Raw genomic sequence first — 144,179 nt, forward strand, 5'->3', positions numbered from 1 at the left:
TTCATTGCTGATTTCTAATGATGGCCGAACATTTAAAAAACGTTTGGTTCGAGTACCAGAACAGTACCTGAATTCGAACCCGAGCACAGACCCCATTCAGATGAATGGGGGGGCCAAAACATCTGTTGTTTCCCATGCTGTCATCTGCCTGACAGAGGGAAAAACATGGGCTCTGATCGGCGGGTAGATTGTTACCGCTGGTTAGAGCGCTGCGGTTCCAAAGCTGTCAAATGACAGGATGTGAACCAGCAGCTGTGACTGGCGATAACAAGGTTACTGCTGGTCACTGGCACCAGCTGATGAGAGTACTACTCTCATCATCCTACACCTGCTCTCATTAATAGCAGCAAGAGAAGGCAAGACTGATGAGAGTATTCATCAGCTAGCATGTGTGCGGTAAATATGTGCGGAATATGGTGTTTCATTATTTTTTGTCTTCTACAGTGGGACATGGGCATCAATGGATTATCGGTGGAAAGGTGAGTACAATGTTGCTTTTTTAATTTTTTTTAATAAATGGGTAAAAGAGATTGGGAAGTTTTTATTTAAAATAAAGGAGTCTGTCTTTCAACTAAATTACTTTATTCTGACTGTGTAGGTTTTACAATCTGACTATGGGGTTGGTAATGGGGTCGCCTTAAAGACGCCTTGCCATTAATAACCTATGGGCTTGATGTCAGCTGACATTACAAAACTGACATCAGCGGAACAAATATTACCCCACTTGCCACCGCACCAGCGCAAATGTAAAGAGCCGGGCATATCGCCTCTTATGGAGCGGCTGCGGGCTGCTATTTTTAGGCTGGGGAAGGCCAATACCCATGGCCCCTCCCCAGCCTGAGAATACCAGCTCCCAGTTATCTGTTTTAGCATAGCTGGTTGTCAAAAATGAGGAGGACCCCGCTTCATTTTTATAATTATTTAGTTAAATAATTAAAAAATACAGTGTGGGGACTAGTGATGAGCGAACATGCTCAGATGTGTTATCAGAGAATTCTCCGGTGTTATCCGAGCATCTTGGGCGAGAGAGAGAGAGAGAGAGAGATTTTTTTGTCCGGCACCCAGACAGATTTTGGGGTTAATTCAGTGTCTGGAGGATCCGCCGGCCAAAAAAACGTTGCAAGCTCCGTTTGGAAATCTTTCAGGATGTTGACAGACACTAACATTGTGGTGGATCCTCAAAAAAACGGATGCAACGGACGGCAATCAGTCAGGATCCGCCAATAATGAAAGTCAATGGGGAAAAAAACAGATCCGCAAAGAAAAATGGCGGATCCGTTTTTTTTCAAAATTGGCAGATCTTGACTGATTGTCAAAAACGGAAGTGTGAAAGAGGCCTTAGCGATTGTCCTGCGAGTCGGACTTTGTCATTTATTTGATACAATGTAGCTGCAATAAACACTATATAGGGCGGACAACACAGACATTAAGAAAGAGAATCAATGCACATCGCCACAATACTAAAAAAGGCTTCATGAAGCACGGCCTGTCCAGACACTGAGCTATTACATATGGACGGGGTTTCTCGGGTTTGCGGTTTCTGCCTATTGACTGGATTACTCCTAATACTCCTAACAGATTCCAGGCTCTGTGTAGGAGAGAAATTTATTGGATTTATAGGATGAATACTATAAATCCAAATGGCCTTAATGAGGTGTGTGATATCTTCGAGTAAAACTTCCCCTCATATGCATTCATCTGGCATTTTTTTTTTCTCTCACCTGGGATCCTCTGATACTTTTTAATGATCCCAATAGCTCAGATATCTGGTGTTGAAGGGTTAGGCTGACATCGCTCCGCTTCCTTGGAAATGTCTCCCTGGCCTCTGACGTCCGTACTGACCGTGGGAACTGGAAAACCCTTTGGGTTACTCAGTCATGGTCTCTGGCGTTTACTTTCCATTTTAACATACGTCTCTCTTATCAGTCAAATATAGCAGAATACATATAGCACTACTAGTTAAAGTGGATGACCTTGGTTCATATACATACACTCAGTCCCACAACCTTATTGGTTTGATCCTGGTGTGGGGAGTCTTTAATGTTTCATTTTAAATACTCTTATTTTTTATTTCTTTTTTAATTAGTCCAACTTGTGATCTATGGGATGTAAGTTATTGTGTCTTTTAACACTTGGTTGTTTTTTTGTGAAATTTCTATGTACTTGTATTTGGTTACTGCCCCCTCCCCCTCCATTTTTTTTTTGTGAACAGCGGGGGGGCCTAACCTCGATATGATATAAACCGCCAACTTCTGATTTATCTTCATTCCTGTACATTCGACCTGAAGAAGAGGTCACTGAATGGACCTCAAAACGGGTTGTCTCTGTATGTACCATAAATAAAGTACTGATATTGGAACCAATTTCTACAATCTACTGGATTTGCTCTGTTTGATGGTTGAAATATAGCAGCGCGGGAATCTGGTGTTTTTTTCCCTCTTGGGATCTCCTCTTTGAGCATTTGATGGCCAAGCACTCTTTTTCCACAAAGGCTTTTTTTTCACAGACAGAGAGTTTTCTGCTTAGATACAGGATGAGATGTTCCTCCCCGTTTACTTCTTGGGACAACATGACTTCCAAACCGACCTCTGAGCTGCTCTTTGACTCCTCGATGACACCCAGGCTTAACATTCTTTTCACTTCCTTCTAAATCACTGCACTGCACAGTGAGCTTCAGGGATTCGATATGGCTTTTGGTTCACACACATATGCGGTTCCATCAAAATCTCATGCTTAACAACCTGCATATGTCCTGGCAACTCGGAAAACAGGTCTCAGTTCCGCTGAAGCAGTGTTGTTTCTGTGCAAGCGACAGTGTCTCTGCCACTGTGACATCTTCGACCTTGCCTTCAGGAATGGCCCCCAGGCACATAGCTTCCATCGGTTCCCTGTCTCACCACGGTTTAAGTAGGTTAACGTGGTACTTCTGGTACGACTTTCCTTTTCCTGACTGGTGGACCTTGTAGTTGACATCACTCAGCTTTTTTGACCACCTGGTATGGCCTTTACCACTTGGCCCTGGTATCCAGGGCTAAACTGTCTCAGCCTCGCCGACCGATTTTAGACTCTTGCCTGAGCCACTTGTGCTCGAACAAGGCTTTTTCTCACAATTGGTATCATCTTCTCGATCCTGTCCTGCATCTGGATCACTTGTTCGGCCTCCTCTGTGTCACAAGTCTCCTTCGTAATGTCCAGAAGTCCCCGAGGGTGCAGTCGGTATAGCAGCTTGAACAGTGAAAACCCATAGAGGCTTGTGGAACTTCTATAATAGAGAATAATAGGTATGGAATTTGATTATCGCCTCTATGCAGCAGAGCCAATCAGGTTGTGGCAGCTTCTAGTATCCCATGGACTATTGAAGCATTCCAAAAGTAAATTAAAATGTTTTTTAAAATATAAAAAAATAAAAGATCAAATCTCCCCCTTTCGCCCCATTCAAACTAAAACAATAAAAAAATCAAACATAGACATATTTGATATCGCCACGTTCAGAATTGCCCAATCTATCAATAAAAACATGATTAACCTTATCGCTAAACGACATAGCAAGAAAAAAAAAGTCAAAACGCCAGAATTACACTTTTTTGGTCGCCGTGACATTGCATTAAAATGCAATAACAGGTGATAAAAAGATTGTATCTGCACCTAAATGGTATCATTAAAAGTATCAGCTCGGCACGCAAAAAATAAGCCCTCACCCAACCCGAGATCACAAAAAAGGAGATGCTACGGGTATCATAAAAAGGCGCAATTTTATTTTTTTTAACAAAGTTTGAAATTTTTTTTCACCACTTAGATAAAAAAGAACCTAGACATGTTTGGTGTCTTTGAACTTGTAATGATCTGGAGAATCATAATGGTAGATCAGTTTTGGCATTTAGTGAATCTAGTAAAAAAGCCAAACAAAAAAACAAGTGTGGGATTGCACTTTTTTTGCAATTTCACCACACTTGGAAAATTTTTACTGTTTTCTAGTACATGACATGGTAAAACCAATGGTGTCGTTCAAAAGTGCAACTCGTCCTGCAAAAAACAAGCCCCCACATGGCTATATTGAAGGAAAAATAAAAAAGGTATGACTCTGAGAAGAAGGGGAGCAAAAAACAAAAATGCAAAACCAAAAAAGCTACGGTCATGAAGGAGCTAAGGAATGTATCTAGATGTGTGGTGAGCACCTTGAATCCCCAGGTGCTTCACAGAAGTTTATAACGTTAAAAAAAAATACATTTTACCTACAAAAATTTACTTTTAGCCCTTTTTTTTATTTTCACAAGGGTAACAGGAGATAATGGACCCCAAATTTTGTTGTGCAATGTCTCCTGAGTATGCGTATACCCCATATGTGGAGGAAAACAACTGCATGGGCATACGGCAGGGCTTGGAAAAGAAAAAGTGACATTTTGGAATGCAGACTTTGATGGAATAGTCTGTGGGCATTGCCTTTGGAGAGCTTCTAATGTGCCTAAACATTGAAAAAAACGTAACTTACCCCATTTTGGAAACTACACCACACAAGGATTTTATCCAGGGGTATAGTGAGCATTTTTAACCCACAAGTACTACAAAGAATTTCAAAACATTAGATCGTCATATTGAACATTTTCTTTTTTTTTCATGAAAATGTTGTTTTTGCAGCAAATTTGTAATGTTCATAATGAATAATAGGAGAAAACGGACCCCATAATTTGTTGTGCAATTTGTTCTGAATGCGAGGATACCCCATATGTGGTCAAAAATGTCTGCCTGGGCACATAGCAGGGCAAGGAAAGGAAAGAGCGCTATTTGCCTGGGATAGATTGTAAATGTCGCGTTTGAAGAATCCCTGACGTGTGAAAACAGCAGAAGCCCCCACAAGTGACTCCATTTTGCAAACTAGACCCCTCAAGGAATTCATCTACGGGTGTAGTGAGTATTTTGAACCCATAGGTGACTCACAGAATTTTATAAGGCTGGTTTCACATTAGTGTTTTTGCGCGCAGTGCATCGTGCGCTATTGGTCGCATGCGCCATGCGCCCCTATGTTTAACATGGCGGGAGCATGGTCTAGCGCTTGCACGTGTTCATCAGCGTTTTCGCGCGCATGCGCTTTTTCCAGGTGTGCGCCTAGACACGCTAGATGCAACATGTTACATTTTTTATTCCGCCCAACCTCGTTAAAAACACGCATGCGAGCCCGTGCGCACGGAATGTACCAAAATAACACATTACAGTCTATGGGGTCACAGGCGTGCGCATGCCTGCGCTTTTGAGCGCATTCGATTTTTGAGTAAACATGTCTAGACACTGGTTTAAACCACCTACTACACAAAGAAACATTGCTTGGGGGGTAGTGTACATAAAAGAAGGTGTTTGCACTGGCAGACCACTACTCTACAGATGGCCTGCAAGAGACCATATCTTTCTGCATTTTGGAGCGAAGCTGCAATATCAAGAATGTGAGTATTCTAAAACCTAATGTCTGACTGTCCTGTTTTAAATTTATTATGTACTAATACCTTTTTTTTAATGCAGCATGTCATCTGGAGAGGAGTACACACCGGCCCGGGGTCAACTGGCCCAAGCAGAGAGTGAAGTGAGTATCTTCCTGCCCTACATTTTGGGTAAGTATTCACTGCTGCATGTACACATGTGGCAAATTAGTTTTTGGTCTTTTTCAGACCTCATCGGCCACAGTTTCGGACGAAGAACAGCAGGAGCAGCCAAGCCAAGTGCGGGAGGTGAGACGGGCTGTAAGTATAGACTGACTGTGAATGTCCTTTTTTTTCCTTCTGCCTTTTTTTCTGTCCTGTTTTTCATCTTCAATCCTTCTTCTTTTATCTTTTTCATTTCCAAATCTTTCCAAGATTATAATGTTTATCTTTTTTTTCTAGGATCCACAACGGGACGAAATCACCCTGGACGACAGCCTGATCAACTTGCTCCAGGAGCGAGTCCCATTGTGGGACATCCGGGATCCGCAGCACGCGGAAAATGGGGTGACCCGTCGGCTCTGGAATGAGGTGGCCGCAGCGCTGATGGATGGCTGGGACAACGCCTCTCCCCGGGTCCGCAAGGATATTCGTAAGTATTTCAATGCTCTGTGATGCTGCAGTGACTCTTGGCAGTGAACACACAGGTGTGTGTGATGCTAGAGATATTCTAGCATCATAGACATTTGTGTTTTCATGGCCAACAGTGCATTGTCTATTGTATTGCTCTGTGATGCGGCAGTGACTCTTGGCCGTGATCACACAGGTGTGTTCGTGATGCTAGAGATCCTCTAGCATCACACACATTTGTGTTTTCATGGCCAAAAGTGCATTGTCTATTGTATTTTTGTGTGATGCCATGCCGCAGTGACTCTTGGCTGTGAACACACAGGTGTGTATGATGCTAGACATCTTCTAGCATCAAACACATTTGTGTTTTCATGGCCAACAGTGCATTGTCTATTGTATTGCTGTGTGATGCCATGCTGCAGTGACTCTTGGCTGTGAACACACAGGTGTGTGTGATGCTAGAGATCTTCTAGCATTATGCACATTTGTGTTTTCATGGCCAACAGTGCATTGTCTATTGTATTACTGTGTGATGCTATGCCGCAGTGACTCTTGGTTGTGAACACACAGGTGTGTGTGATGCTAGAGATCTTCTAGCATTATGCACATTTGTGTTTTCATGGCCAACAGTGCATTGTCTATTGTATTACTGTGTGATGCCATGCCGCAGTGACTCTTGGCTGTGAACACATAGGTGTGTGTGATGCTAGAGATCTTCTAGAATCATACACATTTGTATTTTCATGGCCAACAGTGCATTGTCTATTCTATTGCTTCGTGATGTGTTGGGATTCACTCTGCTAGGTAATGGCAGGGCTGCATTATCGAGGCAACACACAGGCATAAAGTCTAAGTTCAGTGGTTTAATGTCACATTGCAAACAGATTAACAGAAAGTAAGGAAAAACATAAATATATTCCAGCTTGGAGAACCACTGGTCCCAGACTGACCCATTGCACGGGACGGGCTTAACTAAGCGGCTGCCAGGTCCGCGGCATCCACCAGGTGCCATTCCCAGGGTTGTTGAGAGTCTTGCTGCTGTTGTCCTACAGCACGGGGATCCTGTATAACAAGTTCAGGCTAAGTCCAGCCAATTTCCTGTAACTTCCAGACACACTCACCATGTGCCAAACACCAACCTCCATTACATAGCCCATAACCCCTCCTACAAGTGAGGTAAACATCACATGGGCTGATCATGTGACCATGACATCATCGCAGGTCCTGTGTTTAGGGAAAAACCCAGCCAAACATTAACCTGCTGGAAGAAATGTATCTCCCTTCCAGTAAAACACCCTTTACTGTACCACAGATGCCATGCCGCAGTGACTCTTGGTTGTGAACACACAGGTGTGTGTGATGCTAGAGATCTTCTAGCATCATACACATTTGTGTTATCATGGCCAACAGTGCATTGTCTATTGTATTGCTGTGTGATGCCATGCTGCAGTGACTCTTGGCTGTGAACACACACGTGTGTGTGATGCTAGAGATCTTCTAGCATCATACACATTTGTGTTATCATGGGCAACAGTGCATTGTCTATTGTATTACTGTGTGATGCCATGCCGCAGTGACTCTTGGTTGTGAACACACAGGTGTGTATGATGCTAGAGATCTTCTAGCATCATACACATTTGTGTTTTCATGGCCAACAGTGCATTGTCTATTGTATTGCTGTGTGATGCCATGCTGCAGTGACTCTTGGCTGTGAACACACACATGTGTGTGATGCTAGAGATCTTCTAGCATCATACACATTTGTGTTATCATAGGCAACAGTGCATTGTCTATTGTATTGCTGTGTGATGCGGCAGTGACTCTTGGCCGTGATCACACAGGTGTGTGTGTGATGCTAGTGATTTGCACATCAGTGCATTGTCTAATTTTTTTTCTTTTTTCCATAGTGACCAAAGGCAGAACCCATAGGCGCTCGATGAAGGACCGCTTCAACAAGGATGTACGTCAGGAGGGCCAGGGTCGCAGTGGTGCTGCGGCAAGGACCAGAACAAAATATTGCTACCATAGGGCGCTGGCGTTCCTAAGACCGGTCCTTGCCAGCAGAGCATAAGTATTTTGTTGTATTATATTTTTTTTACTCTGTGATTTTCTATTCCACAGCATTTGGCGATTGTAAATGCATTATAGTAATGTTTTTTTTTCTTTTCACAGAACCTGGAGCAGCACCCTGCAACCTGTCCCTGGAGCGGTCCTTCATCGAACGACCTTGGACCCGTCTCAGCCATCCGACAGCCAGGAAGCAGCTTGCTGGTCGGCCACACAGACAACTGGAGTCTTCCCCTGTCCCAGGTCTCTGTCACTGGTTTTGCGGGCATTTCCCGCCAGTGGCAGAGGGCCTCGGACAGGAATGTCATGCCCGAGTTCGTTCACTTGGGCTCGGTCTTTCAGAATGGCATCAAGGCGCTGTCAGACAGAGTGGAAAGCAGCTTTAACAACATGGACCACCGCTTCCAGTCTGTCGAGAGTCGCCTTGACCATCTGGAAGGCGACCTCAAAAGACCAGCGACCATTTTTTCAGCAAAATTGAATGGGCCATGGCAGAACACCTTAGTCCAGATCTCTAGCTGACTTTGATGCAGGCCTGCAACACTGCTTTCTTGCAGGCTATGCAGCAGAGTCAGTACGTGCAGCAGTCAGTGGTGGCATTTCCACCTGTGCCACCACTGACTCGCTTCACCTCACTACTGACTTCTGCTGCATACCACTGCACGGCCACCTGCATTCCAAGCCAAGCCGGACACCACTACACCACCCCAAGGCCTAGTGCTGCTGGACACCACCGCCACCACAAGGGCAAGCACTGCTCCTGTCTGGACCACCACCACCACGCCTACTTGGAGCACCGCCACCGCCACCACTCCTCCAGCCTGGACCAGCACTGCCGCCACCACTCCTCCAGCCTGGACCAGCACTGCCGCCACCACTCCTACTGCAAGGACCAGCACTGCCGCCACCACTTCTACTGCAAGGACCATCACTGGCACCGCCACCACCGAGCAGTAGCAGCAGCAACTGCAGCATCAGCAGCAGCAGCAAATGGGGGACCCACATTCAATATTTGCTCCAACGTAAGAAAGGTCACCCAGCACCAGGCAGGCAGAAAGGTCAAGATGGTCACCCAGCTCCAGGAGGTCCAGGCAGGACACACAAGGAGGACACAGGAGACACAAAAAGAAGAAAACTTTGACTGTCCCTCCCCCCTCACCTCACACTGTGTCTCAACCTGCCTTGAGTTCCATCCCTGAGATCCTTTCCCCCCAACTTTTGTCTCCCCTTCCCCTAGAACCCCTTCCTCCCCTTCCAGCCATTCCTCATCTCTCCACACCCCCAATTTGACACCACTTTCCCCAAACGTCATTCCCAATAAAACATTTTTTTTTTAAATAAATGTAAAAACCTGGTTTCCTCTAATACTGTTTGATTAATGTTTTTTTCCGCCGCCTACACACACTGCGCCATACACTTTGTTTTTTTGCCACCACATAGCTCCATTAATGACATGTTTCTTATGTCATTCCTGGAGATATGTGTAGTCAGAAACACAAATATATGACTTGTATTTTCACCACCAGTCTCTTCAGTCTGGTAATATTGCACAGACTGAATAGAGGATGGTGTTGAGTGCAAGGCATATCTATTGTTACCTTGCCAGGTATCATAAAGAATGAATTGAGGATGGTGTGTTTTTATCATCATGAATTCACTCTTTGTGACACAAGGCCAGGGGATTCTAGATATACCTTGTAATTAACCACATCCTCTATTCAGTGTGTGGTGACTGAACTGAAGAGATGATGGAGAAAATACACGTCATATGTACAATACCCTGGCCTCGTATCATAAATATTTTTCACACCTGGGCAGGTGAAAACACATATGAGTTAACCTGCATTGTTGCTTCAATCTGCATTATCTATTGCACGCAGACTGGAGCAATGCTCGAATTTAACTCATTTGTGTATTCACCTGCCCAGATGTGATAACTTCACCATGACACCAGGCCTGGGGATTGTAGAAGTTGTATAAACTTTATCATCTCTCCAGTCTGCGTTCATACTGAAGCCACAGTGGAGATCCTATATTAATATTTATTCTCACATGGTCAGGGGTCATAAAGAGTGAAGGATGCTATTGCATCCCAAAATCACTATTTGTAACATCAGGAGATGTGATACAAATATTAGTTGTATTATCTCCACCATCGCTGCACATTGAACACAAACTGTAGAGATGATAAAGGTCATGCAACTTGTGTGTATGTAGTCACCTGGCCAGGAGTCCTAATAAATTCATGATGCACAAAACACAGCATCATGAATTCACTGGTACACCTGGGCAGGTGATTATTGTATTGGAGTGTATAAAAACAGAGTGCACTCGGTACAGGTATCAAAACAGGTTTTTTATTAACATACACACAAGAAAACAATTTTACACCATTTGATCTTGCTATTACACACGTGCTACATCAGACAGAAAGTAGGCCGCAAATTGGTCCCTCATTTGGCCAACTTCAAGTGATGCCCTGAGAGGGTGCTGCGTGAATTCAGGCAATGGGTTGGCAGCTGGTTCATTGAGTTCAAAGTTAGGGTGCTCTTTAGCCACAACAAAATTATGAAGAGCCACACACGCCTTCACCACCTCATCCACTGTTTCCATTTTAAGATTAATGGCTTTGCCGAGAATGCGCAATCTGGAGACAAGAATACCAAAAGCACACTCTACAGTTCTTCTGGCCCTGGTCAGTCTGTAATTAAAAATTTTTTTGGTGTGGTCCAAGTCCCGGCTGGAGTAGAATTTCATCAGGTTTTGGCACATTTGAAATGCCTCATCCCCAACAATTACAAATGGCTGTGGCGGACCTTCGGTGTGGGGAAGAGGCCGTGGCATGGGGAAATAGAAATGGTTGGCATACAACCTCCGGCCCATGTCTGAGTTTTTAAAAGCCTGGGAGTCATTCCCAAGGCTAAATGCCCCAATGTCCACTGCAACAAACAGACAGTCTGCATCCGCAATGCCCATGAGTACTGTAAAAAAGTACTTTTTGTAATTATAGTACTCCAATCCACTTCTTGGGGGTTTGATTATCCGGATGTTTCCCATCCACCGCTCCCAAACAGTTGGTGAAATTGCAGACTGTCCAGTATTTTTCAGCGATTTCCATCCACTTTTCCGTGGTGGGCAGGGGCATAAATTCTGGACAAAGAACGTCCCACAAAGCCCGGCAGGTGTTTGCAACAATTCCATACAAGGTGGATATTCCAATCCGGTACTGGAAGTGGAGCGAAGATAGGGTCTCTCCAGTAGCCAGGAATCTGCCAAACAGAGAAAGAACAAAAATTAATCTTTAGGTCTAGGTTTTTTAAAACAGTAACCTTAAAAATATTAGTACACGGCATAACAATAATTCTGCAGGCTTTTGTTTACTACATAGCAGAACAATAATTCTGCAGGCTTTGGAATAGTACATGGCAGAACAAAGAAAATTATGCAGGCATTGGTTTGTAAGAATTACGTACTGTAATGTGACCAGGAGCCACTCCTCAGGAGGGATTGCAGGATTGAGTTGTGTGTCCTGTCTCCGGATGGATTCTTGAACACGAGCAAACAAATCCATGAAGCTTTCTTGGGACATCCGGGTATAGTCAGTAAATTTTTCCGGGTTTCCCTGGAGCTCGCTGTAGAGGGTGTGGAACGCTCCACGGCTCTGCCGGAGTTCAATGATTGGATGTATCCACAAGCGACATCGCTGCCGTCTTCGCTGTCTCTCTCTCTCCCTTTGTTGCTGGGAAGCAAAAGCCTGAGCCAGCGCGATGTCCAGATCCAAGTTAAAGTGAAAACTCTTCCAGCGCAGATCCATGTTGACAAAGGAATAAGCAACCAAACCTGAAGAATTAAGCTGTAAACAAGGTATATATAAAGAATTCCCATGACACACGCCCACTGGTGTCCCATTGGTGGAGTCTGTTTCAAGATTTTTTCAAGGACTTTCCTCCTGTGAAATGTGACACCTAGACAACACATGCGCACAAAAACGAAAACGCATGCGAAAACGCATGAAAACGCATACAAGCGCTGCGTTTTTTTGTCATCATGCGCATGCTGATGTGTCAAAAAAATCGCTGCGTTTACAAGCATTTTTTGCGTGCGTTTTATGCGCGCATGAAACGCTGAGCAAAAAGGCGCAAATGTGAAACTAGTCTAACATTGAGATATGGAAATATGACATTTCAGTTGTAAAAATGTATGTGTTGCAAATTTTTCAATTACACAAGGGTTGATAGGTGAAACCAGACCCCATATTTACGCAATTTCTCCCAGACATGGTGCTGCCCAATATGTCATCACAAATTACTGTTAAGCCACATGTCAGGGCTGAGAATGAAGGAGCATTATTTGGCTTTTGGAGCACAGATTTTGCTAGAATAGTTTGAGGGTGACAATTCCAGAACCCCAAAGGTGCCAGAACAGCAGAAAACCCCCAAATGTGAGCCCATTGTAGAAACTGCACCTCTCAATTAATTTATCTTTGGCTGCAGTGACTGTTTTATAACATCCATACCAGTTTTTTTTTTCTGGAGAATTACAAATATGCCAGTCTAGTGCCCATACTTTGTGTCCCCATACAGTGTAGAGGCCTCATTTACTGTAGCACCCCCATACATTGGGCCCAGATTATGCTTCTGGCTATTGCACATATAAATTAAGTGCCTTCTCCATTTGCAATAATACTAAATATGGGGCCGCTTACTGTGGTTTAGGCACACTGGGGCTTAGAAGGAAGGGGCATTTGGATTTGGGAGCGCAGAATTCAATGGATTTTATTTACTGGGGTGGGAGCTCTATCATGTTTCTAGAGTGTTTGTTCTGCTAGTAACATGGGAATCCCCTATAGTTCCAGTGACAGATGATGGACCTGAGTGGGGGCTGGTTTTGTGTGGTATAAATTAGGGGTTTTATTGGAAACATTTTGGGGTACATAACATTTTTGATTGCTTCCGCTATAAAGCTGGGATCACATTCTTGTGTTCTACGCTAAGCACTTACGTCTGGGTTTCCGTATAAATCCCACAAAAATGTGATTCAGATTAAACCCCCAACAGAACCACCCACCATAACGAGGCAGATGGAGACACTTTGGAGTCCGTTTGGCGTCCGATCCAATGGTATCCATCTTTTTAGGTGTGCCCAGATCTGTGGTTGCCCACAATTGTGCATTAAAAAGACACCTAAAATGATGGGACACAAGGCTTCTGACTGGTGGGTGATGTTGATTTGTAGGACTGAGCCACATGAATTAAGCAAGCCATGGCACGAACAAGCTAGTTCCAGGTTGAAAACCTGCTGAAATGGTGGTATTTGAAGAAGTCACCGTAAGAAGAATGGATACCTGAGGGCGGATTTCTTCATCTGCATCTGGGTCTACCAGTTCAAAGGTGTCTGCTTCGTCACTGTATAGCCCCCGTTACACATAGCGATATCGCTAGCAATATCGCTGTAATGTCACCGATTTTGTGATGTAGCAGCGATATTGCTAGCGATATCGCTATGTCTGATACTTACCTCCGATCGGCTCCCCCGCTGCTCATCGCTGGTCGCGCGAGAACGTCCTGGATCATTTCTTGTCGGGCGCTTCCTGTGGCGCCGACAAGCGACGCGTGGATGCAGGCGGGAGAACGTCAGGATCGCCGCATCTGACAGGTAAGTAGCGACCTCCGACCCCTGCTATGTCGCTGGTGAGAACTGCCTGTGTGGAAGTTCACTAGCGACCACTTAGCGATGCACCTGCGATCCATATCGTTGTCGGGATCGCTGGTGCATCGCTAAGTGTAACGGTACCCTAAGGCATTGAATGGTATAAGAATTCAGGGTCCGTAAACCAGGTTGTGTCCTTAAGGTGTCTTGATTCAACAGATCTAGTAGCGTGGTCCGCAGGACTGTGGTGTGTGGACACATAGCACCACTGTTTAGGGCAAGTAGACCTCTTGATACTTAGCACCCGATTGCTGACATAAACATAAAAGCGTCGAGTTTCGTTGCAAATGTACGCAAGCACTACCTTGCTTTCTGAGTAGAATTCAACGTCCTTGATTTCCAGGTCCATTTCTGTTGAGATAAGTTCAGCTAACTCTATGACTAGCACAGCTGCACAGAGTTCCAGTCTGGGTATTGTGTGCTCCTGGACTGGCGCTAGTTTTGTCCAGCTTATAACAAGCCTTACATGGCATTGTTCTTTAATGTCAGTAGTTTTCAGATATGCTACTGTTGCAATTGCTTTGGTTGAAGCATCGCAGAAGATACAGAGCTGTTTTGAATTCCCTTGCTCGAAGTTCTGAGCCAAAGCTCCCTCTTGTGGTTACTGAGAGTAATGGAGCTGGCCAGGTGGATGGAAGTTCTCCACCTGATGGCAATAATTGGGAACCTGGGATTACTGGCTGGGAGCATATAATTGAGCTGGCTGCTCTTGGAGGTTGCTGGTGATTTCTTCTGTGTGCATTTGGAGTTCTTTTGTCCCCTGCCTGATCTGCATGGTTGAGCTAAGTGATTCTTTTGCTAATCCTTTGCATCTAATCTGGTTGTCTTTTTTTGCTTTGTTTTGCTGCTAGGGTTCAGCGTGCTCCCTGCTGGGGGCAGTGCTGGGCCCTGCTTCATATGTTGCAGCTTGTTCAGTCCCCTGTTATGTTAGTATCTTTTTGCTTGTTGCCAGTTTACACCAGAGTGCTGATCTAGAGGGGGTGAGGTTGTGTGACCTCAGGTTTTTTGTACATCAGAAGTGTTGGACTTTTTCATGGTTTTGTGCATGATTGCAGACAGTATCTTTTCTGTCCTGTGCTGTCTAGACAGCTTGGGCCCCACCGTTTGCTCAGTCTGTTCTCTGCCTGTGTTTGTGTCTCATCTTGTCTCACCGACAATATATGTTTAGGGACTGTCTATTGCTTTGGGGATCTGCTCTGGGGCAGTTTAGATTTCATCTTTCTGTCTTTAGGCTTAGTAAGTCCTCCGGCTGTGATGAAACGCCTAGGGCATCATAGGAACGCTCCACGGCTACTGCTAGTTGTGTGGATAGGATCAGGGGTCTGCAATCTGCTTAGTTACCAACTTCTCTGGTCTTCTGGTGGCTTAGCCTGTTCCTGCCATCCTCCTCGGTGACCCATTCATAACACAGAGCCTTTGCATCTTTACTTCTGTTGATGGTATGGAAGCGTATGGTCGTGCCACATAAAGATTTGACAAGGCCTCCAAAGATTTCTTCCATCTTACCCACAAATGTCTCTTCTCCATTCTGCGGTCTCCTGCTGTCTATCTACCACAGAGGAGATTGCTTTTGCAGCAGATCGCTCCAGAGACTAAGTCCCTCTGTTCTCCTACTGGGCATGCTCACGAGACGATCTCCCATTGGAAATCGGGAGTCATGTGCCCAGGTCCCGCTCCAGATCTCATTGGTCCATCTCGGAGATCTGGAAGCTTCCGGAAGGTCCCGGCTATAAAAAAGCGCGCATGACCGTTTGGCCATGCGCTAGTATAGTCTCTAGTTGCTACTGTTTGAATGATGATGGATGTATGAACCTGCGAATGACTCATTAGGATCCCCTTCCTTTGATATTACGAATGTGTACAGGGACTTAGATTAGAGTCAGCGCCAGCGTGTGGCAAGCCTCAAGCCACTACAGCATCATCCACAGTGCTAGCGTCCGATATTGCGCCTGCTTTCTTGCTTTGTCGACTAGCGGCAGTGTTCTACACCGCGCTGCAGTTGCAGCCCTCTTTGGTGTCCACAGTAGCAACGCCGCACGCACGGTAGATCTAGACGGACGCAGCTCCTCTGTCTTGGGTCCTGCTCCTGTGACAAGATACCGTGTGTGCATTTACCTGAGTCCTGTGACACTAACAGGCTCAGCCTTTTGTGTTTACTTCTGCTGATATCTCTGTGAGCAAACAGATTGCTTACCGCACTTGGGTGAAGTTCATCCCGTGCGCGATATACCGCCATATTGTGCGTCAGCCATTACCTAGCAGCGGTGTAACACCTACTGCATGGTGGACCCCAAGCGGCGAACGCACTTTATTATTTATTTTTATTTAGTGTGTTCCGCCGTTCCTAACATATCTCTTGGGTGAAATCTCTCAACATCATATTACCTTGGATAGTTATAGGGGTTACAAATCCAAGTGTTCGTTAAAGCCGTTTAACATGGACAGGACACCTCTGCGTGTGAAAGGTTTTTCTTCTTCATTGATCTAAAAGGTAAATGCATCTCTCTTCAAATCCCAGAGCAAACCAATGCTCCGTTGCATGGGAAGGGAGTCTGTGTTTAAATCCAAGTCTTTCACAAGTAATCTTGAGAGGGAAAAGCTGCCATAATTTTTTGTCTGTTGGAAGCAATTTTGTGCAGCCTCAAATTGGACAAAGCGAGCATTTTGTGTGTCCTTTCTAGGAGACTAACTGCCGATTCATCTGTGGGTGTGGATTTCAAGCAGTCGTCCACGTAGAACTCCTTCTCTACAAATGATCTAACATCCGACCCGTACTTGGCTTCGCCCTCTCTGGCTGAATGTCTAAGACCATAGATTGCGACAGCAGGGGAATGCGTTTGGCGCAGGTCGGCGCACCGTCAAAAGGACGCATGCGCCGCCAAACGCATACTGCGCACGGCATGCGCCCCCTGTGATAAAGATAGGGGATGCAGGGCGCATGCAGCGTCATGCGCCGGTGGCGGAGCTACCGGCGGGGCGCGGCAGGGGGCGGGGCTTAGCGGCGGCCGTACGCAGGCCGTCGCTGCGCTCCAAAATGCTAGTGTGAAACTAGCCTTAAGATGATACATGCCAAAAATAGGTAAATATCAACATTCTTCGGAATCTCGAACTACAGGTGCAATTTCTGCATGGCCATTCTGAAATATTTTCTCCATGAAGGCAAAGAAGTGCTCTGTCATTTCAGGTGCCTTCTGAAATTTGCATTTGAGGGAGACAAATTGACTGTAGACAGGTTTCTGTTGTTGGGTAAGCATTGCCTCTGGGGTTTAAATGGTAGAGGGGACATCCGACTCATCTCCTACCATCTCTCTATCCATGATGTCCAATAACAGTCTGTCTTCTATGGACATTGCTACCTTGTTGTCTTCTCTTGTTCTGTGGAAAACTGTGCACCCTATGTGATCTCGATCACTGTCACATGCGTGGTCTTCACAGGAAGGATCAGCTAACGGACAAGGTAGAGGAGCATTGCGTGGCAATTCTTTTATCAGGAAGCTACTCTTACATGGCTGGAAGAGAGACGGACGTCCATTTTCAAGAATATTAGTGAACATACTGCTGACTGAGGTCGCTTTGTGTGCTCCACCTAAACAGATGTCTCCTAAATTGATCCATCCCAGGTCAAGTCTCTGAGCATATGGGGCGTTCTGTAGGCCGTTAATCTGTCCTCTAGCCTTATGGACTCGTAGTATGTCTCTTCCGAGGAATAAGACAATCGGAGCTTCTTGATCCAGCTCCGGTATCAGATGGGCTATACGCTTCAGATGAGGATGGTGAACTGCTACCTCTGGCGTAGGTATCTCAGACCTATTGTCAAGAATCTGGTTGCACTCCAGTATTGATGGCAAGGCTATGCAGGTTTGACCGTCTATAGACTCTACCTTTAACCCAGTTGCTTTTCTCCCCGCCATCTCGACAGTACCCGCACATGTTTTCAAGGAGTAAGGCAAACCGGGGCCAGCAATGTTGAAGGTGTCGAAGAGAAGTTACTTGGCTAGAGACCTGTTGCTCTGATCATCCAAGATTGCATACACCTTGATTGCTTTATCTCGGTGGCTCGCTGGGTAGACTCTGACAAGGTAGATCTTTGAGCAGGATCTTCCTGTTACAAGTTCCTTACAGATCTCTGTACACTGGGAAATGATTACTGGAGTGTCTATGTTGGTGACCATCGGCTTTTCGCCGCACTCTTCTAAGTGCGATGATACTCTTGAGGGTGTTCCAGAGTGTAATGCTGTGTTGTGCTCCACGCTACCACATTCCTCGCATTTCACACTGGTTTCACAGTTCTTAGCGAAGTGCGAGGTCATCTCACAGCATCTGAAACATATCTTGTTTTCTTTGAGGAAACCTTTGCGGTCTTCTAGAGACTTTTCCCTGAAGGCTCTGCATTTTAGCAGAGGATGTGGTTTCTTGTGTAGGGGGCAGTGTTTGCTGAGATCCTGAGGTTTGTCTTCCTCCGGGGAGGTCTTGCTTGCCCTGTAAGGAAAACCTGTGGGAGTAACATTAGTTTTGTGAACTGCCACTGGTGTTTTACAGGGTTTGACACCAGGGGCAGTGCTACATGACATAGTAAAATCAAAACTGGGGTCATTTCTAACGCTTGCTTGTTGAGTAACAAAGTCTACGAACACCTTGAAAGGGGGAAATGAGACCTTATGAGTCTGTTTGTAATGGGACCCGTGACTGATCCACTTCTCTTGTAGGTTGTAAGGGAGTTTTTGAACAATTGGGTTGACACCTTTGGTGGTGTCCAGGAATGCCAACCCTGACAGGTCTCCTTCTATCTGAGCAACCTGTACCTCCATAAACAAGTCATTCAGTTTCATGAACTTTGGATAACCCTTATTCCCTATTCTGGGAAAATCCTCAAGTCTTTTATACAAAGCATTTTCAATAACTTCTACTGACCCATAACATCCAAGTCTCTCCCACACCATACGGAGGCCTATGTGTGGGTAATTTATGTTAATGGCTCTGATTTTTTTGGCGTGTCCAGCGGACTCGTTCGCAAGCCACTTTACTAGTAGATCTAACTATTCACTACTAGAAAGATCTAAGTCTCTAATGGCATTTCAGAAGGAGGCTCGCCATGCTCTATAGCTCTCAGCTCGATCAGTGAATTTTACAAGTGCCCTGGTCACCAGGTCCCGGCGAGCAAAGAACTTTGCAAAGTTCATAGTGGCTGGGTCAGGGCCAGCATTAGCTGGTGTGCTGTTGTCATGCTGTGTATGATGTATCCTCATACCTGGAAGGAGCTTCTGGCTTAGGATTGTCCGTATAAGGCTAGTTTCACACTAGCGCTTTGGAGCGCAGCGACGGCCTGCGCATGGCCGCCGCTAAGCCCCGCCCCCTGCCGCGCCTCCGCCGGTAGCTCCGCCTACCGGCGCATGACGCTGCATGCGCCCTGCGTCCCCTATCTTTATCACTGGGGGCGCAGGCCGTGCGCAGTATGCGTTTGCAGCAGGTTGCGTTTGGCGCAGGTCGGCGCACCGTCAAAAGGACGCATGCGCCGCCAAACGCATACTGCGCACGGCCTGCACCCCCAGTGATAAAGATAGGGGACGCAGGGCGCATGCAGCGTCATGCGCTGGTAGACGGAGCTACCGGCGGAGGCGCGGCAGGGGCGGGGCTTAGCGGCGGCCGTGCGCAGGCCGTCGCTGCTCTCCAAAGGGCTAGTGTGAAACTAGCCTAATACGGTTCTGATGCAAAGGGTGTCCCTTTCAGTCTGGGTGGAGGCTGTACCTTCTGTTCTGTGGAACAGTAGCAGTGGTAGACAACTCTGTGCTGGACGTATCTTTGCTTATGGTAGTGAAGTTCGGGGTTGGATCGCTGATAATCGGCATAGGCTGGTCGATGTGGTGCGTCAGGGCTGTCATCCATGCCGGAATGTTGACGGACGTACTCTGCGATGAGCTGGATCTTGCTGCTCTAGATCTGGTCCAGGAATGTTGCTGCGTCTGTCACAATCAGGGTCCTTCATAGCTTCCAAATACTCTGCCTTAGCTATTGCAGCTGCTGTCTCCTTGTCTGCCGCAAGTTTTTCTAGCTCTGCTTGCAAACGTGCAGTTTCCGCTTCTCTCTCTGCCTGGAGATGTGCGGTTTCCGCTTCTCTCTCTGTCTGCAGACGTGCGGTTTCTGCATCTTGCTCTGCCTGTCTCAGCTTTAAGTGCATCTCTCTTTCGGCGAATGAAGATCTTACTTTGGCTGCCTCGGCTTCGGCACGAGCGACAGCAGTGAGCTCTGCTAATAACGACCTGCTTGAGCTTGCTCGTGACCTCGTTTTCAGTGAGGATGTGCTGTTTCGAGACATTGTGCACTTAGCTTCGTACTGCTGAGTATATTAGAGGGATACAGTCTATGCGTGGCAGCTTTCGCGTGGTGGGAAAGATGAAGCACTTGTTGGCGGGCTGCACTCTCGGTACTTGTGACTGTATGACGGCCGCTGCAGTATCCGCGGCAGTGCGGTGTGGGTACAAGCGGCTCCTTAAGTCGTATTCACTATCGCAGGTGTCTAGTATCTGTTTTACTGTTCTGCCTAAATACACGTTGATACGGTGTGCAATTCAGCATACAGCATAAACCACTGTTCTGTGTTCCAAATAAGCAGACTGTTTTCTGTAGTCTAACTTGTTTATTGGTGAACAGTATAGAACATGCGCAGTAAAACTATAAGAAATACAAACGACATGGGTAAGTGTTGTGAATTCGCTTTCTGGCCTACCTTTGGTTACTAGTGAAGGTAGTGGAGCTGGTTATATTGACAGAGGGGTCGAGAGTTCTCTTTCTGGGCTCCCTATGGTGGTTATTGGAGGTAATGGAGCTGATCTGATTAACAGAGGCTTGCCACCTGATAATGAGGATGATTGGAGATCTGCAGTTTCTGACTGGATTTAAGACAGCCGACTCCCTCTATCCCTGCTGGTGATTTTTTCCTGCCTCCTGAGGTCTTAGTTTCCAGCTCAGTCCCTGAGTCACGTGGACCCGTCCTGTGTGACACGACCCACAGGCCAGTAACTAAAACAGCAAGACACGGCACGTGTAACTGTCCTGTGTGACACGACCCGCAGGCCGGTAACTAAAACAACAAGACACGGGGGAAGGGGAAACAGTTACAATGGTGGGCCCTGCAATAAGGAACGGGGACGTGGAGACCTCCTGCACTCCCGAGTCTGTGTCCCTCACACTCCTAACGTTCCCTATACAGGCTCCTCAACTGTCGCCGAGCCGGAACCTGTCACCCTAGCACACCCTACACCTATCCATTGCTAGGAAGCTAGGTGGTGCAGGCACTGGCCCCACCGCTGTACTAATACACACCAGGGAAAAATACAAACAGGGAAACACCACTTAGCTTTGCTCTGTTGCTATTGCTCCCAGCAACAGAGTCCACCACCAGAATGCAGCTTTCCTCCAGAATAGCTGCTACTTGTCCAAGCTTTGTCAGAGCTGCAAGGAACACCTCTCTAGCTCCTTCCACACCAGGACTCTGACTGAGCTGCCAGGAACTCTCTCTGTAGTTCCTTCTCCACCAAGGATGGTTGAAATGACCAATATCACCAACAGTGATTGCAACACCTGACTGTCATGAACTCATTTTCTGCTCCACCAGTTGAGAGTTTCCCTTCCGTTCTCCCTCTGGTGGTGACAGGAGGTAGTGCGGTTGGTTTAAGTGGTAGTGATCTGCCACCTGATGAGGAAGATAACGATTGGATCTCTGGAGTATCAAACTGGATATATGACAGCCGATGCCCTATCCGGGTGCTGATGATTCAGTCTGCTTCTCAGGTCCTGGACTTCAGCTCTCTTCCAGTCTTCTCAAGTTAAGTTTTTTTTTGCTTTTGTTCACACTTGCGCTTGTTGGTCAATTCAGTTTGTTGTGTAATCAGCCTGTCCCTGCTGGGGCTATGCTGAAATTCCACTCCTATTATTCAGTATTTGCCAATCTCCTTTTTGTCCCTTATTAGATTGGCCTCTTTTTTGCTCTGTCTCAGAATATTTCAGAGTGCTGATAAAGGTTTAGAAGTCTAGTGACCTCAGGGTTAATTTTGCTATCAGAAGTGTTGGACAATATTTTTGTAGGTTGTTTTTGGCAGATTGCAGACAGTGTCTTTTCTGTCCTTTTTAGTTAGCCGGGCCCCATCGTTTGCTCAGCCTATTTTCCTGCCTTTGTATTTTCATCTTGTTTCACCGTCAGTACATGTGACGGGCTGTCTTTCCTTTGGGGTCTGCTCTGGGGCAGTTAGTTTTCCTCTTTTCCTGCTTTAGGCTTATGTAGTTCTCCGGTTGTGACGAGGCGTCTAGGACCAACGTAGGAACGCTCCACGACTGCTGCTAGTTGTGCGGTTAAGATCAGGGATCTACAATCTGCATAGTTACCAACTTCTCTGTTTTCTGAGACTTAGCTTGTTGTCTTGTTTTTCCTCCTCGGTTTCCCATTCATAACACCTGACATTCTTTTATAGCAGAGCCAGAGCAATCACACCTGCTTTATAATCACATGCACTAAACTAAAGAAACCAGAGTGCAATGACGCTCACCACCACCGGGGGCAAACTAGAACAAAAGTCACCACTGTGTAATAATCCTAATGGGCACCGGGGGCAAAACCAAACTTAAGCACACAGCTTAAGGAAAAAAAAAGGTTACATGTGCTTTTATCTGTCATGATCCAGCATGGATCATGACACCCTGCATACTCAGCTAAGTGTTCTTTTGCTATTGTTCACATTTGATCTGGTTTTGTCTATTTCAGTTTTGTGTGGTCAGCCAGCTCCGGCTGGGGCTGTGCTGAATCTCCATCCATATGTTACTGCTTGTGCCAGTTTGTTTTTTATTAGATTGGCCTCTTTTTGCTCTGCTTTCAGAATATACCAGAGTGCTGATATAGTGGGCGAAGTCTTGCGACTTCAGTATTTTTCTATCAGACATGTTGAACATTTTTTGCAGGGTTTTTTGCGTGATTGCAGACAGTGTCTTTCCTTTCCTGTCCTGTTTAGTTGGTGTGGGCCCCATCGCTTGCTCAGTCTATTTTCCTACCTGCGCTTGTGTTTTCATCTTGTCTCACCGACAATATATGTTTGGGGGCTATCTATTCCTTTGGGGTCTGCTCCGGGGCAGTTTAGATTTCCCCTTTCTTGCTTTAGGCTTATTTAGCTCTCCGGCTGTGTCGAGGCGTCTAGGATCATCGTAGGTACGCTCCACGGCTACTGCTAGTTGTGTGGATAGGATCAGGGGTCTGCAATCCGCTTAGTTACCAACCTCTCTGGTTTTCTGTGGCTTAGCTTGATCTTGCTCTCCTCCTCGGTGACCCAATCATAATAGGTAAGAATTGGGAAAGTGTGCAGTCATGCAAACATTACATAGGAATACATAAGTCTCTGATTACATTCACTGTGAACTGGCAGCTAAACAGTTAATGGCATCTCATAACATCTGACTGCTAAAGAGTAACTAACACCTCTCCAAATCACTGCATTGCAAGAAAACACTGATTCTTACCAGATATGCTTTACCCAGATAGCGACTCAAGTAGAGAAGCTACAAGAACACAAAGGTTAACAAGAGGACAAAAATAACACGTGCTTCCTATGAGATACACAAAAAGAAAATGGCATCTCCCTCATCCCAGAATACACTGCTTCGTTCCCACAAAGCATTGCTTCAATCTTACAGTCCATTGCTTCTGTTAAAGTCACAGACTGTAAATGCTATCAAATACACTCATATAAATTCAGCCACCACTAGATGGTGCTATAACTAACCCAGCACATAATACTAACATATAGCCCTATTCAGAGCACATAACACAACAGACTGTTCCTATATCCAGAGGGCAGAACAACCCCAATCCCACTGCCACCCTCTGTTACCCTCCCTTCCTTTGAGGTGCACTCTGTGCTCATCTACTCCCCCTCCAACCTCCAACTGGCTGTCATATACCGCCCTCCAGGGCCAGCCATCACCTTATTTGACCACTTCACCACCTGGCTACTTCATTTCCTTTCCACTGATATCCCCACTATCATCTTGGGCGACTTCAACATCCCCATTGACACTTCCCTCTCAGCTGCCACTAAACTTCTATCTCTCACTTCCTCCTTCGGCCTCACTTAATGGTCTTCTGCAGCCACTCACAAAGATGGCCACACCCTAGACCTCATCTTCACCCGCTTCTGTTCCTTATCTAGCTTCTCTAACTCACCACTTCCTCTCTCTGACCACAACCTACCTACATTCTCTTCCCTCTCCTCCTCAGGTCCACAATCCCCACCTCAAAAACTTGCACACCCTCGCAGAAATCTTCAACATCTCAATCTACACTCACTGTCTGAATCCCTCCTCCCTCTTACAGACATAAGTTCCCTACACAATGCGGATGCCACTGCCGCTCTATATAACACCACAATAGCTGTAGCTTTGGAATCAGTTGCCCCTCTCAAACATACCAAAGCTCGCAAAATCAACAGACAGCCCTGGCACACCAGTCTGACCAAAGAACTGAGGGGGGCTTCCAGGGCTGCTGAGTGGAGATGGAAAGGATCCCATTTCCATGAGGTCTTTATTGAATTCACAGTCCCTCACTACTTTCAAGGTCACACTCGCTGCAGCAAAACAAACCTACTTCTCATCTCTCATATCCTCCCTGTCTCACAACCCTAAACAGTTATTCAACACCTTCAGTTCTCTCCTCCGTCCCCCAGCACCTCCTCCCTCCCCACTCATCTCAGCTGAAGACTTTGCCTCATTTTTCAAGGAGAAAATTGATAACATCAGAGACAGTCTTGGTCAACAACCCCCAGTGCCCTTCCTCCTAACTGCCCTGCCCTCCTCCTCCAAAACCAACTTCTCCACCATTACAGAAGATTGACTCTCCACTCTACTCTCAAGATCACATCCCACTACCTGTGCACTTGACCCGATCCCATCCCACTTCATCCCAAAACTCACCAGTCTTCATCCCAACCCTAACCCACCTCTTCAACCTATCACTAACAACTGGTGTTTTCCCCTCAAGCTTTAAACATGCCTCAATCACACCTATCCTCAAAAAGCCCTCTCTTGACCCATCCTCTGTATCTAGCTATCGCCCTATATCACTTCTCCCCTATGCCTCAAAACTACTGGAACAACACGTCCATCTTGAACTATCCCCCTAACTCTCTTCTTGCTCCCTCCTTGACCGATTACAATCTGGCCACACCTCTCCACTGAAACTGCCCTAAGGTCACCAATGACCTACTCGCGACCAAGGCCAAGCGACACTACTCTGTCCTCCTCCTCCTGGACCTGTCCTCTGCCTTTGACACAGTGGACCATTCCCTATTACTACAGACCCTCTCATCTCTTGGTATTACAGACTTGGCCCTATCTTGGATTGCGTCATACCTAACAGACCGGACGTCTCCTACTCGCACACCACCTCCTCACCGCTCCCCCTATCCGTCAGAGTCCCGCAAGGTTCAGTCCTAGGGCCCCTGCTCTTCTCCATTTACACCTTCGGCCTCGGACAGCTCATAGAATCTCATGGCTTTCAGTATCACCTCTATGCTGGTGACACACAGAGCTACATCTCTGGACCAGATATCACCTCCCTACTAAACAGAATCTCTCAATGTCTGTCTGCTATTTCATCCTTCTTCTCCGCTAGATTTCTAAAACTTAATATGGACAAAACAGAATTAATCATCTTTCCCCATCTCACTTGACCCCCCCCCAACGGACCTATCCATTAAACGGCTGCCCACTCTCTCCAGTCCCACAAGCTCGCTGCCTCGGGGTTATCCTTGACACTGATCTCTCTTTCAAACCACATTTCCAAGCCCTTTCCACTTCCTGCCGACTTCAACTCAAAAATATTTCACGGATCCATACATTCCTCAACCAAGAATCTGCAAAAACCCTAGTCCATCCCCCTCATCATCTCCCGCCTTGACTACTGCAAAAAAAAAACTTATTCCCAGCTGACAAATAGTCCTCTCAATACTTTTCAGAGTCAATTACATAATATCCTTGAAATGGCATACAAAGGGGAATTCTAACAAAAAAAGTACTGGTCTGTTGGTCCATACCCCAGTTATCCCTACTTTCTACCTTCTCCCCAAGGCCCATAAGGATCCTGTCTCTCCTCCTGGACGTCCAATTGTGTCTGGCATAGGGGGGGTTATGTGACCCGACCTGTAAATTCACTGAGTACTATTTACATCCACAGGTCGAGACACTGCCCTCCTATGTCAGAGACGCAAATGATATCCTAAGGAAACTGGATGGTCTGTTTGTGGATGCGGATATGATTCTGGTGACAGCAGATGTGGAATCGCTGTACACCAGCATTCGTCACGAGGTTGGATTGAGGGCATCCAGATTTTTCCTTAAAAACAAGCAATTTGGATCCGGACATGCGTGAGCTGGTGTTGGAATTGTTGGAGTTCATCCTTACCCACAATTTCTTTACTTTTAAGGATAGATATTTTTTACAGAGGCAGGGCACTGCAATGGGGGCGGCGTGTGCGCCATCTTACGCAAATTTATTTTTGGGGTACTGGGAACGTGAAATCTTCTCGGATGGCTCACACACCGCTCCCCAAATTGTAGGATGGTTCAGGTATATTGATGATATCCTGTTCATCTGGAAGGGTCCTGTCTCTGAGTTACATGATTTTGTGGGGTCTGAACTGAAATGACTCCAACATCCATCTCACGTATGTTTTTCACCATCGTCAGATTACATTTCTTGATGTTATGTTAAAAGTACAGGACGATGGTTATATTCATACTGATCTATATAGAAAGGAGACTTCTGTGAATGCCCTCTTACATGCATCCTCATCACATCCGCATTCCACAATCAGATCAATCCCAGTCGGACAATTCCTTCGCGCCAGGAGGATATGTACCACCGAGGCTTTATTTGAGGCACAAGCTGTGGTCCTTGGGGAGACATTCTCCCAGAGAGGATATAGTAGGAGGTGTATAAAGAAGGGATACTGGTGAGCTAATAAAGCATCTAGGACGGATCTTTTGGCAAACAGGTGGAGAATACCTAAAACCAAAACTGATAGAGAGGTAAGATATATATCAACTTACAACCATAAGTGGGACACGATGAGATCAATTCTGAATCGACATTGGGCTGTCTTAAAAACAGATTCTGTCTTACGTGAATGTCTTCCTGAGCGCCCTCTTATGACTCCACGGAGGTGCAATACCCTAAAGGATATGTTAGTTAAGAGTCATTACATCAGCAAGAAACCAGACCACTTTCAAGCGGGAACACCCAGAAATGGATTTTTTTCCATGTGGTGGATGTCTAGCATGTAAAAATCTAAGGAGGTCTGTATCCTTCACTTCATCGGATGGCCGTCGAGAATTTAAAATCAGAGAGTACATTACCTGCAATACCACATATGTGGTTTATTATGCAGTATGCCCATGTGGGTTAATATATGTGGGACTCACCACACGCGAACTACGTGTTCGCATACGTGAACATGTGAGGGATATTGTGGCCGCCCATGAAGTGGAGGATATAAACAGCCTCAAATCTATTCCTAGACATTTCCGCTTGAAACACAAATGTGACCCGAGTGGTCTTCGAGCTTGGGGTATTGATAGAATCCGCGCAGAAATAGGGGGGGGGGGGGTGACACTAAGCGTGCCGATGCCGATGGATCACGTTACTTGATATCGTGACACCGGCAGGTCTCAATGAGAACTTGAGTTTTAGTTCATTTTTATAAATTGTTTTGTGGGGTTTTTTTTTAATCTTTTTTGCTTGGGTTTAATATATTGTTTTTGTATTGTATTTTTATGTTAGTGTGATCTCGTGATTGGACATCTTATACTACCATGACGTTCGAGTGATAAAGATCTGGTGGGATAATTGGCGTTATATCCATGTTCTAAGGACAATAAATCAAGACAGGATGAAGCGGAGCAATTATTATATTTTTTTTTTAATGTGTCACAAATTATGAATTTTTTGTACATTATGTGCACGTTTAATATATATTTAATGATTAAACTATTATAGTATACTTATGCTTTTTGATAAGCATTGTATATATATATATATATATATATATATAATATATGTACTTTTTAATATTGTCACACTGTTCGCAATACATTTTTGTGATGGCTTTATTTATATTTATTGGTTATTATCTTATCAAATATTTATGCACTTTGATGCACAACTGTATTGTTATATAAGATATGCACTCTAAATTTGATATAATATACACAGCTGCATTATATGTCATTATTCACACTTCTCCCCCCTCATCCGGGTTTTTCTGCAGGTTGTATGCTCCAGTGCGCATGTCTGCGGTCTGTGCCCTTTGGAGCATTGCCAATGGCGCGATATTGTGGCGTTTGCATGTCAGTGACGTCATCGCGACGTCTTCTGACACACGGCGCCATGTTGGCCACCGGAAGCAATGCAACTTCCGGGGCATAGGACTGGACACATGCACCGATTAAGCGGGCACCTGCTGACAGGGTATTTAACCATGGCCCACCACACAACACATCACCGCACCTTGAAAAAGAGGTGAATCTTGCATCGGTGGCGGCGCTGCACTTGTCCTGTTCTGGCCTACGATGGGTAAGCACTATTGCGCTGGGTAATGGGGTCCTCATTCAGGATGCGCACCTGTTTGTGACCCCCTCTAATCTTTGAGTCCCTAAAAATTGGCCCATCACTATATAAAGCACTTAGCACTTTACATTTTTTTTCAGGACAAAAGCAGCTTCTATTACCTGATCCTTTCTCTATGTATTGTATATATTTGTTATGTCAGTACTATTTTGTACTATTTATGTGGTAAATAAAATTGGATATCTATTTGTAATATTGGACGTGTACTCCCCTTTTTTCTGAGGTTTAACCTCCTGCTCTGTGGTCTCCCCTCTAACACTCTCGTACCCCTCCAATCTATTCTAAACTCTGCTGCCTGACAAATCAACCTGTCCCCCCGCTATTCCCCGGTCTCTCCCCTCTGTCAATCCCTGCATTGGCTCCCCATAACTCAAAGACTCCAGTTCAAAACCCTAACCATGACCTACAAATCCATCCACAACCTGAGTCCTCCATACATCTGTGACCTCGTCTCCCGATACTTACCTGCATGAAACCTCCGATCCTCACAAGATCTCCTTCTGTACTCCCCTCTTATCTCCTCTTCCCACAATCGCATACAAGACTTCTCCCGCGCAGACCCCCCTACTCTGGAACTCTCTACCACAACATATCAGACACTCGCCTACCATGGAAACCTTCAAAAAGAATCTGAAGACCAACCTCTTCCGACAAGCCTACAACCTGCAGTAACCACCAATCCACCAAACCGCTGCACGACCAGCTCCACCCTCGCCTACTGTATCCTCACCCATTGCTTATAGATTGTGAGCCCTCGCGGGCAGGGTCCTCTCTCATCCTGTACCAGTCGTGACTTGTATTGTTTAAGATTACTGTATTTGTATGTATTATGTATACCCCTCCTCACATGTAAAGTGCCGTGGAATAAATGGCGCTATAATAATAATAAATAATAATAACTAAAGTTCAGCATATGAACCCAATTAAAAATACATACAGAGTAAGGTAAATGAAGAAGATGTACCTGAGCCTGTGTCTATATGACAAGCTGTATCCACGATGTGCACCCACCCCGACGCACGTTTCATTGTGCCTTCATCAGAGGGTGGGGTCATCTAAAGTATGATTGACAGGTGGTCTATAAATCCAGTCTGTGCCACCTCCATTGGCACAGACAGGATTTATGAGTCTGTCAATGACGGACGACCCCCCCCCCGATGAAGTCACGCCGAAATGTGCGCCAAGGTGGGAGAACACAGAGCATATTTCCTTTTCTGGAACAAGGTCAAGAGTGACAACACTTTCAGCTATGACTGTATAATCTGTAGGTGGACAGAGGGGATGGGAGGCACCAATACACATTAGATTAGAAGCCTTCATGAATGTATTGTTGACGTTACACAGGAAATTATATCACTATTGAAAAAGAAACCTGGGTGGTTGTGAAACGCGTCTAGTGGTTTATGCTACACATAGCTAGCTTTGATTAAAGACATCAAAATGCCATTTGTTACTGACACATTCCTGCAGATCAGCCGGATATTTGCAGGTTAATAGCAATATCAGACATGATTGATTTAAGGGAGCTGTCCAGGTTTGGGACAGAAAGTCTGCAAAAACTGTATGTGACTGCAGAATGGAATAGTGAAAGTGTGTAACAGAGGGCGGTACCAACACTGCACATGTGCAATCTGTCAGGGTTTTCTGTGCCAGCGGGCAATCCCAACACTGCACATGTGCGATCTGTCAGGATTCTCTGTGCCAGCGGGCGGTGCCAACACTGCACGTGTGCGATCTGTCAAGATTCTCTGTGCCAGCGGGCGGTACCAACACTGCACATGTGCGATCAGTCAGGATTCTGTGTGCCAGCGGGCCGTCCCAACACTAAACGTGTGCCATCTGTCAGGATTCTCTGTGTCAGTGGGCTGTCCCAACACTGCACATGTGCGATCTGTCAGGATTGTCTATGGCAGTGGGCCATCGCAACACTGCACGTGCGATCTGACAGGATTCTCTATGCCAGTGGGCAATCCCAGCACTGCACATGTGCGATCTGACAGGATTCTCTATGCCAGTGGACGGTGCCAACACAGCACATGTGCGATCTGGCAGGACTCTCTGTGCCAGCAGGCTGTCCCAACACTGCATATATGCGATCTGACAGGATTTTCTGTGCCAGTGGGCGGTGCGCTTTTGACGGTGCGCCGTGCGCGCCAAAATCGAACTTTTCGGATTTTGGCACGCACGGCGCACCGACAACAGTGCGCAGCGCAGGTCAAAGCGCAACTAGCGCACGGCCTGCGCACGATCTGCGCACCCTATGCTAAAGATAGGGTGCGCCGATCGCAGGCGCCGCTGTCCGCTAGGAGGCGGCGCTACAAGCAAGGGGCGGGCACGCCGGGCAGAGAGCCGGCTCGGGGGCGGAGCTACCCCCGGCCGTGCGTGCGCTTAAAAAGCGCTAATGTGAAACCAGCCTAACACAGTCCCTTAGTATATAGTGTACTCACTTACTATGCCTAACACAGTTCCTTAGTATATAGTGTACGTACTTATTATGTATAACACAGTCCCTCAGCATATAGTATATGTACATGTTATGTATAAAACAGTCCCTTAGCATATACAGTAGTGTACTCACTTATTCTGTATAACACCATCCTTAGTTACATAGTTTCCTCTTTTATTATGTATAACACCGTCCCTTATTACGTACCATCCTCTCTAGTTATATGGTGTTGTCCCTTATTATATAGCTTCCTCTGCTGTTATGTATTGTGCTTTCTCTAACATTGTGTATTCTTAATTTTGTTATTCACAACGCCCTCTTTTATTACATAGTCCCCTCTCTTCTTAGATATAAAATGACTGCTGATCGAGGAGTCGGTGACCAAACTACCAGTCCATCAGCTCCTCCATTAGAAAGGAAGCTTTCCCATGCTCCATCAGCCATCATTGCATTATGCAGCTAACAAGACAGGACGGTATATAATAAAAAAACAGGGCTCTAAATAATCCAATATGTAAGGGACTGTACTGTACATAATGAGAGGACACTGTATAAGGAACAGCAATATACATAATAAAGGAGACTATCTATAATATAACGCTGTAAGGGTCACTCTGTCCGAAGCCTTTAAAGAATGCGCAAGCGCGTTCAGTGTGGCTCCAGACAGAGTGACGCATCCCCCCCAGGAGATCGCGGTTTGCGTAAGGACTGATCGCATACCGCGATCTCCGCAACACCTTACCGATCCGGTGCTGCTGTTGCCGCAAGGTCTTGCGTCTTGATGTGATATCAGGAGAGGGCGGGCTGTGGTGCCGGAATCGGCGCCTGCGCAGTCCACGCTTACCGTCGCCATTTTGTAGAAGACACACTGCAGTGTGTCATCAAGAAAATGGTGCTGGAAAGTGAGGACTGCGTAGGCACCGAGTCCAGCAACACAATACGCCCTCTCCAGACATCACTGTCCAACAACGAAATGATCGGGTATTGACGCGGGGTCTCACCGTGATGTCAGGAGAGGGCGGGGCGCCGATTTCGGCGGCACTATCCCACCCTCTTCTGACCTCACGGCATTGGGGGGGTGAGGGGGACCATGCATTCCCAGATTGGGGGGTGAGGGGGACCATGCATTCCCGGATTGGGAGGTTAGGGGGACCATGCATTCAAGGATTTGGGGGTGAGGGGGAACCATGTATTCCTATATTGGGGGTGAGGGGGACCATGCATACCAGGATTGGGGGGTTAAGGGGACCATGCATTCCAGGATTGGGGGGTGAGGGGACTATACATACCGGGATTGGAAGGGAGGGGACCATGCATACCAGGATAGGGGGATGAGGGGACCATGCATACCAGGATTGGGGGGTGAGGGGACCATGCATTCCTGGATTGGGAGTGAGGGGGACCATGTATACCAGGATTGGGAGTGAGGGGACCATGCATACCAGGATTGGGGGGTGAGGGGCCATGCATACCAGGATAGGGGGGTGAGGGGGACCATGCATACCAGGAAAGGGGGGGTGAGAGGACAATGCATACCAGGATGGGGGGGAGAGGACCATGCATACCAGGATAGGGGGATGAGGGGACCATGCCTACCAGGATTGGGGGGTGAGGGGTAGCATGCACACCAGGATTGGGGGGGTGACAGGACCATACATACCAGGATAGGTGGGTGAGGGGCCATGCATACCAGGGTAGGGAGGTGAGGGGGACCATGCAATACCAGGATAGGGGGGTGAGGGGGACCATGCATACCAGGAAAGGGTGGTGAGAGGACCATGCATACCAGGATGGGGGGGGAGAGGACCATTCATACCAGGACAGGGGGATGAGGGGACCATGCATACCAGGATTGGGGGGTGAGGGGACCATGCATTCCTGGATTGGGAGTGACGGGACCATGCATTCCTGGATTGGAAGGTGAGGGGGACCGTGTATACCAGGATTGGGGGGGGTGAGAGGACCATACATACCAGGATAGGGGGGTGAGGGGCCATGCATACCAGGATAGGGGGGTGAGGGGGACCATGCATACCAGGAAAGGGGGGGAGAGGACCATGCATACCAGGATGGGGGGAGAGAGGACCATGCATACCAGGATAGGGGGATGAGGGGACTATGCATACCAGGACTGGGGGGTGAGGGGACCATGCATTCCTGGATTGGGAGTGAGGGGACCATGCATTCCTGGATTGGGGGGTGAGGGGGACCATGTATACCAGGATTGGGGGGCGAGAGAACCATGCATACCAGGATTGGGAGTGAGGGGACCATGCATACCAGGATTGGGGGGTAAGGGGTAGCATGCACACCCGGATTGGGGGGGTGAGAGGACCATACATACCAGGATAGGGGGGTGAGGGGCCATGCATACCAGGAAAGGGGGGTGAGAGGGACATGCATACCGGGATGGGGGGGAGAGGACCATGCATACCAGGATAGGGGGATGAGGGGACCATGCATACCAGGATTGGGGGGTGAGGGAGCCATGCATACCATGAAAGGTATGGGGGGGTACCATGCATACCAGGATTGGGGGGGTGAGGTAACCATGAATACCAGGATATGGATGAGGGGGTGCCATGCATACTAGGATTGGGGGGGAGCATACATACCAGAATAAGGATAAGGGGGCTATGCATACCAATATAGGGATAAGGGAGCCATGCATAGCAGGATACTGATGAGGGGTGCCATACATACCAGGAAAGGAGGGGGGCAGCACATACCAGGATGGGAGACCATATACCAATAAAAATGCTCACCTCCCGGGAGTAGAACCGGTTCATAGCTAGTGCAATATATACATGTATGTGTGTGTGGATATATATATATACTAGCTGAAGAGCCCGGCGCTGCCCGGGCATAGTAACTATCTGTGGTTAGTTATAACAAATTATAATTATCCTCCATCCCATAGTCCCGTGCCCATATACCCATCATACATATCCTCCATCCCATAGGTCCGTGCCCATATACCCATCATACATATCCTCCATCCCATAGTCGAGTGCCCATATACCCATCACACATCTTCCATCCCATAGTCCTATGCCCATATACCCATCATACATATTCGCCATCCCACAGTTGAGTGCCCATATACCCGTCACACATCCTTCATCTCATAGTCCCGTGCCCATATACCCATCATACATATTCGCCATCCCATAGTCGGGTGCCCATATACCCATCACACATCCTCCATCCCATAGTCCACCATTATGACATCATAATGAGCGGCGGGGCTTGCAACCTATGATGATATCAGCGTCGCCATGGCAACCATTGTGACATCATAATGAGGGGCGGGGCTTGATACGCACACAGTTTTCCCCCAATATGTAGATAGGGGCAAAATTGTTTGGTGAATTGGAACGCGCGGGGTTAAAATTTCGCCTCACAACATAGCTTAGGACTCTCTCGGGGTCCAGACGTGTGACTGTGCCAAATTTTGTGGCTGTAGCTGCGACGGTGCGGATGCCTATCCCGGACATACACACACTTGAGCTTTATATATTAGACATATATATACTGTATATATATATGTAGCTTTGTCACCATAGAAGGAAGGGGGCCCAGACACATTTCTTGCACAGGGGCCCCAAGCTGTCAGTGTCCGCCCCTGTTTCATACATATAGAGACAGGACCGCCCACTTGCACTGGTAATGTCGGCGAACCACGATAGTGTGCACATTGGGCACTCTCATGATTTGACTGACTGCTATCACCAGACTTTTTTCCTAATGTTTGGACAACCCCTTTGATATCGACCCCTCTCAGCACAGAGTCCCTATGTCAGCCCTTCTCAGAACAGCCAATATCAAATAATGCTGAGATCCCTATCCAGCATTTCTGCACCAACCATGCACACCCCCAGTTAGGCTATGTGCACACGCTGCGGTTTTGGCCGTAGCAGATCTCCAGCAGTTCTGCAGACAGTGTACAGTAGCATGTCATCCTATGGGATTAACATTCTGCTGTGCATACGCTGCGGATTTTTAACTGCGGAAAAGCTGCGGTTTTTAATCCACAGAAAGGCTATGTGCACACACTACGGGCCTGCGGTTTTGCCACCTGTACAATGGAGGAGATGATAAACCGCAGCAGAATCCGCAGAAACAATTGACATGTCAATTGTTTCTGCAGATTCAAAACCGCAGCTTTTCCGCAGTTAAAAATCCGCAACATGTGCACAGCAGAATGTAAATCCCATAGGATAACATGTTACTGTACACTGTCTGCAGAACTGCTGCAATTCTGCTGCGGCCAAAACCACAGCAGAACCGCAGCAAAAACCGCCAAAGAAATGACATGTCGATTCTTTTCTGCGGATTCTGCTGCGGTTTATCATCTCCTCCATTGTAGAGATGATAAACCGCAGGCCAATCCGCAGCGTGTGCACATAGCCTTGTAAACTCAGCAGACCCACGCCCACTTTACGCACTCCGCGGATCTCGACTATTTAGCTAGTCCTATCTACATATGTAGCGCAGACGGCGCATGCGCAGCTCCTTGCTGTCAACAGTGAGCGCGCACGTCGCTGTGCTCGGCGCTCGCGCTCTAGTCTACGCTCGGGTTCACCACACAGACCGCTTCCAGTGCGTTCGGCAGAAACCGGAAGACGTACGAAAGCGATCACGTAACGACGTCATACCCACGGACGGAGCCCGTGCACTCCCGTCTTTTCTTGCATGGGGCCGGTGCCTAACGAGGACAACACGGGCCTTCCCGCAAACCGTGTAAAGAGCTCCTCCCACACAGGAGTCTGGTCACGTGGGCATGACGTCAGCGGAGGTCCTTCAGCGTACTAGGATTTAGCATGTCTACCTCTTCCGCGGACATGATTGAAACCCCTCCAGTGCTCAACTTTGAGGAGATCGACTTCAAGGAGATCGAGGTGGAAGAGGTGAGCGGCGGGGCGCTGCTGACGGTCACTGCCTGCCCCCACTGGTGCTGTATGGGCTGATTCCTGGCAGGCAGCTGTCTGTGGTGGGGACACTGTCAGGACTCTTCCCTGTAGTGCCCACTATTGGGGTCCTGACAGTTTTACCTGTATGGAGCCGGGCTTGTCCGCAGTACGTTTCTCTCCGCCAGTCAGGTGTCCCTACAGGGAGAATAGGGATCACCATGGACCGTTCTCTTTCGCGGTTCTGCATCCGTCTGTCTCCGCAGCTGCGTTATTCTACAGGCAGCGAGTCCAAGTAGCCCATAGCCGTGATATGCGATGGACCCAGAGCGATTGTGTCAGTGATCGTTCTGTGCGCAAGAAAACGTCCGTCTACACAGGGAGCAAACCGCCGCTGCCCGACTTCTGTATGGCTCCTCGCTTACCGGCTGCGGCCAGCATGTGTAAATGCGCCTACGTTATTAATACCGGACACAAAAGCAACAAAAACGCCTAAAATATGCAGAGTACCCAAAATAATAGGCCAACCGGAGTAAGTAACCCCATTCTAGCCATATTTTCATCACAAGTGAGATGTACGGAGCTGGCTCAGGAGCTGAGACCTCCGTGTCGGGTACCCCTCTGCGTGTCGGGTACCCACCAGGAGAGGTGGGGAGTTCTTCCATTTAAGTCTTCAAACAGAGGCTGGACACACATCTGTATGGGATGATTTATTGAATCCCTCATTGAGCAAGAGGTTGAACACGATGACCCTGGAGGTCCCTTCCAACTCTTTCTATGGTATCTGCGTTGCTGTACAGCTGGCATCTGCCTGGCAGTGGAATTTAGATGGACCAGTTGATGATGCACTGGCTCCCATAGTTTCCCTGCAACAATGCTATAGTTGGAAGCCAAAGGGGTTAGCGTGAGAACTCGGGGTGTGCTGAAGGCTCCCATTGCTGCCATTTTAGTTTTTAAAGGTTGGCTTTTATCTGAGAAAATCAGTTATATATTCATTAGTATTGTAGTGTAGAGTAAAAGAAATCAAACTATTACAGGGTCAAGTTCCCTAGGGAGACTAAGGGGTTATTCCATGTCAAGTGGACCAGTTTTAAAAATCGTCCCCACTCGACCTTCTCCGATTTTGTTGAAAATTTATAAGGATGTACATGTATGTTTGAAAAGAGGCTCTGTAAATTTTTAGGCCCAGATCTCAAATACATTGGGCACTGTTGACCTTTCACTGGAGGTTCCACCAAGCCTGCGGCTTCAGCTAAGAGGATTTTGCAAACTTTGGCACATAGCCATTAGAGTTCTATACTGGCTATGATGCTGAAATTTGGCATACTAGCTCAGCTTTTGCTCCTAAACACGATAAAATTATTACCGGCTATGACAAAACAATATTTCGGCCGCAATTTTGTGTCAAAGTAGCTTGAAAAACGCGTCGCATAAAATGTATGCCTAACTTTGCCCATATATAACTCAAGACCAAAAACCAATAGTAACTGGTGCTTTTCCCTGTACACCAAACATCTACCTGACTTTGCATTGCTGCAATATCACGGTCAAAGCATATGTATTTGTGGAAATATTCACACCCACATATGATGAAAAACTTTAAAAAAAAAAAAAACGAATTTTACCTATTTTTAGGTCAAATTTCTCAAAAAGGGTACCCCTAAAATATATTAATTCTGATATCATTATAAAGAGCACATTTTTCTCTACAAGGATCATTGTTGTTTTTTTTTTTGGAGTCTCTCAGTTTAAGAAAAGAAAAATGCCACTGAACATGGTGTTATTTATTAATACACAATGAATGGTAACTGCACTATTCAAACCCTTGCGTTGGTCCATGGTGGTTATACCACAACCATTTCCCTAAGAATTGGTATTATAATCCTATTAAGAATTGTAATAATGCTGTATTTCGAGAATTGGCAGCCACATCGCCTAGGATTCATGGCCGATAGCCGTGCAAGGCCAGCCGCGGGCGGTCTCTTTAACGCAGGTTCCGAAGCATGAGGGTGGGTGTCTTTGCCTAGGATCCCAAGCCTAATATTGGGTATCTTTTGTTGGTTCCCAAGCCATAATGTTCAGTCTAAGTGGTCTGGAATTGTTGCTGAATTTGCAACATAATGGGTTCAGAGAAGCTGTATTGTCGGCCCATTGCTGTTGCAGCTGGTGCTGGAATTATTGCAATGATTGACTGCTCGGGAATCCAGCATGTATCATTTCTCACAGGCCAGTGAAAGAAGCTAGCTGGTCCATGAGGATGCATAAAATTTATTAATGCATCATGGTCGTCGACTGAAATTTCAGAAATATTTCCAATCCACCAGTTCCTATCGTAAATGCAGGCAATGTATTGCCCTGGCTGGAGGTTTGCAATTGGCACAAAATGCATTTCTGATCTGACAGATCTATCTACATGGGCAATGAAAGATGATGGGTCATTTGACACCCATGAAATGCGAATCTTTTTGTCATCAATTGGCACAAACTGGTGATTTTCTCTTGTTCCAGCAATTGTATGTCCATCTTTGAACCTTTCCTTTTGAACTACCCGTATTTCGTCAATTTTTTCTTTTGGAAAAAAAAAAACTTGATTCCATGCAGTTGCTCGTTGCAAAAGTTGAATAAATCCACCGGGGTCAGTATTTGGTTTTCAGTTGGGCGTTGAAGACTGGCACGAGCTGCCAACCTCTTTGCTGTCCCTCCAATCCCATCACAGGGTGACTTTCCATGACTGGTACCAAAAAAATTCCATTCAGCGCTGATATTGAAATCAGCATTGTGGTGGCACAAGTTGAGAAAATTTTTGAAATTTTTGTACTGGGCTGCAGATCCATCGCTGAAGTAGTGGATATGACGAATCCCATAGATGAGAGTCTCGAGATACTCCACAATTACTGTTAAGAAAGTGTGGACTGCAACTGTGTCATGTCGTGAGCAATCACTGATTATGCACAAGCTGATGTTCTGCGCAGCTTCACCATTTAACTCCTTGAAGTAAATTACAAATGGGTGTACTGTAGCTTGACTATTTTCCCAGTGGAAACCTTGAATGGCATCTTGAACAATAAATGAGTAATTTTCAGCAAAGTCCATAAGGATCACAAGCTCTCCAGGTCTCAGATTTTCCTTCAACGATTTCAGATAGCAACTTTGATGCTTGGAGATGTAGTGATGGCTACAAAGTTTAGAAATTTTCAAAACCAATTCTTCAATGAAATCTATAGTCAGTTGTTTGGTATCAAGCGTGTCTCGATCAGTGTGAATCCATTGTTTGAACTCAATAATATCTTCAGGGTCACTGTTGACAAACACATTGACTAGAAATTCTTTTAAAACTTCAGGACCCGGGCATTTATCACAACGGCCAAGCATACAGTCCTTGGATTCAATTCCACAGACCATTTTGCATATGAGCTCTTTGTAGTCATCATTGATTGGGCATGCTGCAAGCATTAATTTGACATTTGGTGAAGTGTACACTAGGGTGACCGGATCTCATATGGGGGGGAAAAAATGTCAGAATCTTGTTCGTCTGGACCCCACAAAACGATTCCCCTTTCCAGATATTGAGATAGCCAAAATTTGAGCTCGATCAAACGACGTTAACCCGTGCCGCTCGTCGCACAAAGTTTGAAAAAATCCAAATTGAGGTATTTTAAGATTTAGGTATTTTGCATAGTCTGTTAGACTATAAAGAATGTGACAACAACATTGCAGAAATAGCCCTGACCAAATTTTCGAACCATTTGTGGTATTTGAATGCAGAGTTGGTGGGATTATCGTTTTTTGATCCCACCATTACAGACAATGAAAAGTTGTTAATGGCTAATAAATTGCTCAGTAGCACAGATGAACCATCAGAGCACGCTAACCTACATGAGTTGATAATTTTACATAGTTATCTAATCTATTCTAGAGCTTTTGTTAAAGTAGTTTTTGAAACGTCAGAATATAATGCTCGGCATTTGTTTACAACTTGCAGGACATATTGCTTTTGTTCTTCATCTTTTGTCAGAAGGTCGTTAAAGTCGGTTACTTCCTACCTCTTTTAATTTTTCTTTCCTAACTTTTGGATTTACAACCCTAGCGTGCTCTGATGGTTCATCTGAGCAATTTATTAGCCATTAACAACTTTTCATTGTCTGTAATGGTGGGATCAAAAAACGATAATCCAACCAACTCTGCATTCAAATACCACAAATGGTTCGAAAATTTGGTCAGGGCTATTTCTGCAATGTTGTTGTCACATTCTTTATAGTCTAACAGACTATGCAAAATACCTAAATCTTAAAATACCTCAATTTGGATTTTTTCAAACTTTGAGCGACGAGCGGCACGGGTTAACGTCGTTTGATCGAGCTCAAATTTTGGCTTTCTCAATATCTGGAAAGGGGAATCGTTTTGTGGGGTCCAGAGGGACAAAATTCCGACATCGATTTTTTGCGGTCACCCCAGTGTACACACACACAAATGGAATGTGTTCCAGCAGATCCAACGGTTACGCACCACTTTGGCCGAAGCTCACAAAACTTGGAAAATCCAATTTCAGAGCCATTCCGATCCCGATAGGCAACAAACATTTCCCTCATATTGCTCAGTAATTGTCGCTTTTGCATCTGCATTTTTTCTCCTGCTATTCGCACTGATACATAGTCTTTTTTACCAGGGCACATTCGACTGAATTCATCATCCTCAAAAAATGCCTGCACCTTTTTCTTCACTTCCTCAGAAACTTTCTTGCCACACTTGATTCTAGGTAAGGCTAAGATCCCATGTTCACATTTAAGCTTTCGAGCTTGTTTGACCATTTGTTCAGAGACACCGAATTCGTCTGATATAGCCTTAATGGACCAACTTTTAGGTGCCAATGTCAAGATTTGGACCTTTTCTGCCCGACTGGACACCTGCAGCTTTTGCTTCAAATCTGTCAAAAGGTGATTGTAATCCAGACACATTTTGCACTGTGCTGTTTTTGTTTGCTCAATGTCTTTCGGCTCAAGACCTCCAATTGACGCAATCTTGCTAGAAAATGCATTTTGTACCTGGCTTATCTTTCTCCTTGCATATCCAAGTGAATCCCGCTGGCTTACCCGTGGATATTTCAGAGGAGAGATGCCAATGGATGTTAAGCTTGAATTTAGACTTTCAGGAGAACATTCCATTCCATCTGGATCTGATTCAGAGGAAACTGGATCAGCTGATTTTTTCCTGTTAGCAAATTCTTTTCGACATGATGCACACATCTTCTGGCCAGGCTTCACATCATTCTTTGTAAATTCGTTCAACTGGTCAGCTGCTAACAAATTGATAGCTCGCAAATTCTTTTTGGTGTTATGACCTTTCTTCCCAAAAGGATTGCAACACGATTTTTGCAAATGCTCATATTTGGTCAAGAATGAAGCTTCATGGTGTAAACAGATTTGTGAATGTTCGTCGTCAAAATTTAGTCCCACTCGTCGACGCAGCAATTTCTGTTCATCCAATCCAAAGCTTGTAAACAATTTCAACTCATCCTTGCTATGGGTGAATGTCTTAAGGTGGCACTTCGAATTGTTCTCAAGGCCGATAGAGCACTGGGCTGATTCTTCATCAATTTCATTCTCCATCGCTAAAAAATAATGTATGCATTAAAGTGTAACAATGGTCAATAACTTTTCATAAATAAAAAGGTTTATAGGTTTTTGATTATAGACATTGCTAGCAACAATACAACTCTGTAACTTGTGATAAGAATCTGAAAATCAAACACAAAATCAATGCATTACGCGCATAAATAACACCATGAAAAAACCAAAAACAAAACACAAAACAAATATCCTGGAATAAAAAAGTAAAAAAATATATTGCAAAAATTGCATGAAAGTAGTAATAATAGTAATAATAAGGGTATTTAGTTAACATAATTTTGATCAAAATAATGTAGAAGCCATCCCGCCACGTCACGGCAACCCTTGTGGGACAGTCCTAACTCTTGTATTTAAAACCTTTCCACTTGTCAAGTGACGTAAATGTGAACAAGGACAGAGGGACTGAACCACCAGTAATAGTATAGGCCAGACAGGATGGATTTTCCAACTCAGACAGGGCGGTCACACCCTTATATGCACAGAATGCACAATGAAACAAATGAGAAACTGGGTCTGAGCAGAAAAAGTAAATTAATGTGCATGCAAAATGTAATTGCATATGAACACATGACCTTTACACAGAGAAAACCAAAAACAAAACACAAAACAAATATCCTGGAATAAAAAAGTGAAAAAATATATTGCAAAAATTGCATGAAAGTAGTAATAATAAGGGAATTTAGTTAACATAATTTTGATCAAAATAATGTAGAAGCCATCCCGCCACGTCAAGGCAACCCTTGTGGGACAGTCCTAACTCTTGTATTTAAAACCTTTCCACTTGTCAAGTGACGTAAATGTGAACAAGGACATGTCTCTGTGTAAAGGTCATGTGTTCATATGCAATTACATATTGCATGCACATTAATTTACTTTTTCTGCTCAGACCCAGTTTCTCATAAATAACACCATGTTCAGTGGCATTTTTCTTTTCTTAAACTGAGAGACTCCAAAAAAAAAAAAACACTGATCCTTGAAGAGAAAAATGTGCTCTTTATAATGATATCAGAATAAATATATTTTGGGGTACCCTTTTTGAGAAATTTGACCTAAAAATAGGTAAAATTCGGATTTTTAACGTTTTTCATCATATGTGGGTGTGAATATTTCCACAAATACATATGCTTTGACCGTGATATTGCAGCAATGCAAAGTCATGTAGATGTTTGGTGCACAGGGCAAAGCACCAGTTACTATTGGTTTTTGGTCTTGAGTTATATATGGGCAAAGTTTGACATAAATTTTATGCGACGCGTTTTACAAGCTACTTTGACACAAAATTGCGGCCAAAATATTGTTTTGTCATAGCCGGTAATAATTTTATCGTGTTTAGGAGCAAAAGGTGAGCTAGTATGCCAAATTTCAGCATCATAGCCAGTATAGAACTCTAATGGCTATGTGCCAAAGTTTGCAAAATCCTCTTAGCCGAAGCTGCAGGCTTGGTGGAACCTCCAGTGAAAGGTCAACAGTGCCTAATGTATTTGAGATCTGGCCCTAAAAATTTACAGAACCTCTTTTCAAACATACATGTACATCCTTATAAATTTTCAGCAAAATCGGAGAAGGTCAAGTGGGGACCACTGGTCCACTTGACATGGAATGACCCTAAGGTCCGCTCCCACGATCAGTGATTCTTCAGGCTTTCACTCAACTGAATTTCCGCATGAATCCTGTAACTCATCTCACTTGCGTTTTTCTCTACAATTTTACCTCTTTAATATGTTGATTAGATGAGCAAAGGTATAGATATCCATGAAATCACTAGTGGACACAGACAGAAAAGGGCCCCTGTGCAAGAACAGTATGTGGACCCTTTGCAGCCCCAGATCTCCTAAAAGTGAAAATTGCATTTGCTTTAAAGGTAGAAATTGGCCCCCTAACCTCTTTGGCCACTGTGTGACTGCAACAATGATATGTTGTGCCCCCCCCGTGAGATATATAATCAGTGCTTTGTGTGTGTCGTTTACTGTACTTGTGTTTAGCTAATAAATGAAAAAATGTGGTATCCGTCCCTCCTCTGTTTGACAGCCAGCCAAGGTAAAGCAGACAGCTCTGGGCTTATAGAATCAGGCTGGGAAGGTCCCTGGTCATTTGACCCTTCCTAGCCTAAAAATACAAGCCTGCAGCCACCCCAGAATTAGTGCATAACATTAGATGCGCCAATTCTGCCACTTTACCTGGGTCTTTCCGATTGCTCTGTTGCTGGCATCAAGACCTGGGGTTAGTAATAGAGAGGTGGACCCGACCCCGCCGTCCTTCGTTCACCAGTTTCTTGGAAAAAAATGTAAAAAAAATCCCATGAAGGCACTATCCAATGGATGGATAGAAATAGATACCTGAAAAACAATTCTCACAAAGATACTATGTAGTCCATGTTCCCCGCCTCCGGCTTCTGTGAATAGCCGCATTATTTGAGGTATTCAGTGCTTTCAGACCTCAAATAATGCTATGAAAACAAGTTCATAATCATTTAGAAACAACAATACTAATGTTTTAACTCAGGAAGAGTTCACAAATCAATTTTTTGTGGAATAACCATGATTTTTAGGCTGCGTTCACACGTTGCGTTTTTTTCGCAGCGGTTTTTAACGCACGTTTTTGACGCGAAAACACAAAAAATAAGCATCCCATGCAATCTTATGGGATTCCACAATGCTGTGCTATTGCTGCGGATTTTTCCGCAGTGGAATCGCATCGCGGAAAAAAAAAGCAGCATGCTCATTAATTTAGCGGAATCGCAGCGATTCAGCCCGTATAGGAATGTATTGTTCTGCTTACTTTCCGCATGTGGCTGTGCCCACCATGCGAAAAGTAAGCAGAACATTTGCGGATGGTACCCAGGGGGTGGAGGAGAGGAGACTGTCCTCCGGGCTCTGGGTACCACATCCCTGTAAAAAATAGAATAAAAAATAAAAAAACTCGGTTTATACTCGCCTTCCAGCATCCTGCGCAGCCTTACTGATGCTCCTGCCAACTCCCGTTCCCAGTAATGCCTTGCGGCAAGGACCTGTGATGACGTAGCGGTCTCGCAAGGCATTACTGGGAACGGGAGCATCGCGATCATCAGGAATGCTGCGCGGGACGTCAGAAGGTGAGAAAAACAGCAATTTTTAAAAAAAATTTTTTTTTAACATTAGATCTTTTTACTACTGATGCTGCGTAGGCAGCCTCAATAGGAAAAGGTTGGTCACACTCGTCAAACACTATGTTTGATGAGTGTGACCAACCTGTCAATCAGTTCTCCAAGCGATGCTACAGATCGCTTGGAAAACGCTAGCATTCTGCAAGCTAATTACACTTGCAAATCTCTAGTTTTTCCTCGGGAAAATTGCGGTAATTTAAAATGTGGTTTTCCCGCGGAATGGAATTCCCACGGTAACGTCCGCGGGAATTCTGTAACGTGTGCACATAGCCTTAATCATAGCTTTCATGCGTCTTGTTATGCTTTCCACCAGTTTTTCACACTGTTTTTGGGCGACCTTATGCCACTTGTGGTACAAAATTTTAAGCAGTTCTTTGTTTGATAGCTTGTGACTGTCCATCTTCCTCTTGATTACATTCCATAGGTTTTCAATGGGGTTCAGGTCTGGAGATTGAGCTGGCCATGACAGGGATTTGATGTGGTGGTCCTTCATCCACACATTGATTGACCTAGCTGTGTGGCATTGCGCATTGGTTTTTCCAGCAGGACAGTCATCAGAGTTGGGGAACATTGCCTGAGCAGAAGGAATCAACTTTTTCCAGGATAACCTTGTATGTGGCTTGATTCATACGTCCTTCACAAAGATTAACCTGCCCAATTCCAGCCTTGCTGAAGCATCCCCAGATCATCACTGATCCTCCACCAAATTTCACAGTGGGTGCAAGCTTATGCGCCTCTCTAGGTCTCCGTCTAACCATTAGACGACCAGGTGTTGGGCAAAGCTGAAAATTAGACTCATCAGAGAAGATTACCTTACTCCAGTCCTCTATTGTCCAATCCTTATGGTCTGCCAAACTTCAGCCTGGCCCTCCTTTGCTTCTCATTGATGAAAGGCTTTTTTTCTAGCTTTACATGACTTGAACCCTGCCTCTAGGAGCCAATTACGAACTGTTCTTGCCGTGCACTTCACCCCAGCTGCCATTTGCCATAACTTTTGTAGGTCACTTGATGTCATCCTGCGGTTGCTGAGTGACATTTGAATAAGATTACGGTAATTCCGGTCAGTGGAGAGTCGTTTTCGCCCTCTGTCGGTCTGTAGCTTTGTTGTCCCCAATGTCTGCTGCTTGACCTTGTTGTAATGGACTGCCGTCTTAGAAATTTTGAGGATTGAGGCAACATGATGCTTGCACGATCTCTCTGCTAGTAAAGCCAGAATTGAGCCCTTCTTTTCCTCACTCAAGACTTTTCAACTCCTTTGGCATGGTTAAGTTATTTTTTCATTCCTATTTTTGCCATCCAGCTTGTCCTATTGCAAAAGGATTGTGAACACCACAGCAGGGTTTTTTATACTTTCCTTCGTTAAATAAGATTTGGCTCAGGAGATCACCTAATCAGAAGCACATTAAGTAAAATGAGGTGTACCCTGGTTGGAATTCAACGCTGTCAGACATGTAGAGAAGCTGATTTTTATAAAACTGTGCAGTGGTCTCTTAATTTTTGCCAGAGCTGTACAGGCGCCGGGTACTGAAGACAACGCTCATCATCGTCACTGAGTATTACTGAGCACAGTGAGACCTGTCGGCTCTGAGCACTATAGTCTCTACCCGACGCCTGTGAATAGTTGAATAACCAGTAAAATAAAAGATTGCACTGACATGAAAAATCACATTTCAAAGTCATTTTTACTATACAATCGATGGTGTAAAAATAATACCCTAAAAAAAATGATGGCATTGTTTTTTTTTTTTTTTTCGTTTTTGCGTTTGTTTTTCACTCTCCTCCTTCCCAGAGCCATAATTTTATTTTCAGTCATTATCGCCATGTGAGGACTTGTTTTTGGCGGGACAAGTTGTACTTTTGAACGTCACCATTGGTTTTACCATATCATGTACTGGAAAACGGGAAACAAATTCCAAGTGTGGTGAACTTGCAAAAAAAAAAAAGTGCAATTCTACAATTTTTTTTATTACCATGTTCACCAAATGCTAAAACTGACCTGCCATTATGGTTCTCCAGGTCACTACAAGTTTGTAGATGGCAAACATGTCTAGGTTCTTTTTTTTTTTTTTTTTTTATTTTAAGTGGTTTAATGTAAAGTTTGTTTAAAAAAAAAAAAATTGAGAGACCTGTAGCATCTCGATTTGTCGTGATGTGGGACTGAGTGAGGACTTATTTTTTGCGCGCTGAGCTGATGTTTTTATTGATACTATTCTGGTATGGATACGATTTTTTGATCGCCCATTATTGCATTTTAATGCAATGTTGCGGCGACCAAAAAAAAAAATGTAATTGTGGCGTTTTGACTTTTTTTTCCGCTATGCCGTTTACTGATTGGATGATTCTGAACTTTGTTGAAATTTAATTGAATGTATTTTTCCCTCTACCCTTGAAATGTTCCTCGTTCCATTGGCTGCATACAACCCCAAAGCAAAACTGATCCACCCCCCATCTTGTTTAGCAAGATGTTCTTTTTATCATTGTGGCTAAAGAGTTCTGTTTTAAACTTATTGGTCCACATGACTTGATTCCAAAATGCATCAAGCTTGTTTTTAGATGTTGTTTTCATAATTTTCACATTGAATTTTATGGTCAGGATGCAGGAGAGGTTTTCTTCTGATGACTTCTTCCATGAAAGCCATATAAGGGCAACTTGAAAACTTTGTGCTGTCTTTTTATAGCCTTCTACTGCTTTGTGGGCTTCCATCATTTTCAGAGTGCTAGGCAGCTGCTTAGAAGAACCCATGGCTGCTGTTCTTTGGCACAAGTTTAGAGGAGGCTGGATTTTTATAAGGCTTGGAAACTTAGAAAAGGCTATTGTTTATAGTGAACAAGCCACAACCCTAAAACAGGCTACGGTAATTAAGGTCTCAAACCTTGGTCAAAGTTACCTGAGCACACAGCTCTCCAAGAGTGCCCAAACTTTTGCACCTGCCCAATTTACTTTTTGTCACTTTAAAAAATATATACAGGTGCTTCTCACAAAATTAGAATGTCATCAAAAAGTTAATTGATTTCTGTTCTTCAATACAAAATGTGAAACTCGTATACTATATAGTCATTACAGAGTGATCTATTTCAAGTGTTTATTTCTGTTAATGTTGATGATTATGGCTTACAGCCAATGAAAACCGAAAAGTGATCAATCTCAATAAATTAGAATACTTTATAACACCAGCTTGAAAAATTAATTTAAACTACGAAATGTTGGCCTACTGAAAGGTATATTCAGTAAATGGCCTTAATACTTGGTCGGGGCTCCGTTTGCATCAATTACTGCATCATTGTGGCGTGGCATGGAGGCAATCAGCCTGTGGCACTGCTGAGGTGTTATGGAAGGCCAGGTTGCTTTGATAGCAGCCTTTAGCTCGTCTGCATTGTTTGGTCTGGTGTCTAATCTTCTTCTTGACAATATCCCATAGATTCTCTATGGGTCAGGCGAGTTTGCTGGCCAATCAAGCACAGTGATACTGTTTTTAAACCAGGTATTGGTATTTTTGACAGTGTGGACAGGTGCAAAGTCCTGCTGGAGAATGAAATTTCCATCTCCAAAACGCATGTCGGCAGAGGGAAGCATGAAGTGCTCTAAGATTTCCTGGTAGACGGCTGCGCTGACTTTGGTCTTAATAAAACACAGTGGACCTATTCGTACACCAGAGGATGACATGGCTCCCCAAGCCATCAATGATTGTGGAAACTTCACACTAGACCTCAAGCAAGCTTGGATTGTGTGCCTCTCCAATCGTCCTCCAGACTCTGGGACCTTGATTTTCAAATGAAATGCAACATTTACTTTCATCAGAAATCAACACCTTGGACCACAGAGCAATGATCTAGTTCTTTTTTTCCTTGGCCCAGCTAAGACTCTTCTGGCATTGTCTATTGGTCATGAGTGGCTTGACACAAGGAATACGACACTTGTAGCCCATGTCCTGGATACGACTGTGTGTGGTGGGTCTTGAAGCAATGACTCCAGCAGAAGTCCACTCCTTGTGAATCTCCCCCTAATTTATGAATGGCCTTTTAACAATCGTTTCAAGGTTGCGATTATCCTGGTTTCTTGTGCACCTTTTTCTACCACACTTTTTCCTTCCACTCAACTTTCCACTAATATGCTTGAATACAGCACTCTGTGAACAGCCAGCTTCTTTAGCAATGACTTTTTGTGGCTTACCCTCCTTGTGGAGTGTGTCATTGACTGCCTTCTGGACATCTGTCAAGTCAGCAGTCTTCCCCATGATTGTGGGGCCTACTGAAATAGACTAAGGGACCTTTTTAAACTCTTAGAAATCCTTCGCAGGTGTTCTTGTTAATTATTCTAATTTACTGAGATGACTTTTGGGTTTTCATTCTCTGTAAGCCATAATCATCATCATTAATAGAAATAAACACTTGAAATAGATCACTCTGTAGTCTAATATATAAAGCTCAAAGTGTGTATGTCCGGGATAGGCATCCGCACCGTCGCAGCTACAGCCACAAAATTTGGCACAGTCACACGTCTGGACCCCGAGAGCGTCCTAAGCTATGTTGTAAGGCGAAATTTTAACCCCGCGCGTTCCAATTTACCAAACAATTTTGCCCCTATCTACATACTGGGGAAAAAGTGTGTGTGTCAAGCCCCGCCCCTCATTATGATGTCATAATGGTTGCCATGGCGACACTGATGTCATCATAGATTGCAAGCCCCGCCGCTCATTATGATGTCGTAATGGTTGACTGGGATGGAGGATGTGTGATGGGTATATGGGCACTGGACTATGGGATGGCGGATATGTATGATGGGTATATGGGCACGGGACTATGGGATGACGGATATGTATATGGGCACGGGACTATGGGATGGAGGATATGTATGATGGGTATATGGGCACGGGCCTATGGGATGGAGGATGTGTGATGGGTATATGGGCACTGGACTATGGGATGGCGGATATGTATGATGGGTATATGGGCACGGGACTATGGGATGGAGGATATTTATGATGGGACTATGAGATGAAGGATGTGTGATGGGTATATGGGCACTCGACTATGGGATGGAGGATATGTATGATGGGTATATGGGCATGGGACTATGGGATGGAGGATATGTATGATGGGTATATGGGCACGGGCCTATGGGATCGTGGATATGTATGATGGGTATATGGGCACGGGACTATGGGATGGAGGATATGTATGACGGGTATATGGGCGCAGGACTTTGGGATGAAGGATATGTATGACGGGTATATGGGCAGGGGACTATGGGATGAAGGATATGTATGATGGGTATATGGGCATGGCACTGAGATGAAGGATGTGTTATGGGTATATGGGCACTCGACTATGGGATGGCGAATATGTATGATGGGTATATGGGCATGGGATGGAGGATGTGTGATGGGTATATGGGCATGGGACTATGGGATGGAGGATGTGTATGACGGGTACATGGGCGCAGGACTTTGGGATGAAGGATATGTATGACGGGTATATGGGCAGGGGACTATGGGATGAAGGATATGTATGATGGGTATATGGGCATGGCACTGAGATGAAGGATGTGTTAAGGGTATATGGGCACTCGACTATGGGATGGCGAATATGTATGATGGGTATATGGGCATGGGATGGAGGATGTGTGATGGGTATATGGGCATGGGACTATGGGATGGAGGATGTGTGATGGGTATATGGGCACTCGATGTATGATGGGTATATGGGCACGGGCCTATGGGATCGTGGATATGCATGATGGATATATGGGCACGGGACTATGGGATGGAGCATAATTATCATTTGCTATAACTAACCACAGTTAGTTACTATGCCCGGGCAGCGCCGGGCTCTTCAGCTAGTTATTCTATATGAGTTTCAATTTTTGTATTGATGAACTGAAATAAATTTTAACTTTTTGATATTATAATTTTTTGAGAAGCACTTGTATAAGCCAAAACAAGGAGAGGAAGAATCAGAGTAAAAGTATAATACACACATGTGCACCACTTTCATATTTTTTACCCACCTGGTTTTGGCTTTACAAATACTGAGGTAAAAAACTCCCCAAATGCTCATTGTTTGCATGTGGCCGAACGGTGGTGGCTGGGCAGGTTTTCATACTGCACAGTAATGGGCCATTAATTGATCACGGTGGATCTTGAGAGGAAAATTAAACTTTAAATACAAATGATTTTTAGTTGTTACTGGTGTGAGCAGGTACAATCATTATTCCTGAATTGGGAGTTTGTCCACAATGATAACCCTATTGACGCCAAAACTGAAAGTCAAAAAGCAAACTTCTAATTTGGTGAAGCATGGGAAAAGTCAGGCAAATGTTATATCTGATTTTTATATGAAGCTGGATTCCCTCTTAAATTGGTATCACACTTGACAATCAACAAGCCAACAATAGAGACGAGCGAGCGGCCATGCTTTGTTCGTCACCGCGGCTCCATGTGTCGCGGTTGTGTGACAGTCACAACACATGCATGGAGAGGCTTTTTGTTGGGCTCTCCATGCATGTGTTGACTGTCACACAGCCGAGACACATGCAGCTGCGGCGCCGAACAGCTGATTATCGGGAGCACTCCAGGTATCCGGGTTACCGATTCAGGTATTCGGGAAGCACTATGACTATTTGGATAAGCAGTTATCTGAAGCTATTCGATCAACCCTAATTCAGACCCTTTGCTCAGGCACTTATATTTAAGTCACATGCTGTCCATTCCCTTGTGATCCTCCTTTAGATGGTTCTACTCCTTCATCGGAGTCCAGCTGTGTTTAACTAAACTGATAGATCTTGATTTATAAAGGCACACACCTGTCTACATAAGATCTCACAGTGCATGTCAGACCAAATGAGAATCATGAGGTCAAAGGAACTGGCCAAGGAGCTCACAGACAGAATGTGACAAGGCACACATCTGGCCAAAGTTACAAAATAATTTCTGCAGCACTCAAGATTCCTAAGAGCACAGTGGCCTCCATAATCCTTAAATGGAATAAGTTTGGGACTACCAGAAGTCTTCCTAGACCTGGCCGTCCAGCCAAACTGAGCAATCGTGGGAGAAGAGCCTTGGTGAGAGAGGTAAAGAAGAACCCCATGATCACTGTGGCTGAGCTCCACAGATGCAGTAGGGAGATGGGAGAAAGTTCCACAAAGTCAACTATCACTGCAGCCCCCCACCAGTCAGGCCTTTATGGCAGAGTGGCCCGACCGAAGCCTCTCCTCAGTGCCAGACGTATGAAAGCCTGCATAGTTTGGTAAAAAAACACATGAAGGGCTCCCAGACTTGAGAAATAAGATTCTCTGGTCTGATGAGACGAAGATAGAAATTTTTCATGATAATTGTAAGCTGTATGTGTGGAGAACACCAGGCACTGCTAATCACCTGTCCAATACAATCTCAGCAGTGAAACATGGTGGTGGCAGCATCTTGCTATGGGGGTGATTTTCAGCTGCAGGGACAGGACAACTGGTTGCAATTGAAGGAAACATGAATGCGGCCAAGTACAGAGCTATCCTGGATGAAAACCACTTCCAGAGTGCTCTGGACTTCAGACTTAGGCCGGGGTCACACTTGCGAGTGTGATGCGAGAAATTCATGCGAGTGTCTCGCATCAATACCCGGCACTGCCACCGGCGGCACTCAGGACCAGAGTGTGCAGCTGCATGTCTTTTTATGTAGCCGCAAACTCCGGTCCCGAGTGCCTGTGGCAGTGCCGGGTATTGATGCGAGAGACTCGCACGAGTTTCTCACATCACACTCGCAAGTGTGAACCCGGCCTTAGCCGAAGGTTCACCTTCCAACAAGACAATGACACTAAGCACACAGCTAAAACAACAAAGGATTGGATTCCGAACAACTCTGTGACCATTCTTGACTGGCCCAGCCAGAGCCCTGACCTAAACCCAATTAAGCATCTCTGGAGAGACCTGAAAATGGCTGTCCACCAACATTCACCATCCATCCATGGAACGGGAGAGGGTCTGCAAGGAAGAATGGCAGAGGGTCCCCAAATCCAGGTGGGAAAAACTTGTTGCATCATTCCCAAGAAGACTCATGGCTGTACTAGCTCAAAAGGGAGCGTCTACTCTATACTGAGCAAAGGGTCTGAATACTTGTGACCATGTGATATTTCAGTTTTTCTTTTTTAATGGAATTGCAAAAATTTCTACATTTGTTTTTTTTCCAGTCAATTACATTAATGAGAAAAAATGAACTTTTTTGAATTTACCAAATGGATGTAATGAAACAGAGTGAAAAAAGTAAAGGAGTCTGAATACTTTCAGAACCCACTGTAGTATCAGCCTCCATTTTCAGTCCCAGTCCTCTTCCCTTGCTGTTCATAGCATAAATACTGCGTTTTTTTTCCTGTGGTTTATTACCTGCATATTTTCTTCAGTTGTCCACATCATATTATATAATAACAATCTTTGATTCTTGCATATTGCTGCATTTTTTTATGCTTTTACTCCTTTTATTTGATGTGTTTTCAGTGCAGATTTGAAGCGACGTTTTTTAATGCGGTATTTAGTACAGATCAGTTTTGTTACTGCAGTTAAAAACTAAACTGCTCCTCAGGGAGGCCTTTATTTTTTAGAAGAAAACATGAACCAAAAAACACACTTTGCTTGGACAGCTAAACTCAGCAGATTTACGGCACACAAAAAAAGCTTCTGAAAAACCTCCACAATTATGCTACGTGGGAACGTAGCCAAAGAGATTTTTCAGCAGGTGTTCAGTATGGGATCTAAGAAACTTCTGAATGGCCAGCGAGAGGGCTGGGGCTGCCTCTTCACCTGCTGTCTGGCCATGAGAGGACATGTAGCTTGGAATCTTCCTGTCCCGTGAGATGGTGAATGACTGATGTCTTCTGTGTTCGGCTACAACCGGTGTGTTAGTAATGGACTAATGGAAATGCAACATCGGGAGGGAATTCGTTATTATCTCGTAACCCGAAATCTACATAAAACAAGACAACCTTGTTTCCCTGTGGAGTGATCACGTCAGACAAATGTCAGACTTCTGTGACAGGGTTACCAGAACAGTCCACTGGGGAGATGCGATAAATCTGCTAGATTTCCATTTCAGAACAGCAGCGACAGACTATGCACCTAGGGACTGCATCCTACAACAATCTGGGGGGTGGCAAATTGCCTTTGGTGGTCTAAGAGCGTATCCTCTGCTTTATCTCCTTGTGTGCGGAAATACATGATGTCCAATTCTGGCCCTTAATACTGCACTGCCAGACAATGATTTGTTTTTCTTATGCCTCATTTGCCGTGAGTTATTTTTGGGTTAACCCCTATCCTCTAGATTATTTATTCGCTCTAGTTGGGTTGTTGGAGGGGTGTATTTTTTACTTGTGCTACTTAAGTTAACTTTAGTTTACTTTTGTTGCTACTTTCAGCTATTGACAGATTGCTGATAAATTCCGGTCATAGTCTGTTTAGCAGCACTAGTCGGGACCATGGTTTGTGCAGCACAATATTAGGCCACGTTCACACTATCAGTATTTGGTCAGTATTTCGCATCAGTTTGTGTAAGCCAAAGCCAAGAGTGGAACAGTCCGAGAAGCATAATAGAAACACGGTCACCATTTCTGCATTTTTGACCCCCTCCTAGTTTTCGTTTTGGCTTACAAATACTGATAGTGTGAATGTGGCCTTATGGTAATTATATCAGCCGCCATACAGGGTGCAAATCCAAATGCTTCCAAGCACAGGTATGTTCCCAATGATTACCACATCTAATTACCGTGTAAACTCGAGATCGCTGCTGAGTCACAAGTTTTATTTTTGTGCAGCTTTTTTTTCCATAACGTGTGATGGAGATTTTCAAATCCCCATTTACTTGTATTCCTATGGATTTGTGTTACGGGATGCGGATGGCACATCTGCGACTCCTGGCGTCAGTGTTCCCTAGTACACCTCCACCCTACAGTATGGTCTATGTATTATTGAACATGGCCGTTTTCTGGGTAACCATTTATCGATCGCGCTGTTATCCTATAAATGACATGAATGTGTCTGCTTTATTAACAGGTCGTAGGAAGAGGCACATTTGGTGTTGTCTGCAAAGCAAAATGGCGAGGAAAAGATGTAGCAATCAAGCAGATTGAAAGTGAATCCGAGAGGAAAGCTTTTATCGTAGAGGTATAAGTCGTAATGCTAGTATTAAAGCTTATTTCAATATAAAAGACAAACTGGAGAGATCTTATTACCTGTGACTAGCCATTGTGCTTACCACCACATGACATGATCATGATGGAAAGTGCAATGGCAAACAGGACCACACAATCATGATCTCAGGGTGCCAGTGGGGTTAAAGAGGGAGCCCCCACACTCTGTTAACCATGTAGATTCCATAGTCAATATTAACAGCAGCATCTAAGGGGTTAAAAAAGCCATGGATTGTGCCAGCGCCAATCAAATCTGATGCAGCAAGGTGTCAGCTATTGTGTGCAGCCCACAGCTGCTGCATTTTCACCAGTCGGGGGATGCTATCCTCTTACATCTCAGTCCAGTAAAAAGTCATATTGGTGGTCACAAAGGGGATCACTGTCCCCATTGGTGCTCTCAATCTAAATTCCCTATCAGTATGTCTCGTGTGGGGGGAAACCAGAGAACCCGGAGGAAACCCACACAAGGAGAATATACTAACCCAGGACTACAAAGCAACAGTGCTAACCACTGAGCCATGATCGTGAGCTATCCACTCCAGAATACTACCCAGAAAGTGAATTATGTATGTGGTATTACATGCTGTCAACCCTGAGCTGCTGACAATATTTTCTATTTTCCTTGACTTCTAAGAATTTTTTTTTTAATGTAAAATGTTAACACTAAATGAGTTCCTTATTGTTTTATAGTTTCTTTTTTTTGTGTGCCCAAGGCTACACTCCAACCAATGAGCAATGGTAAGGGCTTTTCTTTCCATCCACTTTAATTGGCTCATTTTTCTTTATTCTTTTCAGCTTCGCCAGTTATCACGTGTGAATCACCCAAATATTGTAAAGCTGTATGGAGCTTGCCTAAATCCGGTAAGTTTGCATAGTCATGTTTCCTATATACATGTAATTTACAAAGAATATGGAACAAAACCTGTTGTTTTTTTTTTTGTTTTGCTGATCAAGATTTTTAATTGCGTCCCCCCCCCCATAAATGGAGCTTCATAACACCTGTTTTAACAAATTTCAGTACATAAAATAAGTATTTCTATCTACTGTATAGCGCCCACAATAGACTAATCTGCAGGAGCCTAAGGGAGTGGGACACGCTTCCTGATCTCACCCATGTACTCTACACCCCCGGGGAATAAAAAGCTGTCTTATTAATTCGTATGTACCTGTCTCAGTATTTATACACTTTGATTTGTCCTCTTATTTTTAGGTATGTCTAGTTATGGAATATGCGGAAGGAGGCTCCTTATATAATGGTAATTGCATGAACTTTATTTTTCTATATAATACATTTTTTTTTTTTTTTTCTCAATATCATATCATACATATTTCACTTGTTGTAAAAGGACCTTTTTTTCTGATACTGAAGTGTTTCTGATTGTGGAGCTTTGCCTTTCAGAGACGTTAGGAAGCAGTTACCTACTTCAGGAAAGTGGACACCAAATGCTTTAAATAGCAGGAACTCTTACCCCCTTTCGCTGGGTTGAGCAGCAGTTCTCCCACCTCTGGTCTGGTTTATAATAGAAATAATTATTATTATTATAGCGCTAACGTATTCCGCAGCACTTTACATTTTAGAGGGGACTTGAACACAACTTAACAGATGTCAAGAGGAGTGAGGGCCCTGCTCGCAAGCTTACACTCTATGGTATCAATATTTTGGCTACAGGGGCGGTATGTTCTGTCATTGTAACATCATTGATGCAGCCAATCACTGAGCTCAGTGGCTGTGCCGAATTGACATCATGTCGACAGTGAGCATGACCGCTGTACCCAGTCGCTGAATTCGGTGTCTGTTAAGAGGTAAATGCAGTGCTCAGTGATAGGCTACAACTGTGATAACCACTGTCGACGTGATGTCACCTCAGCAAAGCCGCTGATCTCAGCGATTGGCTACAGCGGTGAGGTGTGCTGTCAACATGCCATCACTGCTTCAGCCAAAACACTGGTCCTGGACCTAGGGAGAGGGAGTATCTGTTCTGTTTGCTTTAGGGTATGTTCCCATGGGCAGAAACTGGCAGCGCTTTGGACGCAGCACATGTCCGCTCCGTCCAAAGAGCTGCCGGCTTTTGAACGCAGGTGATTCCGCATGTGTTCATTGAACCCTGCGGAATCACCGCGTCCTATACATTGGACGGTGATATTTATATTGCGGAGACTGAGCGTCTTCACTAGAGTTGAGCATTCCGATACCGCAAGTATCGGAATTCCGATACCGACATCCGATATTTTTTCAATATCGGGCACGGGCATCGGAATCGGAAGTTCAAAGTTGATTGACAGCCGAAATGACGTCATCATGATGCGCGGTGTGTGCGCATCATGATGCGCCGTCATTTCGGGCCTGCCGGGGGGCTGTGCCAGCCTGCCGGTGGTCTGTGCACCCTGTGGGGGTCTGCACCGGCCTGCCGGGGGGCTGTGCACCCTGTGGGGGTCTGTACCGGCCTGCCAGGGGGCTGTGCTGATGTCCGGGGGTCTGTGCAGGCATCGTCCGATGGGACTACAAGTCCCATCGGGCGATGCCTGCTACCATGACAGTGATTGACACATTAGCCAATGATGGGACAGTAGTAGTCCCATCATTCGGCTAATGTGTTAAATGTTAAAAAAAAAATAAAAAAAATACTACATACATACATGCTACATGCATGCTACATACATACCACATATATACTACATGCATGCTACATACATACCACATATATACTACATGCATGCTACATACATACTACATGCTACATGCATGCTACATACATACCACATATATACTACATGCATGCTACATACATACTACATGCTACATGCATGCTACATACATACTACATGCTACATACATACTACATGCATGCTACATACATACTACATGCATGCCACATACATACTACATGCTACATACATACCACATATATACTACATGCATGCTACATACATACTACATGCTACATGCATGCTACATACATACTACATGCATGCTACATACATACTACATGCATGCTACATACATACTACATGCATGCTACATACATACTACATGCATGCTACATACATACTACATGCATGCTACATACATACTACATGCATGCTACATACATACTACATGCATGCTACATATATACTACATGCATGCTACATATATACTACATGCATGCTACATACATACTACATGCTACATACATACTACATATATACTGCATGCTACATACATACTACATGCTACATATATACTACATATATACTACATGCATGCTACATGCATACTACATACATACTACATGCATGCTACATGCATGCCACATACATACTACATGCTACATACATACCACATATATACTACATGCATACTACATACATACTACATACTACATGCATACTACATGCTACATACATACTACATATATACTACATGCTACATGCATACTACATGCTACATAATACTACATGCATGCCACATACATACTACATGCTACATACATACTACATATATACTACATGCATGCTACATATATACTACATATATACTACATGCATGCTACCTACATGCTACATACATACTACATACATGCTACATACATACCACATATATACTACATGCATGCTACATGCATGCTACATGCATGCTACATGCATGCTACATGCATGCTACATGCATTACATACATAGACATACAGTACATATAACATAGAGTAACATACTTACCAATACTTGTCACATTGTTCCCCAAAGCCATTGTCTTTTACGGAATAAATATTAACATAACAAACCACAAAAATACTCACCCATGATCCGAAGCAGTCCACGAGTGTGTCCCACGACGATCTTGGGTAGAGAACTGCAGCATCAGCTGATGCTGCCGCTCTCTACGGGCTGCAGGAATCCAATGACGGAAGGTAGGTATCCTTCCGCACTGTATTCCTCCGCCACTTAAAAAAAAAAAAAAAAGTCCCTATTCTCACTTTATGGTAAAAGCTGTGTGGGAATTTCCCACACAGCTTTTACCATAAAGTGAGACTAGGGACTTTTTTTTTTTTTAAGTGGCGGAGGAATACAGTGCGGAAGGATACCTACCTTCCGTCATTGGATTCCTGCAGCCCGTAGAGAGCGGCAGCATTAGCTGATGCTGCAGTTCTCTACCCAAGATCGTCGTGGGACACACTCGTGGACTGCTTCGGATCATGGGTGAGTATTTTTGTGGTTTGTTATGTTAATATTTATTCCGTAAAAGACAATGGCTTCGGGGAACAATGTGACACGTATTGGTAAGTATGTTACTCTATGTTATATGTACTGTATGTCTATGTATGTATTGTATGAATGTATTGTATGTAGCATGTATGTAGCATGTAGTATGTAGTATGTATGTAGCATGTATGTAGCATGCATGTAGTATGTATGTAGCATGTAGTATGTATGTAGCATGTAGTATGTATGTAGTATGTATGTAGCATGCATGTAGTATGTATGTAGCATGTATGTAGTATGTATGTAGCATGTATGTAGTATGTATGTAGCATGTAGTATGCCTGTAGTATGTATGTATGTAGCATGCCTGTAGTATGTATGTAGCATGCCTGTAGTATGTATGTAGCATGCCTGTAGTATGTATGTAGCATGCCTGTAGCATGCATGTAGCATGCCTGTAGCATGCATGTAGCATGCCTGTAGCATGCATGTAGCATGTAGCATGTATGTAGCATGTAGCATGCGTGTAGCATGCGTGTAGCATGCGTGTAGCATGCAGTATTATTTTTTTTTTTTTTTTTTCATTTAACACATTAGCCGGATGATGGGACTACTACTGTCCCATCATTGGCTAATGTGTCAATCCCTGTCATGGTAGCAGGCATCGCCCGATGGGACTTGTAGTCCCATCGGACGATGCCTGCACAGACTACCGGAGCCTGCACAAACCCCCCGGCAGGCCGGCACAGTCCCCCGGCAGGCCGGCACCGCCCCCCCGGAGCCTGCACAGACCACCGGCAGGCCGGTACAGACCCCGGGCAGTCCGCACAGCCCACCGGCAGGCCGGCACAGCCCCCCGGCAGGCCGGCAGAGACCCCCGGAAGGCCCGTACAGACCCCCGAGAGGCTGTACAAGGGCAGGAAAGGGTTTTTCCAATTCCGATACCGGAAGTCTCATAGACTTGAATGGGACTTCCGGTATCGGCATCGGCGATACCGATACTTTTTTTAAAGATCGGCCGATCCATTCCGATCCGTTATTTTGAAGTTTCGGACGGTATCGCTCAACTCTAGTCTTCACAAGATAAATAGATGTGGTGCAGTCAGTAAAGACGCGACGCATGTGCATCTACGCAGGGACGTCGGAGGCGTCCCTGCATACATAGTGGAGATGGGATTTCGTGAAATCCCCTCCACTACTCTGTAACATCTGGCCGCTGTGGGTAGGATGCTGCAGATGTATAGAGAGTCCAACCCGCAGAGTTTACTGACTGTGGGAACATACCCTTAGGAGTTTTTCAGAATTCCTGAATGTGTGAAATACTTATAAAAGGAAACATGTCTATAAAATATCGATTAATGCTGGATAATATGATTTTTGACGTAGCATATTCTTTGGGTATTCTAGCAATTTTGTCTTTAGAGGTTTTTAGACAAGTTGTCTCTAAATAGCCAATAAAGCGAGTTGGTTGACCGGTGCTGAGGAGTAAGAGTTTAGATGCAAAATATGTAATCCAGTGCAATGTGGCAAGTCACCTTTGGGAAAAACTAGTCAGATTTCATGGCAATGAGAACTTTACTGATGGCTGAGTGTTATATTACTTCTAACTTTGTCATAATACTGAAATTGGTAATAATACTGTACAGTGTAAGCTCACATTTTGCTTCTTTAGATTATGCATATGTGATGGTAAAACTCCCGACACGTATGCTCATTCTCCTGACTCGAGAGTGTGCGCTAAACCAGTAAGGATTATATGTGTAGGCATATTTGATGGTACCTTACTGTAAGTCATTCAATTTCTCCTTCGTCTCATTGGGGAACACAGATACTGTGGGTGTATGCTTCTGCCGCTAGGAGGCTGACACTAAGTGAAAAAAAGAGGTTAGCTCCTCCTCCGCAGTATACACCCTCGCCCCTATTGCGGGCGGAAATCAATCAGTTTTTGCTTAGTGTCCTATGGAGGCACACACAGTCTGGATCTCTCCAGACTATTTTTTTCTAGTTTACTATGAAGATGAGACAGGGAGGGACATCTCTGGGACTTTTCCCCAGACATCTATTTTTTTCTTTGTTTTTTATTTTATGAAGATAAGACAGGGGCAACGCATCCTATTGAAAGGATCCGATTTCCCCAAACCATCAACGGGCGACCACGTGCGAGTATCCCTCCACGTATCCTCTCCCGCGACGTGGGACATTATGCCAGACTTAGCCCTGTCCACCCCTAGGTATTGAAACCATGGGCTTGCACAGAGGCACAAGACTAGTCTGTGCGGCCCCCACTGCTCCACCAACGCTAGACGGCGGTGCTGCAAGGTGGCGGACGGTCCCTCTCCTCACCCCCTGAAGGGGTTAGATGGAGCTAGGGTGCCTGCACCGTCCTATTTTTTTTTTTTTTTTATCAAAGACCCCCCTCACATACCTGCGCTCAGGCTGAAGAAGATCATCGGTGAGGAGAGGGTCGGGGAGGGCTCCTGCGAAGATTTCAGGCTGGAGCCCACAGTCGCAGCACGCCTCGCGGTGTCCACTAGCCATGCAAGAGAAGGGCTGGATCCGTCAGGACAGGAACACTGCGCCGGTCAGTAGCGCCACTTTTGGTACCGCGCCCCCCCCGGTCGGGTAGGGGAAAAATTGAGGCCGCGGCTTCGGCAGGAGCTAGGCCGCGGCCGGAAGTTCTGCCCTCGGGGCCGCGTGTCACTTCCGGCAGCCCGCCCCGCACTCGGCGGCGGTAAAAATCGAGGCCCCGGCTTCGGAGCATGGGCTAGGCCGCAAGGTGGGCGTACCTCCCCTAGAGGGATGTTACAGGCTGGTGCACGCCACAGATGTCGGCGCGCAATTTAAAGGAAGCATCCAGGACGGGGGGGCGCAGGACTGGGCTAAGTGCTGCACGAGAGGCTACCTCCTCCCCATATCCCCAGCAGCGGACAGATACAGCATGTCCGAACAAAAGCAAAGACGCACACGTTCTTTTACACGGCATGCATCTCTTGTCGGGCTGCGTTTCCGCGGGCGCAGAGCAGCATTTATGCGAAGCCTGCGAATCCAAACGCTCCCAGGAGCCCTCCCCTGCGACCGCGACCAATGTGTCAAATGCCCCGGAGTGGGGCCCTATCACTGTCACAGTACATGGCGTCGCTTACTAGAGCAATAGAATCCCTTCATGCCTCAGATAGGGGTAGGGACAGTGTCTCGCCGCCTTTAGAGGGAACCTCCACCTCACAGGAGCCTCCGGCCTGCAGGGGCCACCCTCACTCCAGGCAGACCCGGGGGAAACGAATCCACACGGTGTCGCCCAGTCCATCCGGTGCCTTCAGCATCCATAAGATCTGCTTCTCGCTCCCCGTCACCAGTGGTTGATAGCGAGCAGACCTCTGATGGCGACTGACGAGCCCACGGACCTGGACACTCCAGGGTCACGTGAAACAGTGGACAGCCTCATAGAAGCCATCAATCAGACCCTGGGGATTGAGGATGATACCGCAGCGGCCACGGGGCGTAAAGTGGCATGTAAACGAGTGAAGCGGCTGCGCAGAATTTTTTCCTCTCACCCTGAGTTTGAGGACATAGTGCAGCGGCACAGAGAACGTCCAAAATTGCATTTTTCTCGGGTTAAAAGGCACTCGAAAAGTTATCTGTTTGCTCTGGACCTTCATAAACAATGGATGGAATCCCCAATAGTGGATCCTCCGGTTTCACGCCTGGCCACTAAGACCCTGTTATCTGTCCCTAGGGTTTCCTCGATTAAAGATCCCACGGACTGCCTTATTGAGAGCCTAGGTCGTTCAGTATATGAGGCGTCAGGGTCTGCACTCGCTCCCTCATTCGCAGCAACTTGGATAGCCAAGGCTATGATATCATAGTCAGAAACATTAAACAAGGTCGCACAGGAGCAGGATTTACCTGCAGAGATCTCGGAGGTCACATGTCATATGACGATAGCCGGAGATTAAGTATTGAATGCGTCTTTGGATGCGGCCAATTGTTCAGCACTTGCTGCCGCTAATGCAATCTCTATCTGAAGAGCCCTGTGGTTGAGGACATGGCGGGCCGATTCTACTTCCAAGAAGTCCTTGACTTCCCTGCCTTATCAGTGCGGCAGCCAATTTTTGTATCAATTTATCTCCGACTCCACAGGAGGAAAGAGCGGGTTTCTCCCTCAACAGAAGGTTAAATCGTTATTTCGTCACCCGGTTCAGGCACGTTTTCGGGCCTTTCGCAGTGCCACCGGCCATTCTAGGCCGGGCGTGACGGCATTGGTCAGGTGGTGGCCGCTAAGCAGCCTGAGCCTGGTCCGGGACCCGAATAGGAGACCGGTCCGGAGTCATGCGTTAAAAGACTCCGGGTAGAGCCAACCCATTGGGGAGAATGCGTGCTCAACAGGCCAGATCGAGGGGACCCAGATCCTAAGGATCATCGGCCAAATGACTCGAGGTCTTTACCAGACGACACCAGCAAAGTGGGCGGCCGCCTACTCTGTTTTCACCACGTCTGGGCCAACATCGCTCACGACGCATGGGTAAAAGAATTGGGTGTCCTCCGGTTACAAAATAGAATTTGTCAGATACCCTACAAGATGGTTGTTTCTTTCCCGGCTTCCCAGGGTGGATACCCAGGTAAGGGCTTTATTGGGAGTCATTGTTCCAGTGCCGGAACACCGAAGAGCTCAGGGATTTCATTCCAACCTTTTTGCGGTTCCCAAAAAGGACGAGTCTGTCAGGCCTGTTTTTTGGACCTGAAGCTTCTGAACAAATTCATCAGGATCAGACATTTCCGGATGGAGTCTCCGTTCAGTCATAGCGGTCATGGAGCAGTGAGAATACTTGGCCTCAATTGACAGCCAGGACGCGTTTCTGCATATTCCCATTTTTTCCTCCTCATCAGAGGCGGCTACGCTTCGCCATCAGCGTTCAGCATTTGCAGTTCGTAGCGCTACCCTTCGGGCTAGCCACGGCTCCCAGAGTGTTCACAAAGGTTATGGCAATTGTCAGGGCCACACTACATTCTCAAGGCATAGTCATCTTGCCTTATCTGGACGACCTCTTGGTCAAGGGCCCGTCAATACGGGCATGTGAGGAAGGGTTAACATCACGCCAGATACTCTTGCCGTTTAGATGGTTGGTCAATGCAAAGAAATCATCCCTTGTGCCAGCTCAGAGGATCTCCTTCCTAGGAATGATCTTCGATGCTTGCTAAAGGTTGATAATTCTCCCTCAGGAAAGGGCGCTAGTCTCCGGCAGGGAGTCCGGACACTACGCCAACCAGTCCCTCTTACCATCCGATCCGCGATAAGGATCCTAGGGAAAATGGTGGCAGCAATCGAAGCAATAACTTTCGTCCAGTTCCATCCTTCACCCCCTGCAGCACGCCTCGTGTCAGCCTGAGACAAGAATCCTTTCACGCTCGATCGGCGGTGCAAACTGTCCTCTCAAGTCAGGCAGTCATTCGGATGGTGGATAACCAGTTCTTCTCTGGCCTAGGGGAAACCTTTCCCCCCATGTCATGGGCTGATAATGACAATCAATGTCAGTCTCCTCGGTTGGGGAGCGGTGTTTCGCCACCACACAACCCAGAAACGGTGGTCGCCACAGGAGGCACTCCTCCCGATCAACTTATTGGGGATACGAGCAATTCGGCTGGCTCTGTAGAAGTTTCATCACTTTCTAGCAGGCCGCCCCGTCCGGATTCCATCGGACATCGCCACGGCGGTGGTTTACATAATTTTGTCAGGGGGGCACCCGCAGCAGAACAACCATGCGCGAGGTGGAGCACATTCTTCAGTGGGCCGAAGCAAACCACTCGGTGATTTCGGCTGTCCACATCCCGGGCGTGGAAAATTGGGCGGCAGACTTCCTCAGCCGGCAGGGTCTTGCATCCGGAGAGTGGTCTCTACATCCCAAAGTTCTTCAACAGATTTGTCAACTGTGGGGAGCTCCGGATGTGGACCTGACTGTTTCCAGAGTGAATGCCAAGGTGCCCACATATGTCGCTCGGGCCAGGGAGCCGCAGGCATTCGCGGTGGACGCGTTGGTTCTACCATGGAACCAGTATCGCCTCCCATATCTATTTTCCCCACTGCCACTACTCTCGAGAGTCAGCAAAGGGATCAAGACGGAAGGGGGCCAGCGATTCTGCTGGCCCCAGACTGGCCCCGTCGAGCGTGGTATGCAGATCTAAGGCAGCTGCTCGCCGATGTTCCTGGGCGCCTGCTAGAGCGCCCAGATCTACCGTCTCAAGGGCTAATTTGCCACCCGAACTCAGGGACCCTGTGTTTGACGGCAGGGCCGTTGAATCTTGGATTCTAACCCAGGCAGGGTTCGGGAGCAAGGTGGTCGCTACAACGATTAGCGCCCGGAGGCCTGCTTCAGCATGAATTTACCACCACACCTGGAAGGTGTTCTTTGCTTGATGTCGAGGCCACGGTGTTTCTCCGCTAAGATTCTCGATCTCCAACATCTTGGTTTTTCTCCAGTCGGGCTCAGAGAGCCAGGATAGCTCAGTCAGTAGAGCATTAGACTCGGCTTTGCCCCAGGTTTCCGCAGGAGACAAATGTCGGCCTTATCCGTCCTGTTCCAGTGCAGGGTTGCTACCAATTTGCAGGTGAAAACTTTTCATCCGGGGAGTGTCCCACTTGATACCTCCCTATATGGCGCCGATGGACGCCTGGGTTCCTAACATGGTCCTAAGTGTTCTGCAGGAAGCTCCATTGGAACCGCTTCAGTATATCGCGTTGAGGTACCTTTCCTGGAAAGTTGTTCCCCTAGTGGCCATCACTTCCATCAGGCGGGTTTCAGAGCTGGCGGCTCTATCCTGCCGAGCTCCGTTCCTACTTTCCATAGGTATAAGGTGGTCCTCAGACCAGCCCCTCTTTTTCTGCCGAAGGTCGTGTCCTCTTTGTCACATCAATGAAGATGTTGCTTTGCCTTCATTTTGTCCAGCACCGATGCCCCGTGTGGAAGAAGGCTCTTCACACGTTAGACCTGGTAAGAGCCCTCCGGAGGTACGTGTCACGGACGGCACCCTTTCCTCAGACGGACACGCTGTTCGTGCTCCCTGAAGAACGCAGGAAGGGACTCGCTGCCGCAAAGTCGACCATAGCCAGATGGATTCGTTTGACTATTCAGGAGTCCTACTGCATTAGAGGCACGCCGATTCCGGCAGGGATCACAGCGCACTCTACCCGTTCGGTGGGCGCCTCTTGGGCGCTTCGGCACCTGTCTTCGACAGAACAGGTTTGCAAGGCAGCAACCTGGTCCAGCCTGCACACGTTTGCCAAACATAATATCCATACTCAGGCCTCGGCGGATGCAAGCCTGGGTAGGAGTCTCCAAGCAACGGTGGCGCACCTTTAAACAGGAGGTGCATGTAGCTTGGATCGGTGAGTCAATCTCCCACCCAGGGACTGCTTTAGGACGTCCCACAGTATCTGTGTCCCCCAATAAGACGAAGGAGAAACATGGATTTTTGTGAGTACTCACCGTAAAATCCTTTTCTCCGAGGCGCTCATTGGGGGACACAGCACCCACCCTATTAGCCAGTTGGCTCTTGTTTAAATGAATATGTGTTTACTTATTTGATATAAGGGTGGTGTCTTCCTTTTGGACATGTTGTACCTGTATTAAGGCCGATTTTTTTTGTCGTCCAACTGCTTTGGCACCAAACTGATTTCCGCCCGCAATAGGGGCGAGGGTGTATACTGTGGAGGAGGAGCTAACCTCTTTTTTTCACTTAGTGTCAGCCTCCTAGCGGCAGAAGCATACACCCACAGTATCTGTGTCCCCCAATGAGCGTCTCGGAGAAAAGGATTTTACGGTGAGTACTCACAAAAATCCATGTTTTGGAGATTTTCCCAACAGATAAATCCAACATGCAGAAAAATATAAATGTGAACAAATCTTAACCAGCATGTATCATGTGGAACATTTATGACTTATCCTACTGATGGTAATTTGTGGAACTGCAGTTGTCTTATATCTGCATGTAAATTGCATGGTCCAGTCCAGTGGGCGAATCCAAATTGTGATCAACGCTGCCCCCAGTTCCTTCAAACGCCGCCTATTTCTGGGTGGAAGTGGCTGACGTCTCTGCATCATCCACACAGGGCTCATTCTCGCGCCTGCACAGTGGAATCGGAGACCTGCACAGGCGCACCTCACTTTGCCATATTGAACACCATGAGAGCTGGTGACCTAGAAGTGAAGCATGTACATGACATGACTATGAGCTGCCGATCTCTAATTCCACTTTGTCACTTTTATTTTGCAGTGCTGCACGGTGCCGAGCCCCTGCCGTACTACACAGCTGCTCATGCCATGAGTTGGTGTTTACAATGTGCCCAAGGGGTAGCGTATTTGCACAGCATGAAACCAAAGGCTCTTATTCACAGGGACCTTAAACCACCAAAGTAAGTGAATATTCTTTCTGCACTTCTTGCTTTTTGGCTAAACATTTTTGTAGAAATAAACCACACTTTTGGGGACAATCATTTTTGCTATTGGGTTTAATTAAAAATGTTAAACACAATCTTAAGTACAGAGTACATTATTGGCAGCAAATTCCTAGTTTTTTATAACTAGGATTGGGTAAATACCCTATGGAGCTCCTCCTAACTATTGAACACACGAAAAAAATGGAGCATAGAACCCATAACAATAGTGTCTGAGAGAGTATCAATATAAAAATAATTTAATGATGCAAATATATACGAACAGACTACAAATATTGCACAAAGTGACAGACAAATACAGAGCTAAACGATAAAGGTCAAGGTGCACCAATTATAGAAAAAACGTGCCATTCCATGAGCACAAAACACGAGTAGGGTCCTCCATATAGCGTATAAATTATATACAATTTATCCCAAAAATATGTATATACAAACTGACAGTGCAGAGTAGAATCCAAAATATATATACATATTTTTTGGATAAATTGTATATAATTTATACGCTATATGGAGGACCCTACTCGTGTTTTGTACTCATGGAATGGCACGTTTTTTCTATAATTGGTGTACCTTGACCTTTATCATTTAGCTCTGTATTTGTCTGTCACTTTGTGCAATATTTGTAGTCTGTTCGTATATATTTGTATCATTAAATCATTTTTATATTGATACTCGCTCAGACTATTGTTAAGGGTTCTATGCTCCGTTTTTTTTCGTGTGTTCATTAATTAAAAATGTTGCACCCTTTTGCCTTCTATAGCCTCTGTGTTGTATTGACCATTGTTGGCCGTGGAATGAGTTACATAACAATCCATCAGTGAGCTCGGTCTGACGGGTATGTTTTTAATTCTGTCTTTTTTTTCTGAGCTCCTCTCAGCTGATTTAAGGGCATGTCACACTAAGAGATATCGCTATAACTTGTGACGTTATAGCGATATTGCTAGCGATATCGCTGTGTCTGATACTTACCTACGACCGGCTCCCCGCTGGTTATCGCTGATCGAGCGAGAACGTCCTGGACTGTTTCTCGTCGTCAGCTTCCTGCGGCGCTTCCTGCTGTGACGACGAGCGGCGCGTGGAGCCGGGCGGGAGGACGCAGGATCGCCTAGTGTGACAGGTAAGTAGCGATCCCCATCCCCAGCGATGTCGCTGGTGAGATCTGCCTGTGTGGCAGCTCACTAGCGACCACTTAGCGATGTACCAGCGATCCTGACCGCGTCATATCGCTGGTCGGGATCGCTGGTACATCGCTAAGTGTGACAGTACCTTTAGGCTATGTTCACACATTGAATATTTGCAGCTAATTATTCTGCACCAAAAAGCCTTGTTAAATGCCCGCTGTGTTCAGTACCCATGTTTTTCTGCATTTTGAATGAGTTTGTAGGAAATCTCATTTATTTTGCTGCTGCTGTAAAATGCCACTTTTTTCCCACTCGAAAAATGCATGGAAAAGCTCCACTTGTGAACATACTTTTATGACACAGGACCGTGTGAAAATTGAATGCGCAAAGAGCCCGTAAAAGCCAAGCAATACAAAATGTTTAATGAAAACAAATTGAAAGATTGATTTTCTTTGGCCCCAAATATTCATTTAAGTAATTTAAAAAAAAAAATAAAACCCCTCCTGTAATGGGTCAACAGTCCATAGAAAGTGTCCATCAAGAATCATTTAAAAAGCTTCCCTTACCAGTTAAAGGGAATCATTATCTGTCACCTCATGTTGACTCGGTATTTAAATGACCTGGGTCCGGTCCAATGGGTGGTGTTTCGGGTCCTTCCCTCCACCCCTCCTTGGCCGCTGTCTGCAATATTTCTGTGAATTTCCATACTTGGCCTCCATATTACACGAGTGTGCATTGCAATCTGAACTCACGTAAGCGCAGTATGCTTTGCCCAACTGCGGGCAAAGCCGAAAAGCATTAGTGCGCATGCGCCGGTGAACTATGTCCCGTAAGTATTTTGCGGTGTTCCGGGACATAGTTGGACAAAGCATACTCCTGTAATGGGTCAACAGTCCATAGAAAGTGTCCATCAAGAATCATTTAAAAAGCTTCCCTTACAAGTTAAAGGGAATCATTATCTGTCACCTCATGTTGGCACGGTATTTAAATGACCTGGGTCCGGTCCAATGGGTGGTGTTTCAGGTCCTTACCTCCACCCTTCCTTGGCAGCTCTCCGCAATATTTCTGTGAATTCCCGTACTTGGCCTCCATATTACGCGCGTGCGCATTGCAATCTGGACTAGCGCACGTGCAGTATGCTTTGTCCAACTATATCCCGGAACACGACAAAATACTTCCGGGACATAGTTCACCGGCGCATGCGCACTAATACTTTTCGGCTTTGCCTGCAGTTGGGCAAAGCATACTGCGCTTACTCGAGTCCAGATTGCAATGCACATGCGTGTAATATGGAGGCCAAGTATGGAAATTCAGAGAAATATTGCAGACAGCGGCCAAGGAGGGGTGGAGGGAAGGACCCGAAACGCCACCCATCGGACCCGACCCAGGTCATTTAAATACCGTACCAAAATGAGGTGACAGATTCCCTTAAAGTAGTTTGACATCATGTGGTATCCAAAGTGTTTTATTTTTTTGTTCTTATGGTTGATAACTATACAATGCTTATCTCAATTTAGAGAAGTGTAGCATATCTCACAGGTTGAGCAATTGTTTTACCTTGCAGCCTGCTCCTGGTAGCAGGGGGCACTGTTTTGAAGATATGCGACTTTGGTACGGCCTGTGATATTCAGACTCATATGACGAACAATAAAGGAAGCGCTGCCTGGATGGCTCCTGAAGTTTTTGAAGGTAATATAAGCTTAAGAGACAAATTATTTTAACCAGTGAAAAATGTCTGATGTCTTAAGTGCAGAAAGAAAGCAAATGTTGCCAGCCCCATTATTCTGCTGCTGGTGGGAGGCCCCATGGCGTAGACCCCACCTTTCATGCATTGTCCTAACTTTAGCATTAAAGGGCCTAAATCAAATTGGCTTCAACTCTACTATATACGGAGACTTAAGCCCCCGTCACACACAGCGATCTCACCAGGGAGATCGCTGTGTGTGACACTTATCAGTGACCGGCCCTCCTGCCGGGTATCGCTGATCATCCTGGAATGGCCTGGACATTTTTTTTGATCGCTGGTCTCCTGCTGGCCAACACGCATCGCTGCGTGTGGCAGGCGGGAGATCAGCGAGCTGGAACTGGTAACCAAGGTAAACATCGGGTTTCTAAGCGCCGCGCGGCGCTTAGAAACCCAATGTTTACCTTGGTTACCAGCTCCCTGCACCAGCGCGCTGGTGTCTTAACGTAAACTGCGGGTAACTAAGCGACATGCGTCGCTTGTTACCCGCGTGTCGCTGTCCTGATCGCTGGTGAAGTTGCCTGTTTGGCAGCTCACCAGCAATCATGTAGCGACAAACCAGCGATCCTGACAAGTTCATATCGTTGTCGAGATCCCTGGTGAGTCGCTATGTGTGACGGGGCTTTTAGAGGTTAATAGCTGATCAGCGGGGGTGTCGCACTCCGGCCAATTAGACATTGATTACCTATCCTAAGGATAGGACCTCAATGAAAAAGTAGTGGACAACCTCTTTAATGTGGTATGATATATTTTTTTTTTTTTTTTTTGTTTTTTGCAAAAATGATGTTCAGTATCTATTATAGGTTGACAAGATATGTGTAATTATGTTTTTGCATTTTCAGGTAGCAACTACAGTGAAAAATGTGATGTATTTAGCTGGGGCATCATTCTTTGGGAAGTTATTACCAGACGGAAGCCGTTTGATGAAATTGGAGGTCCTGCTTTTCGTATAATGTGGGCTGTCCATAATGGTGAGGGCACACGTCTGACTGTATTGTGCTGTCTTGCATAGCTGATCGTGGGCCAGTGCTGAAGGCAAATTGTAGATAAGATTAGCGTGTCCCATACAGATAGATGACGATATACCGGCTTCATGCTGCACCATCGTGCAGATAAGCGCCCAAAAGACCAAACTGGGATTGTGCACCAGGACAGTAGCACAGTATGTTACAGTGGGAGGCACTGATGGACGATGAGTGCAATAGGGCTTTCCTTGGATATAACCTGGATTACAAGTGGGCTGCACTTCACAGTACTAAAATAAAAAAGTAACACCCCCCCCCCCCCCCCCCCCATTTATCACTTTTTTTTTTTTGTTTGTTTGTTTTTTTTTTTTTTTTTGTTTGTTTTTTTTTGAATTGTGGTATTAGTTGCTGGTTTTTGTGCCAAATTTTTAAAAATGCCGCACACATTTTACGCAGTGTCAAGTACAATCTTTATTTTTTCCCTTTTGATACTTTTTAGTGCAAAAATATCTCATTGGAAACAATGGCTCAAATTGTACCAAAATATCAGGCGTACAAAAAATCACTCTAGAGCAAGACTACAGTATGTTTACAACAAAATTTGCAACTCTTTAGAAAAGGAGAAAAAAAAATACGAAAATGATGCATTGGGTGAAAAGTTGTGAAAACCTTTAAGTCCACTCACAATGGCGACCGTTAAAAAAAAAAAAAAACCCAAAACAAAACAGGAAAATGCATATTGGGCCCGATACATCAAAGCTTTTATGCCAGTGATCTGGCATAAAAAGTTTTGAAAAATTGAATAGTTTTGGCGCAACTCGAGGCTGGGCTAAAATCTTGCGAATTTTGGTGTTCTCATTACGTTTTCGCCCACTTCCGGCAAAGTAGGTGCAGCTGGAGCATGACAACCACCACTCATTACATTCATGACGAGTGGTGGTGTTCACTCTGACACAACTGGTACTGGAGTAGGATTTGTGGCAAGGCACACGCATAAGTGTACGCGAGTCATCCGGCGCTCCTGATTCATGAAGAGGTCTACACCTCTCTTCTTGAATCAGGTGTGTCCGACTCCAGCTCATTTCCTCATGACTGGTGTGAATAACACCATTGTTGATGAAATGGCCCATAGACTTGAAATAAAGCGCAAATGGACAGACGAATATTGGTCAGGCAAAAAAAAAGGGCAAAGAATTTAAAAACTTGACGAAAAAAAAAAATCTAATGTATAAATCTGGCCCTTAAAGGGGTGTTTTCAATTTGTCACTTGAGCAGCACAAAGCTTTCCAGTCTTTTAGTTTCTTGTTTCTGGTAGGCTGGGCTATCCTCCTCCGTGGAGTGACCGTTCTTGTGACAGAACTGTAGTATTAATAGACCTGTAAAGCTCAGCCCAAGTTCTGCTATAACACATTCAGCTGACAGTGTTTTTTTTTTTCTGAGTTTACAATGCTGTCGCTGTATTTACATACAGAAATAACAGGGCACTTGAATAAGCACATTGCATTGGACAGTGAGTGTCATAATTAGGAGGCACGATCTGGGAGGAGCCAATGCTGGGGCTGGTAATTTTGCAAGATTTATTATAGCAGCTTGTCAGGAGCTGAGAGATGAGCAGATAACTGCTATTTAGAAATCAATGGGCTGGAGAGAGGTGACTGAGATATTAAAAGTTAACCTCTCTCCTGGAATGTGACTGTTGCACACTCCTTACCAGGGTTTGGGCAGGCACTAGTTGCCAAGGTCCATGGAAACAAGCTGTACATTCTGAAAGATAAAAGCTATGTCAGGAGAACCACAGCAGATGGCAAAAGCAAATTAATTGTAAACTTGATTATTTTCATTCTCGCCGACTAAATTAAACTTAATATCATGAGCATACCTCTTAATTTTAGTCAGTTATACACTCACTGGCCACTTTATTAGGTACACCATGCTAGTAAGGGGTTGGACCCCCTTTTGCCTTCAGAACTGCCTCAATTCTTCGTGGCAGAGATTCAACAAGGTGCTGGAAGCATTCCTCAGAGATTTTGGACCATATTGACATGATGGCATCACACAGTTGGCGCAGATTTGTCGGCTGCACATCCCTGATGCGAATCTCCCGTTCCACCACATCCCAAAGATGCTCTATTGGATTGAGATCTGGTGACTGAGGAGGCCATTTGAGTACAGTAAACTCATTGTCATGTTCAAGAAACCAATCTGAGATGATTCGAGCTTTATGACATGGCGCATTATCCTGCTGAAAGTAGCCATCAGATGTTGGGTACATTGTGGTCATAAAGGGATGGACATGGTCAGCAACAATACTCAGGTAGGCTGTGGCGTTGCAACGATGCTCAATTGGTACCAAGGGGCCCAAAGAGTGCCCAGAAAAAATTCCCCACACCATGACACCACCACCACCAGCCTGAACCGTTGATACAAGGCAGGATGGATCCATGCTTTCATGTTGTTTACGCCAAATTCTGACCCTACCATCCGAATGTCGCAGCAGAAATCGAGACTCATCAGACCAGGCAACGTTTTTCCAATCTTCTACTGTCCAATTTCGATGAGCTTGTGCAAATTGTAGCCTCAGTTTCCTGTTCTTAGCTGAGAGGAGTGGTACCCAGTGTGGTCTTCTGCTGCTGTAGCCCATCTGCCTCAAAGTTCGACGCACTGTGCGTTCAGAGATGCTCTTCTGCCTACCTTGGTTGTAACGGGTGGCAATTTGAGTCACTGTTGCCTTTCTATCAGCTCGAACCAGTCTGCCCATTCTCCTCTGACCTCTGGCATCAACATGGCATTTCCGGCCACAGAACTGCCGCTCACTGGATTTTTTTTCTTTTTCGGACCATTCTCTGTAAACCCTAGAGATGGTTGTGCGTGAAAATCCCAGTAGATCAGCAGTTTCTGAAATTCTCAGACCAGCCCTTCTGGCACCAACAATCATGCCACGTTCAAAGGCACTCAAATCACCTTTCTTCCCCATACTGATGCTCGGTTTGAACTGCAGGAGATTGTCTTGACCATGTCTACATGCCTAAATGCACTGAGTTGCCGCCATGTGATTGGCTGATTAGAAATTAAGTCTTAACACACAGTTGGACAGGTGTACCTAATAAAGTGGCCAGTGAGTGTATATCTCCCTCATACAAACTATTTTGTACCCATTATGTATAAAATGGCCAACCCCCTTTAAACTTATCATTTTTTAATGTATTAGGTTGATTTGATCTGTTTTTCTATTTTCCTTCTGTGTTCCCTAATTAAGATATAAAGCTCTAATAATGTCACTAACAAATTAACACTTTAGAAATAATCCGTAAATGTACTTTTTAACATAAGAACTGATGCTCGTAGCTGTGCTTTTCTTTATGGTGCCCCCTATGGTTTTGTTCTTTTTTTTTTTTTTTTTTTTTTTTTTTTTTGCCGTTACATGTTTGTACACTTTGCTTTGCTGAAAATAAAAATAATTTTCTGTTGTCTTGGAATAGTGAAGCCGATGTATTCACCAGTTGTTTAATCCATTCACTTAATTACCTTCTCTTATGAATTCCCAGGTACTAGGCCTCCTCTAATTAAAAATTTACCTAAGCCTATTGAAAGCTTAATGACCCGCTGCTGGTCAAAAGATCCACCTCAACGACCTTCAATGGAAGAGATTGTCAAGATAATGACACATCTTATGCAGGCAAGGTGTTTTTTGTTTTTTTTTCATCTTGTAAATTGCTGTTATACCCCCTTAATGTGTTTGTGGTGTCCTATACACTGTTCATTTGGCCAAATCTAGGGTGAACGTGAATAAAGCTTCATTTTTTAGGGCTCTCCCATGTGAAGGTAAAACTTGGAGTGAATTTGTTTTGGCTTCAAAAACAGCATTTTAGTGTTTGCACACACAAAAAAAAAAAAACAATTACTCCTGGTGGTAAATTTTTATTTTTTTTTCACTGCCCAGTGGTATAAAATTCTGTGACACCCGTGGTATGATCACTGCACCACTGCAGATGAATTCATTGAGAAGTGTCTTTTGTAAAATGAGGCCACTTTATGGGTTCTGCTGTTCTGGCACCTCAGGAGCTCTACCAGTATGACATGGCTTCTTTAAACCAGTTTAGCAAAATCTGAACTCCAGTATGGCGCTTCTGAGCTTTGCTCTGATGCTGGGCTGTGATGTGCGGTGAAGCTCTGCCCACAGCCCAGTCACTCAGGGAGACTGAGTCCCGGATCAGCTTCCAATTCTGAAAGTTGACGTGACCTCACCGGACATCAGTGACACTGGTCAGAATTGTAAAATTTGGCCTGGTCAGGAAGGTGAAAACAGGCTTGGGGGTGAAGGGGTTAACAAGTATTGGTGGAAATGAGGTTCTCTCCATCTGCGTGAATTAAAGATCTGCTCAGACTCCCGTTTCTTGATCCATCATCAGTGCTATTTCATCACTTGCAATTTTTCTGCAGTATTTTCCTGGAGCAGATGAATCTTTACAGTATCCATGCCAGTACTCTGATGGGGGACAAAGCAATTCTGCCACGAGTACAGGTGAGTAACTGCTTCCTTCAGGTATGGCCATGCTGCAAGCGACTGCATATTGCGAGATGATTTGCTACAAAACAAAGACCATTCTCTAGATTTTGATGGATGATATGACTGAAAATATGTGCTGGATTGTAGTAAGAGCTTTGATTCCACAAAGGCTTTTCAGACATTTTTAAGTAACACAAAAGTTATAAAATAAAGAAATGTTAATGTTTTAAGGTGAAAGCTAATGGAGGATAAAAAAATAAATAAAAAGTTTGTGCCCGATTTTATTAAGACTATCATTGCTCTCACTAGTTTTAATGAAGGGTTGTTTTGGAGTACAATGTATCAAACTGGCATAAAAGAAATGCCGTTACTATTGATGAATTTGACGGGCGGATGTTCTCACACCTTGGTTCCTCTCTAAAGCCACCCATTTTTGTGAACCTGCCAAAAACTGGTGTTGCTTAACCCCTTTCTGACGCCAGGCGTAATAGTACACAGATTTGGTGCAGGGTCAGACGCTGAGCCCGCACCTTTCTGAGCACACGTCAGCTGATATATATAGCTGACATGTGCCTGCAACAGTTAACTAGTTAAATGCCACTGTCAATTTCTGACAACAGCATTTAACTCGCGCTTATCGGAAGTACGTTGTAAATCCCGCCCATCGGTGACCCCCGTCCCGTGATCGCGGGTCACCGATGGGTCGGCATGACAACTGAAGGTATGAAGAAGACCTCTGGTTGTCATTGCCATGAGCGCCGCCCATTGGTTGACACTCATAGCAAGTGAGCATTTCTGCTGCACTCAGTTGATCTGATCATCGCCTGCTTGTAGCAGAGGCAATCATAGTATTGCAGCTTTAGTTTTAAAAAAAAGTTCAAATCGCCCCATTCGAAATAAAAGTTTAAAAAAAATCAAACATACACATATTTGGTATCGCCGCGTTCAGAATCGCCCGATCTATAAAAAATAAGAATTAACCTGATCGCTAAGCAGCGTAATGAGAAAATAATTCAAAACGACAGAATTACGTCTTTTTGGTCGCCGCTACATTGCAATAAAATGCAATAATGGGAGATCAAAAGATCGTATCTGCACAAAAGTGGTATTAATAAAAACATCAGCTCGGCCTCAGGTCTCCGAGAATGGAGAATCATAATGACAGGTCAGTTTTAGCATTTAGTGAACATGGTAAAAAAAACAAACTGGAATTGCATTTTTTTTTTTTGCAATTTCACTGCACTTAGAATTTTTTTCCTGTTTTCCAGTACACAACATGTTAAAACCAATGGTGTCTTTCAAAAGTACAACTTGTCCCACCAAAAACAAGCCCTCACATGGCTTTATTGACCGAAATATAAAGTTATGGCTCCGAGCAGAAAAGGAGAAAAAATACGGAAATACTTCTGTTCGTAAATGGGTTAAAAATATTGCCCCTGGGGGGAGAACCCTGGCAAAGCTGCTAGATGGCAGCGATACGCATGGGGATCTTCAGCTTTACCTTTTCTCTCTGGTATTTATTTGCTTATCTGATGTGCTCTTCATTTTTTTTCCTTTTTATTTTTCTTGTTTACCATTCTTTATATATCAGTTAATATTTAATGTTTCTGCATATGCATATTACTAGTTCAATTAATCTTTGATATGCAGGTTTCCTTTTGAATTGTCTAGCCAGGGTGATCTTTCTGCTGCATTAGCATATGCCTGGTGAAGAGGTAATACCCGTATTTTTCGGATTAGAAGACGCACTTTTTTTCCCCAAAATTTCCGGGGAAAATGGGGGTGCGTCTTATAATGCGTATATACCTTACCGGTACCATTGCTGCAGGCCGCAAGCTGGGATGAGGGGGTGTCTGGCGGTGCTGCGGGTGCCCGGCAGTACTACAGGGGGTGTCCAGCTGTGCGTCTGCGGGTGTCTCTGGTGCTGCGGGGGACTCTGCTGATATTTTGTGAAAGGCCAGAGCCTCCTGCACGTCCATGGTTTCCTGTGTTGTGGACTCAGGGAAAATGGCCCCCAGGGGTTGTGCATGTGCAGATGAAGATATCGGCATCAAGATCTCAGGAGATGAGATTTCAGAGATCTTGGCGCTGACATCTCCATCTGTGCATGCGCCCCGGAAGCCATTTTCCCGGAATCCACCACATAGGAAACCGTGGAACTGTGGGGGGCTCTGGCCTTTAACAAATTGTCTGCAGAGCTCCCCTGCAGCAGCACTACCGGACATCCCCGTAGCACCGCCGGGCACCTGCAGTAGCGCACAGCACATCAGAGCACCTCACATCGGAACACCCCCTCATCCCAGCCTGCGGCATGCAGCATCACCCCACTCCTACCTCCTGCAGCAGCGACCCTGGGACCTCGCTTTACTGCAGCCACCACCCCCGGTAAGCAATAAGACGCTTCAATTATAAGAAGCACCACCATTTTATTTGTAAAAAAAAAAAATCTTTCTCCTCAAATTTTGGGGTGCATCTTATAATCCGGAGCGTCTTATAATCCGAAAAATACAGTACTTTCTGGGATCAATATATCCACCCCCATAACATATTACATTATGTTTTTAATTGATTTTAAATTCGTCCTTTTTCTGGTATGTGTTTCAATAAATTTATTGTGAGTGTGCACAATTTTTTTCCTTGCAGCTTTCTTTGCCCATTACATGCAAAATATTGCATTTTGCAGCTCTTGAAAGCATTTTATAAACCTTTTGATGAATTGGGGCCTTTATCTTGTGTTTTTTCCTACAAGCATCTACTTCCTCCCACTCCAGTTTCAAGACTGAGCGCAATGGATGGGAGACAGAAGAAACTGTCCCCAGTGAAAACTAAAAAACATTAGCGTTATCCTGCAGCTCGGACCCTAGACCACCCAAGCAATTAGATATACTGAGGGACCAACAGCAAATGTTAAGTCCCCTGAGATACACAATAAGTGGAATAAAACATTGCGCAGCATGAAGCAATTGACCGGCTGTCTTTTAATGTGAGACTGTCCCTAACCTGTCTAATAGGCACTACGAACAGCTTGTAAGCACTCATGAGTTTCTTTTTGGGCGGAAAATGTTGGGCACCACTTATTGTCATCACACAGTCTGCCAATTAAATAAGCACTCCCATCAAAGTTTTCTATCCGCTTAATGATCATCTATCCTAGCATGCTCTGGTGTTCTCGAATAATACGTCCAAGTTCCTGCGGCTGCATGTTTTGCAGCTGTTAGCCACAATAATGCTTGGATTGCCTAACAAACCGGCAATACCTTCATGTGTTGCAGCTGTCTAACAGCCGCGAATCATGCAGGGACTTGGATGTATTATTCGAGCACACCCAAGATGCTTGGATAAGGCTAGTTTCACACTAGTGTTTGAAGGCTCCGCCCCTGCCGCGCCTCTTCTCCTCAGCTCCGCCTATGGGCGCATGCCGTTGCATGCACCCTGCGTACCCTATCTTTAGCATTGGGTACGCAGGCCGTGCGCAGGTATGCTTTTGGCGGCGCATGCGTCCTTTTGACAGTGCGCAGGGCGCACCAAAATGCAACACGGTGCATTTGGCGCAGGTCGGCCTACCATCAAAAGGACGCATGCGCCGGCAAAAGCATGCCTGCATACCCAATGCTAAAGATAGGGTATGCAGGTCGCATGCGCCCATAGGCGGAGCTGACCGGAGGAGGTACAGCAGGGGGCGGATCTTCACGCCGAGCGTGCGCTGCGCCTCCAAACGCTAATGTGAAACTAGCCTAACATGTTATGAGCACGTTCGCTCATCACTAATGGCACTGTGTACTTACAATTGCTCATTTTGCCTTTCTACCAAGCTAATCCTCTTTTCCATTAGGTCTATGGCAGCTGACTAGCTAAATCCTTCTAATCTCTGTAGAAATAGGAGGTCAATTTTCCCTGTATGAGTCATGATTCACTGCAAAAGTCCCTGGCTTGGGGCAGGAGAAAGCAGTTGGGTCAGAAGTTGAAGAGGGGAATAATAAATGCAGGGAAAGAGACTTCCTGTTTCTAAATAGAGTAGAGAGAAGTATTAACTAGGTACAAATAGTGATGAGTTCAAGTGCTCGTTACTCGAGTTTGCCCTGGGGTGCTTGACTGACATGTTCACGTCCCCACGGGTGCTCGACTGACATGTTGAAGTTCCCGCAGGTGCTCGACTGACATGTTCAAGTCCCCACAGCCGCATGTTTTGCAGCTGTTGGAACTCCACAAGGATTGCCTGATACTAGGTGGAAAGGCGAAATGATAATATGATTGCAATATATTAAGAGAATAAAAGCTCTGATGGGTGTGCCTCTTTAAAAGGATTGTGCAAGCTTATACTGATGAGATATTCTAAAGGTACTGTCACACTTAGCGATGTACCAGCGATCCCGACCAGCGATATGACGCGGTCAGGATCGCTGGTACATCGCTAAGTGGTCGCTAGTGAGCTGCCACACAGGCAGATCTCACCAGCGACATCGCTGGGGACGGGGGTCGCTACTTACCTGTCACACTAGGCGATCCTGCGTCCTCCCGCCCGGCTCCACGCGTCGCTCGTCTTCACAGCAGGAAGCTGACGACGAGAAACAGTCCTGGAGGTTCTCGCGCGATCAGCGATAACCAGCGGGGGAGCCGGTCGTAGGTAAGTATCACACATAGCGATATCGCTAGCACTATCGCTATAACGTCACTAGTTATAGCGATATTGCTAGCGATATCTCTTAGTGTGACATGCCCTTAAGGTTCTGTCTAATGTAGGGTGTGTTGAGACCTTTTTCACTGTATCTAGTTACCAATAGTGCTGTCAATCGTACGTAGGAGGTATTATTAGTCATGCGATCTCATTACTTAAAGATTTGCTTTTTCATGATAAATATCAACTGTTACAGCCGAATAAATGACTTAAGTGTATTTTTTTTTTTTCCATGCAGGATCTTGCATTGATATCACCTCCACAAATACCAGCAATAAGAGTGACGACATCCAAGCCAGCGCCGACGATACCATTAAACGAATAGAGTCCAAATTGGCACATTTGAAAAATCAGTCCAAGCAGGGTGTAAGTAATTGTGACACAATCACGTGTTTTTAGGTCCTGGACACTATAAAATGATTTAGTGGGATGGTTTAGGTTTTATGTGGGTAAAAAACACCTTGTAAATAACTTTGTAGGGTTCTGAAACGTACCTATCTTCTGTGAATTCTTCCCAATTTCCAATCTGCACAAAGGCCCCTATTTGCCCTTGCACCTGTTCTTTATCTAGCTTTGGGCCTTTTTTTTTTTTTTTTTTTTTTTTGCACCTAATTACTATATCTCTTCCTTTTTTTAAGTCTGTCTTATATGCGTGCATTTGTTTTGCTTTCCACGTTGAGTTTTATCGATTTTGTTCGCCTGAATTCTCAATTGTCTGTTTAACAATTCGCTAAACTTGGTGCAACGCAACTCCAGTGCCACACACACTCACACACCCCCCTGCGGTGTAGTTTTCAATACGGTTTTTAACAGTTGCAACTTTTCGCATCACTTTGACCAAAATGCGTTAATAACGAGACTTTTTTTATATATATATATATATATATATATATATATATATATATATATATATATATATATATATATATATATATATATATATATATACTTTGCTTCAAATCCCAAGAACAGCATGTGCCCTTTTGATGACTTTTGGTTCAATAGATGTCAGCCGATACCTGGATACAAAAAAATATAGGTGATTAATCGGGGCCAAAGTAAATTAGAAATCCTATTTATGCACTTATTCTGTTACAAACAGTTGTGGCTGTAACGGGAAAAGTCCCTGGTTTCTATATTTCCTGTGTTTCTTACCGCTTAGTAAGCCTCGGTTATCTACTTTTTCTGTAGGGCGAGCCAGGGCGTTTGAGTTTGCCACCTTCCCGAGGTAGCAGCGTAGAAAGCCTATCAGATACGCGGGGGAAGCCCTCCTCAATACTGGGCACATCAGAGAACAAGCGAATGAGTGCAGATATGTCGGAGTTGGAAGCAAGGATTTCTGCAAGTACAGGTAAAAAGTACGGACAGCCGAAAAAATATCGATGGTCCAAGCGAACCTTTAAACCTACATCTAACTTTGGCAGCATAATTGGTTGGCGATGAGGTAGAAGTTGTGGGTAAACCATCGTAATATGGTAGCACTCGTTCAGATCAGTGATTAGAGAAATTGCGTTTCTGATATTCATAAAATACATGCGTGTGTGTATATATATTTAGGTTTTTAGTATTTCATTAATTTGCACTTAACCCCTCCCCAACATAGTGCTTGCTCTGATATCTGCAGTTAAGTCATTTAAATGCCGATACTGATCACGGACAGTGGCATTTAAAAGACACGATTACTTCTGCATGTCGCATTGGCTGCTGTCATTTCCCCCAGCGATGAGATCACGGAGTGTCGATAGTTTGTCAAGGCAGCCTGAAGCTTGTTATGGCCCCGATAGCTGCCATCTTAGTCTGTGTGTCTGGCCATTAAAATAGAACTTCATTATCTCTACATACTGCAGGACAGATTGTCCTTTAGTCCGTTTAGGGGACTTGAGCCTGCAAAGAGCGCTCTCCACTTTATAAAGGCTTATTTGGTAACACCACTTACATAAAATAACCTATACAAGTTTTGGATCGTATCACCGTAGTCCTGACCTGGAGGATTATGATGCCTGGTCATTTTAATCACACAATGAATGACTTAAAAATAAAAAAAAAAAAAACAAAATCGAAACCGCACAAATGTAACTTTTCACCGCATTTGAAATTTATTTCCCTTTTTCGAGTAAAATGGATGGAGTTGTTCAAAACTACAACTCTCCCCCTTGAAAAAAATACACACCTTCAAATGGTGATAGCAACAGAAAAATTAAAAAGTTATGGCTCTTGCAAGAAGGGTAAGAAAGATGAAGGCTCAAAAACGAAAATTGGCTGCAGCGGGAATAAGTTAATGCCTATTATTTTATTACTTGTAGTTAACTTTACCAAGCTATTAATTTTTATCATTCACAATTTGAAGTGTAATATACCCATTGGCACTGGCAGGAGGGTGGTGCAGCGGAGCACATACACACATCTAATGAAAAAGACAAAATCCCATAACAGAAGAATAAAAAAAAGCAGATCTAACACACAGAGGAGCTGTTAGGGCAAACAAGTATCACTTAAGTGCCATTAATTTGCCATAAAAGATAAACCCACAGAGAGAAACATTGAGCGTAGTAGCAGCATAATATTATAATATAAATTCTGCAAAGTTCAATGAAAGGTGAAAATGGCAACAGTGCAAAGCTTAAAATAGGAAGCGGCTGACAAGGTGTTCTAGGGTGTAATGCCGTAAACCAGGCTCTGAGATCCCGCAAGAATGTACGTGATGTAAATAGGTCCCATTATTTTACTCTAGGAGCATCTTATTAGTTTTGATGCTTTTAAAGCATTTTGCAACATCGTGCTAAATATACCCGTCTATTGCAACTCGGCTGTGCCATTTTCACCATTTCTTACAAAGAGGATAGGATTAATGATTTAACCTTATGTACGTGATTAATGCATCTTCACAGCCATCCAATCCATACACTTCTGTGATTTTTGACATGAGGCTGCTATGCTGATGCTCTTCTTTCTTCCATGGAGAGAACCCGTCAGCTCTCTAGTCATGTCTATATTAGCCTGTTTACATCATGTATTTTCCATTAAAGGGAACCTGTAAGCAGATTGTGCTGAGTAACCTACACACAGTGTTAGGTCGGCGACGTTATACTGATTGGAATGATACCTTGGTTGATAAAATCCGTCTTGTGGTTGTTGTTTAATCTGTACTTTCAGTTTTGAATTAATGATATGCTCATGCTCCAGGGATACACATGTAATGAGCAGTTATTTGATTTTTTTTTTTTTTCTTTATGGTATAGATTAATTCATTAAAAAAAAAAAAAAAAAAAAAAAAAAAAGTCAGTCTGCAAAGGGTGCTGCCTGCACAGTAGCAGCGATCAACAATCCAATAGCTGCTACTGCACAGGCATCATCTTGGAGGAGGATTTCTTTTTTTTCTCTAGCAAGATGGCGCCAAAAGCTGCTACTGCGCAGGCACAGCTGGCGCCATTTTCAGACTTTTTTTTTTTTTTTTTTTTTTCTGAATTAGTGTATACCATAAAAAAAAATTATTAACAGCACATTACACATGCGATCAGACTGCAGAGCATGCATCGACTCCATGAGTATGAATACCTAATCAGAGCACCACATGAAGACACCCCCCCCACAGGCCGCCCTGGAGCACGAGCATCTCATTAACTTAAAACTGAAAATATAGATTACACAAGAGCCACAAGACGGATTTCATCAACCAATGTATCATTTCAGTCAGTATAACGGCGCCGACCTGGCACTGCCTGTAGGTTACTGTGCACAATACTGCTGACAGGTTCCCTTTAAATAATCTGGAGCACACTGCCTTAGACTTCTGCTTTATGCGCTTCCTTTGTTGTTCCTCATGTCAATGTATGAATAAATTGACAACTGGGTGTAACCATTTCTATTTATAAAGCTTCCCCCCATACACGCAAGGTTAAGCTCATACAAGCGTATAACATTGTCTAGTTTATTTCAGGGGGGAAAAAAACTTCATCATATGGTCTAGTTGCAATCCATATGGAATCTGTTTTTTACATTAGCAGTTATCAAAGCACCACTTCAGCGCTTTATTTTTTTTCTTTATCGCCTTATTGGGGGACACAGAATACCATGGGTGTATGCTGCTGCTGCTAGAAGGCTGACACTATGCAAAAACAAGAAAATTAGCTCCTCCCCGGCAGTATACACCCACCGACAGGCACCAAGCACCTCAGTTTGTGCTTAGTGTCTGTAGGAGGCGGACCGGGATCTCCCCAGATCCGCAGTTTTAATCCAATTTTCCTTTCAGGTTTAGTTTGAACTTTTTAATTTTCTCTCTCTTTTGTCTTTTAGGTTTTTTCCATTGGGAAACGGGGTATAAGTTATCACCCTGATTTCTTATATCATGCGGCTGAGCGAGCAGTGTGGTGTCACCCACATCGCAACTCTCAGTTCCGCAGGCAGGACTTTTCCCTATCACCTTCTGGTGATAAGGGTTGCGGACAGGTGGCTGGTCCTTGCCGAATCCCCCTCCTCACCCCTTTCTCGGGACAGGGCTGAGAGGAAGACGGCGATCGTAGGTGTTCCAAGAAAGCCGTCTTCTGCAGGATGCGGGTACAGAGGACTCCTTCCCCTCCCAGCGGCCTGCCGTTTCCCCGTGGGCCCCTGTGTTCATCCTCTTCAGGGACGTCAGGTAAGTGCCTGTACGTTCCCTCCGGCCCCGCATAAGCTTCAGTGACATGGGAGAAGAAGGGACCTTGTTGGTTTCAGGTCCACAGATTTGAATCTCCCGCCCTTTTCTGCCTGCCGCGCGCTCAGCCGCTTGCATTCCTACACTTTCCCTGCTCTAGTCAGGGAGTCTATGGGTATCTCCTCACTCACCGCAGCGTCACAAGCAGCAGGACCTGGTCAGATTGCATCCTTAGCGCGGTATGTCGGGCATGGGGCTGCGGCGCCGTCAGGCTGGGAGGCACTTTCACTTTCCCCTCAGTGCGGGGAACTCCTCTGCTCTCCCTCCTCCCTTCCTGAGCGCGCTCTTTTCAGCGCGCCCTTTCTAGCCCATCACAGGGCTTCTTTCTCTCTTGGATGCCCCTCTTCTGCCATGCCCTCTCCATCGCTATTAACCAGTCACGGCGCGGCCGCTAAGCTCCGCCCCCTTCTCCCAGCACAAGGATTTCCTGATGCCTGAATCACTCCTTCCTGCGCTGCTTGGGGGACACTTCGGCGTTTCTTCTGCTGCTCGCACAGAATCTCGGTAGGCTCGTCTCTGAGGCAAGGATTAGCTCTCCTCGGCAGTTATTCCCTAATTTCTGCGGCCATTCAGTGCAGTTTACTTATGCCCAACCCTTCAGGGGATCTCTGCTTCAGGCCCACCGCTACCTATTACGCCTGTGCTCGCTGTAAAAAGAAGTGGGCATCGGGTCAGTCGTCCCCATTCTGCCCCCCCTGCAGTCCTTCAAATATGTCAGCATCTCAGGAACGCACAGAGTCCCGGGCGGAGGGCGCTCTTCCCTCCTCTCTCCCCCCGGAGTGGGCCGTTACAATGTCACAGTCTGTTTCTGACTTGACAAAAGTATCACAGTCGCTGGTCCAGGTCTTAGAACGATTACCTCAGCTATCCTCTGCCCCGACCGCCTCTCGGGGTGAGTCGTCCGCACCTGACCGCGACCTTCAGAGAGACAGACAGGGAAGGACTTCTAGGAAGCGGGCTCTGTCCACTTCGTCTTCGAGCTCACAGGGCCCTTCCGCTCCCAGGCCTCCTTCTCCTTCCTCGGATGACAACCTTAAGTCAGGCGATGATTCTCATTCGGAAGCTAGCTCAGAGGGGAACAGCGTTTCTAAAACGCGGGACATGGTCGATAGTCTTATTGCAGCTATCTTCCAAACAATAAAACTTAAACAGGATGAGGCTCCACTTCAGGAAAGCTCGGTTCTCCTTAAACGAGCCAGACCTCCGTCTCGAACCTTTCCCAATCACAACGATTTCGATACTACCTTATCCAAACACTGGGAGCGCCCTGAGCAACGTTTCTCAGGCCACAAGTACTTGGACGTTCTGTACCCCTTTGACGCAGAACTGCTCTCAAAGTGGTCCAAGGCTCCCGAGGTAGATCCTCCAGTTTCCCGGATAGCCTCAAAAACGGTGCTCTCTCTGCCAGACGGGGCATCGCTCAAAGATCCTACTGACAGGCAGATTGAATCTCTGGCTAAGTCTATCTTTGAGGCATCTGGCGCCTCTCTGCCCTATTTTCGCATCCGCCTGGGTGGCGAAGGTCATTTCCGCTTGGGCAAAAATTCTTCGCAGAGGCATCTTAGCGTCAGCTCCTCAAGACGAGCTGGCAGATCTTGCAGATCAGATTAACCAGGCGGGAAAATACCTTTTGGCCGCCTCCTTGGACGCGGCCGGCTGCGTAGCAAGGGCTAACAGCAACATAGTAGCTGTACGCCGAGTCCTTTGGCTAAAGTCATGGAATGCGGACACTACTTCGAAAAAGTCGCTTACCAATCTGCCATTCCACGGCTCTAGGCTCTTTGGAGCAAAGCTGGATCAGATAATTTCCGATGCCACTGGAGGTAAAAGTACTTCGCTTCCCCAATCTCGACCAAAACGTCCTTTCAACAGAAGGGGTTTTCGACCATTCAGGCCCTTTCGTCTCTTCTCTGCCACGGAGAGAGCCACTCAACAGGATCGGCCGCCCGCCACCAGGGAGCGGGATCAGAGGAAACCTTCCTACAAACCCGCTCCTCGCTGGAGATCTAGAGGACAATATTCCAGATCTGCAGGAGCCAATTCCGGCAGATTTTCGTCTAAGTGACGGGTCACCCCCACCTGGAATTTCTTCCAGGGTGGGAGGCAGACTTTCCTTTTTCGCAGATGCTTGACTGTCCGTTGTCGACGACGCTTGGGTCAGAGAACTCGTCGCATCCGGATACAAGATCGAATTTGCTTCACTCCCGAACAGACGGTTTTTCCGGTCTCGGCCTCCACGACAGCGGGCCCAGATTCCGGGTTTTTTGCAGGCCATTTCCTCCCTTCTTTCCGCCGGAGTCATTGTTCCCGTTCCCTCAGACGAACGGTTTTCCGGGTTCTACTCCAATCTCTTTGTAGTCCTGAAGAAAGACGGCTCTCTTCGTCCTATTCTGGACCTCAAATTGCTCAATCGCCACGTGAAGATTCTTCATTTCAGGATGGAGTCTCTTCGGTCGGTGATTGCTTCCATGGAGCCCGGGGAATTTCTCTGCTCGGTGGACATTCGGGATGCCTATCTGCACATTCCAATTTGTGTGCAACATCAGAAGTATCTTCGATTTGCATTTCAGGGAGACCACTTTCAGTTCACAGCTCTTCCTTTCGGCCTAGCTTCAGCGCCCCGTGTTTTCACGAAGGTGATGGCGACCGTCATGGCCATCCTTCGCTCCAGAGGGATCCTCATCATCCCTTATCTGGACGATCTTTTGATCAAGGGTTCGTCTCACCAGGACTGTCTCCGGAGCCTTCAGATAACCCTGGACACTCTCAGCCGCCTAGGTTGGCTGGTCAACAAGGAGAAGTCCATTCTGATCCCCACCCAGCGTCTGACCTTTCTGGGTATGGAATTCAACACGAAGCTAGCCCATGTTTTTCTTCCAAAGGAAAAATTTACAACTCTGTCCAAGGGCATCAGAACTCTCAAGAGGCCTGCTCCCATTCCCATTCGGTTCTGCATGAAGGTCCTGGGGAAGATGGTGGCCTCCATGGAAGCAGTACCCTTTGCGCAGTTTCATCTTCGCCCCCTCCAGCTGTCTCTGCTTTCAGCCTGGGACAAGACCACGATGTCCTTGGACCGTCCTATTCGGCTTCCTCTCAGAGTGAGGCAGTCTCTCACTTGGTGGCTACGGCCAGCGTCAGTTCTCCAAGGGAGGTCCTTCCATCCGCCTCAGTGGCAAGTCATCACCACCGATGCGAGCCTTCTAGGATGGGGAGCCGTGTTCCATCAGAAAGCGGCCCAAGGCCGCTGGAAGCCACAGGAGTCGCTCCTCCAATCAATCTTTTGGAGATCAGAGCAATTTTCCTGGCCCTTCTTCATTGGCAGCCCCTCCTCTCCGGCAAGCCGGTCCGTATTCAGTCGGACAACGCCACGGCCGTGGCGTACATAAACCATCAGGGGGGCACGCGCAGCAAACAAGTAATGTCAGAAGTGGCCAAGATATTACGCTGGGCAGAACGTTACGTTCCGACAATCTCCGCCGTCCATATTCCAGGGGTGGAAAATTGGGCAGCCGACTTTCTGAGTCGCCAGGGCCTAGCGTCCGGCGAATGGTCCCTGCACCCCGCGGTTTTCTCTCAGGGGCACCCCGGATGTCGATCTCATGGCATCTCGGATGAACCACAAGGTGCCGCAGTTCATAGCCAGGTCCAGGGACCCTCTAGCCGTCGCATGCGACGCACTGGTGACTCCGTGGTCCCAGTTTCAACTTCCGTATCTGTTCCCGCCTCTGGCATTGATCCCTCGAGTGGTTAAAAAGATAAAATTGGAAGGCGTACCAGTGATTCTAGTCGCTCCAGATTGGCCAAGACGGCCTTGGTACGCGGAACTGGTCAAAATGCTCGCGGACGTTCCCTGGAGGCTTCCAGACCGTCCAGACCTTCGCTCACAAGGCCCCCTTTACCACGAGAATTCTCAGTCTCTGAGTTTGACGGCATGGCCGTTGAGACCGCAATTCTGAAGGAATCAGGTCTGTCCAGTGAGGTTATTCAAACTATGATCAGAGCCAGGTAACCAGCCTCTTCCCGCATTTACTATAGGTACTGGAAGGCTTTTTTCCGTTGGTGCGATGATAAGAGTCTTCCCAATGTCTTTTTCTATCCCATCTATCCTGGGGTTTCTTCAGTCTGGGTTAGACGCGGGTCTGTCCCTCAGTACGCTCAAGGGCCAGGTTTCCGCTCTCTCTATCCTCTTCCAAAGAGAGCTAGCTTCTCTACCACAGGTCAAAACCTTTCTGCAAGGGGTTTCCCACGTGGCTCCTCCTCATCATTCGCCAATAGACCCGTGGGATCTCAACCTCGTCCTTAGCGCTCTCCAGAAGGCGCCGTTCGAGCCTCTCCAGGACATTCCTTTGTCCCTTCTCTCTTGGAAGGTCACCTTTTTGGTCGCCATTTCATCCATCAGAAGAGTTTCTGAATTGGCGGCCTTGTCATGTCGTTCCCCTTACCTCATTCTCCATCAGGACAAAGCCGTCCTCAGGCCCGTTCCTTCTTTTCTTCCAAAGGTGGTTTCCGCTTTCCATATCGATGAGGATATCGTCCTTCCTTCTTTTTGTCCGGCTCCATCTCATCCTCTTGAGAAGTCTCTCCACAAACTGGACGTAGTTAGAGCCCTGCGTGCTATCTCGCCAGGACTTCTTCCTTTCGTCTGTCCGATTCTTTGCTGATTATCTCTGAAGGTCGCCAGAAGGGCCTTCCGGCTTCCTAATCCACGATCGCTCGCTGGATTCGTTCTACCGTTCTGGAAGCGTATCGTCTTCAGGAAAAGCGGCCCCCTCCGGGAGTAAGTGCTCATTCCACCCGGGCTGTGGCGGCTTCGTGGGCTGCTCGTCACCAGGCCTCGGCCATGCAAATTTGCAAGGCTGCAACCTGGTCATCTTTGCACACCTTCACGAGGTTCTACAGGGTTCATACCCAGGCCTCGTCTGATGCTGTGGTTGGTAGGAAGGTTCTGCAGGCGGCGGTGGCTCACCGGCCGACCTAAGCCTTTCGGTTACTTTCGTTCCTTATTGCTGTTCCCACCCTTGGGACTGCTTTGGGACGTCCCATGGTATTCTGTGTCCCCCCAATAAGGCGATAAAGAAAGATGGATTTTTGGTTCTTACCGTAAAATCTCTTTCTTGGAGCCTTCATTGGGGGACACAGCACCCTCCCTGTTTAAGTTGTACCGTGTTGGGTCTTAGAGTCCCTTGTTGGGTTGGTACATATGGTTCGAGTTTTTCTCGTTGCTTCTCCTACTGCTTTTTCACCAACTGAGGTGCTTGGTGCCTGTCGGTGGGTGTATACTGCCGGGGAGGAGCTAATTTTCTTGTTTTTGCATAGTGTCAGCCTCCTAGCAGCAGCAGCATACACCCATGGTATTATGTGTACCCCAATGAAGGCTCCAAGAAAGAGATTTTACGGTAAGAACCAAAAATCCATCTTTTTTATTTCATCGCCAGTGTGGTATCACTGATTCATGCGCCCTGCCCTTAGTAATATGCTTACCTGCCGCCGTCTTCTGTTCTTGGCCGAGCTTCAGTCTGTCTCCAGCAGTCTTCGACCTGGAGGATGGCTCCAGTGTTTGCCGGGCAGGATGGAGGACACTACTCACTGTAAAGGCCCCGTTACACGCTCCCAATGATCCGACATAGATCAATGTTAGCTGATCGCTGGTGAGCTGTCACATAGAAGGACCCACCAGCGATCAGGACCAGCGAGCAAGCTGGTTTCCAATGTAACAGCGGATATCTAAGAGCCGCGCGGCTCTTAGATACCCGCTGTTACATTGGAAATCAGCGCCGCTGATCGTTGGTCTCTCGCTGTCACACGCAGCGATGCGTGCTGGCCTGCGGGAGACCAATGATCAAAAAATGGCCCAGGACGTTCGAGCGTGATCAGCGATACCCGGCAGGGGGGCCGGTCGCTGATACATGTCTCTCACAGCGATCTCGCTGGCGAGATCGCTGTGGCATCACAAAATCAGCGATCTCGCTGTGTGTGACGGGGCCCTAAGTCTGAGAGCCAGCATGAGGTCCTCCCAGACTTAAATTGAGAGCCTGTGACAGTTACCTGTAACTTCTGGTCAGTCACAAGTTGGCCGATCGGGACCAAAGAGACGATGACTGGTGGCAAGTATATTACTAGGGCCAGGGAACATGCATCAGTGATGATACCATGTGGAATGGTGTTTTAACATTTATTAGACCAAAACTGCATGTTGCGTTGTGTGTGTTTTTTTTTTGTTTTTTTTTTTCTGTTGATGCACATATTGGATCCCAAATAATAAAAAGCAATGCCCGTCAGCGTCTTATTGAGTAAAATTGGTCCAAGTGCTATCTTTGTGATGTCAGTTTTTTCAACACTCCTACCAAAAATACGGCTGTGTGAACTTGGCTTTCACGATCCAACAGCTAATTCAGCTCCTCCATACACAGAAATCCTGAGCTCTCGACCTGTGTTCTTTATGAGAGAGCTCTGTAATGGCATCTATGGTGGCAGCTTATCGCCCAGAGAACAAAAAGATCAGCTGATGGCAATCCAACGTTCTGGATTAATTTTTGCCCTGGTTGTCATCCATCGTGGAAGAATCAGGAGGCCCCCATACACATTAGACTTCTGAACGATGCTGCTGTTATTAGCAGGTTTGGCTCACTTTACTCTGTTTATCAGAGACTTAACAGTGTATTTTCTCTAATCAGTTATTGGCCAATGTCATAAAGAGCACCATTGACACAGGGGAATGGAGGGATTCTGTTGTCAATTGACTCCTACATTTCCAGGAGGAATAACCACGAAATAGCACAGAGCCCCTTAAAGACCTCTGAGATGAGATTCTACAGAAGTGTTGTCATATAATATGTTTTCCTCAGCCAGTTCAGCTGTAACCCACAGATTACTTTCTAAATAGACATTACATAGTTTCCAATCCTCGTCTTGCCTCCAACAACTTGTTCTGTGTTTTTTTGTTTTTTTTTTTTGTTTTCTTCTGCATGTTCATTTTTGCTTCCATTGTCCTTTGTACATGCATGGTTGTTTTTCCGCATGCACTTCCATTGTGTAACATTGTGCTGTACACTTTCATGCTTTTGTGAATTGTGCCCTGTACCACTTGTAGTCGTTTTGCATGTGTATTGTGTATGTGTTTTTGCAGCCTGTACCAAGCCTAAACGAGGCCACCGCAAAACTGCTTCATTTGGCAATATTCTGGATGTCCCTGAGATCATCATAACAGGTACTACAGGACGATAATACCTTTTAGTCTAAGCCAACAATTAATGAAGGCAAATCATACAAATGCTTCTCACTCCAATTTTTTTTGTCTGGGTAGTTTTCAACTATTTAACCAGGGCTGTGGAGTCCGACAATATATAATAAATCGGGTACAGCAGTTCAATGCAAGATATGATGTAAATGGTTCCATAAGAATTTATGAAATATCCTATAAAAATGTCTGTTCTGTTTCTGATCTAAGGATAATAACAATAATAATTTTATTTCTATAGCGCCAACATATTCCGCAGCACTTTACATTTCAGAGGGGACTTGTACAGACAATAGACATTCAGCATAGCAATTATCACATAGATTATAACAGATACCAAGAGGAATGAGGGCCCTGCTCCCAAGGTTACAGTCTATAAGGAAAAGGGGAGACACGACAGGTGGGTGGTAACAATTGCTTTCATTGTTCGGACCAGTCCAAGTGTAAGAATCGAGTGTTCATGTAATTCTGCAAGAACAGGTTCTCAGCCTAAGTATGTAACAGTACAGACACAGAGGGCTATTAAATGCATAAAGCGTGTGAGAACATGATATGAGGAACCTGGTTATGATAGAAATTTTGAATGTTCAACATAGGGATAGTTTGGTTAATGCGTTGAGACGGTAGGCCAGTCTGAAGAAATGCATGAAGGGCACGCTTAAAACTATGGGTTTTTGGGGATTAATCAAATTAACCTGGGTAGTGCATTCCAAAGAATTGGCGCAGCACGTGAAAAGTCTTGGAGATGGCAGTGAGAGGTTCTGATTATTGAGGATGTTAACCTCAGGTCATTAGCAGAACGGAGGGCACGGGTAGGGTGAGACGAGGGAGGAGATGTAGGGTGGTGCTGAGCCATGGAGAGTTTTGTGGGTGAGGGTAATAAGTTTGTACTGGATTCTGGAGTGGATGGGTAACCAGTGTAATGACTTGCACAAGGTAGAGGCATCGGTGTAACGATTGGTGAGGAATATGATCCTGGCTGCAGCATTCGAGACAGTTTGGAGAGGCCAGAGTTTGGTAAGAGGGAGACCGATTAGTAGAGAATTACAATAGTCCAGATGAGAATGAATAAGAGAAATGGTAAGTTTTTGCAGAGTCCAAAGTAAGAAAGGGTCAAATTCTAGAAATGTACTTTTTTTCTGGTACTATTCACATTTTGAAAAGACAAAGATAAATCCCTTATCTACACCTAACACTACAGTGACATGTTCAGCCTCTGTATCCATCATGGTGCTACTTGTGACTGAAGTGTAATTGGAGTGAGAAGCATTTGATGCTGATTCTTTAATCTTGTACTATTAGTGGAATTTAGGAGTGTTTAAAATAGCACGCATGCCTCTTCCAAAATAACCTTTTTATACTAACCCCGCTAATTAATTGTCCTCGCCTTCTCTTCCATGGTCCGCACTTCATGTTGTCACTTGTTTTGTTCTTCTCCCTTTCCGTACAGTTATGACTTCATTTCTCATACCATTACAGCATGTGCACAAGTGCGAAGAATGCTAAATATTTCTGTCACAGCGGCTAATTCTGGAGAATTTTAGAGCAGTGTTGTTGCTGAATGAGGCACTTTTGCTAGATCACTAGAGGCCATAATGCCTTAATTGCTGTGATTTGTTAGAATGACGGTGTCCTTAGATGCCAATGAAATGTAGAGGTGGAAGTTAAATTAATCTACCTTTTAAAATGAATGTACTCTGGCACTCGACATGCCATGAATCTGATAATTGTGAGGCCCAGCTCACACCATCACAAGGCTAAAGATGGGGCCTGCCACAATCCTAACAGGATGATGAACAATGGACACTTGAAAATGGGTGGACAGCTGGACATCTTTTACGTGAGCTGGGCATAATAATAACCCCTAACCAATCATCTGGATTTTTGAGTGTCCAAAACCAGAAATTTTAACACTGAACTTATTCATAATACATTATCTTTGTAATTAATCCAGAGTGTTTGATTTTTTTCATATTAATCAAATTGCACGATGTCATTAAAGACTCCTTACATTTATGTAGCATCATTGGCTAGTCACGTAACCAGAGAATTTCTAAAAGGAAAAAGAATGAGTGCTCCTGCCCCTATAGCCACACATCGGGAGGTAAGAGCATTGATGACGTGGCATCCATTGGCCTTATGACTGCAGATATCGTGCACACGTCCTATCGTAATAGCACAGGTACACGAGATCTGGCAAATGCCCGGTGCTTTCCATGTCATCGGTGCCTCTCTTCTCCTGTTGCAGAAGTGATAAGCATTTTATGTATACATCAGGTGTGAGGTACCATGAAAATATATATCCATGGCGCGAATACAAAGTGGTTTTTCACCTGCAGATAGATTTTCATGTGGAAAATTAACTTTGTTACAGAACAAGAATTCTAAATTAGATTTCTGTCAATCTCGTTCACACCCTAAAAATATGCAGCATGTCAGTTTTATACTGTGGATATCACAATGGAATTTGCTTTCTAAGGCATTGGGTGAAATATGCAGAAAGTCCACATATTTTTGGCAACAAAATCTGCAGCTATGATCAATAGCTAAACATCCTAGTTTAGTTTCTATTGGAAAATACCAGATTGTTCGGACAGATCTGAAGTTCTATATACCTCACTGGAATGGTTCACAATGTGCACGTCTGCTCTTTAGCTCAATGGGTAGTGGACACAGTTGGGTTTTGTGACTCGGTGGTGGTGGTGGTGGACACTGCTGAGCTGTGTGACATGTTGGCAGTGGACACAGGTAGTGTTTGTGACGTGGTGGTGGTGAAAGTTAGTATTTGGGTGTTTGTCTGTCATCTCTCATGAAATGCATGAAAACACTAGATTATGGCCTGCTCAAGTTTAGTAAAGCTGTCCATAAATCTCTTTCCCATAGCTTGTCAGTGTATGATGGGGAAAGGGTCTGCCTGATTGTTTCGATCATATAAATTGTTAGGACTAATTTCTTGCCTTTCCCGTTGGAGAACTAGGTTGAGTTTTGCAGATTTTCTCTATTTATTGAAGTATGTGCAATAAACGTGACTACACAAACTGCTGGTACGATGGGTTGGCTCTTACAGCAACTGTTCTTTGCATCCCGTAATGATCGGCCACAGCGACATGTTATGTCCTATTTAGTATGGCGGCCCGAGAATCTCAAGCATTTGCTCAGCTGTTGCTTCAGGCAATTTCAAGGTTTCCTTGTGGTGAGCTGATCTCTTATGTTAATTTGCAATACAAACATTACGTATTCCATAGTCAAGAAATACTTGTAAGTGACCTTGGTAATTGACTTGTTTTCTGCTTGTGCATTCTGGTTCTTTGCACAAGACATACTTACAATTCACGCGAATGTTCCTAGAAGGGAGTTAGAACAATGCTGTCTTATATAAGATTAAATATGTGGAATTTATGATGGGAGCGGCAGAGAGAACAGGTTAAAAGGCTGAATTAATGGTCGTCTTTTGATGTCAGAGACCTTGAGAAGTGAGATGTGTGTCTGTATGCCACCATGAAGGTGGGAATTGCAAATTAGAACAGAGCTGCAGAAGTGCCCAGATGGCTTATTAGGTCAGCATTCCTGTTGTAGAAAGAGTATCATGTCAGGCCCTGGAAATAGATGCCGTCATCAGCCTTGGACAGCAGACATTAAAACATGGTGGAGGACAGAACTTTGTGATAGGGGTGGTCATTGTCTTGGTATATACTTTCTGTTGGCCAGTTCAGATTGCAGCTGTCTCTCATTCCTTGTGTGGATCCATTCCTTCTCTTCTGCCTGTATACTTGTACGAATATCAAGCTTCCACAGTTGTGTCAGTTCAGCTACATATGGGAGCGGAGTTTGATAAATTCATTTTTGTTTGATATCCAGCAGGGAACGGGCAGCCAAGACGCAGATCTGTGCAGGACCTCAGTATTGTCGGGACAGAATCCAATCAGGTAATGAGCGTGGGAAATAAGCGGGTGTGGGGCCTTCTGGATTGTACGTTCTGCTGGCGTGCTTGAATGACTGATTGCTGGAGACTTACAGTCCTGGCCGAAGGTTTTGAGACTGACACAAATTTTTGTTGTGTTGTGTGTTTTTTTTTTTTTTTTTTGGTTTTTTTTTTTTTACAAAGTTTGCTTCAGTGATTTTAGTCAGATGTTCTAAAGTTACTTAAGTATAATTTTATATTTTTTACAATATTATAAACGATTACATCAAGCTTATGTAAAGATGCAATATTTCCAGTGTTCACCCTTATTTTAGAAGAATTCTGCAGTTTGCCCTGACATGTTGAATATCAATTCAACCCATTTTTGTCTAATCAGTGCTTGAAGTTTATCCCAGTTTTTGTTTGTCCACGTGCTTTTTGGGGATTGACTGTGGGTTCACAGTGAGTTTCCTAGCCATGGACCCAAAATTACAATATTTTCTTTGCGCCAATTGGCTATCATTTTTGCCTTGTGGTTCTCCCATCTTGCGAAAGTATTGTTCATCACCAAATTGTCACTGGATCGTTTGGAGAAATTGGTTGGTCGTGGAGGATGTTTAGATTCCATTCTTTATCCATGGCAGTTTTCTTAGGCAAAATTGTGAGCATGCCCACCGCTGGATGAAAAGCCCCCACACATGAATGGTCTCAGGATGCTTTACTGTTGACATGACACTTGACTTATGGTAGTGATCACCTTTTCTTCTCAAGGATAATCATTTCTCCAGATGCCCTAAACAGTCTGAATGGTGCTTCAACAGAAAATTACTGGTACTTTTATCCCAGTCCTCGGCAGTCCAATCCCGGTACTTCCTGCAGTTATTTTTCTGATAGTAATGATCAATGCTTTTTTCCAGCATAATATAGCTGTATGTCACAAGGCAAAAGTGAGAACTAAGTGCCTCTGAAGAACTTCCTAGATCTCAATTTTATTAAGAACCTGTGGTCAGTCCTCATCAAAAAGTGGGTGGAGACATAAAAACAAACTGTGAAACTCCAAGGGGTAATTAGGCAAGAATGGGTTGTCATCAGTCACAATTTGGTCCAGAATCTGATATCCAGTATGCCAGGGCGATTTGCAGAAGTCCTGAAAAATAAGGGTCAAAGCTGTAAATATTGAGTCTTCACATAAGTTTCATTTGTCATTAAAAGTGTAAAACCTTATTAAATGCTTATAATTGTACTTCATTAACCATGAAAACATCTGACTAAAAGATCTAAAAACACTGATGCTGCAAATTTGTGAAAACCAGAGTTAGTATCAGTCTCAAAGTTTTTGGCCATGATTGTAGGCTTGTTTTCACTGGACTCGCACTAAAGTAGATCTCCGATCATGTACTGGTCAACTAATTGTTGTAGTGGAAAAAGTCTTTTTAGGATGCTTCTATTCTTTGATTACGTCAGCTTGTGAAAATCATTGTACATCCTGTAAAAGAAAAAAGCCTTAAAACAGAACATTTTGGATCTGAAAACAACAAAATATTGTTCAGTGGTGAGCATCACTTTACACCAAAAGTAGTTTAGTTTGGTAATTAATGCTTCGTAATATATAGTTTGATAACCTCTAAGTACTAATGCTTCACCAAATAGTGTTTAACTCTTTCCTAAACTGTTCAGGAAAGTAGAAGTAGCAGCAGATCCTCCAGTCCTAGTGTAAGGATGATTACTACCTCAGGACCAACCCCTGACAAGCCGGCACGTGGTATTCCATGGGTTCCTGATGATTCAGGTAGTGTTATGTTTTTTACTAAGCTTGCTTAAGAAAAATTAGTCAACTAACACCTATTGTAACAATTTCTGTGGCTATTCTAAATTAGGCGGGGTCATCCAAGTTATGAGAAATTCTGTAGAAATAGCACTTTACTGCTAAAACAATGAAATACTTATTATTTGCCCTCCATTCCAGTACTATGCCCCACCATTACCTGTCGATAAACTATTTACACTAGCAGCAGACATCACAGCCATTTTACACCACGTGATGGCTGCAGCCAATCATTGCCCTCAGCAATATGCGCCCGTAGACCAGATATTGGTTTCTGAGAAATTATTTAAAGGACTTGTCCCATGAACAATGTTCATTTAATCATTAAATCTTGGAATAATAATAATTTCCACAACTGGATGTGTTAAATAAAAATGTTCCTGTGCTGAGATTATCTTAAAAATGTGCCCCTGCTGTGTAGTGTGTAATGGCCGTGTCTCCCCACATACCACATCTCGTGGGCAGGGGAGAAAGAAAGATTATACAGACATTACAATACGGGATCACAGATTCTTTCTTTGATGTAAAACATTGTTTATAAACCGGTAGGGAAATGTTTTACCTCACAAAAGAATAAACTGTGATCCCATGCTGTCCTGTCTGTATCATCTTTTGCTTCCTCCATTACCTAGGAGCTGTGGTATGATCAGGCCATGTCCCTGTAGGGTCAGACACAGCCATTACACAGTACACAGCAGGCGCACATTTATAAGATTATCTCAGCACAGGAACACTTTTTAACACATCCAATTGTGGAACTTATTATTTCAAGATCTATTTATTGAAATGTACTTTGTGGGTTTCATACGACTTGGACAATTCCTTTCAAAGATCCCGTTTAAACCCAGAATTATATTGTAGAATTTCATAAATTATACATTTCCACATAATACCTACACATGACTCTAATGCCTTCCACTATTCGTGGAATATAGTGGTGGTATAAATTATTTATGCAGTTCCTTTGCCCAATACTGCAATGATTTGCCTCCGCTGGACTAGAATGTATTTTGAATGTTTCTTGTGCTTTCCAATTATTGTCACTTTCATATCTTACCCCTTTAATGACTGCCGATACACCTTTTAACGGCACTGAGGAATAGGAGGATAGCAACAGACGGAATTCCCGCAGGTGTCAACTGAGCATGACAGCTGACATCCTGTAGTATCTTCCCCAGCCAGTTTTGAAGCCGATTGGGACAGATTGACAGCAGTATTTAAGGGGTTAATCGTGAATGCAGTGATTAATTGGTTACAAAGGGTTACAAGAACCCCATAGTAACCATCGCACCCCTGTGATGAGAATTGTGGGTCCCGATGGATAGCATGGTACCCTAAGGTCATGTGAAGACCCCGGGGTACTGTGGCCTGTGCGATGGCGTTATAAGCTGGGTTTCAGCTGTGTCAGTGACTCACTGAAAGTCTCATTACTACAGTACATAAGGAGACCAGTGATCAAACTGAAAATTTTATGCATCACTGCGTTCGGAACTAGCCATTCTATAAAACTGGCTTATTTTTCCGTATGGCAAATGCCGTAAAAAAGAAAAAAAAATAGAAATGCCAAAAATGTCGCTTTTTCATCATAATGACTCACAAAAAAGTTAATAAAAACAATGAGTCGTATGTGAAAGAAAAAATGGTATATATGAAAATGCCAAACCATCCTGCAAATAAAATTCCTAATATGGCCCATTCGACAAACCAATAAAGTTACAGCACTCAGAATATGTTGATGTGAAAACAAATTCATTTTTGTAAAATGTTTTTAGTCTGTAAAAGGAGCAAAGCATAAAAAATATAAATCTGGTATCGCTGTAATCGTACCGACCTGACGGACAAATCAGTCTTATCACTTTTACCACGTGGTGAACGTCGCAAAAAAAATTATTTAATTGTTGGGTTTTGTTCATTCTGGTTTTTTTTTTTGGTTTGTTTTTTTTTTTAAATCTGAATCAAAAGTGATTTAAATAATATTGTGCCCCAAAATGGTACCAAAAAAATAAGCCCTGATAACAGCTCTGCTTGCCAAAAAAAAAAAAAGTTACGGCTCTCAGAATATGATGGCGAAAAAACCTACTTTTTATGAAAGAAAATAAATACTGTGTGATAGCAGCAAAACCTTTAAAAAAAAAAAATACAACTATATAAACCTGGTAACTCTGTAATTGCACCAACCTGAAAGAATAAATCCGCTTTATCACTATTCTTGTACTGCTCTCTTGTCATTCTACCTCCGAAAAATCGGAATAAGGCTTGACTCGCATTTATCCTGCACTCTCTGCTGAGTGCTTACGTTGGGGTTTCCGTGCAAAATTCCCCAAAACCACAATTCGGACAAAACCCCCAGTGGAACCACTCCCTTATGAGGTAGATGGAGTCACTTTGGACTGGTTTCTGTTTCGGCGTTGTCCTATCATTTTAGGCGTCTTTTTAGTGAACACCTAAAAAGATGGATACAACCGGAGCAGACGCCAAACGGATTACACATTTTTTATATCTACTTCGTGGGTGGTTCCGTTGAAGCTTTCATCTGAATCAAACCTTATGTACCTCAAAATGGTACCAATGAAAACTTTAATTTTTCAAAACCAGAGATGGACAGCGGCATTTAACGTTTTAACAGCCACGGGTGGATTCCACATGTGGCTGTTAGATGCACATGACAACTGGTCAAATCAGCTGTCATGTCCCGGAAAAGATGTGTATATATAGGCCGTGAAGGGGTTAAACAAATGTTTTATGGAACCCAATCTTGTCAAAACTTTGAAAATTGTTCATGTATTTAGTGAGATCGAATAAAATCTTACTTTTCAAAGTGAGTACTGATTTGCAGCTTTCTGCCTATGCACAGTGCACACAATCTGCCAATCAGTGATGTGAGTGAGATAATACAGTTGAAACCAGAAGTTTACACACACTATATAAAAAGACACATGCATGTTTTTCTCAATATCTGATATGAAATCAGAATAAACCTTTCTCGTTTTAAGTCAGTTTTGATTACCATAATTAATATTTGGCAAATGCCAGAATAATGAGAGAGAATGTTTTAAGGCATTTTTATTACTTACTGCAAAGTGAAAAGTTTACATACACGAAGAATACTATGCCTTTAAAAGATTATGGACTGACCTTATGATGATGTCATGTGTTTAGAAACTTCTTATTTTAATGTACACCTGAAACACACTGCGTCTTTGTGTAGCATCATGGGAAAGTCTCAAGAAATCAGCCAATATATCAGGAAGAGAACTGTGGACTTGCACAAGTCTGATTTATCCTTGGGTACAATTTCAAGATACCTGAAGGTGCCTCATTCATCTGTACAAACAATTATACGCAAGTACAGACAAGAGGAGAATGTCCAGCCATCATACCGCTTAGGAAGGAGATGGATTCTCTGTCCCAGAGATTAACATGCTTTGGTCCGACATGTGCATATCAAACCAAAGACAAAACAAAAGACCTTGTGAAGATGATGGCAGAATCTGGTAAGAGAGTGTCAATATCCACGGTGAAATGAGTACTGTATCAACATGGGCTGAAAGACCACTCTACCAGGAAGAAGCCATTACTGCAAAAGAAACATAAAAAGTCAGATTAATGTTGGCAAATGCACACAGGAACAAAGACCTTAATTTTTGGGGACATGTCCTGTGGTCTTATGAAATTGAACTTTTTTGGGCATAATTACCATTGTTGCAATTGGAGGAAAAAGGAAGAAGCTTGGAAGCCTAAAAACACCATCCCAACTCTGAAACATGGGGGTGGCAGCATCATGTTGTGGGGTTGTTTTGCTGCAGCAGGGACAGGTGCGCTTCACAAAATAGATGGCATCATGAGAATAGTTTTGTCAGGAGGAATGGGCCCATATTCCGACCAACTATTGTGAGAAGCTTGTGGAAGGAGATCCCAAACATTTGACCCAAGTCATTTAGTTTAAGGGCAATGGTACCAAATACTAATGAAATGTATGTAGACTTTTGACTTTGCAGTAAGTAATAAAAATGCCTTAAAACATTCTCTGTCTCTCATTATTCTGGCATTTGGCAAATATTAATAATTATGGTAATATTAATTGACCTAAAACTGGAAAGGTTTATTTTGATTTCATGTCAGATATTGAGAAAAAAACATGCATGTCTTTTTGTACAGTGTACAGTTAGGTCCATATATATTTGGACAGAGACAATATTTTTCTAATTTTGGTTCTAGACATTACCACAATGAATTTTAAACAAAACAATTCAGATGCAGTTGAAGTTCAGACTTTCAGCTTTCATTTGAGGGTATCCACATTAAAATTGGTTGAAGGGTTTAGGAGTTTCAGCTCCTTAACATGTGCCACCCTGTTTTTAAATTGTCCAAAAGTAAGTGGACAATTGACTCCAAGGCTATTTCATGGACAGGTGTGGGCAATCCCTCGTTATATCATTCTCAATTAAGCAGATAAAAGGCCTGGAGTTGATTTGAGGTGTGGTGCTTGCATTTGGAAGGTTTTGCTGTGAAGGAAACCAGCGGTCAAATGAGCTCTCCATGCAGGTGAAACCAGCCATCCTTAAGCTGCAAAAGCAGAAAAACCCATCCAAGAAATTGCTACAACATTTAGGAGTGGCAAAATCTACAGTTTGGTACATCCTGAGAATGAAAGAAAGCACTGGTGAACTCATCAATGCAAAAAGACCTGGACACCCACGGAAGACAACAGTGGTGGATGATAGCAGAATAATCTCCATGGTGAAGAGAAACCCCTTCACAACAGCCAACCAAGTGAACAACACTCTCCAGGAGGTAGGCGTATCAATATCCAAATCTACCATAAACAGAAGACTGCATGAAAGTAAATACAGAGGGTTCACTGCACGGTGCAAGCCACTCATAAGCATCAAGAATCAAAAGGCTAGACTGGACTTTGCTAAAAAAAACATCTAAAAAAGCCAGCACTGTTCTGGAAGAACATTCTAAGTATGGCGAAGGCATGGTACAGCTCATGATCCAAAGCATACCACATCATCTGTAAAACACGGCGAAGGCAGTGTGATGGCTTGGGCATGCATGGCTGCCAGTGGCACTGGGTCACTAGTGTTTATTGATGATGTGACACAGGACAGAAGCAGCCAAATGAATTCTGAGGTATTCAGAGCCATACTGTGTGCTCCGATCCAGCCAAATGCAGCCAAACTGATTGGTCGTCGTTTAAAACTACAGATGGACAATGACCCAAAACATAAAGCCAAAGCAACCCAGGAGTTTATTAAAGAAAAGAAGTGGAATATTCTTGAATGGCCAAGTCAGTCACCGGATCTCAACCCAATTGAGCATGCATTTCACTTGTTAAAGACTAAACTTCAGAAGGAAAGGTCCACAAACAAACAGCAACTGAAAACCACCACAGTGAAGGCCTGGCAGAGTATCAAAAAAAAGGAAACAGCGTCTGGTGATGTCCATGAGTTCAAGACTTCATGCAGTCATTGCCAACAAATGGTTTTCAACCAAGTACTAGAAATGAACATTTTATTTACAATTATTTAATCTGTCCAATTACTTTTGGTCCCTTTAAAAACAGGGTGGCACATGTTAAGGAGCTGAAACTCCTAAACCCTTCATCCAATTTTAATGTGGATACCCTCAAATGAAAGCTGAAAGTCTGAACTTCAACTGCATCTGAATTATTTTGTTTAAAATTCATTGTGGTAATGTCTAGAACCAAAATTTAGAAAAATGTTGTCTCTGTCCAATTATATATGGACCTAACTGTATGTACGATTCTGGTTTCAACTGTAAGTGATACAGCATTCAGAGAACTGGTAGATCCGCAGCAGACATAACTGATTTTTATCAAAACGTGAGCAAGCAGCCCAGTAAGGCCGGTTTCACATTAGCGCTTTTTAAGCGCACGCACGGCCGGGGGTAGCTCCGCCCCCGAGCCGGCTCTCTGCCCGGCGTGCCCGCCCCTTGCTTGTAGCGCCGCCTACTAGCGGACAGCGGCGCCTGCGATCGGCGCACCCTATCTTTAGCATAGGGTGCGCAGATCGTGCGCAGGCCGTGCGCTAGTTGCGCTTTGACCTGCGCTGCGCACTTTTGACGGTGCGCCGTGCGCGCCAAAATCCGAAAAGTTTGATTTTGGCGCGCACCGTCAAAAGTGCGCAGCGCAGGTCAAAGCGCAACTAACGCACGGCCTGCGCACGATCTGCGCACCCTATGCTAAAGATAGGGTGCGCCGATCGCAGGCGCCGCTGTCCGCTAGTAGGCGGCGCTACAAGCAAGGGGCGGGCACGCCGGGCAGAGAGCCGGCTCGGGGGCGGAGCTACCCCCGGCCGTGCGTGCGCTTAAAAAGCGCTAATGTGAAACCGGCTTAAGTGATGATCACTGGAATCCAGGTCTGTACCCTTATCATGCTGCTCTCAAATGTGGTACCAAAATCCTGGTTAAAAATGAATATGTATAATGAATATGTATATTCTAAATCTGGCTGGTAAGCAACAGTTACTGTGGTTGCCTCTTCTGAGGACTATTGTAAAATACCATGCTCCATTCTTATATATTTATTGGGCTCAATTCAGAATGTCATTGTGCACACATGTCTTAATGAGCCCGACCAGTGGAGTACAATGTGTTGTGAATTCTCTTGATCTGACTTCTGAGTCGGAGCTCCCTCTGGTGGTTACTGCGGGTAGGGGAGCTGGCCGGGTTGATAGAAGTATGCCACCTGACGACTATGATTGGAAATCAGGGGTTACTGACTGGGAGGATATAAGTGAGCAGGCTTCCCTCAGTTGCTGCTGGTGTTTTGTTTCTTCCTGTGCATTTTGAGGTCTGCCGTCTCCTGCCTGATCCTGCATTCTTCAGTTAAGTTGTTCATTTGCTAATCCTTTGCCTCTGATCTGATTTTGCCTCTTTCTGTTTTGCTGTGAGGGTTCAGCGTGCTCCCTGCTGGGGCAGTGCTGGACCCCGCTCCATATGTTACAGCTTGTGTCAATTTGTTCAGTCCCCTGTTATTAGTCTCTTTTGCTTTGCTGCCAATTCACACAAGAATTCTGATATAGTGGGGGAGAGGTCGTGAGACCTCAGTGTTTTTGTACATCACACGTGTTGGATTTTTTAGGGTTTTGGAGTGATTGCAGATTGTCTTTCCTTTCCTATCCTATCTAGTCAGTTTGGGCCCCATCATTTGCTCAGTCTATTTTCCGCTTGTGTTTGTGCCTCATCTTGTCTCACCGACAATGTTTGGGGGCTATCTATATTTCTTTGGGTTCTACTCAGGGGCAGTTTAGATTTCACCTTTCTTGCTTTAAGCTTAGTTAGTTCTCCGGCTGTGCCGAGGCGTCTAGGGCATCGTAGGTACGCCCCATGGCTACTGCTAGTTGTGTTGTTAGGATTAGGGGTCTGCAATCCGCTAAGTTACCAACCCTTCTGGTTTCCTGTTGGCCTAGCCTATTCCTGCCATCCTCCTCGGTGACCTATTCATAACAACAATGCACCTAATTCAATAGGAGGCATACGCCACCACTAGTGCACTCCAGTGAGGGATTGGAGTACATAGCAAAATTTATATCTTTAAAGTAGCATAAATTTTAAATAGATTGATGGGCTTTGCCCATTTTGGTAAAGATGACAGAGACTGGGGTGTGAATGGCAAATGTTGCAAACGTTTTGCGAGAAAGAAGGCTGTGTTACACCAGAAAACTGGCGTAAATCCCCTCATAAATCCGGCAATTGAGTCTATAGAAATCCATGGCAGCTCACCCTTAGCTGAATGTAGCCAAAGATATTTGTATTGAAATGTATTTCCTTCATTTTATAGATATAAACCATATTATCCGTATTTGTATTTCAGATACCAATGGTTCAGATAACTCAATACCAATGGCATATCTTACTCTGGATCACCAGTTACAGGTTAGTATAAGGATTCTCAAGCTATATTTATTATTCAATATTATAAATGATCCTCTCTTTATTACCCCTTTAACACATTGTTAAAATTGAACTGTACTTTCAGCAAACGTTGCATGAATCAATAGTACAAGCAAACGAGGCACATTGTAACGTATCTAAGCATAGAAATCTGTTTCTTTCCCAACTTATTAGACAGTTCAAACCCTCATGCACTCCTAATCCACACAAAAAAGAAAAAACTTGTATACATCCTGCTCGGAAAATATGGCCTGGCAGCACAGTGAGGTGTCATGTAACATGACCTGTTAAGTTCTATGGAGAGAGAAGTGCGGAACAGGGGGAGGAAACAGGCTGAGGGTGACATAGCAAGATTGTGCTGAGCTTTCTAGCAAGTATTTTACCTCACCCCAGAGCTGGATACACAGATCAGGCTCCTTTATAATAAATAATAATAATACTCTCTTTATATAGCGCCATCATATTCCGCAGCGCTTTACAGTTTTGCACACATTATCATTGCTGTCCCCAATAGGGCTCACAATCTACATTCCCTATCAGTATGTCTTTGGAATGTGGGAGGAAACCGGAATACCTGGAGGAAACCCACACAAACACAGGGAGAACATACAAACTCCTTGCAGATGTTGTCCTTGGTTGCATTGCTAATAAAGCAATGAAGTGCAGGGTTGCATCATAGCAGTTCGTCTCCTCCCATCATCTTAGAGTGGATTGCAAATTACAGATGCAGGCTGTGGAAAGGAAAATTGGTTGGAAAAGCAAGATACAAGTCATATAATGGTCAGAAATAGTCTTGTTCTTTGTACACACATTACTGTTTATTCTGAAATGTTACTTGAAAGAACTGTTACTTTTTCTAATACTTCTGATCAGTTTATCCCTGATGTAAAACCATGGTAGATAATTCCTGTATATATAATCTGACATTTATGTTCTCATATTACATGTCAAGTGCACATATTAATAGAGAAAAACCTATTTTATTTTTGTTTATGTTTAGCCTCTAGCACCATGTCCCAACTCCAAAGAATCTATGGCTGTGTTTGAACAGCACTGCAAAATGGCACAGGAATATATGAAGGTGCAAACAGAGATTGCATTATTACTGCAACGAAAGTAAGTTCTCGCATCAGTTTTGGGGTTGAGAAGGGTGTGCAGGTGTCAGTAACTTAAAATAAGGCCGGTGTCACACTTGCAAGTGTGATGCGAGAAACTCACATCAATACCCAGCACTGCCACCGGCACTCGGACCGGAGAAATACATGCAGCCGCAGCTCTGGTCCCGAGTGCCGGCGGCAGCACTGGGTATTGATGCGAGAGACTCGCACGAGTTTCTCAAATCACACTCGCAAGTGTGACCGCGCCCTAATGTTATGATCTGTAAAATAAAGATTTACCCTATTTTGCGGATTATAAGACACATCCCAATTTTGGGGGAGGAAATCTAATATATAAAGCTCAAAGTGTGTATGTATGTGTGTGTGTGTGTGTGTGTGTGTGTATGTCCGGGATAGGCATCCGCACCGTCGCAGCTACAGCCACAAAATTTGGCACAGTCACACATCTGGACCCCGAGAGCGTCCTAAGCTATGTTGTGAGATGAAATTTTAACCCCGCGCGTTCCAATTCGCTAAACAATTTTGCACCTATCTACATACTGGGGAAAAAGTGTGCGCGTCAAGCCCCGCCCCTCATTATGATGTCATAATGCCCCTATCTACATAATGGGGAAACTGTGTGCGTATCAAGCCCCGCCCCTCATTATGATGTCACAATGGTTGCCATGGCGACGCTGATGTCATCATAGGTTGCAAGCCCCGCCACTCATTATGATGTCATAATGGTTGACTATGAGATGGAGGATGTGTGATGGGTATATGGGCACGGGACTATGGGATGGAGGATATGTATGATGGGTATATGGGCATTGGACTATGGGATGGAGGATGTGTGATGGGTATATGGGCATGGGACCATGGGATGGAGGATATGTATGACGGGTATATGGGCACTGGACTATGGGATGGAGGATATGTATGATGGGTATATGGGCACGGGACTATGGGATGGAGAATATGTATGATGGGTATATGGGCATGGGACTGGGATGGAGGATGTATGATGGGTATATGTGCACTCGACTATGGGATGGAGGATATGTATGATGGGTATATGGGCACGGGCCTATGGGATCGTGGATATGTATGATGGATATATCGGCACGGGACTATGGGATGGAGGATAATTATCATTTGTTATAACTAACCACAGTTAGTTACTATGCTCGGGCAGCGCCGGGCTCTTCAGCTAGTTAGGAATAAAAGGGTGGTGCGTCCCATAATCCGCTTTTACGATTGTTTACCTGGAGGGGCGGCGGGGTCAAAGGTGGCAGGGTCCCTGCTGCAGAAAGCCAATAGAGACAGGAGATGCTGCCGACCCCTGGCTGGTAGGAGGTGGTGTTCGGCAGAGGTAGGAGTGGTGCGAGGCTGCGAGTTCCAGGCTGGTGCGAAGTGGTGTTTGGCAGTGCCAAGTTTCCCCCGACATTTTTTTGGAAAGCCTAGCGTTCCCTGCACTTTCCAAGCTTTTTAATATCGTGAAATCTGGAGAAAATGGCCACCAAAGGCGGTGCATGCACGATTGAGATATCGGGAGACCACATCTCAGTGTAGATACTGTATCTGCAAATGCACAGCTTCCAGCAGCCACTTTCCCGGAGTCCATCCGTATTGAAAAGCATGGAAAATGCAAGGCCTCCGGCCTTTCACAAAATGTTGACTGAGCCCCCGCACCGCCGACCACCACCTCCTACCAGCCTAGGGAACGGAGCAGTGACTCTGAGACCCTTTTCCACCGCAGCCGGTAAGCTACTGACATAGTATTTTGGGTTCGTAGTCCTGTAAACATTGCGTTATTGTTTTTCCTATACAAAATTAAACTTATTTTACCATTTCGTTGTAGGCAAGAACTAATAGCAGAACTCGACCAGGATGAAAAAGACCAACAAAATACATCTCGTCTGGTACAGGAGCACAAAAAGCTTTTAGATGAAAACAAAAGCCTTTCAACATATTATCAGCAGTGTAAGAAACAGCTGGATGTCATACGAAGCCAGCAACAGAAACGGCAAGGAACGTCATGATTTGGATTCGTTACCAGATGACCTCTCGCTACTGTGCAATGAAAGACAATTTGCAAACTTTCCTTTGTTACTTTGAGCATGAAAATGGATCTTTTCATTGGATCAGTTCATGAAGCTGCTGGATAAAATACAGCCATTAGGAGATTGATGTGAACAATTGGTGTATGCATGTTTCATGCCTGTGGAAGGTCCTAACACTTTATATATGAATAGTTTGATTAATCTTCTGTTATATGTAATGCTGACCTTTGCTTCTTAAAGAATGTCAAAGATCCTGCTTTCAAAAGAATTTATTTTTTGGTAACAAAATGCATTTTAGTCCGCTCGCTAATACAACTTCCAGTTCCACCAGTTGTTTTTTTCAGGCCATTTCACATATTCTATTCTCATTGTATTCTTTTAGTTCAGTAATTTATGTTTTACTATCAGTGTGCAGAGAAAAGAAATGTGGGGGTGGTGAGCAATGAAATAAAAGGTTTGTTAAAAAAAAATTGTAAATTGTCTGAGAATGACTTTTGGATTCCCTCTTCACTTTGAGCTTAAAGTACAGTAGAGAAACATCAGTTAAAGGGAACCTGTCACTAGGTTTTCCCAATATAAATCAAAATCACCCCTTCCCAACATGCGCCGTAAATGTAGCAGCGGGAGATGCGTTTCCACAAAGTGCTGTATATATATGCGCCTCTATTTCCAGTCACCGCGCCGTGACAGAGTTAGGATTGCTGCCGTCTCTTATGGCAGGCCATCCCTGCACGTCGCTCCAGGGGTCTGTTTCGCCATCACCCACACTTCGCGTCAGTGATCGCTGTGATTGGAGTGGCTGGTCAGAATTGAACAGCCAGTCACAGTGATGTGACAAAGTTGTAAAAAAAAAAAAAGTGAGATGTTGTGTTTAGTGTTGAGCGATACCTTCCGATATCGGGAAATATCGGATCGGATTGCATCGAACCGATACCCAAAAAGTATCGGATATCGCCGATTCCGATACCGGAAACCAATGCAAGTAAATGGGACAGAAATATCGGAATTAAAATAAACCCTTTCTTTCCTTGTAGGTTAACTCTACATGAAGAAAAACAACTAAGAATAATGTAGAATGTATTGGGGGAGGTGGAGGAGACATTAAAGTCGTAGAGGTTTAGCCCAATCAAATGGAATAGCAGGAATTAATTTTTTTTTTTTTTAAGACGTTCGGAGTTACAAAGATATTGACTTAACCTTTTTTATATTTTGTCAGATATGTATGTTTCACTACTTCCATGCTCTTCACCTTTTTTTACTTCTCCCACACTTTATCCTTCATGATCCTCAGCAGGAGCAGCATCTTTTTCATCAACTTCTTCACCTTATTCATCTTCTTATTCACCTTCTTCCTATTCTTTTTTTTTTTACATTCTTCATATTCTTCTTATTCAACTATTATTCTTCTTCATATTCTACTTCTTCATCTTCTTCCTATTCTTCTTCATCATATTCTTATTTGTGACAGGCATTCCTGTAGTTGTCATCTATAAAAGTTTGAAGATTACACCTTCCGTTCTGCCTGTCACAAAAGATTTACAACAGGATTTGTCCTCATTCAGTTTGGCCTGCAGCAGCAGGCATTTTCCAGGGGCACCACGAGGAGGAACGGACTCACCCCATACACTGCTTAGTCGTCTTCTGCTTATAATATCTTTTGCTCTGATTTTTAGGCTTATGCTTAATGTTCTGCTTTTTGTTCTTCTGCTTCTTGGTCTTCTGTCTCTTGTTGTTCTGTATCTTGGTGGTTGTCTTCATGATGTTTGTCCTCTTGGTCATCTTCAGGGTCATGTTTTTGGTCTTTGGGGTGGTCTTCAGGGTCGTCTTTGGGGTCGTCGTCTTCTTCGGGGTGGTCTTCAGGGTCGTCGTCAGGGAGATCCAGAGTGATTACCAAAAACCATTTCAAAAAGCTTGAACTTGGAAATGTAGCAGAAGGTACAAGAAGGCTGAGGAACTGCCGAGAACCAGCTGACTGTACTGGAACCCGGATGGGTAGCAGAAGGAACAAGAGCCAATGGCACTACCGAGGACCAGCTGATGTTACAGGAACCCGGTTACTAAGCAGGAGGTACCTGTGCCATAAAGCACTACCAAGGACCAGCAGACGTTGCTGGAACTCGGATACCGAGAAGGTGGCACCTAAGCCAAAGGCACTGCCGAGAACCAGCTGACGGTGCTGGAACCCGGATGGGTAGCAGAAGCTACAAGAGCCAATGGAACTACCGAGGACCAGCTGACGGTGCTGGAACCCGGAGGGGCAGCAGAAGGAACAAGAGCCAAATGGCACTACCGAGGACCAGCTGATGTTACTGGAACCTGGTTACTATGCAGAAGGTACCTGTGCCATAAAGCACTACCAAGGACCAGCAGACGTTGCTGGAACTCTGATACCGAGAAGGAGGCACCTAAGCCAAAGGCACTGCTGAGAACCAGCTGACGGTACTGGAACCCGGATGGGTAGCAGAAGGGACCCATGAAAAACAATGTTACAAGGCCGCGAGCCGGCCGCAGTTCCCGAAACCCACAGTCCTACAGGGGGTGCTTGTCCTATTGGCACTACGGAACCAGCCTTTATTGCCAGATCCCGCAGCCCACATAGGAAGCACCTAAACTGCAGGCACCATAGTCGGCTAACCCGACCGCAACTCGACAGGACAACGTATTGGTGGCAAAGTGACGTTGACATTACCCGGAAACAGCCGGCGTGCTGGAACCAGGCTAGGCAGGAGGGAGTACCCGTGCCAAAGACACTGCTGGGAACCAGCTGGCGGTGCTGGAACCCAGGGTAAATACTACAAACAGAGTGGAGACAGAGGCCTAATTGGAGCAAGTTTAAAATCTGTAGTTGTGTGAGTGTGGACAGAGCAGGAGAAATTGCTGGATACACAGCTGGGAATCAGCTGACATTACTGAACCCCAATAACACTGGAGCATATGTTGACTGTGCAGACGGCACTTCTGAGCAGCGACTGGCGGTGTTGGAGCCCAGGGTTAATACTACAAACATAGTGGAGCCAGAGGCCTAATTGGATCAAGATTAATATCTGATGTAGACTACTACTGATTTTAAACTTCCTCCAATTAGGCCTCTGGCTCCACTCTGTTTCTAGCATTCACCCTGGGCTCCAACACCGCCAGTTGCTGCTCAGAAGTGCCGTCTGCACAGTCAACACTTGCTCCTGTGTTATTGGGGTTCAATAACGTCAGCTGATCCCTGGCTGTGTGTCCGGCAATTTCTCCTGCTCGGTCCACATTCCCACTAGTGGGAATGTGGACCGAGCAGGAGAAATTGCCGGACAAACGGGATCAGCTGACGTTACTGAACCCCAATAACACAGGAGCAAGTGTTGACTGTGCAGACGGCACTTCTGAGCAGCAACTGGCGGTGTTGGAGCCCAGAGTGAATACTAGAAACATAGTGGAGCCAGAGGCCTAATTGGAGCAAGTTTAAAATCCGTAGTAGTGTGTATGTGGACAGAGCAGGGGAGCAGCTGACGTTACTGTACCCCACTAACACAGGAGCTAGTGTTTGTCTCTGTGCAGACGGCACTTCTGAGCAGCAACTGGCAGTGTTGGAGCCCAGGGTCAATCAGGGTGTAGGCTGAGGCCTAAGTGGAGCAAGTTTAATATCTGATGTGTGAATGTGGAGGGAGCAGGAGATATCGCCGGACACACAGCAGGGGAGCAGCTGGCGTTACTGAACCCCACTAACACAGGAGCTAGTGTTTTTCTGTGAAGATGGCACTACTGAGCAGCAACTGGCGGTGTTGGAGCCCAGGGATTACAGTTCTGGTGGTAGAAACATGAACACAACAGGAGACCTGGATACTCTTGCCAACCAATTATTTAATCTGGAAGAGGACTGGCATATTCCGGCAAGATCCAGGCCTTGTTCATTTTCAGAAAAGTAAGCCGGTCAACGTTATCGGAAGATAGTCGCATGCGACGGTCTGTTAGTACACCACCTGCGGCACTAAAGACGTGTTCCAATAATACACTAGCAGCAGGGCAAGCCAGCACCTTCAATGCATACTGGCTAAGCTCTGGCTATGTATCCAGCTTCGAGACCCAAAACTTGAAGGGGGAAGAGCCGTCTGGGAGTACACTGACAGGGCAAGACATGTCGTCTGTCACCATCTGACGGAAACGTTGCCTCCTGCTTACTGGAGCCGTCTGTGAAGGTGTAGACATTTGGGGCAGGGACACAAAACTTTGCCACATTTGGGCCATACTGGTCTTGCCTTGTGCTGAGGCGCTGCTTCTGCTCTCTCTTTGTGCAGAGGTTCCTCCACTGCCTTGACGCACTGAGCTGCTTTGTAAAGCACTGGCAGCACTGCTCTCAGGTGGAATGGAGAACATGATGGAATGCACCAGTGTGTCTTAGTACTCCCGCATGTTACGCTCCCGGTTCAACGGTGTTATGAGGCTTTGTAAGTTGTCCCGGTAGCGAGGATCTAGGAGGGTGTACACCCAATAATCAGCCGTGTTGAGAATGTGGGCGATGCGGTGGTCGTTTCTCAGGCACTGCAGCATGAAATCAACCATGTGCTACAGACTCCCAACTGGCCAAGAAACGTGTCATCTCTGCCTGCTCTGCATCACCCCACCCTCGCTCTACATACTGACTACTAGAGCATTGTGTACCTCCCTCCTCTGGACAGATGTCTTCCTCCTCCATTGACTCCTCCTCATCCTCCTCACAAAGTGTCCCCTGCCTAGGCCTTTGTGAGGAACCACGTTGCGCAGACTGTCCAGAAGCAGATGGCATTTGTGACTCCTCATCCTCCACCTCTTCCCTTAGTGCTTGCAGTGTTTTTTCAAGCAGGCAGATAAGGGGGACAGTCATGCTGACTAGTGCATCATCTGCACTTGCCATCTGCGTGGAATCATCGAAGGCGCGCAAAACGTGGCAGATGTCCTTCATAGAGGCCCACTCAGTGGTGGTGAAGTGTGAACGGCGCGCAGTGCGACTTGTTTGCGCCTGATGCAGCTGGTACTCCATTTCTGCTGCCTGCTGCTCACACAACCGCTCCAACATATGTAACGCTGAATTCCACCTGGTGGGTAGGTCACATATGATGCGATGTTCCGGAAGGCGGAATCGGCGCTGCAGAGCTGCAATGCTCGATCTTGCCATGCTGGAACGCCGCAAGTGAGCACACTCTATGCGGACCTTGTGCAGCAGTGCATCAAGATCCAGATAGTCCCTCAAAAAACTGCACGAGCAAGTTGAGCACATGTGCCAGACATGGGATGTGAGTGAGGTTGTCTAGGTCCAGAGCTGCCACCAGATTTCGGCCATTGTCACACACTACCAAGCCTGGCTGGAGATTCGCTGGCACAAACCACACGTCGCTCTCCTGCTTGATGGCATTCCAGAGCTCCTGCGCTGTGTGGCTTCGATTCCCCAAAGAAATTAATTTAAGTACGGCCTGTTGACGTTTGGCCACGGCTGTGCTCATATCGGTCGTAACAGGTAAGCGTTCACGGGTCCATGTGGAGGTAGACCGTGACGGCTCCTGCAGTGCTGATTCAGAGGAACTGGAGTATGAGGAGGAGTCAATGTGTACAAACTGGATTCCTGCAATCTTAAGAGTTGGCAGAACACGTACAGCGCCACTCTCAAGATCTGTACCCGGCTCCACAAAATTTACCCAATGGGCAGTGAGGGAAAGGTATCGTCCCTGTCCATGGTTACTGGTCCACGCATCGGTAGTTAGGTGGACCTTGCTACTGACGGCGTTTAGTAGTGCATGTTTAATTTTTCTCTCCACATGCTTTTGCAGGGCAGGGACGGCTTGCCTGCTGAAATAAAAGCGGCTGGGCACGTTGTATTGTGGGACTGCCAATGCCATGAAGTTACGGAAGGTGTCAGTCTCCACCAGCCTGAATGAGAGCATTTGAAGGGACAGTAGTTTTGCAATGCCAGCATTCAGAGCCTGTGTTCGGGGATGGTTTGCAGAGTATGGCCGCCTTTTCTCCCATGCCTGTGCTACCGATGGCTGAAGAGTGGCCTGGGAGTGTGAGGATGACGGGGAACGTGGTGCTGTAGGTGGAATTACACTGGGTCTCTGTACAACAGTGCCAGAGGTTCTTCCATGGTGATCCTGTGAGGAAGCCAAACCAGCTTTGTGTGAGCTGGAGGAAGAGGCTACAACACGAGCTGAAGAGGTGGTAGGTGGTGCTGTAGGTTGGCCTACGTCTTCAGTGTGTCTTTGTAACTCCACCACGTGCTTGGTCCGCACATGTTTCCACATATTTGTGGTATTGAGGTTGCTGACACTTTTCCCTCTTTTGACTTTCTGATTACACAGCTTGCAAATGTCATCTGCAACTGTGTCAAAAAAGGGCCATGCACTGCAAGTCCTGGGAGCGCCCGTTTTGGAAGAGGAATGCTCCTAATGGGTGCCGAAGTGGAGGCTACAGGCAACCAAGTCTGCCCCCTCCCTCTCCCTCCTGTTTTGGCCGTTCGGGGAATCTCTTCCTCAGAGCTGCTCCCACCACCTTCCTGTTCCTCACGCCATGATGGGTCAAGGACCTCATCATCTACACTACCCTCTTCAAACACTTGCTTCTCCTGGGTAGTCTCACCAGCACAGTACGCACCAGAAAGTGGCACCTGAGTCTTATCAGATGCGTACTGAGGTGTGCTGACCATAGGCACTGGCCCACCCGCCTCTTCAGATTCAGAGACAAAGCTGTTGCTCATCACTGCATACTCCCTCTTCTTCACATTCTAGAATGGCTCCTGTCCAGGGCTCTCTGACTGCTTGGGCAATTTGGCAGGTGGTGAAGAGACAGATGGTTGCTCTTCAGTGCTCTGGACCTGAGAGGATGTGGAAGTAATTGAAGTTGATGCGTTAGCTGCCATCCATCCGACAACGGCTTCAATTTGTTCCTCCCGCAGCAGTGGGGTACGGCGAGCTCCTACAAAGCTGTGCATAAAGGACTGTTCCCTGGGAAAACTGGGGGATGCTGAGTCACTGGTGCCTGCAGCAGGCACAGAATCCCCACATCCTCTCCCTGCTGAAACCCCACGACCACATGCCTTACTCCCTGCCTTCTTCATCTTGGTAGACTGATAAAGATTGGCAGAAAAGTACTAAGGGCTTAGTGTGCTTATTCCTGAACAGCTGCTAACAGGTATAAGAAACACTAATTTTATAAAGTGTGGACTACACTTTAATATGAGCTAATGTGGCCTACACAACTGTAAAGTGGAGTGTTTGGTGAACTTTTTTACGTGTTTTTTTCACAAAAAAAAAAGGATGTGACCAAAGATGTAAAAGCGATAGTATCACAAACTTTTTGTAGCTATTGCAATGCAGGAAGGTAACCTACAATGCAATAGATGAGGCTGCAAAAAATAGGCTAATACTAATCTGGCTGGCGCTGCAGAGCACAAGCCAGCAGAAAGGCTCCTCTATCTACTCCTATATAGTGTTTGCAACCAATCTAGCTGGATACGGATGGAAGCACACTAATAGGAGAAATTCAGGAAAAATAAGCAGCACTACAGAAAAAAAGGACAATATATGAGGCAGTGACGCACGCTGAGCGGATTACAACCAGAGGTGGCTGCAGAACACACTACAGCGTTAGCTGCACTCACACACAGAGACCTCACAGACAGCCGTGAACAGTGCAGAGAACTGTGCACTAGCACTGAAAGACTGCAGAAAGGCTCCGCTATCTACTCCTATATAGTGTTTGCAACCAATGTAGATGGATACAGATGGAAGCACACTAATAGAAGAAATCAGGAAAAATGAGCAGCAATAAAACAAAAAAAGGACTATGTATGAGGCAGTGACGCACGCTGAGCGGACTACAACCAGAGGTGGCTGCAGAACACTACAGTGTGAGCTGCACTCACACACACAGAACTTGCAGACAGCTGTGAACAGCGCTGCAAGGCAGCTACAGCGGTTGATAAAGTAGCCTGGGTAAAGCACTATATAGAAAATCGCTATCTCTAACTGTCCCTCAAAGTCTGAACAGCAGCAGCGTCCTGTCCCTAACTGAATTCACAGCAGAGTGAACCCAAAATGGCGGCGGCTTTTATAGTGCATCATGACGTCATTTCAGCAGCCAATCACAGCCATGCCATTAGTTAACATGCCTACATGCCTAACATGATGTGCCCACACTTCTTAGGATTCTTCATTGGCTGAATCAAATCAAACTGGCTCATAGCATTATGGGAACTTCCGATTCCGGTATACAATATGCAAAAAGTATCGGAACTCAGTATCGGAATTCCGATACCGCGAATATCGACCGATACCCGATATTTGCAGTATCGGAATGCTCAACACTAGTTGTGTTCAGTGCTGTCTGAGACCGCACCAATCACAGCAGTCACAATGGGTTGGGTAATTGCGACGTCACCTTTCCCAATTAACCCCTTTGGTGCTGTTTGGTCAAGAACTATTGTTCAGCCAATCAGCACCAGTGGGATTAATCTAAAATGGCGATCCAATTCTGCACACCATCTTTACCTCAGAGTTGGCATGCAAAGTGGTTGTATACCCCCTCAGTGTATCTGATAGTGAACTTTTAATTGGTGGCCAGTGTGATCCTCCTGTGATCTGTGTCCTTCTCTTGCAATCTCCTGTGCTGCATTCTCCTGCTATTGTGGCTGCTGTGTGACTGATCTATGATCACAGCAGCAGTGTCCCAGTCCCCTCCATCCCTCCTTCACTAATCTCCTCCATCCCCAAACGTATTTTTTTGCAAACTTTTTTGCGCTTTCTCCGTGTGCGTGCGGCGTCCTGCCCTGAGCATTCATGCTTTTCTCTTGTGGCCGCAGCTCTCTGATCAGTATCGCTGCTGATCAAACTGTGCCAAGGGACTTTTTCTTGTTTTAGCTAGTTAGAATAGTGGATGCCGCAGTATGTGGCGTCCCTGTTTTTTTTTATTTTTTTCTAGAAAAAAAAGTAGTGTTTCATAGATAGCGAGGTAGTGTATTAGACTAGCAGATGTCACACTGTTAGTGTGAAGAAAAGCACAGGCATTAAAACTGAAAACATCATCATTACTATAAGTATGCCTACAAATAAATTCCTTGAGGGGTGTAGTTTCCAAAATGTGTTCAGTTATAGGGGATTTCCACTGTTTAGGCACATCTGGGGCTCGCCAATCGCGACATGGCAAGTGCAGACCATTCCATCAAACTCTGCTCTCTAAACTGTCACACCTTTCCTTCCGAGACCTTCTATGCGCTAAACGGTAGTTTTCCCCCACATTTGGAGTATTGGCGTACTCAGGAGAAATTGCACAACAAATTTTGGAGTCCATTCTTTCGTGTTACTTATGTGAAAAAAAATAAATAAATTGGAGCGAAAAAAACAAAACATTTTTGTGGAAAAAATGTTTGTTTTTTTTGTTTAAAAACTTTCTTTGCTCAATGTTATAAATTCCTATGAAGCTTCTGGGGGGAGGTTTAAGGTGCTAACCGCACCTCTAGATAAGATCCTTGAGGGCTGTAGTTTACAAAATGGCATCACTTGTGTGGGGGATTTCCACTGTTTAAGCACATCAGGGGCTCTCCAAATTCGACATTGCTTCCCGACAATTTTGCGCTCAAAAAGTCAAACTGTGCTCCTTCCCTTCCGAGCCCTGCCATGTATCCAAACAGTGGTTTTTCCCCCTTATGTGAGGTATCTGATTACTTAGGAGAAATTGTACAACAAATTCTTGCATCCATTTTCTCATATTATAAAATGGGTCTAGAGCAGACCTTGGCAAAGTGTGGCCCACAGGCCACATCCGGCCCTCTGGCTGTCTCAGTCTGGCCCACGGACCGAGACAGCTGTGGGGCGCACTGTGCCTGCCCGCTCACTCGTTGTCTCCCGCAGTCAGCATTGATGGAGGAGGTGCCTGCGTCCACTTCCTCCACCAATCAGCGTGTGAAACAGCAGGCGCGATGACGTCAAGTCATCGCGTCAGCTGTGTACCACTGAAGAGTCAGCGCATCAGAGACAGCAGCAGAAGCAGTGCACCTGGGAACGGGACCAAGGTGAGTATGTGGTGGTTTTTTGTTTGTTTTTTCATGTGTATGAATATGGTAGTGAACATGGGGATTCTATGGGGGGAATTCTATGGGGGTGAACATGAGGGTGACATGCAGCACACAGGGAGGCTATGGGGGTGTCATGCTGCACACAGGGAGGCTATGAGGGTGTCATGCTGCACATGGGAAGGCTATGGGAAGGCTGTATACTGTTATGCAATATATGAACTGTCATGCAATATATGGGGAGGCTGTGTGGGGCTCAATCAGTATATGGGGAGGCAGTGGGGGCCTCATGCAGTATATAAGAGGCTGTGTGGGGCTCATGCAGTTTATGGAGAGGCTGTGTGGGACTGCATGCTGTATATGGGGAAACTGGGGCTTATGCTGTACATGGGGAGGCTGTGTGGGGCTCATGCTCTACGTGGGAAGGCTGTGTGGGGCTCATGCCGCATATGTAGTAGGCTGCGTGGGGTCTCATGCAGTATATGGGGAAACGGGTTCCTGCAGTTCACGGGGAGGCTTTGTGAGGCTCATGCTGTACATGGGGAGACTGTGTGGGGCTTATGCTGTACTTGGGGAGGCTGTGTGGGGCTCATGCTGCTTATGTGGTAGGATGTGTGAGGCTCATGCTGTATATAAGGGGCTGTGGGTGGGTTCAAAGATATATAGTGTCTGCATACTTAATTTTGCTCAATATTAAGTGATACAATTAATATTAATAATTTGATACTGAGTAGAATTAATTTCAAGCTGTTAGTTTGGCCCTCCACAACAGTCATTATTATTATACATTTTTATAGCACCATTTAATCCTTGGTGCTTTACATGTGGAAAGGGGCAAATATAGACAAGTACAATTAGCATGAGCAGTACAAGACACACAAGGAGAGAGGACCCTGCCCGCAAGGGCTCAGTCTACAGGGGATGGGTGAGGTTACACTAGGAGAAAGTAGAGCTGGTCGTGCGGCGGTTCAGTAGACTGAAAATCACTGCAGGTTGTAGGCTTGTCAGAAGAGGTGGGTCTTCAGTTTCTTTTTGAAGGTTTCCATGCTAGGCGAGAGTCTGATGTGTTGGGGTAGAGAGTTCCAGAGTGTGGGGGAAGCACGGGAGAAGTCTTGTATGCGGTTGTGGGAAGAAGAGATAAGAGGAGAGTAGAGAAACAGATCTTGAGAGGATCGAAGGTTGCGTGTGGGTAAGTACTGAAAGAAGTTATGTCGCTTATCCATGTAATGTGAATAAAAGCTTATAATCTGACGTTAAATTCTTCCATTGGTTGTATAAATTATTCTTTTGAAAGCAAAAACCCTCCAAAATGTGGTTTAGGTTAAGAAAATAAATTGGCATCAATGCAGAAATATTGATCATTTAATGGACACGGAATGGTCAGATTTTGGCAAGACAAAAGTTTTGTCGGCCACAGAAAGTAATGTGATATTCAAACAAATAATTAACTTAAAATACAAATATATGTTGCATAACATTGGTGAATGAAGTTGTGGTTGGTGCTATTAGAGTCATATCTAATATTTTATGTGACTTCCATGAGCTTGAAGGACTGCATCCATGGGGTTCAACAATGATTCATACAATTTATTAATTAAGTCATCAGGAATACCAAAGAATGCAGTGTTACAGGCAGGGCTGTGGAGTCGGTAAGCCAAACCTGCGACTCCGACTCCTCAATTTCCCTTACTCTGACTCTCCGACTCCCACATATATTGCTTATATTTAAGTGAAAAATGTATTGTAGTACAATGTGAACATCAGACATTTAATCATTTTTATGATACAATAATCTAGATATTTAGATAGAACATAATATATATATTTATTGGAATACAACTTTAGAACACAAAAAACTGTAATAAATTGTAAATATGTAATACACTATGTAATATCGATTACATATACTGTGTATATATATATATATATATATATATATACACAGTGGGGAAAAAAAGTATTTAGTCAGTCAGCAATAGTGCAAGTTCCACCACTTAAAAAGATGAGAGGCGTCTGTAATTTACATCATAGGTAGACCTCAACTATGGGAGACAAACTGAGAAAAAAAAATCCAGAAAATCACATTGTCTGTTTTTTTTTTCATTTTATTTGCATATTATGGTGGAAAATAAGTATTTGGTCAGAAACAAAATTTCATCTCAATACTTTGTGATATATCCTTTGTTGGCAATGACAGAGGTCAAACGTTTTCTGTAAGTCTTCACAAGGTTGTCACACACTGTTGTTGGTATGTTGGCCCATTCCTCCATGCAGATCTCCTCTAGAGCAGTGATGTTTTTGGCTTTTCGCTTGGCAACACGGACTTTCAACTCCCTCCAAAGGTTTTCTATAGGGTTGAGATCTGGAGACTGGCTAGGCCACTCCAGGACCTTGAAATGCTTCTTACGAAGCCACTCCTTCGTTGCCCTGGCGGTGTGCTTTGGATCATTGTCATGTTAAAAAAGACCCAGCCACGTTTCATCTTCAATGCCCTTGCTGATGGAAGGAGGTTTGCACTCAAAATCTCACGATACATGGCCCCATTCATTCTTTCATGTACCCGGATCAGTCGTCCTGGCCCCTTTGCAGAGAAACAGCCCCAAAGCATGATGTTTCCACCACCATGCTTTACAGTAGGTATGGTGTTTGATGGATGCAACTCAGTATTCTTTTTCCTCCAAACACGACAAGTTGTGTTTCTACCAAACAGTTCCAGTTTGGTTTCATCAGACCATAGGACATTCTCCCAAAACTCCTCTGGATCATCCAAATGCTCTCTAGCAAACTTCAGACGGGCCCGGACATGTACAGGCTTAAGCAGTGGGACACGTCTGGCACTGCAGGATCTGAGTTCATGGTGGCGTAGTGTGTTACTTATGGTAGGCCTTGTTACATTGGTCCCAGCTCTCTGCAGTTCATTCACTAGGTCCCCCCGCGTGGTTCTGGGATTTTTGCTCACCGTTCTTGTGATCATTCTGACCCCACTGGGATTTTGCGTGGAGCACCAGATCGAGGGAGATTATCAGTGGTCTTGTATGTCTTCCATTTTCTAACTATTGCTCCCACAGTTGATTTCTTCACTCCAAGCTGGTTGTCTATTGCAGATTCAGTCTTCCCAGCCTGGTGCAGGGCTACAATTTTGTTTCTGGTGTCCTTTGACAGCTCTTTGGTCTTCACCATAGTGGAGTTTGGAGTCAGACTGTTTGAGGGTGTGCACAGGTGTCTGTTTATACTGATAACAAGTTTAAACAGGTGCCATTACTACAGGTAATGAGTGGAGGAAAGAGGAGACTCTTAAAGAAGAAGTTACAGGTCTGTGAGAGCCAGAAATCTTGATTGCTTGTTTCTGATCAAATACTTATTTTCCACCATAATATGCAAATAAAATGAAAAAAAACAGACAATGTGATTTTCTGGATTTTTTTTTCTCAGTTTGTCTCCCATAGTTGAGGTCTACCTATGATGTAAATTACAGACGCCTCTCATCTTTTTAAGTGGTGGAACTTGCACTATTGCTGACTGACTAAATACTTTTTTTCCCCACTGTATATATATATATATATATATATATATATACTAGCTGAAGTGCCCGGCGCTGCCCGGGCATAGTAACTAACTGTGGTTAGTTATAGAAAATTATAGTTATCCTCCATCCCATAGTCCCATGCCCATATACCCATCATACATATCCACGATCCCATAGGCCCGTGCCCATATACCCATCATACATATCCTCCATCCCATAGTCGAGTGCCCATATACCCATCACACATCCTCCATCCCATAGTCCCATGCCCATATACCCATCATACATATTCTCCATCCCATAGTCCCATGCCCATATACCCATCATACCTGTTCTTGTGTGAATGTAGCCTTAGATCAGGAATAGATCAGCCATTTATAGGACATTTCATAACTTTCCCAAATTCCTATGAAAAAATATTCAGCACATTCTGTATTGAACTACTGTACCCAATTTATTATATATTTTAGGAGTCGGTCCATTTTATTCCGACTCCACCAAAATGAGCTCCGACTCCACAGCCCTGGTTACAGGCCTCCCAGAGTTCATCTAGATTGGTTTTGTCTTCCAAGCTTACTCTTTCACGTACCCAAACATGCTCAATGATGTTCATGTCTGGTGACTGGGCTGGCCAGTCCTTGAGCACCTTGATCTTTTTTGCCTGGAGGAACTTTGTTGTAGAGATGGATGTATGAGATGGAGCACCATCCTGCTGCAGAATTTGACCCCTTTTATGATTTGGAATATAAGAGGTAGCTAATACTTCTTGATATTTTAGGCTATTGATATTGCCTTCCACCTTGCAAATATTTCACCCCCCCATACTGAATGTAACCCCAGACCATGATATTTCCACCACCAAATTTAACTGTATCCTGGGTGTATTTTGGATCCATACAGGCTCCAGTAGGTCTGCAGTATTTGCTGCAGCTGTGGTGTAATTCTACTGAAGATTCATCTGAGAAATCCACCTTCTGCCACTTTTCCAGTATCCATCTGTTTAGCAGGCTGTGGGACTTTGCAAATGCCACATGGTTTTTTTATTTGCCTTTTGCTTAGTGCTGGCTTCTGGGCACTGATTCTACCATGGAGGCCATTTCGAGACAAAATCCTACAAACTGTTCTAGTTGACACAGGGACTTGAGGTGACCAGGCCTGTTGGAGTTCTGCTGCAGTGGAAGAGGGGCTTGGTTTGGATTTTCTAACCAACAAATGTTCCTCCTGAGCAGTTGTCTTGCAGGGTCTGCCAGACCTGGGCTTGTCAAACACATCTCCAGTCTCTTCAAATCTTTTTTTAATTCTTTGTACTTGACGCTGAAACACATTAAAGGTGCCAGCCACCTCTGCAGTGGATCTGGTCTTGAGCCTCTTGATAATCCAGGCTTTGGTCGCAGGGTGGATTTTTGGCATGTCAGAGCTCAAGTTGCAGCTCAAGTGCAGGTCTGGGGTGCTGGGTTTCTTTTTATACACATCCACTAATTATCCGATCATTTACTGAGCACAGGTGAGGATGTAAGCTAGGATTGGGTGCATTATATGACCAGGCGACAAAACTTTTGTCTTGCCAAAATCTGACCATTCTGTGTCCATTAAATGATCAAAATTTCTGCATTGATGCCAATTTATTTTCTTAACCTAAACCACATTTCGGATGGTTTCAGCTTTCAAAAGAATAATTTATACAACCAATGGATGAATTTAACGTCAGGTTATAAACTTTTTTTTACATAAAATGAATAAGCGACATAACTTCTGTCAGGGAGTTATATGGAGGAGACAGGTTATGGATGGCTTTGTATGTCATAGTTAGGGTTTTACTAAGGAAAGAAAAAGCGCAATAGGGTCTTATCTGAGTGGAAGATGGAATAAATTCAAATGGAATCTACTCACCTTTCCCAGAACGGATAAAAGCATGTAAATCAATGTCAGCCTGCTGCACGCCCGAGGTTCACAACCGTGACCGCCAATATAGTTCCTTTTGGATAAATTATTTTAGGCTTACTGTGCGCTGCTGTGACCAGGATAAAGTCACCACATGAGAAACTTTTAACTCTTTATTCCCAACGCGTTTCGAAGTGAAAAACCACTTCTTCTTCAGGGGATGACATGTAGTGGATAGATACAGCCTTCTAAAAAAAGAACTCCAGAAATACCCCACAAGAACGAGTTCGTATCCCAAGGGGGAAACACGCTTGAACCAACAAAAATTCTGGCTGCTCTGTGCACTGAGTGGTGACTTTATCCTGGTCTCAGCAGCGCACAGTAAGCCTAAAATAATTTATCCAAAAGGAACTATAGTTAGGGTTTTGAACTAGAGCCTCTGGACGATAGGAAGCGAATGAAGGGCTTTGCATAGGGGAGAGGCTGGGGAATAACAGGAAGAGGTGGATTAGTAGGGCAGCAGAGAGTGTAGGATGGATTGAAGTGGTGCAAAAGTGCTAGAGGGGATGGCAGAGAGTTGGAGGTTGCAGTAGCCGAGGCGGGAAATAAGAGCCTGCACTAGTGTCTTTGTGGTTTCATGGTCAAGGAATGCACGGATATGGGAAATATTTTTGAGCTTGAGATGGCAGGAGAAGGCAAAGGTTTGGATATGTGGCTTGAAAAAGAGGGCAGAATCGAGGATCACCCTGAGGCACCAAGCATACGGGACTGGGGAAAGTGAGTAGACATTGATGGACAGGTCTGGTGGAGGGGTAGAATGAGATGGGGGAAAGATTGTGAATTCTGTTTTGTCCATGTTCAGTTTTAGAAAGCAAGCAGAGAAGAAAGCTGAAATAGCAGACAGACATAGGATTTTGGTCAGTAAGGAGGTGAGGTCAGGCCCAGATAGGTAGATCTGCGTGTCATCAGCACAGAGATGATACTGCAAACCATTGGATTCTATGAGCTGTCCCAGGCCGAAGGTGTAGATGGAAAAGAGTAGGGGTCCTGGAACTGAGCCTTGAGGAACACCGACAGACTGGGCGAGTTTTTAGAATGGTGTTACTTTGAGGGTTCTCGTACATGACAGAAAATACACAAAAGTCACTTCAAATGTGATGTTGTCCCTTAAAAAAAAAAAAGTTTTGTAGATTTTGTTGTAAAAATGAAAAATCGCTGGTCAGCTTTTAACCCTACTAACTTCCTAACAAAAAAAAGTGTTTTGTGTGACACCACTCTGATTTAAGGGCATAAAAATTAAAAGTTTGAAAATTGCTACATTTTCAATATTTTTGCCAAATTTCCGATTGTAGCTATCATTCATTGGAGGTCGTGATTTTAGCTATATATAGCAGTGCTGATGCCTTCTATGTATAACACGAGCAATCGGATTATTGCATTATTGAACTATTAAATATTGTAAAAAGTGAAAGGAAAAAAAAGTTAAAAGAAAAACACAAGTTCAAAATCACCCCCCCTTTTCCCCATTAACAGTTTAAAAAAAAAAAAACTTATTTGGTATCACCGCTTTCATAAGTCTAATCTATAAAAATATAAATTCAATTAATCCAATCGGTAAATAGTGTGAAGTGAAAAAAATCGTAGCAGCAGAATTGCACTGACTTCCGCAACATTGCAATAAAATTTAATATATACTTACCTTGTAGTAATGTCTTCACATCCTGTTCCGTCCAGATGTGTCTGGATCCCAGATTTCCAAGCGGCGGAAGTTCACCGACCGCCATATTGGGACACCCAAGTTATAGGTGTCTCAGTATGGAAACTGCTGGTGGTACCAGCCTTTGCACGGTACCACCAGCGGAACACCGTCGCAACACACACACAGACACACACTGTACAGTTGTGGCCAAAAGTATTGACACCCCTGCAATTCTGTCAAATAATACTCAGTTTCTTCCTGAAAATGATTGCAAACACAAATTCTTTGGTATTATCTTCATTTACTTTGTCTTAAAAGAAAAAACACAAAAGAGAATGAAGCAAAAAGCAAAACATTGATCATTTCACACAAAACTCCAAAAATGGGCCAGACAAAAGTATTGGCACCCTCAGCCTAATTCTTGGTTGCACAAATAACTGCGACCAACCGCTTCGGGTAGCCATCAGTGAGTTTTTTACAATGCTCTGCTGGAATTTTAGACCATTCTTCTTTGGCAAACTGCTCCAGGTCCCTGATATTTGAAGGGTGCCTTCTCCAAACTGCCATTTTTAGATCTCTCCACAGGTGTTCTATGGGATTCAGGTCTGGACTCATTGCTGGCCACCTTACAAGTCTCCAGTGCTTTCTCTCAAACCATTTTCTAGTGCTTTTTGAAGTGTGTTTTGGGTCATTGTCCTGCTGGAAGACCCATGACCTCTGAGGGAGACCCAGCTTTCTCACACTGGGCCCTACATTATGCTGCAAAATTTGTTGGTAGTCTTCAAACTTCATAATGCCATGCACACGGTCAAGCAGTCCAGTGCCAGAGGCAGCAAAGCAACACCAAAACATCAGGGAACCTCCGCCATGTTTGACTGTAGGGACCGTGTTCTTTTCTTTGAATACCTCTTTTTTTCTCCTGTAAACTCTATGTTGATGCCTTTGCCCAAAAAGCTCTACTTTTGTCTCATCTGACCAGAGAACATTCTTCCAAAACATTTTAGGCTTTTTCAGGTAAGTTTTGGCAAACTCCAGCCTGGCTTTTTTATGTCTCAGGGTAAGAAGTGGGGTCTTCCTGGGTCTCCTACCATACAGTCCCTTTTCATTCAGACGCCGACGGATAGTACGGGTTGACACTGTTGGACCCTCGGACTGCAGGGCAGCTTGAACTTGTTTGGATGTTAGTCGAGGTTCTTTATCCAACATCCGCACAATCTTGCGTTGAAATCGCTTGTCAATTTTTCTTTTCCGCCCACATCTAGAGAGGTTAGCCACAATGCCATGGGCTTTAAACTTCTTGATGACACTGCGCACGGTAGACACAGGAACATTCAGGTCTTTGAAGATGGACTTGTAGCCTTGAGATTGCTCATGCTTCCTCACAATTTGATTTCTCAAGTCCTCAGACAGTTCTTTGGTCTTCTTTCATTTCTCCATGCTCAATGTGGTACACACAATGACACAGGACAGAGGTTGAGTCAACTTTAATCCATGTCATCTGGCTGCAAGTGTGATTTAGTTATTGCCAACAACTGTTAGGTGCCACAGGTAAGTTACAGGTGCTGTTAATTACACAAATTAGAGAAGCATCACATGATTTTTCGAACAGTGCCAATACTTTTGTCCACCCTCTTTTTTATGTTTGGTGAGGAATTATATCCAATTTGGCTTTAGGACAATTCTTTTTGTGTTTTTTCATTTAAGACAAATTAAATGAAGATAATAATGCCAAAGAATTTGTGTTTGCAATCATTTTCAGGAAGAAACTGAGTATTATCTGACAGAATTGCAGGGGTGTCAATACTTTTGGCCACAGCTGTATATGCTGTATGCACCACACACAAACACAGTGTATGCCGTATGCACAACACACACACACTGTGTATGCCGTATGCACAACACACACACTCACTATATACGCCGTACGCACCACACACTGTACACCATACGCAGCCTCTTGTGCGATACCACCAGCGGAACACCATCACGAACACGCCGCCGCCGGGATCAGCCGAATGATTTACTGACCGCCGCCATCTTTGTACAGGAGGAGCGCTTGCGCAGTTTTAATGTGACCGCCACTATCTATCTGCACAAAGATGGCGGCGGTCTGATTTACTGCGCCTGCGCGAATTCCACGCAGGTGCAGTGAATCATTCGGCTGGATGACATGAGAGGAGAAGACAGCAGATGAGGGAGAGAGAAAGGGCACAGGGGTGAGAGACCGAGCACAGGGGGGAGACAGCTTAAACGGGACAGCACATGAGATGAGAATACAGCACAGGAAAGGAGAAAGACAGCAGACAAGGGGGATAGCACATGGAGTTGACAGGTCAAAGAAGAGATCACAGACAGGAGAAGTCAGCACATGGGGAAAGAGAGAGTGGATAGGTGGGTGAGCACATGGGGGGAGAGATTCTCAATGCTGCAAAGCCTGCCCCCATCGTGACATTACCGCCCTCCCAATGCGATAGCATCGGGCCTCCATCTAGTGCAATAATAAAGGATTAAAACAGATGATCCATCCCAAAATGGGATCAGTAAAAATGTTGGCTCTGGGTGCAAAACAGAAGCCTTCACACAACCCCTTATCCTGAAAAATAAAAACGTTACAAGTCTCGGAAAATGACGACAAAAGCAAAATTGTATTTTTTTTTCTTTACATATTTCTGCATTTTTTAACCACTTTAAGGGGTTTTCACACTTAGCACTAGTTGATTTTAATCTATAGATCTTGTAATGCTGATAATTGCCACATTTGGATGTGTTTAGATAAAATGTTCCTGATCTGAGATATTCTTATAAATATGCCCTTGCTGTGTACTGTGTAATGGCTGTGTCTGACCGTACAGGGACATGGTCTGATCATACCACAGCTCCTGGGCAGAGGGGGAGAAAAAAAACTATCCAGGCATTGCAGCAGGGGATCACAAATGATTCTTTCTTTGAAGCAAAACATTGTTTAAAAACAGTGAAAAGTTTTGCCTCACAGAAAGCTGTGATCCGTGCTGTGCTGTCTGCATACCTTTTTTTCTTTCACATCCTCCCCTGAACAGGAGCTGTGGTATGATCAGACCATGTTCCTGTATGGTCAGACACAGCCATTACACAGCACACAGCAGGGGAACATGTATAAGATTATCTCAGCACAGGAACATTTTATTTAACCGCTTCCTGACATCCGACGTACTATCCCGTCCACGGTACCCGGGCCCGTATGACCGTGGACGGGATAGTACGTTGTTGTGAGTTCATTTTCCCCTCCGTCACTGAGGCCTGGTGAACTCCCTATTCTAGTGAAGGAAGGTAGTGAGCCTGATTATCAGGCACCTGGGACTAATGAAGACGATTGGCTGAGTGGAGTCACTGACTGGATTTAAGGCAGCCTACGCCCTTTCTGCCCTGCGGGTGATTTCTCTGTGGACTCTTGGACACCAGTCTGATTCCTGCTCTCCTAAAGCTAAGTTTTCTGTTTTGCCTTTTTGCATTTAAGATTTGTTTTTGTTTTTCTTGCTTTTTGGATTCTGCCACTCCCTGCTGGAGTGTGCAGTGTTCCGTTAGCTCTGTCTTCAGAAAGTACCTGAGTGCTGATTTAGTTTTGAAGCTTAGTTGCTTCAGGGCCATTTTTATATCAGCTTGTTGGCTTTTGTCTCTGATAGGGTTTTGGCAGATTGCAGACAGCAGCCTTCCTATCCGTTCCTATCTAGGTAGTTTTTGGGCCCCGTCTTTGCTCAGTCTGTCTTTCTGTCTGTGTAAGTGTTTTCATCTTGCTTCACCGTCATTATATGTGGGGGGCCGCCTATTGCTTTGGGGTCTGCTCTATTGCAGTTAGATTTCCCCTTTCCTTCTTTAGGCCTATGTATCTCTCCGGCTGTGATCGAGGGGTCTAGGTCATCGTAGGAACCCCCCACGGCTACTGCTAGTTGTGTTGATAGGTTCAGGGGTCTGCAATCTGATAGTTGCCAACTTCTCTGGTTTTCTGGACTTAGCTAGCATTTCTGTTTTTGCCTCCTACGGTGACTCAATCATAACAGTACGTCTACCGCGATCAGCGGCGCCCACGTGGTGAGCGCCGCTGATCGCAGCCGGGTGTCAGCTGATTATCACAGCTGACACCCGGCACAATGTGTCAGGGGCGGTCACGGACCGCCCCCGACACGTTAACCCCTTGCACACCGCGATCAAACATGATCACGGTGTACCGGGAGTTAAAGGGAAGCATCGGCAGGGAGGGGGCTCCCTCCGTGCTTCCCTGAGCCCCCCACGGCAGCGCAATGTGCAGCGCTGCTGCGGGGGGCTCTTTCCCTACAGGCCCCCGGATCCAAGATGGCGATGGGGGCCTTCGGGGGCCTGCAGGAAGCTGGATTCCTCAGTGCCTGCAAAGCGCAGGCATGAGGAAGCCTTCTGCACTGCCTGTGACAGATTGCTGATCTGTCACAGTGATCTGTGATGTGACAGATCAGCGATCTGTCACAGGACAGTGATGTCCCACCTGGGACTCTGTAATAAAGTTAAAAAAAATTAAAAAAAGTGTAAAAATAATTTTAAAAAATCGCCAAATAAATTAGTAAAAAAAAAAATATTCCCCAATAAATTCATTTTTTGAAAATAAAAAAAACAAAAAACAATAAAAGTACACATATTAGGTATCGCCACGTCCGTAACAACCCGCCCTATAAAACTGTCCCATTAGTTAACCCCTTTAGCGAACCCCTTAAAAAATAAAAATAAAAAAACGAAGCAAAAAATAATGATTTATTATCATACCGCCAAACAAAAAGTGTAATAACGCGCGATCAAAAAGACGCATATAAATATCCATGGTACCGCTGAAAACATCATCTTGTCCCGCAAAAAACGAGCTGCCACACAGCATCATCAGCAAAAAAATAAAAAAGTTGTAGCTCGCAGAATAAAGCGATGCAAAAATAATTATTTTTTATATAAAATAGTTTTCATTGCATAAAACCGACAAAACATAAAAAAACGACCTAAATGAGGTATCGCTGTAACCGTACTGTCCCGTAGAATAAAACCGCTTTATCAATTTTACCGCACGCGGAACGGTGTAAACGCACTCCCCCAAAAGAAATTCATGAAATGCTGGTTTTTGTTCATTCTGCGTCCCAAAAATTGGAATAAAAAGCGATCAAAAAATGTCACGTGCCCGAAAATGGTACCGATAAAAACATCAACTCGTCCAGCAAAAAATAAGACCTCACATGACTCGGTGGGTCAAAATACGGAAAAATTATAGCTCTCAATATGTGGTGATGCAAAAACTATTTTTACAATAAAAAGCGTCTTTTAGCGTGCGACAGCTGCCAAAAATAAAAACCGCCATAAATAGTAAATCAAACCCCCCGTTATTACCCCCTTAGTTAGGGAAAAATAATAAAATAAAAAAAAATGTATTTATTTCCATTTTTCCATTAGGGCTAGGGTTAGGGCTTGGGTTAGGGCTAGGGTTAGGGCTGAGATTAGGGTTAGGGGTGTGTTGGGGTTCGGGTTGGAGTTAGAATTGGGGGTTTCCACTGTTTGGGCACATCAGGGGCTCTCCAAATGCAACATTGCGTCTGATCTCAATTCCAGCCAATTCTGAGTTGAAAAAGTCATATGGTGCTCCTTCCCTTCCAAGCTCTGCCATGCGCCCAAACAGTGTTTTACCCCCACATGTAGGGTATCAGCCTACTCAGGACAAATTGCAAAACAATTTTTGGGGTCCAATTTCTCCTGTTACCCTTAGGAAAATACAAATTTGGGGGCAAAAATATCATTTTTGTGGAAAAAAATGATTTTTTTATTTTCACGTCCGAGCGTTATAAACTTCTGTGAAGCACTTGGGGGTTCAAAGTGCTCACCACACATCTAAATAAGTTCCGTGGGGGGGTCTAGTGTCCAAAATGGGGTCACTTGTGGGGAGTTTCAATAGTTTAGGTACATCAGGGGCTCTCCAAACGCACATGACACCCGCAGACCATTCCATCAAAGTCTGCATTCCAAAACGTCACTGCTTCCCTTCCGAGCCCCGACGTGTGTCCATACAGTAGTTTTCTCCCACATATGGGGTGTCAGCGTACTCATGACAAATTGGACAACAACTTTTGGGGTCCAATTTCTCCTGTTACCCTTGGGAAAATGAAAAAATTGGGGACTAATTGATGATGTTTGTGGAAAAAATACAATTTTTTTATTTTCATGCCCGGGCATTATAAACTTCTGTGAAGCCCTTGGGGGTTCAAAGTGCTCACCACACATCTAGATAAGTTCCTTAGGGGTTCTCGTTTCCAAAATGGGGTATTTGTGGGTGTTTCCACTGTTTAGGTACATTAGGGGCTCTCCAAAGGCAACATGACACCCGCAGACCATTCCATCAAAGTCTGCATTCCAAAACGTCACTACTTCCCTTCCGAGCCCTGACGTGTGTCCATACAGTAGTTTTATCCCACATATGGGGTGTCAGCGTACTCAGGACAAATTGGACAACAACTTTTGGGGTTCAATTTCTCCTGTTACCCTTGGGAAAATAAAAAAATTGGGGACTAATTGATCATGTTTGTGGAAAAAATACGATTTTTTTATTTTCATGCCCTGGCATTATAAACTTCTGTGAAGCCCTTGGGGGTTCAAAGTGCTCACCTCACATCTAGATAAGTTCCTTAGGGGGTCTAGTTTTCAAAATGGGGTCATTTGTGGGGGGTTTCCACTGTTTAGGTACATTAGGGGCTCTCCAAAGGCAACATGACACCCGCAGACCATTCCATCAATGTCTGCATTCCAAAACGTCACTACTTCCCTTCCGAGCCCTGACGTGTGTCCATACAGTAGTTTTCTCCCACATATGGGGTGTCAGCATACTCAGGACAAATTGGACAACAACTTTTGGGGTTCAATTTCTCCTGTTACCCTTGGGAAAATGAAAAAATTGGGGACTAATTGATTATGTTTGTGGAAAAAATACGATTTTTTTATTTTCATGCCCTGGCGTTATAAACTTCTGTGAAGCACTGGGGGGTTCAAAGTGCTCACCACACATCTAGATAAGTTCCTTGGGGGGTCTAGTTTACAAAATGGTGTCATTTGTGGGGGGTTTCCACTGTTTTGGTACATCAGGGGTTTTCCAATCGCGACATGGTGTCCGATCTCAATTCCAGCCAAAAACGTCAAATGGCGCTGCTTCCCTTCCGAGCTCTGCCATGCGCCCAAATAGTGGTTTACCCCCACATGTGGGGTATCAGCGTACTCAGGACAAATTGCACAATAACTTTTAGGGTTCTGTTACCCTTGTAAAAATAAGAATTGAGGGTGAAAAGATCATTTTTGTGGAAAAAATATGATTTTTTAATTGTACGGCTTTATGTTATAAACTTCTGTGAAGCCCTTGGGGGTTCAAAGTTCTCACCACACATCTAGATAAGTTCCTTAGGGGGTCTAGTTTCCAAAATGGTGTCATTTGTGGGGGTTTCCACTGTTTAGGTACATCAGGGGTTTTCCAATCGCGACATGGTGTCCGATCTCAATTCCAGCCAAAAACGTCAAATGGTGCTGCTTCCCTTCCGAGCTCTGCCATGCGCCCAAATAGTGGTTTACCCCCACATGTGGGGTATCAGCGTACTCAGGACAAATTGCACAATAACTTTTAGGGTGCTGTTACCCTTGGAAAAATAAGAATTGAGGGTGAAAAGATCATTTTTGTGGAAAAAATATGATTTTTTAATTGTACGGCTTTATGTTATAAACTTCTGTGAAGCCCTTGGGGGTTCAAAGTTCTCACCACACATCTAGATAAGTTCCTTAGGGGGTCTAGTTTCCAAAATGGTGTCATTTGGGGGGGGTTTCCACTGTTTAGGTACATCAGGGGTTTTCCAATCGCAACATGATGTCCGATCTCAATTCCAGCCAAAAACGTCAAATGGCGCTGCTTCCCTTCCAAGCTCTGTCATGCGCCCAAATAGTGGTTTACCCCCACATGTGGGGTATCAGCATACTCAGGACAAATTGCACAATAACTTTTAGTGTCCTTTTACCCTTGGGAAAATAAAAATTGGGGTGAAAAGATCATTTTTGTGGAAACAATATGATTTTTTAATTGTACCGCTGTACGTTATAAACTTCTGTAAAGCCCTTGTGGGTTCAAAGTTCTCACCACATATCTAGATAAGTTCCTTGGGGGGTCTGGTTTCCAAAATGGGGTCACTTGTAGGGGGTTTCCACTGTTTAGGTACATCAGGGACTCTCCAAACGTGACATGGCGTCCGATCTGAATTTCAGCCAATTTTGCATTGAAAAAGTCAAACGGCGCTCCTTCCATTCTGAGCTCTGCCATGCGCCGAAACAGTCGTTCCCCACCACAAATCAGGTATCAGCGTACTCAGGACAAATTGCACAATAACTTTTGCAGTCCAATTTCTCCTGTTACCCTTGGTAAAATAAAAAAAATTGAACCTGAAGTATTTTTTTTGTGAAAAAAAGTTAGATGTTCATTTCTTTTTAAATATTCAAAAAAATTCCTGTGACGCACCTAATGGGTTAATAAACTTCTTGAATGTGGTTTTGAGCACTTTAAGGGGTGCAGTTTTTAGAATGGTGTCACTTTTGGGTATTTTCTATCATATAGACCCCTCAAAGTGGCTTCAAATGTGATGTGGTCCTAAAAATAAAATGGTGTTGTAAAAATGAGAAATCGCTGGTCAACTTTTAACCCTTATAACTTCCTAACAAAAAAAAATTTTGGTTCCAAAATTGTGCTGATGTAAAGTAAACATGTGGGAAATGTTAGTTATCAAGTTTTTTGTGTGCCGTATCTCTGTGATTTAAGGGCATAAAAATTCAAAGTTGGAAAATTGCGAAATTTTCAAAATTTTTGCCAAATTTCCATTTTTTTCACAAATAAACGCAAGTTATTTGAATGAAATTTTACCACTAACATGAAGTACAATATGTCACGAGAAAACATTGTCAGAATCACCGGGATCCATGGAAGTGTTCCAGAGTTATGACCTCATAAAGGTACAGTGGTCAGAATTGTAAAAATTGGCCCGGTCATGAACGTGCAAACCACCCTTGGGGGTGAAGGGGTTAAACACATCCAATTGTGGAAGTTATTATTCCAAAATCTACTAAAATTAACTTTTGTTCTTGGTAAAACTCCTTTAAATAAACAGAAACCTATACATGGTTGCTATCTTTGTACTCTTGCTGGCCTGGTGAATCATATTGCCAGGTCAGTTTTATTTATTTATTATGCTTTGATTATGTAGCTCTATCATATTCCTCAGCGCTTTGCAGACATTGTCATCACTGTCCCCACTGGGGCTCACAATCTAAATTTCCTATCAGTATGTCTTTGGAGTGTGAGAGGAAACCTATACAAACATGGGGAGAACATACAAACAGCTCACCTGTAGCAGCACGTGGTGTGTGGAAGCACAAAACCCGTGTAGTCTCACGTGTACTCCATACAAAAAGGAGCAGTTGCTCTAGCTCCCAATCAAATCCAAAATTTATTACATTAAATAGTAGAACATTGTTCACAAAGGCAAGTGTAGCAGCTATGCGTTTCAAACACACCAAGGTGTTCTTTCTCAGCTTTACTGATTTGAAAATTTTGTTCCCATGTTTTCATAATTTGCATAACATCTCAAATTATTTAGTATCTATTCAAGATCCGTTGCTGGCAGCTCTCTTTGCAATTACCGACCAAAGACGCCCCAGATATATTTGATGGGTGACAAATCTAGAGATGCTGTAGGCCAGGGTAACATGTTTAAGCTTCACAGTCTGTTCATAGTAGCACATGGAAGATGTGGCTGGACACTGTATTTACAAAAGGGCTCCTGGGACACTTTGGAGAAAGAACTGTACCATTAGTTCTACCACCAAATCAATGTAATGGCGATCTGTTAGTTTATCTGGAATGAAGCTAAGAGACGTCCTGCTATAATATATTTTGCCACACCACAATCCTCAGAGTAGGACTGAGGTACTGTTCCCCCATGAAGGCCTCTTCATTGCATTTCTCACATCGTCTTCAGACCAAACAACAGCCATAATTGTGTCCAAGACCAAAGCAGGACTTCCTCTGCACCATAAGAGCCTTTGAGAGGAATGACATGAGGTCAGTTAAAATACCTTTATAGGGGAATGTCTCCCTGGTTCTACTCCTGGGATAAAGCTATGGAGTAGGATAAAGAACGATACTCAGACCTCTTTAGTCTTCATTTCAGTTACACTAATACCTTGGCATTACATTCATTTGGTGGTTGAACTAATTTTACAGCTATTTTTCAAAAGTGTCCAAGGAGCCATTTTTCTACATGACAGTGCCAGAGTGCATGTTGCTTGTGCTATGAGTAACCTGCATTGCCAAAACATTCTGCCATGGCCTGCAGCATCTCCAGTGATATAAATGGTCTGCAATTACAAAAGAAGCTGCCAGCAGCAGAGCTTGATGATTTGCGTTTCATTCCTCAAGCAACCATAACTCGTTGATAGCGTGCCAAGTTGTGTAAGTGTAGGGATTTCTGCACGTGGCGAACATATGCAATGTTATTCAGCATCAATTGGTGGTTATTCTAAATGCACACGATTAAGGCATGTATAGGGTTCCAGTTTCATGTTATGTACAGTGGGTACGGAAAGTATTCAGACCCCTTTAAATTTTTCACTCTTTGTTTCATTGCAGCCATTTGGTAAATTCAAAAAAGTTCATTTTTTGTCTCATTAATGTACACTCTTCCCCCCGCCTTGACTGAAAAAAAATAAATGTAGAAATTTTTGCAAATTTATTAAAAAAGAAAAACTGAAAAATCAAATAGTCACAAGTATGCAGACCCTTTGCTTAGTATTGAGTAGTAGCACCTTTTGACCTAGTACAGCCATGTGTCTTCTTGGGAGTGATGCAACAAGTTTTTCACATCTGGATTTGTGGATCCTCTGCTATTCTTCCTTGCAGATCCTCTCCAGCTCCGTCAGGTTGGATGGTGAACGTTGGTGGACAGCCATTTTTAGGTCTCTCAAGATATGCTCAATTGGGTTTAGGTCAGGACTCTGACTTGGCCAGTCGAGAATGGTCACAGAGTTGTTCTGAAGCTACTTCTTTGCTATTTTAGCTCTGTGCTTAGGGTCATTGTCTTGTTGGAAGGTGAACCTCTGGCCAAGTCTGAGGTCCTGAGCATTCTGGAAGAGGTTTTCATCCAGGATATCTCTGTACTTGGCCGCATTCATGTTTATTTCAATCGCAACCAGTCATCCTGTCCCTGCATCTGAAAACCACCCCCTTAGCATGATGCTGTCACCACCATGTTTCACTGCTGGGATTGTATTGGGCAGGTGTTGAGCAGTGCCTGGTTTTCTCCACACATACTGCTTAGAATTATCACCAAAAAGTTCTAACTGTCTCATGAGACCAGAGAATCTTATTTCTCATAGTCTGGGAGTCCTTCATGTGTATTTTTAGCAAACTCTATGCGGGCTTTCATATGTCTTGCACTGAGGAGAGGTTTCCGTCGGGCCACTCTGCCATAAAAGCCCAACTGGTGGAGGGCTGCGGTGATAGTTGACTTTGTGGAACTTTCTTCCATCTCCCTACTGAATCTGTGGATCTCAGCCACAGTGATCTTGGGATTCTTCTTTACCTCTCTCACCAAGGCTCTTCTCCCATGATTGCTCAGTTTGGCTGGACGGCCAGGTCTAGGAAGACTTCTGGTAGTCCCAAACTTATTCCATTTAAGGATTATGTAGGCCACGGTGTTCTTAGGATCCTTGAGTACTGCAGAAATTCTTTGTAACCTTGGCCAGATCTGTGCCTTGCCACAATTCTGTCTCTGAGCGCATTGGCCAGTGCCTTTGACCTTATGATTCTCATTTGGTCTGATATGCATTGTGAGCTGAGAGGTCATATACAGACAGGTGTGTGCCTTTACAAATCAGGTCCTATCAGTTCATTTAAACACAGCTGGACTCCAGTGAAGGAGTAGAACAATCTCAAGGAGGTTCACAAGGAAATGGACAGTATGTGACTTAAACATGAGTGTCTGAACAAAGGGTTGTGTATATGTGAGTCACTGGAAAAACAATATGAATCTAAAAACCATCACAGAAAAAAAGCAGTAAAATTTACCAACACCTGGTCACAATAAAATGAAAAAGTGGTTTGGTACCGTGTTAACCAGTAGAAAAAATATATAAAATGCTCTCAGTGAGAGAAACAAAATAGGAATAATGTGGGTGTGATACCTTTTAATGGCTAACAAAATATAGTGAATGATTTTACAAAGCAAGCTTTCGAGACTGCTTACGCCTCTTCATCAGGCTGATATAACAAAATAGTTGAAGGATAATTATATACAGTAAAGAGCACAGGCATGGTGAGATACATGGACATTTCAATAAACAAACACTGAGCTTAAAAGTACCGTCACATTTAGCGATGCACCAGCGATCACGACAACGATACGACCCGGTCAGGATCGCTGGTGCATCGCTAAATGGTCGCTAGTGAGCTGCCAAACAGGCAGATCTCACCAGCTCATAGCAGCGGTCGGCGGTCATTACTTGCCTGTCAGACGCGGCGATGAAGACGTTCTCCCACTCGCATCCACGCGTCACTCGTCGGCGCCAGCAGGAAGCGGCCGACGAGAAATGGCCCAGGACGTTCTCACGCGATCAGCGATAGCCAGCGGGGGAGCCGGTCGGAGGTAAGTATCACAAATAGCGATATCGCTAGCAATATCGCTGCTGCGTCACAAAATCGGTGACGCTTTAGCAATATCGCTAGCGATCTCACTTAGTGTGATGGGCCCTTAAAGAGAGAATTCTTAATTAGGTAAGATTAGATAAGTGGTGCATGTGAGATCAATGGGCTGGTGGTGCCTTCATTGATTTTGGAGGAAATAGCTCAGATTTGGTAGTCTCCTGCTGCAGATTCCCTTGAAAAAATAATTTGTTTGTGTCGACATTTTCCATGACCCATAACGTTTCAAATTTTTGGTTGATGGGGCTGGGTGAAGGCTTATTTTTACGTCTTAGGCCGATACCGTTTTGGGGGTAGACATGATGTTTTCAGCACCTCATTGCATTATTTTGCAGAGTTGCAGTGGCTGAAGAACCGTAATTCTGGCATTTTAAATTTTTTTCCCATTATTCTGTTTATTGATCGGGTTAATTAATTTTATATTTTAATAGATCTGACTTTTACAGATGTAGAATAGCGCACACCCTGCTAGCGCACTGTAGGTCAGGGTTAAATGCCCTATCTGAGTTTGACAGTGGCATTTAACAGGTTAACAGCAGCTGGAAGAGCTCTGGTCCACATGCAACTGTTAGAGGCATTGCTGAATGTCACAGTCATCATCTGCGGCAAAGGGTTCATGAGACCGCATCAAAATCCTGGAGCTAGCATAAAATGTCCACATAGGCAGATAACGGACCTAATTTTTAATAATATCCCATTACATAACTTATGAATTTTATAGGTCTTACGTTTGTGAAACCCACTTACACCAGCCTTTTACTTTATATTTCTTTTCGCTAATCCTAAAATTAATTAGTGCAAATTGTTAGAAGTCCATATAAAGTGAACCCCCTACTCATAACAACTAGAGAAGGATTAGAAACTACTGTAATAAAGTACTTAGCATCAAATAATTTAGTTGTTATGATGACATTTAGTTCTCATTTGACATTACAAAAATTATATTGGTTTTATAGATGCATTTTTTTGTTAATCCTTTTTCCGGAACACAGTTTTTTAAATAAAAAGGTCATGCTGATTTTAATATAATTACATCATGATTTCCTATGCCATGTAAATTAGTCTTTCCTGCATGGTTCACAAGGTTCATGCTCATTAGGAGCAGTCTCCAATTTTTCTGCCTATTCAATATAAATGTCTAGATGTTTCAGCAATGATTTTTGAGATGTATTAAATAGTATAATACAAGTACACACGTTTTTTATTTTCTTATCAATTTTATCATGACTTTAAATGTTATATTTAGAACCACACATTGAAACATGATTTTTACTTTTTTCTTTTAATTGCTTTTATTCTCCGATTGATTCATTGACTAGGAGATGTTTCTAATATCTTATCTGTACCTTCTCCCTTTTAGCTTCAGACTTGGGTCAAACGTTTGGGATATCCTTCCACAAGCTTCTCACAATAGTTGGTCAAAGCTTGGGCCCATTCTTCCTGTCAAAACTAGTGTAACTGATCCAGGTCTGTAGGTCACCTTGATCGCACCTCCCTTTTCAGCTTTGCCCTTAAATTTACAATAGGATTGAGATCAGGGATTTGTGATGGCCACTCCAAAACAATGACTTTGTTATACTTAAGCCACTTTGTTACCAGTACGCTTCGGGTCATTGTCCATTTGGAAGACCCATTTACGCAGAGAGCTTTAGCTTCCTGGCTGATGTCTTGAGATGTGACTTCAGTATTGCCACATAATCTTCTTTTCTCATCTTGCCATCTATTTTGTGAAGTGCACCAGTCTCTCTTGCAGCAAAACAACTCCACAACATGATGCTACCACCCCCCGTGTTTCCCAGTTGGGATGGTGTTGTTAGACTTCCAAGCTTCACCCTTTTTCTTCTAAATGTAACAATGCTCATGCCCAAAAAGTAAAATTTTAGTTTAATCAGACCACAGGACATGTCTCCAAAAATTAAGGTCTTTGTTCCTGTGTGCATTTGCAAACATTAATCTGTTGTTTTTTTAAGTTTCTTTTGAAGTAAGGTTTTCTTCCTGGTAGAGTGGCCTTTCAGCCCATGTTGATACAGTACTCGTTTCATTGTGCATATTGACACAATCTTACCAGCTTCCACCATGATCTTCACAAGGTCTTTTGCTTTTGTCCTTGGGTTAATATGCAAATGTCAGACCAAAGCACATTCATCTCTGGGACACAGAACCCATCTCCTTCCTGAGTAGTATGATGTCTGAACATTCCCATCTTCTTTGCACTTGCATATAATTGCTTGTACAGGTGAACGAGGCACTTTCAGGTATCTTTAAAGTGTACCCAAGGATGAGCCAGACTTGTGCAAGGCCACAATTCTCTTCCTGATCTATTGGCTGATTTCTTGAGACTTTCCCATGATGCTATTGCAAAGAATCAGTGTGTTTCTGGTGTGCATTAAAATACATCCCAGGTGTGTCTCTAATTAGAAGCATCCAAACACATGACATCATCATATGGGCAGTGCAGAATAGTTTAAATGCATAGTAATCTTTGTGTATGTAAACTTTTGACTTTGAAGTAAGTAATAACAATGACATTCTCTCTCTCTCTCTCATTATTCTGGAATTTGGCAAATTTTAATAATTATGGTAATCCTAATTGACCTAAAATGGGAAAGGTTCATTCTGATTTCATGTCAGATGTTGAGAAAACTATGCATATGTGTCTTTTTATACGGTGTATGTGAACTTCTAGTTTCAACTGTAAGTCTCTTCTTAGCCTTCATTTTTGAAAGCTAAACATTCCCAGATCCTTTAACTGTTCCTCGTAGGACACATTTTGCCGTCCACTTACCATCCTAGTAGCTCTTCTCTGTACTTGCTTCAGTTTTTCAATGTCTTTTTTAAAATGTGCTCAGAAGTGGACACAGTATTCCAGATGAAGTGGGACCAAGGAGAAGTAGAGGGTGATAATTGCTTCACGTGATCTAGATTCTATGCTTCTCTTAATACATCCTAGAACTGTTTGTTGTTTTTGCTGCTGCATCACACTGTTGACTCGTGCAGTCTGTCATTAGTATACCCAATTCTTTTTCACATGTCCTGTTGCATAGTTCTATTCCTCACATTCTGTAGATGTAATTTTTGTTTTCCTTGCCCAGATGTAGAATTTTGCATTTCTCACTGTTAAATACCATTCTATTAATCGCTGACGAATTTTCAAGGTTATCTAGATCTTTCTGAATCCCTTTTCTGTCTTCTCTAGTGTTACCTATCCCTCCTACCTTTGTATTATCTACAAATTTGTTTACCTCCAGCTCCCTTATCTAGATCATTTATAAAAATGTTGAACAACACTGGTAGGAGGACAGAGCCTTGTGGTACCCCACTTGAAACTCTCTTCCAATTGGATGTGCATCCATTTATTACCACTCTTTCAGTATGATCACTGAGCCAGATACCAATCCACCTAACTGTAGCCTTGTTCATTCAATACTTGGTCATTTTTCCAATAAGGGTAGTATGAGATACTTGGATAGTAAAGAATCATAGAATGATACAGTTGGAAGGGATCTCCTGGGTCTTATCGTCCAACCGCCTGCTCAAAGCAAGATTCACTAAATCATCCCAGACAGATGTCTTTACAGCCTTTGCTTGAAGACTTGCATTGGAGGAGAACTCACCACCTCTCGTGGCAGCCTGTTCCACTCATTGATCACTCTGTCAGAAAGTTTTTTCTAAGTATGAGATACTTCATTAAATACTTTGCTGAAATCGAGATATATTATATATCTACCATATTTCTCTTTTCCACACAGACAGTGATTCCATCATAGAAGGAAATTATATTAGTCTCCTATGACTTGTTTGCTACAAACCCATGCTGGCGCTAATTAACTACTGTATTCTTATCCAAGTACTTACATACATGATGTTTAATAATTTGTTCAAAGATCTTTTCTGGTATAGAAGTAAGGGTCAATGGCCTGTAATTTTCTGGCTCTAACTTCTTTCCTTTTTTAAAGTTAGGGACAACATTTATTCTTCTCCAATCTTCTGGGAATTTTCCTGTTCTCCAAGATTTTTCAAAGATTCTGGCAAGTGGTTTTCCAATTTCCTCTGCTAACTCTTTCAGTACCCTAGGATGTAAATAATATGGATCGGGAGATTTAAATTCATTTAAATTAACTAAGTGATCCCTCACCATCTCTCTGTTTATAGATAGTGTGGATTCTTTTATTTCTTCAATGGCACCATGAAGATCACTCAATGTTACAGTTGCTTTCTCGTAAAACACAGATGCAAAATATGAATTTAAAAGTTTGTCCTTCTCAGCATCATTTTTGACCACTTCTCCCTTTTTATCCTGTAAAAATCCTATAGCATCTTTCATTTATTTTTTGCTTTTGACATACCCCCAAAATCATTTTTTAATGCTTTTGGTCTCCCTTGCAAGCCTCACTTCTTTACTGGCTTTGGTTCTTCTTACTCTTGCCCCACATTCCCTTCAAATAGCATTATATTCTTCTTTAGATATGCACCCTCTTTCCATTTAATATACATTTCTTTTGACTTTTTTTAACAAGTAATTAAGCTATGTGTTCATCCATCCTGGTCTCTTTAATTGCTTCCAATTATTCCTTCTTTTTGGCATTGTTACAGATTATGCAGTGAGAATTTCATTTAACAAAATATCCCATCCTTCTTGGACATTTCCGTCCTTTAGAACATCCAGCTATTGGACCTTTCCTACCCTCTTTCTGAGTCCATTAAAATCTGCCTTTTTGAAGTCCAACTTTAAATCTTAGCCCTCGCTGGTCTTCCACCTCTTGCAATCCAAAATTCAAGAATAGCATGATCACTGCCTCTTAAACTCTCAGCCATCTTTCCTCCCTGTTGTTAAGAACTAGGTCCAAGATTGCATATCCTCTTGCTCTCTCTTCTACCTTTCTAAAGATAAAGTTGTCAGCAAGAGAAAATAAGAATTTTCTGGACCCATTACTTTTGCCTGAGAGAGATTCCCAACAAATATCTGAATAAATAAATTACCCAATGATCACTGTCGTACTTTTTTGAGAACAGAGACATCTGATGTGAGAAGAGTTCATCCATATCTTCAGTCTGTACAGTTGGCCTATAGTAAACACCTGCAATTGTGTCCTTGCCGTTCTCGCCTTGTATTCTTACCCAGTTTCTACAAAACTACCAGTCTCTGAACCTTGGATCTAT

General features: G+C 44.6%; 1 protein-coding gene across 3 annotated transcripts; it reads left to right on the forward strand.

Annotated features, from left to right (window-relative positions):
• Positions 1–35,421: 35,421 nt before the first annotated feature.
• On the forward strand, positions 35,422–109,608 carry MAP3K7 (mitogen-activated protein kinase kinase kinase 7). 3 transcript variants are annotated; one of them, XM_073589557.1, is made up of 17 exons: positions 35,422–35,832; positions 54,632–54,742; positions 55,564–55,629; positions 55,979–56,024; positions 67,213–67,351; positions 70,079–70,203; positions 71,101–71,229; positions 74,769–74,899; positions 75,664–75,745; positions 80,644–80,771; positions 81,597–81,756; positions 92,222–92,302; positions 96,191–96,258; positions 97,911–98,022; positions 105,899–105,960; positions 106,979–107,094; positions 108,937–109,608. In XM_073589557.1, exons 1-17 carry the CDS (start codon positions 35,746–35,748, stop codon positions 109,115–109,117), a joined length of 1,824 nt encoding a protein of 607 aa, XP_073445658.1. In that variant the 5' UTR covers positions 35,422–35,745; the 3' UTR covers positions 109,118–109,608. The 3 variants fall into 3 exon arrangements, with proteins under 3 accessions (XP_073445658.1, XP_073445659.1, XP_073445660.1); XM_073589558.1 differs by lacking the exon at positions 92,222–92,302; XM_073589559.1 differs by lacking the exons at positions 35,422–35,832; positions 54,632–54,742 and adding an exon at positions 56,168–56,276.
• The last annotated feature ends 34,571 nt before the right edge of the window (positions 109,609–144,179 follow it).

The sequence above is a fragment of the Dendrobates tinctorius genome, unplaced genomic scaffold (genome assembly GCF_039654945.1).
Source record: "Dendrobates tinctorius isolate UK_male_01 unplaced genomic scaffold, ASM3965494v1 ptg000111l, whole genome shotgun sequence".
In the NCBI taxonomy this organism is placed as follows: Eukaryota; Metazoa; Chordata; class Amphibia; order Anura; family Dendrobatidae; genus Dendrobates; species Dendrobates tinctorius.

Coding starts and splice junctions, on each gene's coding strand:
- MAP3K7 (XM_073589557.1), top strand. CDS start 35,746: ATGTCTACCTCTTCCGCGGACATGATTGAAACCCCTCCAGTGCTCAAC. Junction 54,743..55,563: donor GGAAAGCTTTTATCGTAGAG/GTATAAGTCGTA, acceptor TATTCTTTTCAG/CTTCGCCAGTTATCACGTGT. Junction 105,961..106,978: donor CTCTGGATCACCAGTTACAG/GTTAGTATAAGG, acceptor GTTTATGTTTAG/CCTCTAGCACCATGTCCCAA.